This window comes from Dama dama, chromosome 1 (assembly GCF_033118175.1).
Source record: "Dama dama isolate Ldn47 chromosome 1, ASM3311817v1, whole genome shotgun sequence".
Lineage (NCBI taxonomy): Eukaryota > Metazoa > Chordata > Mammalia > Artiodactyla > Cervidae > Dama > Dama dama.
This window is the reverse complement of record NC_083681.1, coordinates 79,662,079-79,783,162: the sequence shown is the minus strand read 5'-3', so window position 1 is coordinate 79,783,162 and position 121,084 is coordinate 79,662,079. Positions and strand designations below refer to the sequence as shown.

General features: G+C 37.9%; 5 protein-coding genes and 5 pseudogenes across 5 annotated transcripts; 2 read left to right on the top strand and 8 right to left on the bottom strand.

The window, feature by feature from the left end:
• Window positions 1-7,654: 7,654 nt before the first annotated feature.
• LOC133056432 (olfactory receptor 4P4-like) lies at window positions 7,655-8,584 on the bottom strand. The gene has a single exon (XM_061141740.1). The coding sequence runs from the start codon at window positions 8,582-8,584 to the stop codon at window positions 7,655-7,657; it is 930 nt and encodes a 309-aa protein (XP_060997723.1).
• Window positions 8,585-28,077: 19,493 nt separating this feature from the next.
• Window positions 28,078-29,028, bottom strand: LOC133056429 (olfactory receptor 4C46-like). The gene has a single exon (XM_061141726.1). The coding sequence runs from the start codon at window positions 29,026-29,028 to the stop codon at window positions 28,078-28,080; it is 951 nt and encodes a 316-aa protein (XP_060997709.1).
• Window positions 29,029-52,577: 23,549 nt separating this feature from the next.
• LOC133070776 (olfactory receptor 4C46-like) lies at window positions 52,578-53,471 on the bottom strand. The gene has a single exon (XM_061163205.1). The coding sequence runs from the start codon at window positions 53,469-53,471 to the stop codon at window positions 52,578-52,580; it is 894 nt and encodes a 297-aa protein (XP_061019188.1).
• Window positions 53,472-60,302: 6,831 nt separating this feature from the next.
• On the bottom strand, window positions 60,303-61,205 carry LOC133056422 (olfactory receptor 4C11-like). Its single transcript, XM_061141715.1, has one exon. It carries the CDS (start codon window positions 61,203-61,205, stop codon window positions 60,303-60,305), a length of 903 nt encoding a protein of 300 aa, XP_060997698.1.
• An 11,678-nt stretch (window positions 61,206-72,883) lies between these two features.
• Window positions 72,884-73,799, top strand: LOC133056415 (olfactory receptor 4C11-like; annotated as a pseudogene).
• Window positions 73,800-79,968: 6,169 nt separating this feature from the next.
• On the top strand, window positions 79,969-80,897 carry LOC133056408 (olfactory receptor 4C46-like; annotated as a pseudogene).
• A 5,590-nt stretch (window positions 80,898-86,487) lies between these two features.
• Window positions 86,488-87,481, bottom strand: LOC133070688 (olfactory receptor 4P4-like; annotated as a pseudogene).
• A 5,276-nt stretch (window positions 87,482-92,757) lies between these two features.
• On the bottom strand, window positions 92,758-93,676 carry LOC133070598 (olfactory receptor 4P4-like; annotated as a pseudogene).
• A 2,960-nt stretch (window positions 93,677-96,636) lies between these two features.
• LOC133056401 (olfactory receptor 4C16-like) lies at window positions 96,637-97,569 on the bottom strand. The gene has a single exon (XM_061141680.1). The coding sequence runs from the start codon at window positions 97,567-97,569 to the stop codon at window positions 96,637-96,639; it is 933 nt and encodes a 310-aa protein (XP_060997663.1).
• Window positions 97,570-102,363: 4,794 nt separating this feature from the next.
• LOC133070523 (TP53-binding protein 1-like) lies at window positions 102,364-105,163 on the bottom strand (annotated as a pseudogene).
• Window positions 105,164-121,084: the final 15,921 nt, after the last annotated feature.

Below are 121,084 nucleotides of genomic sequence, written 5' to 3'. Positions count from 1 at the left end.
TACATTGACATGAATCAGCAATAGATTTACACGTATTCCCCATCCCGATCCCCCCTCCCACCTCCCTCTCCACCCGATTCCTCTGGGTCTTCCCAGTGCACCAGGCCGGAGCACTTGTCTCATGCATCCCACCTGGGCTGGTGACCTGTTTCACCATAGATAATATACATGCTGTTCTTTCACAACATCCCACCCTCACCTTCTCCCACAGAGTTCAAAAGTCTGTTCTGTACTTCTGTGTCTCTTTTTCTGTTTTGCATATAGGGTTGTTGTTACCATCTTTCTAAATTCCATATATATGTGTTAGTATGCTGTAATGTTCTTTATCTTTCTGGCTTACTTCACTCTGTATAATGGGCTCCAGTTTCATCCATCTCATTAGAACTGATTCAAATGAATTCTTTTTAATGGCTGAGTAATATTCCATGGTGTATATGTACCACAGCTTCCTTATCCATTCGTCTGCTGATGGGCATCTAGGTTGCTTCCATGTCCTGGCTATTATAAACAGTGCTGCAATGAACATTGGGGTGCACGTGTCTCTTTCAGATCTGGTTTCCTCAGTGTGTATGTAGGGCTAGTATTCTTACAATATGTACCTGTGTGGATGAAGCACATGGGGTAAGAATCCCAGCAAACTGGACAGATCAGTGTTTAGGAAAGTAAATGTGCCATAAAGCTCCTTTCAATGGGCTGAAAGACTCTCATATGAAACCTCTCAACCACACCTAGAATATTTATCACTTATCAATAATTAAACTAGGAACTTCATATGGCCTATATGCAAAGTTATGTGGGTAAACTATTATTTAATATAACTTGAGTGATGTATTTTAAAATGTATATATATATATATATATATATATATATATATGTGGAAGTGACAGAAGATGAGATGGTTAGATGGCATCACCAACACAATGGGTATGATATTGGGCAAACTCCTGAGACAGCGAAGGACGGGGGCGCCAGGCGGGCTGCAGTGCGTGGAGCTGTAAGTGCATGGAGTGCATGGAGTTGCTAAGAGTTGGGCCTGACTTAGCAACTGAACAAAAGCAATTCGTTTATATGGATTTATATATACCTACTGAAGTAGGAAATGGCAACCCACTCCAGTATTCTTGCCTGGAGAATCCCACAGCCAGAGGAGCCTGGAGGGCTACAGTCCATGCGGTCACAAAGAGGGACATGACTGAAGTGACTTAGCGTGCACGCATATGTATAGAGATAGAGATAGAGATAAATATAGGTATAGCTATATAGATTGTTTTGTTCATTCACTAAGTTGTGCTTGACTCTTTTTGACCTCATGGAGTGTAGTCCACCAGGCTCCTCTGTCCATGAAATTTCCCAAGCAATACTGGAGTGTGTTGCCATTTCATTTTTCAGGGGATCTTCTAGATCCAGGGGTCCAACCTGCGCCTGCTGCTGGGCAGACCAGTTCTTTAACACTGAGCCACCTGGACAGCCCCATGTAAATGGAGGGATTTTCTTAAATTACACATTGACAATAGTGAATATTTCTTAAATCTTCTGTTTTTCACTGACATGCTGAACAAAACATAAATAGCTAATCTTACTTTAATATATTTTGTATGTGGCCTTGTGCAATATCATCAGATTTTTTGCCAATTTGTGAACCTTGAGAAAAGGAAAAAAAAAAAAAACACATGATAATAAAAGTTTATTTATTTGCATAGCATTTTTGTGATGGGATGAGAATTTCCCATCCAACTTCAATACCCTAAAGACCCCCACACCATATATACACAGACACAATCATTACACACACACACAGACACACACAGCATGCATATACATTCTATATATCTATACTTTAAAGAAATCCAAATGCTTTTGAAAAAACATTACATTAAACCAGATCAAATGGTACTATGGATGATTTGTCAAAGCTAATTTACAATGGAATGGACAGAATATTTTCTCTTCATATTCCAATGTATCCAGGAGGAAAAAGAAAGTTATTATCTTCATATGAAATAAAGAAACTGTGAGATACTTATCAAGCAAAGATAAGTTCATTTACTGTCAACAGAGAATTACAATGTGGGGTCTGAAACTCTGGCAAGCAAAATGCATGAGCCTGCATAAGTCCCCGAAAAACGAATGTGAAGGAGAGAATATTTATACAGAGAAAAAGGAAGTTAGGCAGGTTATAGCAAACAACGAGTACATGGCTTTTCATTGGCTGAGTCTCTGTCAGGAAAGGACAATCTTCTCTTTTGCCTTTTGGACTGTGTTGTCACAAGATGTGAAAGCTCCCTGCTACTAATCTACTAATACAATTTAATTGAGGTTTCCCTTTATTAATTTTTTTTACAGTTCTAAGAGCTGAAACATTAAAAGAATGGATCCTGGCATTAAGATAATATTTAACAGAGTCTCTATGTGTCTTTCCTGGGTATTCTCTTCGTTGAGGGGCAGGAGTAACTTGGTCAAGAAAATTGTGTGGAAGATACGTCATCATTTGACTGAGAAAAGAAAAGTGCTTGTGCAGAGTGAAATGTCTAGTCAAGTAGGAACCAAACCTAGAAGCTGAGATTGTGTTATGTCATTCAGTGAATACAGGGTAAAGAACAATTAAAGAGTTGTACCTACTCAATGCATTAAATAAATAAGTAAAAAGACATTATTGGGGGTGGAAAGTCTGCTGGATTTCAATCACTCCATGATTGAAAGATGAGGATATATGTTAAAATTTTAACCTTTCTGATATTATTAATGCATGCTTGTTAATAACATAAATGCAAGTTCTAGATACGTAAGAACAAATGCATAAAGTCACACAAATAGAAAAGATGGAATTTTTGTATTTAATTCAGAAACTGTTTTGCTACATCTTAATTAGTGCTGGAAAAAAGAGAGATAAAAGATAATTAATGTGGCACACAATATTCTGTTTAAGTCATATTAGAAAAACCCAGTTCGTAAGAAGAAACATTAATATAAGAAATAAGGTTACTTGAAATAGAACCAGACATCCTGGAATGTGAAGTCAAGTGGGCCTTAGGAAGCATCACTATGAAAAAGGTTAGTGGAGGGGATGGAGTTCCAGTTGAGCTATTTCAAATCCTGAAAGATGATGCTGTGAAAATGCTGCACTCAATATGTCAGCAAATTTGGAAAACTCAGCAGTGGCCACAGGACCGGAAAAGGTCAGTTTTCATTCCAATCCCAAAGAAAGGCAATGCCAAAGAATACTCAAACTACCACACAATTGCACTCATCTCACACACTAGTAAACTAATGCTCAAAATTCTCCAAGCCAGGCTTCAGCAATACGTGAACCGAGAACTTCAAGATGTTCAAGCTAGTTTTAGAAAAGGCAGAGGAACAAGAGATCAAATTGTCAACATCCGCTGGATCATCGAAAAAGCAAGAGAGTTCCAGAAAAACATCTATTTCTGCTTTATTGACTATGTCAAAGCCTTTGACTGTGTGGATCACAATAAACTGTGGAAAATTCTGAAAGAGATGGGAATACCAGACCACCTGACCTGCCTCTTGAGAAACCTGTATGCAGGTCAGGAAGCAACAGTTAGAACAGGACATGGAAGAAGAGACTGGTTCCAAATAGGAAAAGGAGTATGTCAAGGCTGTATATTGTCACCCTGCTTATTTAACTTATATGCAGAGCACATCATGAGAAATGCTGGGCTAGATGAAGCACAAGCTGGAATCAAGATTGCCAGGGGAAATGTCAATAACCTCAGATATGCAGATGACACCACCCTCATGGCAGAAAATGAAAAAGAACTAAAGAGCCTCTTGATGAAAGTAAAAGAAGAGAGTGAAAATGTTGGCTTAAAATTCAACATTCAGAAAACTAAGATCATGGCATCTGGTCCCATCATTTCATGGGAAATAGATGGGGCAACAGTGGAAACAGTGTCAGACTTTATTTTGGGGGGCTCCAAAATCACTGCAGATGGTGATTGCAGCCATGAAATTAAAAGACACTTAGTCCTTGGAAGGAAAGTCACGACCAACCTAGACGGCATGTTAAAAAGCAGAGTCATTACTTTGTCCACAAAGGTCTGTCTAGTCAAGGTTCTGGTTTTTCCAGTGGCCATGTATGGATGTGATAGTTGGACTATAAAGAAAAATTAATGCTGAAGAATTGATGCTTTTGAACTGTGGTGTTGGAGAAGACTCTTGGGAGTCCCTTGGACTGCAAGGAGATCCAACCAGTCCATCCTAAAGATCAGTCCTGGGTGTTCATTGGAAGGACTGATGCTGAAGCTGAAACTCCAATACTTTGGCCACCTGATGCGAAGAGTTGACTCATTGGAAAAGACCCTGATGCTGGGATGGAATGGGGGCAGGAGGAGAAGAGGACGACAGAGGATGAGATGGCTGAATGGCATCACTGACTCGATGGGCATGGGTTTGGGTGGACTACAGGTGTCGGTGATGGACAGGGAGGCCTGGCATGCTTCAATTCATGGGGTCGCAAAGCATTGGACACGACTGAGCGACCGAACTGTACTGAACTGAAAATCATTGCAGATGGTGATTGCAGCCATGAAATTAAAAGATACTTTCCCCGTGGAAGGAAAATATGACCAACCTAGACAGCATATTAAAAAGCAGAGACATCACTTTTTCAACAAAGGTCCATCTAGTCAAGGCTATGGTTTTTCCAGTGGTCATGTATGGATGTGAGAGTTGGACTATAAAGAAAACTTAGCGCTGAATAATTGATGCTTTTGAACTGTGGTGTTAGAGGAGACTCTTGAGCGTCCCTTGGACTGCAAGGAGATCCAACCAATCCATCCTAAAGGAGATCAGTTCTGGGTGTTCTGGAAGAACTATGTTGAAGCTGAAACTCCAATACTTTGGCCACCTCATGCAGAGAGCTGACTCATTTGAAAAGACCCTCATGCTGGGAAAGATTGAGGGTTGGGGGAGAAAGGGACGACAGAGGATGAGATGGTTGGATGGCATCACCGACTCAATGGACATGGATTTGGGTATACTCCAGGAGTTGGGGATGGACAGGGAGGCCTGACATGCTGCGGTTCATGGGGTCACAAAGAGTTTGACATGACTGAGCGACTGAACTGAACTGAACTGAAACACACAGCTAAATGGCAATAAAATAACACATGGAATCAGATGTATTTTCTACTTTGTTGACAGATGTACAAAATCTTCCTGTACAAGATCATCTCTGAAGTGTGAAATATATTTAAGATGTGGCCCCCTAAAACATGGGAGTAAGGAATCCTAAACAGAGGGAAGAAAAATCTAGTGAGGTGACAGATTTTAGAGTGAATTTAGAGAATGTTAGAGGGATCCAGCTTGCCTGGAAGCATTCAAGCAAATGGAAAAAAGTAGAGAAAGAGAGAGGAAAAGTATCTAACATGAGTTTCTGGTAGCTTTATTCTACATTAAAAAATCTACATGTGTTATTATAGGTAGTATTGTGTCTTTGTAAAATATGATATTACCCTATTTCATAGACGTTTTTGAAGTAGAGATATATATAAATAATTAAAGCAAATTGTCAAGACCTGGAGAGTTAGTATTCACCCAGGTCTAACTCCAAAGCCTATTGTCGTAACACTGTAGTTTTTCCAACATAGTGACTTCTGGCATTACTAAGTTAGACTTGGATCAGAGTTGGGTAGGTAAAATATAAATATCATTGTTGTTCAGTTTTTGAGTCATTTCTGGATTTTTTTGCAACCCGTTGGACTATAGTTCCTCTGTTCATGGGATTTCCCAGGCATGAGTACTGGAGTGGGTTCCCATCATCTTTTCCAGGGTATCTTCCTGACCCAGGGTTCAAACCTGCATCTCCTGCCTAGTAGTCAGTTCTTTACCACTGAGCCACCTGGGAAGCCCAGAATTTAAATATAGCTAAACGCCAAAACAAAGAATACTACAACCATTATGGAGATCTATAGGTTGAGAAAAGTTTGTGTCCACCTGCAGAGAACTACTCTGTGGCTCAGCTGGTAAGAGACCCTGGGCTCAAGTCCTGGGTTGGGAAGATCCCCTGGAGAAGGGAAAAGCTACCCACTCCAGTATTCTGGCCTGGAGAATCCCATGGACTATACAGTCCATGGGGTCACAAATAGTCGGAGACGACTGACCAATTTTCACTTCACTTCACAGACAACTATATTCTAAGGTTATATAAGAAATTTCTAGGACAAGAATCATGACAAGCTTTACTATCTCTAGAACTAGTAATCACTAAGATATTACCAACATAAATAGTGTTTGCATATCAGTTCAAAAAGGCTTCATGTCACATATATAATGAACTATCTAATTAGGAACACAGAATGTGAAAATGAGTACATTTGTTAAGAATAAAGCATTAGATGAAGATTAAAGCTGGAACTCCAAATTTTGTACTCTGAAACACATGGCTCTTTTAAAACATTGATCCCTTTTAACACCAATTGCCCCCATTTTGATTTCTTTACATTGGCTCAAGTCTTGTCTTATTAAAATAACTTTCTTTTTTTTTTTCTCTTAGGAAAGAAATATGAATTGTTCAATTCATGAGCCCATTTAAGTGGGAAGGTTTTATTTTTCTTCTTTAAATGATAAAATACAATTTGGAAATACAATTTGATATTTTGAAAACATTATCATCAGACATTTAGACTTTGACAAATGTCTTCTGATGCATTTTTCAGAAGAGAATTTTTTAGATGCCAATTTTTTTAGAAACTTACCAAAATGGTAATTTTTCCAATTTTCTCTCCTATGAAAATCCTATTTAATTATATGTCCCTCGTGATTTTTTCTTTTTTATTCTTCTGTGCAAATTACATTTATAATGGTTGTTTTATATTTGCATAGTTAAAAGTGTTTATATATTTCAGTTATCCTAGTCATATAATCTTTTTTCTTATATATAATATAATAATATATAATGTATTATATATATTGTATATATAATGTATTATATATTATATATAATGTAATATCTTACATATAATCTTTTCTCTTATAATGTTTGCTATGTTTTCTAAGAGTGTTGTTATGTGGGTTTTTTTGCATCCTACTATGGATGAAACTCAGAGAAGGCAATGGCACCCCACTCCAGTACTCTTGCATGGAAACTCCCATTGATGGAGAAGCCTGGCAGGCTGCAATCCATGGGGTCGCACAGAGTCAAACACTACTGAAGTGACTTAGCAGCAGCGTAGATGAAACTACACACAATTCATCGAAAAATCCTCAGGTTTCTCTATGAAATATTTCCAAGTTTCTCCTCTTCATAGTAGTCACAAAGATAATTTGCAATTGCCATTCTTTTCCAAGATTAGTGTCACAGTGATTTCTTTTTAATTGTGATTTTTTTTTTAATTGAAGGATAATTGCTTTACAATATTGTGTTGGCCACTCATCGACATGAATCAGCCACAGGTATATGCATGTCCCTTTCTTCCTGAAGCCCCCTCCCCTCTCCCATCCATCCCACCCTCTAGATTTTCACAGACCACTGGGTTGAGCTGTCTATGCTGTTCCCACTTGAACTGAACTGAATGCCAGATGACATTTACTTCAATTCCTCAAAGAAAGTGTATATGTTTTCTTCTATTACCTCAAAGGGCACAGGTCCTGGAGATGAGACATGAATTCTAAACCATAGTGAGTATCACCCTATTCACTTCAAATCTGAGTGCGTCACTTTAGACCATACCTTCCTCATGGCGATTTTCATCTCCATGTTCCTCAGGGTGTAGATGAGAGGGTTCAGCACGGGGCCGATCACAGTGTAAAACACCGAGATGTCCTTGTCCTTGTTCTCGCTCTCTGCAGGCAGAACGTAAGTATAGATACAGGGCACGAAGAATAACACTACAACTGTTATGTGAGAACCACAGGTTGAGAGAGCTTTTCTTCGCCCTGCAGAAGAATGTGTTCTAAGGTTATATAGTATGACTATGTAAGAAGCTACTAGAACAAGAAATATGACAAGCACCACCATTCCTGAATTTGCAATCACTAAGATACTCACAACATGAATATCTTTGCACACCAGTTTCAAGAGAGGCTTCACATCACACAGGTAGTGATCTATCTGATTAGGACCGCAGAAAGGTAACCTGAGTACCATGAGAAGTAAAGCAATAGAATGCCAAAAGCCGACGACCCAGGCCAGGACGATCAGCATGTCACACCTCTGTCTGTTCATGATGACCATGTAGTGCAGGGGCTTGACGATGGCGAGGTAGCGGTCAAAAGCCATGGACACCAAGATGAATAGTTCCACACCTGCCAGCAAGTGGGCAGTGAAGAGCTGGGTCATACAGTTGCTATAGGAAATGTTTTTTCTTGCTGCAGCTAAGTCCCTGATTAGCCTGGGGACCACCGTGGAGGTGTAGCTGACATCCATGAGGGAGAGGTGGCAGAGAAAGTAGTACATTGGTTGCTGCTTTAGATGGCTGCAGGTGATGGTGAGTAAGACGATGGCATTCCCCATCAAGACAGCCAGGTAACAGAGCAGGAACAAGGAAAAGAACAGTAGCTCTATTTTCTTATTTCCCCACAACCCTATGAAAACAAATTCTGTGACATTGTTTTGGTTTTCCATGAGGTTGAGTAGAGTTCAGGACACACAGCAGAAACTCAATTTATCTGAAACAATAGAGAGCATAATACATCTTTAATTGCATATTTAAAGTTTTGGATTATTTTCTTGTGCACTGAGCAAAGATGTAGGTCACAGAAAATTTACTATAAGCAATCTATCATTTGATATTAAGAGAAGCACATTTCAAACAATATTTAATAAAATATTAATTATGACTGGAATTGTAACAACCCAACCAAGAGGTGGTATTCTGATACTCATTTTATATTTATAAAATAAAAGCAAGAGGTTTCAGTAATTTGCATCAAACCATTAAGAGATTAAGTTGCAATCAACCTAAGATGAACCTGACTCTGATACCAGAGTTCATGCTCTTGGGAACTATGCAACAACATTCACCAACCACGGAAATTCCAGCTTTTGTCCATCTCTGTAAAAGATATAGTCATTCTCCATCCAAGCCTTTAGCCATCTATGTAATGGCCATTTATATGTTTAAGAAAATCTTTCCACTTCTCCACGTGCATGTATTTCACATACAAAGTCCCAATTTTAGATTAACATTCTATACATTCAATGGAACTAAATATTATTTTTGAAATTTTTGAAAAATGCTTTTAATCATAGCAGAGCATACCTGTATTGGTAGAAAATAGTCTCATTGACTCTCCTTGTAAGCACGTGTGATAAAGATTCAGAACACAGAGAGACTGGAAACAGAGAAGTTAGGCACATTGTGAACCATCTGAATATAGGAAGAATGGGTATCCTTACATAAAAATTCACTTTAACCTTAATTTCAATAAATACATGTTTCAGAGGTTTCTGTTGATACTCCTTAGAGCTAGTAGCTTTTGTTTATATTTTGGGGTTGTTTTTTTCTTTTTTTTTAATTGGGTGAACTCAACACAAAGAATTATTTAGTTAAATACTTTAGAACAGTGCCACCGTTTGGATGTAGTACATCAAGGAGAACAGGGTGAATATGTTGAAGAAAATCACCTTTTACCCAAAACCAAATGTTCTCCACAGTAAAATCATTGTTTGTATCAAATACTGTTAATTGCAGTGAGTTGTTGTTTAATGGCATCATTGAGGAACAATGTGACATGTTAGATAGATCCATCATCTAATGGTACAGGACAAATGTCCTATTTGATTTTTGTTGAGCACTAAACAGTTCATCCTCTCTGAGCCTTCTTCAACTGGTAAGTGAAATGAATACTGCTGGATCTATTTGCCTTACAGCAAGAACAGAATGTGAAATTCATACAAAATATACCCAATATAATGAGCTTGCGATTCTAACTTTTCAACTACAAAGGACAGGACTCCAACAAATATTCACAGGAAAACCAATGGTTCTATAAGAAATTATACACCAACACCTACATCAGTTAATGGCTGTATCTTTAGATTTTATTCTGCCACAGGAGGATTTATTGAAGAACTTTTATTAGATTTACAGGAGTTTAAGGAAGAAACACGGGTGTTGGTTTAAGTTTGCTCTGTGTACAAACGGAGAGCTTAGCAAAGTACTTCTTTGTTTATGAATTGAGAAACCTAGCCCATGTTTATGCGGAAGACTCTGTCACATGATATAAACAAATTTAAAGACACTTTTTAATTAAAATTATAATAGAAATTATAGAAAAACTAGAGAACCAACACTGTAGAAAATGCAGCTCTTGGTTTAGCATCTTTTTTAAACAGCAGTACAAGCCTCAGCAACCCTTAATATTTGAATCAGTGCCGCCCTACTTAATACAGACTCGGAAAAAGATCCTTCAGCGCAGGCCTCATTCTTCTGGTCTTCCTTTAAACCAGGAACGAAAAAGACTGTGTCGCCCCCTTCTTCGCCCTGCCCTGCCCGCGCCCCTTTCTCCCCTGCACCCAGCCCACACACACGCCACCAGCACCCAAATACACGTTAGACGCCAAGGGTTTTGAGAGGGAAGGAAGAATATTGAGTCCAACTTTTCACATACCTTTCGGTTAAGGTGTTTCTTCCAAAAACCCCTCCTTCAGCCTTTAAATTGTTAAAGAAAAAACAACAGTGAGGAATAGTTTGCAAAGATATATCAAGCTACCGTTTGAGAGAGAGAAAAAGCACTTAAATAAGCGTATTAAGAAAAGGGATTTATAATCAAGGTCATGAGAGAACATGGACAGTGTAAAATCCCAAGGGCAGTTTGATAAGATTTTTATCAAGATTGTAAATGCTTGTCATATCAGTAATAAAGTGAAAAACCATGACATTACCATGTGTGGCTTTCATTGTTTTCTGTGTTTAGGGGAAAGCGTTGAGATGAAGAGACAGTTGAAGCGTCGTCTCCTCTCCGCCAGCCCGTGGGCTGCAGCCCTCCAGGCGCTCTCCTGGGGACTCTCCAAGAAGCAATACTGGAGGGGGTGCCATGCCCTTCCCCAGGAGAGCTTTCCAATCCGGGGGTCAAAACCAGCTCTCCTGTATTGCAGGCATCTCCGTTACCATCTGAGCTGCTAGGGAAGCCCAAATATTGGGGCACTATATACTAACTCATTAAATGATCTGGGCACAATACTAAAAAATTTCATTTACTGACCATTTCATCTTTACCGCCACCTAGTAAGGTGTATAAAATTTCAATTACTATGATCAAAAATTATGTAAAATTTTTAATAAATCCCAATTATTCTTATATAAATTTAATGTACATACATGTAACTAATCATAACACTGATTTCTGCAAGATTTTACTTTTATTTGCAATGTCAGATGATCTTTCAGGCTGTTTGTTTTTATTTCTCTGAGACCGTTCTTTGAAACAGCAAATAGATAAAGAATACATCTGACCTTCTCAGGAACTGTCCATCCAAAAGAACATTTTAGGAAAGCATTGCTATATATAATTTGAATTAAAAGCACAGCAAAGGAAAACAGGAAAAAAACAAAAAAGTCCCACAGGCATTTTACAGCAGCCAGTGTGTGTAAGATCATAATTATAAGAACAAAGCTACTAATATTAATGACATCTATATGACAGGTTTGAGATTTCTTTCTTTAATCTCTTGAGGGTTATATAGGAATGATTCAGTAACTTTATAGTGTTATAATACCAATGAAATGTTATGGATATTTTTCTATCTCTCACTTCTAAAATAATTTCCTCAAAAACTGAGTTTGCTGACATTTACCAAGGTATCTATAATACACATTTAATATATTTGAAATCTTTATTACTTAATTGTATAAATATGGTAAGAGATAATCAGGACAGTTATACTTCCCAGATACACTTCACATTATTATCACAATTTGGAAATTATTTCTCAGTGTTTCTTTCCTCCCACTCAAAATTTAGAAGCCATAAACAACAATTTGTGTCAACAGGTATCATGTAGTATTAGCTAACATTAGACAGTTGGGGAGAAAGTCACAATCCATTTTTCTTTCTTTAGTTTTTTGGGTTTTTTTGCTATCCTTTGTCCCTTTCCATCCCATTGGCAAGAGAGAAAGAAGGGTGTCAGTACAAACTAAGGAATCAGCTGGAGTAAATTGTGGTCCTTAGTTCTTATTTCTTATCAAGCAATTTTCATGGGTCATGCAAAATCTTTCTAAAGTTTTCTTTATTTTATAATATATTTTTCCTTTTTAAAATGTTCATTTCCACTCTATGTACTCTCTGTACGCTAATGTATGTAACTCTTACTAGCCGCAGGGCATTTCATATTAGTTGTACTCTCCTCACAGCCATCAACATGTAGAAATAATCTCAGTATAATCACCTTAAATTGTGGCACTTGACTCTGTCTTCTCCTTGCTGCTTGATACTAGGAAGCAATAAAAGTCTTTAAATGTAAATTTGATTAAATAATAAACAGTCTTTCAAAGATCAATAAAACTGATAATATCTCAAAATAAGGAAAAGAGGGAGAGAAGAAAGAAGAGAATGAGAGAAAAATAGAAACAAAATACTTCAACCAAGAATGAAATAATGTACAGCATTGCAGAATCTACATATATTAACAGGGTGGTAGAAAATATTTTTAAAAATATTTTTTAAAAAATCATAGAATCTAACAGAAGATATAGAAGAGCAGAATTGTCCTGTATCAGCTAAAGAAATTAAATTCATGGCTAAACTTCTTGCCAAATATAACTTCCGGCCCAATGAATTTAATAGTAATTTATCATGATCTTGTGGAAATTATCCCAGGAATAAAAGACTCAAAATGCAACAGTGTAATTCACTATATTAGCACAATAAAAAATAATAATCACAAGGTCATTTCAATAAATGCATGAAGTTAATTATAATTTAAAATATTTCAAGAAATAAAACATTTCCATTTATATATATATATATATAATATTTTTAAAACATTTTAGCAAATGAAAGGGAAGTGCTTAATCTAATATAGCAACTGTATAAGACCTATAACTACCATCACTTATATTGGAGAATATTCTGTAAGTTTGGACCAATAAAAGACTGTCGACTCCAATTCCTGGATTAAATCCTAAATTCTATTACACTGCAATAAGGTAAGAAAAAGAAACATAAGACATATAGATTCAAAAGGTAGGAGTAAAATTGTAACAAATCCACATATATGCAGATAGAATGGTTCTATGGTAGAAAATGCTAAGTGTTCTGTAAAGAATCTAAGGTGGCGCTAGTGGTAAAGAACCCACCTGCCAATCCAAGAGACATAAGAGACAAGGGTTTGATCCCTGGGTCGGGAGGATCCTCTAGGGGAAGGCATGGGAACCCACTCCAACATTCTTACCTGGGGAATCCCCATGGACAGAGGAGCCTGGCAGGCTACAGTCCATGGAGTTTCAAAGAGTCAGGCACAACTGAAGTGAGTTAGCGTGCACGCAATCAATTAGTTAGTTTAGCAAGTTCACAAGATATAATTTCAATACAAAAAATTAAATGCATTTCTATAATAGCAACAATTAAAAACTGAAATTAAGATCAACATCTATATAAGGTATTAATTAAAAATATGAAACTTGAGAGATAAACATACAATAATATATACGTGTAGAACACCTAACCTGCATATCAAAACCAGAAAGTATTTCTTAGAAAAATTCAGTACATAAATAAGTGAAGAGATATGCCTTATAGGTGACTTATAAGACTTACTCTATTTTTCCATTTTGCTTTTTTTAATTTCAATGCAGCTTCAATAAAATAAAACAGAATAATCAGAATAAATCAATAGTCCCATTCTGAAGTTTATGTAGAAACTACCATCGCAGCACTGTTTATAATAGCCAGGACATGGAAGCAACCTAGATGCCCATCAGCAGATGAATGGATGAGGAAGCTGTGGTACATATACACCATGGAATATTACTCAGCCATTAAAAAGAATTCATTTGAACCAGTCCTAATGAGATGGATGAAGCTGGAGCCCATTATACAGAGTGAAGTAAGCCAGAAAGATAAAGAACATTACAGCATACTGACACATGTATATGGAATTTAGAAAGGTGATAACGATAACCCTATATGCAGAACAGAAAAAGAGACACAGAAATACAGAACAGACTTTTGAACTTTGTGGGAGAATGTGAGGGTGGGATATTTCAAAAGAACAGCATGTATGCTATCTATGGTGAAACAGATCACCAGCCCAGGTGGGATGCACGAGACAAGTGCTCCGGCCTAAGACCCAGAGGAATCGGGTGGAGAGGGAGGTGGGAGGGGGAATCGGGATTGGGAATACATGTAAATCCATGGCTGATTCATATCAATGTATGACAAAACCCACTGGAAAAAATAAAATAAAATAAAAAAAAAAGAAAGAAACCTAGAATACTTTCAAAAATCTTTTATGACCACAATAAAATCAACCACAGAAACAAGAAGAAACAAATTATGTAGACTAAACAACATGGTACTGAAAAGCCAATGGGCTATTGATGAAATCAAAGAGGAAACTAAAAAATACCTTGAGATAAATGATAATGAAAGCACAACCATACAAAACTTATGACATGCAACAAAAGTGATTCTTAGAGGGAAATTCATAGCAATACAGATCTTCACAAAACAATAAATATCTCAAATAAACAGTCTAATCTACCACTTTAAAGGATTGGAAAAAGAAGAGCAAACAAAACCTAGAGTATGCAGAAGGAAGGAATAAAGGTCACATAGAAATCAACAAAATAGAGATGTAAAATAATAGAACAATAATAAAAACAAGAGCAGGTTTATTGAAAAGATAAACAAAGTAGACAAACCTCCGGCCAAGCTCATGACAAAGAAGACAGAGAGGATCCAAATAAGCAAAATAAGAAATGAGAGATGAGAAATAACAATCAATACCACTGTAATAAGAAAATACATAAGTGAGTACTAATAATAATTATATGCCAACAAATTGGACAAAGTAGAAGAAATGGGCAAATTTCTAGAAACATGTGACACACAAAAAAGAATCAAGGATAAATAGATAAATTGAACAGATGTATCACTAGAAGTGAAATAGAATCTGTGAAAAAAATTTAAAAAAAAAACAACTCCCTAAAAAAAAAAAAAAAGTCCAGAGCCAGATGGTTTCATTGGGGAATTCTACCAGACATAAAAGAACTTACACTAACCGTTCTCAAGCTCTACAAAAAGATTGAAGATGAGGGAACCCACCTAAAAGCATTCTATGAAGCCATCATCCCCCCAAAATCAAAGTCAAAGATAGTACCAAAAAGAAATTATAGTCCAATATCTTTGATGAAGACAGATGCAAAAATCCTCAACAAAATATTAGCAAACCAACTTCAACAGTATGCATAAGGTCATCCACCACAACCAAGTTGGATTCATACAATGGTCACAAGGATGGTTCAACATACATAAATAAATTCATGTGATATACCACATCAAAAAAAGAAAAGACAGAAAACACTCAATTCTTTCAATAGGTGAAAATGTATTTGATAAAATTAAAGATTCAAGCATTATACAAACTCAAATTTGATATATAGAAAACATCTTAGCATAATAAAAGCTATTTATGACATTTCAGTTCAGTTCAGTCATTCAGTCATGTCTGACTCTGCGACTGCATGGACTGCAGCAGGCCAGGACTCCCTGTCCATCACCAACTCCCGGAGTTTACTCAAACTCATGTCCATTGAGTCGGTGATACCATCCGACCATCTCATCCTTTGTCATCCCCCTCTCCTCCTGCCTTCAATCTTTCCCAGGATCAGGGTCTTTTCTAATCAGTCAGTTCTTCGCATCAGGTTGCCAAAGTATTGGAGTGTCAGATTCAACATCATTCTTTCCAATGAATATTCAGGACTTATTTCCTTTAGGATGGACTGGTTGGATCTCCTTGCAGTCCAAGGGACTCTCAAGAGTCTTCTCTAGCCCCACAGATCAAAAGCATCAATTCTTCTGCACTCAGCTTTCTTTATAGTCCAACTCTCACATCCATACATGACCACTGGAAATACCACAGCTTTGACTAGACGGACATTTGTTGGCAAAGTAATGTCTCTGCTTTTTAATAAGCTGACTAGGTTGGTCATAACTTTTCTTCCAAGGAGCAAACATCTTTTACTTTCATGGCTGCAGTCATCACCTACAGTGATTTAGGAGCCCCCCAAAATTAATTCTGTCACTGTTTCTACTGTTTTCCCATCTGTTTGCTGTGATGTCATGGGACCAGATGCCATGATCTTAGTTTTCTAAATGTTGAGATTTATGCCAACTTTTTCACTCTCCTCTTTCACTTTCATCAAGAGGCTCTTTAGTTCTTCTTCACTTTCTGCCATCAAGGTGGTGTCATCTGCATATCTGAGGTTATTGACATTTCTCCTGGCAATCTTGATTCTAGCCTGTGCTTCATCCAGTCCAGTATTTCTCAAGATGTGCTCTACATATAAGTTAAATAAGCAGGGTGACAAGATACAGCCTTGAAGTACTCCTTTAATGATTTGGAACCAGTCTGTTGTTCCATGTCCAGTTCTAACTGTGGCTTCTTGACCTGCATGTATATTTGTCAGGAGGCAGGTCAGGTGGTCTGTTATTCACATCTCTTGGAGAATTTTCCACAGTTTATGGAAAAGATGGGCACAATAAAGGACAGAAATGGTATGGACCTAACAGAAGCAGAGATATTAAGATCAGTTGGCAAGAATTCACAGAAGAACTAGACAAAAAATGATCTTTATTACCCAAATAACCACAATGGTGTGATCACTCACCTAGATACTACATCCTGAAATGTGAAGTCAAGTGGGCCTTAGGAAGCATCACTATGAACAAAGCTAGTGGAAGTGATGGAATTCCAGTTGAGCTATTGCAAATACTAAAAGGTACTGTGAAAGTGCTGCACTCAATATGCCAGCAAATTTGAAAAACTCAGCAGTGGCCACAGGACTAAAAAAGTTCAGTTTTCATTCCAATCCCAAAGAAAGGCAATGCAAAGAATGCTCAAACTACTGCACAATTGCACTCATCTCACACACTAGTAAAGTAATGCTCAAAATTCTCCAAGCCAGGCTTCAACAGTACGTGAATCGTGAACTTCCAAATGTTCAAACTGAATTTAGAAAAGGCAAAGGAACCAGAGATCAAATTGCCAACGTCTTCTGGATCATTAAAAAAGCAAGAGAGTTCCAGAAAAGCATCTATTTCTGCTTAATTGATTAGGCCAAAATTTGACTGTATGAGTCACAACAAACCGTGGAAAATTCTTCAGGAGATTTAACACAGTAGCCCAAAGATATTACACAGTCTGACCTCAGGTGGTGCAGTGGTAAAGAATCTGCCTTCCAATGCCGGAAATGCAAGAGACATGGGTTTGATCCTTGATCTGGGAAGCTACCTTGGAGTAGGAAATGGTAACCGACTCCAGTATTCCTGTTGGGAAAATCCCATGGACAGTGGATTCTGATAGAGTCAGAATCAGTGGATTCTCATGGTGTCACAAAGAATCAGATATGAGTGAGTGACTGAGCACACATTACACATTAGTTGTGGTCCTACAGTTGTTCACTATCCAGAAATAATCTCTTAGTTTAAGGTGAGTACAGCTTAAAGTATGTTTGACTCTGTCTTCTCCTTGCCGCAGGACTGGAAAGCAATAAAAGTATTTAAAAGGAAATTTAGATGCATATAAATATAGTCTACAGAGAAATAATGTCTAAAACCAATTTGCAAAGGTTTTGACCTAGCAAGCTAGAAAAATAATAGGAAAATAAACATCAAATAAGCAAAACACAGGAATTAGGGATAAGAAAAACTCAGCGAAATAAAAATAATTTAAAAATGGAAAAAATAATTAAACAAAAAGCTGTTTCTTTAAAGGATCATTAAACCAGATTGCATCTCAGAACAGTAGGGAGGGGGAGAGGGAAAAGGTAAAGACTAAAAGAACAAGAGAGAAAAATAGAGACAAATTACATAAATAGATAATGAAATAATATGTAGCATTACAGATTCTATAGATATTAATAGGATAGTAGAAAATATTATGATCAGCAAAGTTAAATTTATTGGGCTTATAGTTGAGACAGGAGAGGGAGTTAACTAGGACCAATGGACTGAGAACATGGGGAAGCATCCTTGCAGAAGGGAACACACCTGTGCAGGTTCTGTGGTGGGAAGGAGCGAGGCAGCCAAGTACAGCACGTTGTTTGGCTGTTTCACTGAGAAGTTAGTACTCATGGTTCTCAACTCCATGGCTGTCTCACCCACAGTGTTTTTTCTTTAATCACCTTGAGTATTGTTTTCCTCGTCTATAAACTGGGATAGCGTTACCCACTTTGCAGGGACTTCTGTATGTTTCAGTGACTAACACTCTGTGCTCTCAATGCTAAAGATCTGGGTTCAATCCCTGCTCAGAGAACTAGAGAGAACACACTCTGCAGTTACGAGTTTGCAGGTCACAAACTAAAGACACCACGTGCAGCAGCTGAGACCCAGCACCACCAAATGAATGAACACGTCATGTTAAATAAATAAATAAACCATTGGAAAATGCTACACTGACTAGAAAACTAACAAGTAAAACCTTTCTAAAAAGGAAAAAAGAAATCCACAGAAGGGTTAATTCCATCTGAAAAGAAGGAATCTAGTTAAACATGTCTTATGTTACATGATAAATAACACAAGAAAAAAAAATAAAGATATTTATGTATGTGTTTATATTACATGTATGTGATACACATATGTTGGTACATATTCATGAAATAAAGTGGACACACAATTGCAATTCTCATTTCTGTAACTTGTTACATGGTTGTGACTGGTCATTATGACTAGTTTCTTTTGTGACTCATTTTGCATTCTCTGTACCTTCAGAAAGAAGGGATGCTGGCCATGGATTTTTACCTGGTGGGTAGCACAGGCCTTCAGTGGTAAAAAGTCTGGGTCATTGTTAATTCTGATTGGATGGGGTCGTTGTAGTTTTGTATTGATATTAATTTTCAATAGTGATCATAGTAAGTGGAGATCTGTGGGAGCTATTGTATTTCAAACATATTTTTCTTATCTCCACTGAGGAGTAGCAGTCAATTTCCTCTTAGTAATCAGGATCAATAACCCAGACATCACCCTGACTTACTAATATGCCTGTTGACTCAGAGGCAAGAGCAGCCGAATATGGTCAGACAAAAGTCTTAGCTCTCAGTTCAAAAGAATCTCTTTGTATCTCCTTATAGAAAGATTTCTCTCTATGTAACTGAAGCCTCTAAGCAAACAGAACATAAGTTAATGGGAACAGGAAGCACATATTTTTGTAATAATTTACTAAAGTTAGTAGTGTAGACCATTACTCACATTTTTAAACTTTGTGATGTGGGAAACAAATATTTTCATGTTTTTTGCCCATTCAAACAAGTGATACATATATCTCTTTCTCAAATTTCCTCGTCACCAATCTTCTAACCATATCCCCCTCCCAAGTCCCTGGAGCATCCAGCCAATTCATTGGACAAAACCATGAATTAGTATATATTGTACATTTGGACACTCCTCCCAAGTTAAATTGACCAGGTGCACCCTTTGAAATGTACCCGTTGGGAGGATTTCCTTTTGCTACTACTGTTCAGGTAATTTTCAGGATGAGGTTGCATTTGTTCAGCTTTCAGTTTTGGAGATCATTGCAGAACTATTCCTTTCCAAATCTGAAGTCTTAACTTTCTCTGTTAATTGATCATACTGTATAGGTGCAGGCAGGGAGAAAGAAGGAAAGGTAGTGGGATTGGGGACCATGATCATTTTTGCCACTTCTCCCTGGAAATTTGCCTTCAGGGCCCCCTTGGGCCAGATCATGCCTATATCACTCTATTTTGATGATGGAGTACTTCTGTGCACACCCAGCTTTGTGGCTTAGATGGGTTGGATAATACCAAGTGCGTGAAAGAAATTTTAGTTGCATGGTGACTTGGCGGCCCATGGTGAAGCATTTAGTTTCCATCGAGGTCCAGTGGCAGGCCAAGCACTATTTCATAAAAGGAGAATAGGCATCTTGCAAGGATGGCAAGACTTTTCTCCAAAATCCTACGTGTCTGCAGCGCAATTCACCTATGGAGGCCCGGCAAGGTTTCCAGCATTCTTACCTGTGACTGACACATCAATCACCATAGATCTACTGGATTATTAATATTTGTCCCGAGTCTCAGAGAAGCTTGCATGTCAGGCCAGACCTGTAGCAGAGCCTTTTCTATTTCTGGAACTCACTTAAAACTAGCAGCTTTTTGAATAACTTTGCAATTGAGTCAGAGGAAGACACCCAAATTAATGATACATTGACTCTCAAATCCAATAAGGCCAAGAGGCATTGTGCATTGTCTTTGGTTATAGGAGAGAACAGATGAAACAAGTTATCCTTCATCTTAAGAGGGATGGATAGCATTATATGCCCCATATTGCTGGGTTCCTGGAAATTCCAATGAGTTTGGGTCTCCTAATTTTAGTTGACAAGAAAATGTCTTACCAAAATATCTAAAGTAGTTGCTACTTCTGACACTGTAATAAAAAAGCATACTTCTAGCTAAATACCGGGTACCAGCAGCTCTGACAATTTGCTCTTGTGCTGAAATACACCTGGCATAGAAGCTGGTTAACCACAGATTTATCCACTGTCACTCTCCAAGATCCATGTGTATCCTGCAACAGGTGAAAATAGGAGAGCTGTCCATGTATGTGGTGGTAACTACCCCCCCCCACACACCCACATCTTTCAAGGTTTGGTGGTGGCACTAATCTCTACAATCCCTCCAGGAATATGGTTCCACTGTTAGTTTACTATTATCCTAAGGACAGACAGTAGTAATGCCTTCCCTAGGGCTTTTCTGACATAATACCCCTTATTCCATGGGTCGGTGATCCAATATAGGAATTCTGCCAGTTGCTAAGGATGTCTGTTCCAATTATCCACTCTGGAATTGGAGAAATAGCCACAGCATGGGTTCCATGATCACAGGACCCACTGTAAATAGACCTGAGCTACACTTCCATTGATCACCAGACCTCCATTATTTCTAACTCTGATTGAGGGACTACAGTTTTGTTTTGGATCTCTTGGAATAAGTTTCATGTCAAAGTCAGTGTCCCGAAAGATCTGATTATTTACTTTTCCACAGTGCATAGTTAACCTGATAAAAGGTCAGAGGTCCCTTTGGGAAAACCTGAGGGAAAGATAAATTTTACATTTTTAGCAAGGTACCAAAGTCCTGCTTCAAGGGGACTGGATCTCCCCTTTATTCTTAAGATTCAGAATCTATAACCTGGATCAAGTCTGGGAATTCATTTTGATGACGTGAATTTCGATATTCATGATTTGTGTACAAATATGTTTTTACTTTATTTAAAACTTTTCTTCTGACACAGGTCAACTGAGATTGAGTAAAATCTCTCTATTTTTACCCTAGGAACACCATGATCAGCTAGACAACACTTCCTGTGATGATTATTTAGACTGTCATTTTGACTCTACTATCCATTTTGGAAACTAAGCCCACCTTGCCTTTGGGATAAGTGCCATCACTTGACTACTGGATGCACCCAAGGGTCAAATCACTCTTAACACAGTTGGATTTCACAAACCAGCAGCCACAGTTTTCATTAGAGACCTGGCCTTTAGAAAATAGCCATCTCAGCTTTTCAAGGATGCTGAAGCATCCTTTTCACATTTATTTCTCATGGTTGTGATGAATGGTACATGTTTTGAACCCTCCCAGGGGGACTAAGTAGATTTTTAATAACAAATCCACTCTAACATTTCAATCTCAGTAAAGTTCAGTTCAGTCGCTCAGTCGTGTCTGACTCTTTGTGACCCCATGAACTGCATCACGTCAGGCCTCCCTGTCTATCACCAACTCCCAGAGTCTGCTCAAACCCATGTCCATTGTGTCAGTGATACCATCCAACCATCTCATCCTCTGTCGTCCTCTTCTCCTCCTGCTCTCAATTTTTCCCAGCATCAGGGTCCTTTCCAATGAGTCAGCTCTTCTCATGAGGTGGCCAAAGTATTGGAGTTTCAGCTTCAGCACCAGTCCTTCCAATGAACACCCAGGATTGATCTCCTTTAGGATGGACTGGTTGGATCTCCTTGCAGTCCAAGGGACTCTGAAGAGTCTTCTCCAACACCACAGTTCAAAAGCATCAATTCTCCAGCACTTTCTTTATAGTTCAACTCTCACATCCATACATAACCACTGGAAAAACCATAGCCTTGACTAGACAGACCTTTGTTGGCAAAGTAATGTCTCTGCTTTTTAATATGCTGTCTAGGTTGGTCATAACTTTCCTTCCAAGGAGTAAGCGTCTTTTAATTTCATGGCTGCAGTCACCATCTACAGTAAATTTGGAGCCCAAAAATATAAAGACAGCCACTGTTTCCCCATCTATTTTCCATGAAGTGATGGGACTGGATGCCATAATCTTAGTTTTCTGAATATTGAGCTTTAAGCCAACTTTTTCACTCTCCTCTTTCAATTTCATCAAGAGGCTCTTTAGCTCTTCTTCACTTTCTGCCATAAGGGTGGTGGCTTCTGCATATCTGAGGTTATTGATATTTCTCCTGACAATCTTGATTCCAGCTTGTGTTTATCCAGCCCAGAGTTTCTCATGATGTACTATGCATATAAGTTAAATAAGCAGGGTGACAATATACAGCCTTGACGTACTCCTTTCCCTATTTGGAACCAGTCTATTGTTCCATGTCCAGTTCTAACTGTTGCTTCCTGACCTGCATACAGGTTTCTCAAGAGGCAGGTCAGGTGGTCTGGTATTCCCATCTCTTTCAAAATTTTCCACAGTTTTTTATGCCCACACAGTCAAAGGCTTTGGCATAGTCAATACAGCAGAAATAGATGTTTTTCTGGAACTCTCTTGCTTTTTTGATAATCCAACAGATGTTGGCAATTTGATCTCTGGTTCCTCTGCCTTTTTTAAATCAGCTTGAACTGATTTAAATCTGGACGTTCAAGGTTCAATTGTTGAAGCCTGGCTTGGAGAATTTTGAGCATTAGTTTAGTAGGATGTGAGATGAGTGCAATTGTGCAGTAGTTTGAGTATTCTTTGGCATTGTCTTTCTTTGGGATTGAAATGAAAACTGACCTTTTCCAGTTCAATGGCAGCTGCTGAGTTTTCCAGATTTGCTGTCATATTGAGTGTAGCACTTTCACAGCATCATCTTTTAGGATTTGAAGTAGCTCAACTGGAATTCCATCACCTCCACTAGCTTTGTAGTGATGCTTCCTAAGGCCCACTTGACGTTGCATTCCAGGATGTCTGGCTCAAGGTGACTGATCACACCATCATGATTTTCTGGGTCCTGAAGTTCTTTTTTGTCTACAAACGTTTTAATCACTTCCGCTACATTAAACCAAAGTGGATGGGGCATTTCTATGCAGCTCACAACGGACCACCATTTTGTTCATGTGTTAGTCACCACAAACTATTTGAGACTTTCTTACCTCATCCAGTTGCAGCATTTAATGGAGAATATCTGCTTAATGAGCCCATATCAGTAAATTAGGCCCAATCAAATTTGGTGATTTTTCTACCACTATCCAATTCCATATACATTCCCTGAATTTATAGCACAAAGGTTTAAAGCCTTTCTTTACTTCCCTCCAGCTGCAAATGAAGTGTGAAATCTCCGCTTGGTAAGCACATCTCAATCAGTAATCAGGTCTGATCAAAGTCTTTTGTTTCCCTATAATCTTCCCATACTGGTAATCTCGATTCCCGTATCTATTGCTTGGATTTCTGTCTGTATGAATCAGAAAACTCAGGTAGCTCTTCTGGAGTGTAGCTCAGCTCCTCCAGCGTCCCTGCCTCTACCTTGCTTCCAGGTGCCTCCTGGCGCCTGAGACAAGTTACAGAATCAGAAGCAATGGGGGGAGCTGAGGTGGTCCTCCTGAGAATCATGGTCTTTCATGGCAACTGCTGCAGGGGAGGCTGTTACAGTTTCTTCAGCCAGTGAAGGGTTAATTCTACAGGCAGGACGCATAGCCTTGTCTTCTGGGGTTGGAGAGACCTCTTCACTGGTAAAGAACACTCACCTTAAGTCCTTCTTCTCAATTTCCCCAAACCTCTGGTGATCTAAGCTGGAATCTGGATTTCATTCATGACTCTTTTCATACCTTCATCCTATATTAAGTTCTTTTTTTTTTTTTTTTGCTGTTTATAATTCCTAAATATTGCTTGAGCTCTTCTCTATCTCTTGGTTTTTGTTTGGGCTCCCCATAATGAAGATCCTAAGATGAAAGCAATTTACAAGAGAGAGACTGAACGAGGTGGCCTGTGGTAGGGGTAAACAAAGGATATGCTTTCAGTTAGAGTTTAGCTTTAGCCTAGAGCCATGGAGCCCTGGAATGTATATTGTCCTGCAGTACTGGTTCCACCATCCATCAAGGGGGCCAGCCTTCTCAGTGCTGCTCCAGTCATTCATGATGTACTCCTGGTCCCTTGGATGGTGGGTATAATCTCTAATGAGTCAGTTCCAATTCTCTCTCTTGCAGCTGTCCAGGAAGAATGGGGCTGCGAGCTTTTAGCAGCCCAGGCAAACAGCAGCTGTGTTCCAGGTGCATCTGTGCAGCGAATGAGGTTTGACCAGATGCAGAGGGTCTACAATATTCTTCACCATCACTGGCACCACCAGAAGTCACACCTCCATCATTTCACATCCAAATCATTACAGTAGCCTCCCTACCATTCTGCTACTTGTACCCTTCAATTTACTTTCTCTACTACAACCAAACACTTTCCCTGGTGGCTCAGATGGCAAAGAATCTGTCTGCAATGTAGGAGACCCTGGTTTGATCCGTGGGCTGGGAAGATGCCCTGGAGAAGGGGATGGCTACCCAGTCCAATATTCTTGCCTGGAGAATCTAATGAACAGAAGAGCCTTGTGGGCTACTGTCCATGGGATAGCAAAGAGTCAGACACGACTGAGCAACTAACACTTTTTCACTATAGCCAAAGTTTTTATTCTAAAATTTAAATCTAATTGCATCATGTGCTAACTTAAAATATCTTCCGAAAAGAATGGGAAAAATATTTATATAACTGAAATCACTGCACTGTCCACCTGAAACCCACAATGTCAGAAGTCATCTATACTTCAATATGAAAAAAATGATCTTTTAATATCACGGCAACCCACTCCAGTATTCTTGCCTGGAGAATCCCCATGGACAGAGGAGCCTGGAGGGCTAGAGTCCATGGGGTCGCAGAGAGTCAGACATGACTGAGTGACTCAGCACAGCACACAGTACTGAGTTTTAAGCCTTAGCACGAGGGCGAGGCCCTCCCCAGTCGTTCCTGTTCCTACCACACCAGCTTCGGTTCAGTTCAGTCGCTCAGTCAAGTCCGACTCTTCACAGAGTCAGATACTCCAGCTTCTTATCTTGCTATTCACCCTTTAGAAGTTAAGTGTCTGGCATTCTTCCTGGAATGCGGTGCATATTCAGTAAAGCGTTGTTGAATAAAAAGTTTAGCAACCACAGCTATGTGACATTTATAAGGAGTCTGTGTACACATTTCACCTTCTGGACGTTGTTACATGTTTCCACTCCTAAAACATTCTAGAACCATCTGAGGTCTATTCATGCCATTGACCCTTTGAGCCCCATTTCTGATGTCTTTTCACCTTGGGGTGTTTTCTGAGCCCCCAGGTCTATGTTGTGTCCCTCAAAAGTGCTATCAGAGTAAGCACCCTTGTTTCCTCTCTCTTACTCTTTATAACACTGTGTTGTGATTTTTTCTCTCTTCTAGGAGTCTATGGATCTAAGCTCTGTGAAGACATCATTCAGGTTTTTCTTTATTCACTGCTGAAGCCCCAGCAACTGTCACTATCTGATACATTCCTCCAGCTGAAAAAAAATATTTGTTGTTTAATGAATGTAGGTTGGGTGAAATGAATGGAATGTATTTTTTCTGGGGTTGTATTTTGTGTAAATGGAGCTACAAATTAAATACAAACCAAACAATACAAAAAATACAAAATACAAAAAAAAACACTGTTTTATAATGAAATGTTACCTAAAAGGAAATGCATAGACATTCTTTTTTTTATTTTTAAATCAAAATGTAAAAACCAATCAATATAAAATAATCAATACAAAAATAATAAATATTGAAAAATATTGACAGAGAAATATAGGAAAAAACAGGATGATGATATCATGCTTAGGACTGGGAGACTATCAAGGTAAATTATGTGTTCAAAAGATAACGGGTTTGTTTTCATTTCTTCCTTGTTCCTAGTTTACGCAGGAATAAAACCAAATCTTAGTTTTCAAAAGACATATACCTAGATTACTTCTCTGAATCTGAAACAGATAAAGGTAGAAAAAATTTCCTAGTCTGCAATACTACATTTGCCTGATATTTTATTGAATTTATTCATCTTCCCTTATACTTACATATATTCATCTAGCATTTATCATAAATCAGATATTGGGCCTTGAAGATAATATTATTGGCAAGTAGGTAAATATTTTACAGAGTATGACTTAATTTGTTTAATAATTGAAATTCCTGTCTGATATTAGACTATTCTTTTACTTGGATCTTCACTCTTTTTGATGGGTTATCAGCATAAGATTGTGACATGAGCAATACAAAATGATGCTTAATGCAATAAGAGAATTTGGAATATTGTGCAACATTCCTTAAATTCCCCTTAGAGTTTAAATGTTTCATTGCTTATCATATATTAATGCATATATATGGAATCTAGAGAAGAGGCAAAGATGAACCTATGTGTAAGGTAGGACTAGAGGTGCAGATGTTGAGAACTGATTTGTGGACACAGTGGAGGAAAGAGGGGCTGGGTGAGCTGAGAGAAGAGCCCTGAAAATACCATGTGTCAAACAGAGGGAAGCTGCTGTAAGCACAGGGGGCTCAGCTCGGCGCTCCGTGATGACCTAGAGGGGAGCTACGTACCATGGTGTCACATACCACATGCCATAGATACACGTATGTACATATGTGGGCAGAGGATCCCGGTGGGCTACAGCCCACAGGGTCCCAGTCAGACACGACTAATGTGACTTGGCGCACACCATATATACAATCTCAGCACAGTCCCTATCTCAATAAATGGTAAGTAGTATCACTATGTTTTTCCAGTAGTCATGTGCAGATGTGAGATTTGGACCATAAAGAAGTCTGAACACTGAAGAATTGATGCTTTCAAACTGTGGTGCTGTAGAAGATTCTTGAGAGTCCCTAGGACTGCAAGGAGATCAAACCAGTCTTTCCTCAAGGAAATCAGCCCTGAGTATACATTGGAAGGACTAACGCTAAAGCTGAAGCTTCAATACTTTGGCCACTTGATACAAAGAGCTGACTCATTGGAAAAGATCCTCATGCTGAGAAAGATTGAAGGCAAAAGGAGACGGGGAGGCAGATGAGACTGTGGGATAGCATCACCAAGTCAACAGACATGAGTCTGAGCAAACTCTGAGAGAGAGTGGAGGACAGAAGAGGCTGGGGTGCTGCAGTCCATGGGGTCACAAAGAGTCAGAAATGATTTAGCAACTGAACAACATAATTATGTTACCTTTGTATCATTGTCTGACAGCATATCTCCACAGTTAAGAACATGGTCTGAGACAGCAGCTAAAAATATGGTTCTTCAATATTACTCTTTTGGAACCTTCCCATTCTATTTGCTTAATCGCCTATAAAATGAGGATAATAAGCAATGCCTACTTCTTTGGATAGTTACAGAGATTACTGCTCAATATCACTGTGTTTATTTTTTATTAGAATGAATTTATTAAAGCATATAGATAGATAAAGCTAGAAAAACTAAGCATCTACTTGGTAAAATGCTCCAAACATGAAAAAGTAGTCTCCTGCCAGTTTGTCTCACTTTTCATGCACCATTTCTTCTCCCCATTGCAGAATCTATGATTTATAGTAGCTATTTTTTCCTCCCTTTATCTCAAAGGTCTTCTTTGCTGAAAGCATCAACAATGTCCTTCTGAACTTTGCACCATGAGAATCAATGCTGGTCTCCTCTTATTTATCACCTGAAGTAGCTTGTCTATTACACAAATTCTTAATGGCGTTTTTCATTTGGGCATTTCTCAAAGTATAGATGAAGGGATTTAACATGGGAGTTATCATAGTGTAGAATACAGCCACTGCTTTATCAATTGGTAAAGTAACTGGTGGTCTCAGATATTCAAAAATGCAGGGCACAAGGAGCATGGCGACAACTGTGATGTGGGAGACACACGTGGAGAGGGCCTTGTGCCTCGCCTCCAAACTGTGGTTCCTTAGGGAGCGCAGAATGACCACATAGGAGCCCATCAGGAGGGTGAAGTTTATAAGGCAGATGAAACCACTGTTGGCAGCAACAAATAATCCTAAAGTGTGAGTATCAGTGCAGGCAAGATTTAGCAAAGGGTTCAGATCACACAAAAAGTGATCGATGACATTAGGGCCACAGAAGGGTAATCTGAAGATGAAAAAGATCTGTATGATTCCATGAAGAAAGCCTCCCACCCATGCCACCCCAATTAGCAGCCAACATACCCTCCAATTCATGATGCTTGTATAGTGCAAGGGCTTGCAGATGGCCACATAGCGGTCATAGGCCATCACAGTGAGCAGGATGGCCCCAGCACTTCCCAAGAAATGTTCCCCAAAGATTTGGGTCATGCATCCACTGAACAGGATGGTCTTCCTTTCACGGAGGGAATCGACGATCAGTTTAGGGGTATTCACAGAGGAGTAGCAAGCATCAATAAAGGAGAGATAGGCCAGAAAAAAGTACATGGGAGAACTCTGTAATGGACTGACTATGATGGTGACCATGATGAAGATATTTCCTACCACAGAGATGATGTAGATAACCAAAAACACAACAAATATGACCCTCTGCAACTTTGGATTCTGCGTGAGCCCCAAGAGAACAAACTCTGTCACGTTGTTCCTATTCTCCATGTATTTTGTATTATGGTTCATTATGTTACCTGAAAAAAAAAAAAAAAATAGTTACTTTTCATCACCTCAACCTTGAGTTCACTAAGCCTCTCCATGTAATAAAAAATAAATGCCCAGATTCTATGGAGTTCTGAATTTTTGAATTCTTTTTTGGATATAGGAAAAATGTTTCTGATCTCTTAAAGGCTCACATCCTCCCCTGGAGAGAGATAATGCTTAGAGATTAGAGACATGAGGGGCTCTGTGAACACACATATACTCATTTCTGTGCACATATACTCATGTGAGATGACTCAAGCTTAATATGAAGCAATAGATCTCACATATAGAGGCAGACAAACCTGAGATGAAAGGTAGAAAATGGATGTAAAGGTTATGGATGCAAAACCAAGGGAGTTTCCCTTTATTCTTAGGAAATGAGAAAACATGCAAGTTAAATGAAAATGTGAGAGGAAGGATGAGGAGGGATGTGAGAGAGAGGGTGTGTTGGATTTAATTCCAAAAACAATCTTTTTCTGAATTCTATGGAGTGGGATGAGGTTTAGTAAAGGGATGGAAGACTGAAGAACAGGAGTAGCAGGCTCTTTATAAATAGTTCACATAAGTGTAACAGAGCATTGGAAACGGGAAAGTAATGAAAAGGTAAAGAAGCTACTGTGCCAGAATTCTGGAATGGGTAGCTGCTCCCTCTTCCAGGGGATCTTCCCAACCCAGGGATTGAACCCAGGTCTCCCACAGTGCAGGAAGATTCTTCACTAGCTGAGCCACTGGGCAAGCCCAATAAAATAAACATGCTTCCTAAATCCAGTGACTTTATAATACTTGATAAATTTGCTTTAATGATTGATTGCTATATGCATGGCATGATTGCAATCTATGTATATTTCAATCATATAGCAGATGAGAAAAATAATAGTATATAAGAGTAAAAATATAGTAGTAATATTAGCAATATTAGCTAAAGCTTGCTGAATATTTACTGTGCTCTAAGATACTTCATTATGTAAACTTAATTAAAAACTTGTGTTTACTACTATCATTTTTATACTTATTTTACATATTAGGAAGTAGATGCTTAGAGAAGCTAAGAATTCTACCTAAACTCAGGCAGCTACAAAGAACAGAGGTAAGATTAGTTTAAATTAACCTTATATGCAAAACAGAAAAAGAGACACAGATGTACAGAACAGACTTTTGGACTCTGTGGGAGAAGGTGAGGGTGGGATGTTTCGAGAGAACAGCATCAAAACATATATATTATCTAGGGTGAAACAGATCATCAGCCCAGGTTGGATGCATGAGACAAGTGCTTAGGCCTGGTGCACTGGGAAGACCCAGAGGGATCGGGTAGAGGGGGAGGTGGGAGGGGGGATCGGGATGGGGAATACATGTAAATCCATGGCTGATTCATGTCAATGTATGACAAAAACCATTACAATATTGTAAAGTAACTAGCCTCCAACTAATAAAAATAAATGGGAAAAATAAATAAATAAATTACACTTTTATTTTTGATCCAAATTCTTAAACTATAACCTATAAAATTATTACAATATAATTAGTAAACCTTTAAAAATAGAATCAATATAGTCATATTTATCTTTATCCTATTTCAGAGACAGTATATATATATATATATATATATATATATATATATATATATAGAGAGAGAGAGAGAGAGAGAGAGAGAGAGAGAGAGAAAGAGAATATATATAGAGAGAGCAATTTAATCAAATAATTGAGCTATTTCAAATCCTAAATATGATGCTGTGAAAATGCTGCACTCAATATGCCAGCAAATTTGGAAAACTCAGCAGTGGCCACAGGACTGGAAAAGGTCAGTTTTCATTCCAATCCCAAAGAAAGGCAATGCCAAAGAATGCTCAAACTACTGCACAATTGCACTCATCTCACACACAGGTAAAGTGATGCTCAAAATTCTCCAAGCCAGGCTTCAACAGTATGTGAACTGTGAGCTTCCAGATGTTCAAGCTGGTTTTAAAAAAGGCAGAGGAACCAGAAAACAAATTGCCAACATCCGCTGAGTCATCAAAAAGCAAGAGAGTTCCAGAAAAACATCTATTTCTGCTTTATTGACTAAGCCAAAACCTTTGACTGTGTGGATCACAGTAAACTGTGGAAAATTCTGAAAGAGATAGGAATACCAGACCACCTGATCTGACTCTTGAGAAACCTGTATGCAGGTCGGGAAGCAACAGTTAAAACAGGACATGGAAGAAGAGACTGGTCCCAAAATGGAAAAGGAGTACATCAAGGCTTTATATTGTCACCCTGCTTATTTCACTTATATGCAGAGTACATCATGAGAAACGCTGGGTTGGATGAAGCACAAGCTGGAATCAAGATTGCTGGGAGAAATATCAATGACCTCAGATATGCAGATGACACCACCCTTATGGCAGAAAGTGAAGAAGAACTAAAGAGCCTCTTGATTAAAGTGAAAGAGGAGAGTGAAAAACCTGGCTTAAAGCTCAACATTCAGAAAACTAAGATCATTGCATCCACTCCCATCACCTCACGGCAAATTGATGGGGAAACAATAGAAACAGGGACAGATTTTATTTTGGGGGGCTCCAAAATCACTGCAGATGGTGATTGCAGCCATGACATTAAAAGTCACTTGCTACTTGGAATAAAAGTTATGACCAACCTAGACAGCATATTAAAAAGCAGAGACATTACTTTGCCAACAAAGGTCCGTCTGGTCAAGGCTATTGTTTTTCCAGTGGTCATGTATGGATGTGAGAGCTGGATTATAAAGATGCTGAGGGCTGAAGAATTGATGCTTTTGAAGTGTGGTGTTAGAGAAGATTCTTGAGAGTCCCTTGAACTGCAAGGAGATCCAGCCAGTCCAGTCCATCCTAAAGGAAATCAGTCCTGAATGTTCATTGGGACGACTGATGCTGAAGCTGAAACTCCAATACTTTGGCCACCTGATGCGAAGAACTGGCTCACTGGAAAAGACCCTGAGGCTGGGAAAGACTAAAGGTGGGAGGAGAAGGGGATGACAGAGGATGAGATGGTTGGATGGCATCACCAACTCAATGGACATGAGTTTGTGTAAACTCCAGGAGTTGGTGATGGACAGGGAAGCCTGGCGTGCTGCAGTCCATGTGGTTGCAAAGAGTCTGACAGGACTGAGGGACTTAACTGAACTGAATCAACCTATACACAGGCTTAGAGACATACACCCACATTATAACTTACTGAAATCCCCCAATATTTGTAACTATATGGTACTGCGTTCATTAAAGGTCCATTTTATCTCTTTCTCTTCCCTTCCCATATTTCTTCCATTGAAAATTTCCCTAAGAAGTATGAACCCACTCTCTTCTGCAAAATGTTGCAAATGATGTTGAAAATGGTGATCATTGGGTGAGCATATTGGTTTGGGAATCAGAAGGTCCAGATTAGAATCTTGCCTTTTCTCGCTTGCTACTTGTTGATCTGAGGTGCGTTTCTTGGCATCTTACATTTTTGTTTTTCAATATCAAGTGAGAAGTAAAATCCACCTCACCTCACAGGCTATTACGAGAACTGATTAAAGAAACACTTAAATGCATATACCACACTGTTGGGGACACACAGAAGACCTTCCTTATTTATAGCACTCAAGATTAGGAAGAATTGATATTTTTGGCAATAATGCATATAAACATTTGACCATACAATAGACTGAGGAATAATCATCTCCAGTTTTACTTTTAAAGACATCACAGAGATCCATATTATGTTCAGCATTTGCTCCCAAGAAGTTCTTCATATTCATGTTTGAACTAAACAAGTGATGATTCATATCATCTAATATTCACATTGATATCTTTTTGTGTGTGAAATTCATTTAAGTTTTATTTTCATACTCATGAGTAATCTTAATTATTATAATAATTGTCCAATGACAAAATAAGTATATCTGGTATTAGAGAAAAGGGTCTTAACAAATTTCTTAATCTCAGGCAGACTAGTGTTTTCTTCTGTCAAAGTAGGTTTATGACATTTACCAAATATCTTTTGAAGAAAGGTGGTGAATGTAAAAGGTTTTTACTATTGTATTTTAAAAGTATTAAAATATAACAATTACTATATATGGAAAATAACAACCTAACTAATTTACTAACAGTACTATTGAAAAACTTACCTTCTGGTCTTGGATGATATTAGTGATATTTGAGGGTGTTCAGAACTAATTCTATTTTAAAATTGACCTCCTCTTTGGATAAGAAGCTTTCAATAGGAAATGATGTGACACACTCAGAAAGAGGCTATTCAGATAATTCAATATCAAGTCAATAGAAGATAACTAAGTCTTTGGATAAGTCTAAATCTTTTCTTCTAGCCTAAAGACTAAAAAAGATTTCACAGAAAATCTGGGACTTGAATTTAGAATAAATTCACTTAAAATACCAAGGGAAAAGGATCTTCCATGAATGGTCTAATCCAAAAGCTAGGAGGCAGAATGTGTGGTGGAAACATATTCAAATGGTCCTTCCACTCTTGACAAATCTTTCTCTGGAAAATGTAAACAAGAAAAGATGCTTTCAATTGCTTGTGTAGTTATTTACCAAGTTTGCCATATAGGTTCTAGGACCTGGTCTATAACTGCAATTTTCTCTCCCAGGAACTAATTATCTGCTTTGATTGAAAGACTTTGTCTTAGAAGCAGGTATCCTCTAGAGACATGGTTGGGAAACACTCATTTTTGAGTGGGGAATTGTATTCCCTGCACTTGCAGCCAAAATGTGAGTGTCCTTGCTCTATCTGAACCTGGCTTTCTGAGTAGGCTGACTGTTGTATAAATAACAAGGATGGTGTAATTCCATCACAGTAACATCTGTGATGCAGTTACCCTGTGAGATCATGTCAGAGAGAAAACTTCCGTTATATGTATGTACTATACCTTCCTTATCCATTCATCTACTGATGGACACTTAGTTGCTTCTTTGCATTGACTGTTGTAAGCAGCGCTGCAAGAACACCAGAGTGCATGTGTCCTTATGGACCGTGTTTCTCCAGATATACATCCAGGAGTAGGGCTGCTAGATCACACGGTAGCTTCATTTTTAGTTTTGTTTTTTAAGAAAAATCCATATTGTTCTCCATACTGGTTGTATCAATGTACACTCCCTTCCACGGCGTTGGAGCATTCTTTCTTCTCCACACCCTTTCCAGTATTTACTGGTTGTAGATTTTTTTGATGATGGTCTTTCTGACAGGTGTGAGTAGATGTCTCATTGTAGTTTTATTTGCATTTCTGTAACACTTAGCAATGTGTGCATCTCATCATGTGTCTCCTGGCATCTGTATGTTTACATTGATGAAATGTCTCTTTAGATCTGCTCATTTTTTTGAGTTTTTTTTTTTTAATTGAACTGCATGAGATATTTGCAAATCTAGGGATCTAATCCCTTGTTAGCTGTGTCATTTGCAAATATCTTCTCCCATTCTGTGAGCTTTGTTGTTTTGTTTTGTTTATGGTTTCTTTCACCATGAAAAAGTTTTGAATTTGATTAGGTACTGTTCTTTATTCCTGCTTTTTATTTCCTTTATTCAAGGAGATGGATTGAAAATCATTTTGTTCTAATTTATGTTAGACAGTATTCTGCTGATATTTTCTAAGTTTTATAATATCGTATGTTAGTTTAGGTCTTTAATCCATTTTAGCGTGTGTGTGTGTGATGTTGGACATGTTCTCATTTCATTCTCTTACACAGAGCTGTTCCATTTTCCCAGCATCATTTGTTGAAGAGATTGTCTTATTTCCATTGCCTCCTTTGTTGCAGACTAAGTGACTGTATGTGCGTGAGTGGACTTTGTAGCATGATCTGATCAGCAAGCTTGATTCCTTTCGCTCTATTTCTCTCTCTAAAAATTGCTTTTGGTATTCAGTATCTTTTGTGTTTCCATACAAATTTTAAGATTTTTTTTTTGTTCTAGTTCTGTAAAAAAGTTTTGATTGGGATTGTGTTGAATCTGTAGATTGCCTTATGTAGTATAATCATTTTGATAACATCGGTTCTTCCAAATCAAGAATGTGACATATCTTTCCATCTATGGGTCATCTTCAGTTTCTTTCATCAGTGTCATAGTTTTCAGTGCACAAGTCTTTACCCTCCTTATCAAGAAGAATAAAATACTTGGAAATAAACTTGCCTAAGGAGGCAAAGGAACTGTACATGCAATTTTGTTGATGGGAGCTTAATAGTGGGTCCTGAATTTAGGTAGAACAGGTTCTGCCATAGACATTTTTTTAGAGTGGTTTTCTAGTCTAGGTTCCTTTAAATTTGTATGCTTATGCATAAATTTCAAAATAGCATTTTCAGTTTCTTCAAATAGCCTGTGAGATATTTATTGGAATTGTATTGACGTTATAATAATTGATATGATGAAAACACTGAATCTGTTAGTCATCAAAATGCCATTATCTTTCCCTTTACTGACATATTTGCTTTCTTTCAGTAGTGTCTTCCGGTATATACATAAAACTCTTTAATATATTTTTAAATATGTCCTTCAAATGTCATATTTTAGTAGAATATTAATATAATTTTCTAATTTCTATTGAGCTTTCATAGAAATGCATTTGATATACTGTGTTGACTTTCTAGCCTGTAATCTTATTGAATTAACTGATTAGATCTATTAGATTTTCTGTAGAGGCCTTAGCATTTTCTGAGCTTCCCTGGCGGCTCAGATGGTAAGGAATCTTCCCATAGTGGAGGAGACCCGAGTTCAATTCCTAGGTCGGGAAGATTCCTTGGAGAAGGGAATGGCAATCCACTCCAGTATTCTTGCCTCTGAGAATTCCATGGTCAGAGGAGCCTGGTGGGCTACATTCCATGGGATCACCAAGAGTCAGATATGACTGAGTGACTAAAACTTTCACTTTCACCTTGGCATTTTCTACCTGTATAACTATGTACATTGATGTTTTTATAACATTGCTCCTTCTTTTCTGACCTGTATTCTGTTTTTCTTTTGTTTTAAATTTAATTACTAAAATTTGGGGTACAATGCAGAAGAGAAATTAGGAGAGGACAGACATGACTTCTTTTCAGTCTTAGAAATCAGTTAAGTATGATGATAGATGTAGATATTATTCAGATACTATCTCAGATTGAATCAATTCCTTTCATCCTTCATTTTCTTATATTTATATTCATAAATTTAAATTGAAAGTTTTCAATTTGCATACATCTATCAAACTGGTCATGAAATTCTTCTCCTTTATTCTTTTAATTTAGTGAATATCATTGATTAATTTTTGAAAGTTAAACTGTTTTACTACTGGAATGGATTATACAGTCATGTTGAAAAATTACTTTTTAAAATGACAGAACTCATTCATTGATATGTTGCTCACTATGTTCATAATGCATATATTTTATAATCTTATAATGCAACTTGGCAGGTAGATGATGGTAGTTTCATAAAATGATGTGCTGAGAATTCTCTATTTTCTGAAAGAATTTCTTTAGAATTTGTGTTGCTTATTTTAAAAATATTTTGTGAAATTCAAAACATGAATTTATTTGGCATAGAGTGATTTTTAGACTAATTTTGTGTACACATTTAACACATTTAATGCATTCAATTGTCATAAAATTATTCATCTTTTTAAAATTTTCTATAGTTAGAGTTTGTAATAATTTTATGATAAATTAGATTTTTATTTGCCAAATTATCTGGCTCTTAAATCTCTTCATGGTGTTTCCTACTCTCCTGTTAATTTTTTATTAATTTGAAAAGAAATATACCTAGATTTACCTGTAAAGATTTTACTCCTTTCCAGAAATTTCAATTTGTTATTAACTCAATTTCATTTACTTAAAAATGTGTATTAGTGGTTATTATTGAGGCGAATTTCATTCTTTTAATGATTTAAAAATATATGATTCTTTGACTCTCAATACATCAGCAATGTTGTGCAATGATCACAGCTCTCTAGTTGCAGAACATTTTCATCACCACTTGTCAATTAAGTCAATTACCTTATTACCATTTCTCCCTACCCTAGGGACCTGGAAACCACTAAGAGATTTTTTATTTCTCTGAATTTGCTTATTCTGGGCATTTTATATACATAAAATCAAATAATGTAAGATCTTTTGGTTTATTTGCCCTAACATGTTTCCAAGCTTATTTATATTGTAACATATATTAGTATTTCATTCATGTTTATCACGAATTAATATCCTATTGCATGGATAGACCAAAAGTCTGTTATTCATTCATTGGTTATTAGTAATTTGGGGTGTTTTGGCTATTGCAAATAGTGCTACTGCAAGTGTTTATATGGGCTTCCCTTGTAGCTCAGTTGGTAAAGAATCTGCCTACCATACAGAAGACCTGGGTTCAATTTCTCGGTCGGGAAGATCCCCTGGAGAAGGAAATGGCAACCCACTCCAGTATTCTTGCCTGGAGAATCCCATGGACAGAGGAGCCTGGAGGGCTATAGTCCATGGGGTCGCAAGAGTCGAACATGAATTAGCGACTAAACCACCACCACCAAGCGGTTATACAGATTTGTTTGAATACTTGTTTGCAATTTTTCTGTTTGTTTACCTAGCAGAGGAGTTCCTGAGTCCTGTGACAATTCTACATTTAACTTTATGAGGAATGACTATGTATTTACAACTTGATATCACGTTACATAACCATCAGAAATGTTCTCCAGCTTTCAGTTTCTTTTTTTGTTTGTTTTTTTTTTTGGTTTGTTTGTTTTTTCATTTAATTTTATTAGTTGGAGGCTAATTACTTTACAATATTGAAGTGGGTTTTGTCATACATTGACATGAATCAGCCATGGAGTTACATGTATTCCCCATCACGATCCCCCCTCCCAGCTCCCTCTCCACCTGATTCCTCTGGGTCTTCCCAGTGCACCAGCCCTGAGCACTTGTCTCATGCATCCAACCTGGGCTGGTGATCTGTTTCACTATAGATAATATACATGTTTCGATGCTGTTCTCTTGAAACATCCCATCCTTGCCTTCTCCCACAGAGTCCAAAAGTCTGTTCTGTACATCTGTATCTCTTTTTCTGTTTTGCATATAGGGTTATCCTTACCATCTTTCTAAATTTCATACATATGTGTTAGTATGCTGTAATGTTCTTTATCTTTCTGGCTTACTTCACTCTGTATAATGGGCTCCAGTTTCATCCATCTCATTAGGACTGATTCAAATGAATTCTTTTTAACAGCTGAGTAATATTCCATGGTGTATATGTACCACAGCTTCCTTATCCATTCATCTGCTGATGGGCATCTAGGTTGCTTCCATGTCCTGGCTATTATAAACAGTGCTGCGATGAACATTGGGGTGCATGTGTCTCTTTCAGATCTGGTTTCCTCAGTGTGTATGCCCAGAAGTGGGATTGCTGGGTCATATGGCAGTTCTATTTCCAGTTTTTTAAGAAATCTCCACACTGTTCTCCATAGTGGCTGTACTAGTTTGCATACCCACCAACAGTGTAAGAGGGTTCCCTTTTCTCCACACCCTGTCCAGCATTTATTGCTTGTAGACTTTTGGATAGCAGCCATCCTGACTGGCGTGTAATGGTACCTCATTGTGGTTTTGATTTGCATTTCTCTAATAATGGGTGATGTTGAGCATCTTTTCATGTGTTTGTTAGCCATCTTTATGTCTTCTTTGAAGAAATGTCTGTTTAGTTCTTTGGCCCATTTTTGGATTGGGTCATTTATTTTTCTGGAATTGAGCTTCAGGAGTTGCTTGTATATTTTTGAGATTAATCCTTTGTCTGTTGCTTCCTTTGCTATTATTTTCTCCCAATCTGAGGGCTGTCTTTTCACCTTGCCTATTGTTTCCTTTGTTGTGCAAAAGCTTTTAAGTTTCATTAGGTCCCATTTCTTTATTTTTGCTTTTATTTCCAATATTCTGGGAGGTGGGTCATAGAGGATCCTGCTGTGATTCATGTTGGAGAGTGTTTTGCCTATGTTCTCCTCTAGGAGTTTTATAGTTTCTGGTCTTACATTTAGATCTTTAATCCATTTTGAGTTTATTTTTGTGTATGGTGTTAGAAAGTGTTCTAGTTTCATTCTTTTACAAGTGCTTGACCAGTTTTCCCAGGAGCACTTGTGAAAGAGATTGTCTTTTTTCCATTGTATATCCTTGCCTCCTTTGTCGAAGATAAGGTGTCCATAGGTTCATGGATTTATCTCTGAGCTTTCAATTCTGTTCCATTGATCTATATTTCTGTCTTTGTGCCAGTACCATACTGTCTTGATGACTGTGGCTTTGAAGTAGAGTCTGAATTCAGGCAGGTTGATTCCTCCAGTTCCATCCTTCTTTCTCAAGATTACTTTGGCTATTTGAAGGTTTTTGTATTTCCATACAAATTGTGAAATTATTTGTTCTAGTTCTGTGAAAAATACCATTGGTAGCTTGATAGGGATTGCATTGAATCTATAGATTGCTTTGGGTAGTATAGCCATTTTGACAATATTAATTCTTCCAATCCATGGACACGGTATGTTTCTCCATCTGTTTGTGTCCTCTTTGATTTCTTTCATCAGTGTAGCAAACAGAATCCAACAACATATTAAAAAAAAATCATACACCATGACCAAGTGGGCTTTATCCCAGGAATGCAAGGATTCTTTAATATCCACAACTCAATGTAATACACCACATTAACAAATTGAAAGATAAAAACCATATGATTATCTCAATAGATGCAGAGAAAGCCTTTGACAAAATTTGACACCCATTTATGATTAAAACTCTCCAAAAAGCAGGAATAGAAAGAACATACCTCAACATAATAAAAGCTATATATGACAAACCCACAGCAAGCATCACCCTCAATGGTGAAAAATTGAAAGCATTTCCCCTGAAATCAGGAACAAGACAAGGGTGCCCACTCTCACCACTACTATTCAACATAGTTTTGGAAGTTTTGGCCACAGCAATCAGAGCAGAAAAAGAAGTAAAAGGAATCCAGATAGGAAAAGAAGAAGTGAAAGTCTCACTGTTTGCAGATGACATGATCCTCTACATAGAAAACCCTAAAGACCCTACCAGAAAATTACTAGAGCTAATCAATGAATATAGTAAATTTGCAGGATATAAAATTAACACACAGAAATCCCTTGCATTCCTATACACTAACAATGAGAAAACAGAAAGAGAAATTAAGGAAACAATACCATTCACCATTGCAACAAAAAGAATAAAATACTTAGGAGTATATCTACCTAAAGAAACAAAAGACCTATACATAGAAAGCTTTCAGCTTCTTGATAGTGCCCTCTGATGCACAAGAGTTTTGAGTTTTAGGGAAATCAAACTTATCTTTTTTTCTCTTGTTACCTGTGATTTTATTGCCATATTTAAGAAACTGTTGCTTAATCCAAAGTCTTGAAAATGTTCCCTGTGTTTTCTACTATGAATATCTTAGTTTCAGTTGTACATTTTATTCTTGACCTATTTTGAGTTAACTTTCATAGAAAAAGGAAGCAGGGTTCCAAGCTCATTCTTTTGTTTTTGATACCTGTTTATTGGCATCGTTTGCTGAAGAGACTATTCAATTCTTCAGTTCAGTTCATTTCAGTCACTCATGTCCAACTATTTGTGACCCCATGGACTGCACCATTCCAGGCTTCCCTGTCTATCACCAACTCCCAGAGTTTACTCAAACTCGTGTCCATCCAGTCGGTGATGCCATTCAACCATCTCATACTCTGCTGTCCCCTTCTCCTCCTGCCTGCAATCTTTCCCAGCTTCAGGGTCTCTTCCAATGAGTCAGCTCTTCACATCAGGTGGCCAAAGTATTGGAGTTTCAGCTTCAGCATCAGTCCTTCCAATGAATGTTCAGGATTGATTTCCTTCAGGATTGACTGGTTGGATCTCCTTGCAGTCCAAGGGGCTCTCGAGAGTCTTCTCCAGCACCACAGTTCAAAAACATCAGTTCTTCAGTACTCAGCTCTCTTTATGGTTCAGTTCTCACATCCAATGTGACTACTGGAAAAACCATAGCTTTGACTATATGGACCTTTGTATCAGTAAAGTAATGTCTCTGCTTTTTAATATGCTGTCTAGGTTGGTCATAACTTTTCTTCCAAGGAGCAAGAGTCTTTTAATTTCATGGCTGCAGTCACCATGTGCAGTGATTTTGGAGCCCAAGAAAATAAAGTTTGTCACTGTTTCCATTGTTTCCCCATCTATTTACATGAAGTGATGGGACCGTATGCCATGATCTTTGTTGTTTGACTGTTGAGTTTAAAGCCATCTTTTTCACTCTCCTCTTTCAGTTTCATCAAGAGGCTCTTTAGTTCTTCTTCACTTTCTGCCATAAGCGTGGTGTCACCTGCATATCTGAGGCTATTGCTATTTCTCCTGGCAATCTTGATTCCAGCTTGTGCTTCATCCAGCCGGGCATTTTTCACGATGTACTCTGCATACAAGTTAAATAAGCAAGGTGACAATATAGAGCCTTGAAGTTCCCCTTTCCAAATTTGAAACCAGCCCATTGTTCCATGTCCAGTTCCAACTGTTGCTTCTTGACCTGCATACAGATTTTTCAGGAGACAGAATTTTCCACAGACTGTTATGAGCTACACAGTCTAAGGCTTTAGTGTAGTCAATGAAGCAAAAGTAGATGTTTTTCTGGAATCTCTTGCTCTTTCCATGACCCAACAAAGGTTGGCAATTTGATCTACAGTTCTCCTGCTTTTCTAAATTCAGCTTGAACATCTGGAAGTCCTCGGTTCATGTACTGTTGAAGCCTCACTTGGAGAATTTTGAGCATTACTTTGCTAGAGTGTGAGATGTTATACTCATTAAGTAGTTTATATTTTACATTCTACATATAGATGGTATCATACTGTATCTATCTTTGTCTGTCTGACTCATTTCACTTAGTGTAATACCCTTCAAGTGCATCCATGTTATTGCAAATGACAAGATTTCATTATTTTTTGTGGCAGAATAGCATTCCATTAAATATGTATATCACTTTATCTTCATCTATTTAACTGTTGATGGACACAAACTGATTCCATACATCAGCTATCATAAATAATGCTGCTATGAACATTGGGTGAATGTATCTATTGAATAAGCATTCATTTTTTTTCAGATATATCACTAGGAGTGTAGTTTCTGGGTCATGTGGTAGTTCTAGTTTTAGTTTTTTATGAAACCTCCATGATGTTTTCCATAGTGGTTGTACCAGTTTTCAAGGGTTTGCTTTTCTACACATCCTTGCCAAAATTTGTTATTTGTTTTCCTTTTAATAATAGCCATTTTGGCAAGTTTGAGACAGTATCTCACTGAGGTTTAATTTGCCAAAAAAAAAATTTGAGACAGAGCATAGCTGAATGTATCATTCTCCCAGGATAAAACTACAGTAATCAAAACTGTATATTATGGGCACACAAACAGACTCAGACATGAGTGAAATGAAATAGAGACACCAGATATAAACCCACACACTTATGGTTTGTTAATCTATGACAAAGTTGGTAAAAACATACAAGGTTGAAAAGACAGCCTCTTCAATAACGGTGTTGGGAAAGTTGAACAGCTATATGCAAAAGAGGATGAAATTAAAACATTCTCTAGCATCATATAAAAATGTAAATTTGAAATGGATTAACAATCTAAATGTAAGACTGGAAGCCATAAAACTCCTACAGGAAAGTATTGGCAGAACACTCTATGATAAAAATTGTAGCAATAATTTTGGATTTGTCTCTTAAACCAAAGAAAATAAAATGAGGAAATGGTACCCAGTTAAATTTAAAATGTTTGCACAGCAATGGAAACTATCAACTAAGTGAATAAACAACATGAATGGGGGAAAATATTTGCTAATAACATGACTGATAGGTTAATATCCAGAATATGTAAACAGCTCATACAATTCAATATTAAAAAAATTAAAAATATATTTTTTCATAGAAGAAATACAGTTGGTCAACAGGCACTTGCAAAGTGTTAATTTGCAACATTGTTAATAGTTGGAAATGCAGATTATATCCTCTTTTTAAAAGACACTTTTTTGTGTGTATTGAATTCTTGTTTGGCATTTTTTTTTTTTTTCATTTAAGGCTTTGAGTATATTATATCACATGGTTCTGCTAAGCTTCTAACACCAGAAGAGGTCATTTAAGGCCCTAGATAGTAGCAGAGTTGTTTCTGGGTGACCTACTTCCTTTTAAATAAATAACATTATCTTTATTTTTTTCTGTTTTTTACCTTCTCCCCCACATTTCCCTGGTGATGTTGCTCAGTGTGAAGCACGTAAGAGCTCCAAACCCTTGTTGGTATGTGATGAATGAACATGAGGCAATTAACTTGCTGCCTTTATAAGCTAAATAGACAAATAAGTTGTTTATTACATATGAGGTGCTTATGACTGGCATAGTGGGGAAGATACTTTCTATGATGCCAATAACCTATGTCATTGTTTCTTAAGATACCACCCCCCCTTAAATGCAGACAGGAGCATTTTTTTTTCATTGCCCTGTGAAGGGACTACTATTAAAAATGATGATCCAAATGGACAGTAATTCTGAGTGTTTTCTAATAGGCAAGTGAAAAATAGTTTCCATGTTTTACTCAGAGAGGCATCCTTACAAAATAATCTAGCATAATTTTCTAATATATTTTCCATACTTACTTTGAATGCACTGTTCCTTAGTGGTATAGCCCATAATAAATAAGGACAGAACTGGCTCCTTATCTGGAAACTTGACTTCCTTTTTCCAACTGTTGAACATCTTTAGAGCCCCGTTTACCATCCTGGGCTCCAAAGTTTCAGTCTGGGTCAAAGGTCAAGGCACACCTTGGTCATCCAAAATAGTATATCAAAGAGTTACTGAGTTTCACACAGAAAAGTATGAAGAGGATCAGTGTTAATATCTAATGAGTCTCAGGCACTGTTGAATATAACTAATTGAATGTGATGCTGCTATCCAAATTATAATGAATGTGGGAAAAAATCATCTCATGCAATGATGTTCAGCAAGTCCACAAATAGAATGCAATATACAATTCAAGTAGTAAACAAATGACTAACATGCTGTTGTGCTCTGTAGGAAGAAATGTTATGTGCCTCTTAAAATAATGCTCTATGAAGTTCTGAAATAATTTGTGACAATGAGTATATTAAGATGGAAAAGTAAATAATAAATAAAACTGTAATTTTCATTAAAAATAATATTTAACTCTTTAAGGATGAAAAAGTTACTGAAAGAAAATAATAAAAATCCACTTTTTTTCAGAAAGGAAACAAAACTACCAAAAACTGACTATTACTATTGGATAGCATTTACTTACGACTGATTTACATTGTTATATAGCAAAAATCAACACAATCTTGTAAAGCAATTATCCAATTAAAAATTAAAAAAAAATTCTCCAGCATATTATTGTGCATTTTTCAAACATTTAATATTTAAAAATGATTATACGTGGGTAAACTAGTATTTATCAAATGATTTAACATTTTTTTTTACACCAGAAATTTTCCTCAAGCTGCCTCCTTAACAGTTCTCAGTCCCTTATATTAAATCAATTTTTTGTTTTATTTTTCCAACGTAGATAGTTTTGCCTGTTCTATAGTTGAATACATTTGAAACCATAAGGAAATACTTTTAAGTAAGGTTTCAAATGAACAAAATATTTTTGCAATTAATCAATGATGTGTGTATCAGTAACTCATTGCTTTTTATGGCTGAGAAAGATTTAATTTTATATTTTTATTCCAACTTATCTTTCTCTTTGGGGCTTCCCAGGTGGCTCAGACAGTAAAGCATCTGCCTGCAACGGGGGAGACACAGGTTCGATCTCTGGGTTGGGGTGATTCCCTGGAGAAGGAAATGGCAACCCACTCCAGCACTCTTGCCTGGAAAATTCCATGGAAGAAGAGCCTGGAAGGCTACAGTCCATGGGGTCACAAAAAGTCAGACACGACTGAGCGACTTCACTTTCTTTCTTTCTATCCTTCTCTTTTATTAATATATATTTGGATTATTGCAGTCTCTTGTCTATTATCTACCAAGCAGTTGTGAACATAATAGTACAAAGCTTTGGAAAACATACTATTTCTCCAGGATATTTGGCTAAAAATAAAATTGTTGGAATATATGCTAAGTGTATGTTTACTTTATGCTAACCATCTAGAACATTATCCAAAGTGGATGTGCCATTTTACACTCCCATCAAAAATTAAAACTGAATTCATAGCAGACATTTTCTGACCACACACTGCTACTCACCTGGTTCAAACTATCATAGTCTCTTTTCTAGATTATTGCGGCATCCCCCACAGCATCCCTGTGTCTATTCTCAATGCTCAAAAGGCATTCAGAGTTATCTTGTCAAGTGATGCCATACCATGCCACTAAACAAGAGGCAGTGTGTTCATTAGTGATATCTGTATAGCTTCCTAGGGTAAACCGAAGAGGACTTGTGGGTATTAACATGTAGCTTAATAAAATATGTACATATAGAATAAATTAAATAAAAATGCAAATAAAATATTTTAAATATGGTAAAGAGAAGTTGAGCTTGCTGCTGGCTACTTAGTTACTAAACTGTGCCCGACTCTGTGACCCCCATGGACTGTGGCCCACCAGGCTCCTCTGTCCATGGGATTTCCCAGGTGAGAACACTGGAGCGGGCTGCCTTCTGCAGGGGATCTTCCCCACCAAGGGATTGAACCCGTGTCTCCTGCTTGGCAGATGGATTCTTTACCACTGAACCATGTGGGTAAATAAACTTTTAAACAGGCTACTTTTAGAAAAGCTTTAAGTTCACAGAAAAGTGTGCAATAAATACTGACAGTTCACAAATACCCACTCTGTATCCCTCTCAATTTCCCAGTTTTCTGACATCTTGCATTTGTGTGGTGTATTTGCTAAAACTAATGACCAAAATTGACACATGTTTAATAAAGGACATAATTTTCAATTTTGTTATATAGTTTTATGAGTTTTGACACAGCACATTGTATCATTTATCTGCCATCACAAATTACTAAACATAATTATTTCCCTTCCCTAAAATTGGTCTGGGCTCTACTATTCACGCCATTATTCTCCTTTGGAATTCCTAGAAACCACTATATATTTCTGCTTCCAAAGTGTTTTCCTTTTCAAGAAAGGAAATTCATAATTCATGCATATGGTATAAATACTTCTTTCTCAAGTCTAAATAATTTTTGGTTTCTCCCATGTATTGCTAAAATCTACTAATATTTTGAAATTCACTAATATATGCTTTTGAACTGCAGTGGTGTTGAAGACTCTTGAAAGTCCCTTGGACTGCAAGGAGATCCAACCAGTCCATCCTCAAGTAAATCAGTCCTGAATATTCTTTGGAAGGACTAATGCTGAAGCTGAAACTCCAATACTCTGGCCACCTGATGTAAAGGGCTGACTTATTTGAAAAGACCCTGACGCTGGGATGCGGGGAGCCGGCCTGCTCAAGGCCCAAAAAGGCCCTGGGAAAGCCTTGAAAGAGGCCATTCCCTGTCCCGCCACCCCTTGATTAAGTAGTAAAACATTTGCCGGGTCTCCTTTGTTCTTGCTTGAGAAAAACATAGTAGTGACCTTCACTTAGTAGTTTATCTTGGAATGCCAAAAACAAGATGTAAGCTTCTGCAATCACTTAAAACAAAGAATTGTATTGATGTGACAAACACCAGAGGGCATTTTTATGAACTATGTTTTCTGCTTGTACTAGTATAAAGGTAGCTGCTTTGCTCAATACAATCACTGACTTGCCTCAAGAGCATTTCAGTCCTCTCGACCCCATTCTTTACTATCGGATTTTTTCTCAGGCTTCCGTGCTGTTGCGATTGCGACTTGTTCTCTTTGGCGGCTGGTCCCGGCACTGGGAAAGATTGAGGGCAGGAGGAGAAGGGGACGACAGAGGATGAGATGGTTAGATGGCATCACTGACTCAGTGCTCAGTTCAACAGAATCTTGTGTACCTCTTGGTGGAAGCATTTCTCTCTTTGTAACTAAAGCCTCTAAGCAAACAGAACATAAGTTAATAGGAACAGGAAGCACAAATTTTGCTAATAGTTAACTGCAGTGAGTAGTAGAGATTGTTACTTCCATTTTCAACCTTTGTGATTTCGGAAGCAAGGAGTTTCATGTTTTTTGCCCATTCAAGCAAGTGTGTATATATACCTCTTCCTCAAATTTTCTTGTCACCAGTCTTGCAACTATATCCCTTGCCCCCACAAGCCTCTGACCATTCAGACAAATCTTTGACCAAAACTATGAATGAGTATATGTTGTACATTTGTACATTTCTCCTTCCAAGTAAAGTATTCAACTAGATGCACCCCTTGAAATGCACCCATTGTGACGGTTTCCCTTCACTACTGAGCTTCAGGCATTTTCAGGATGAGGTTGCCTTTCTGCAGCTTCCAATCTTGGAGATCATTCCCTTTAGAAGCCTGAAGTCTTACATTCCTCAGTCAGTTGACCCCATGAATCCATAGGTGCAGGCAGGAGGAGAGAAGGGAATGCAGTGGGAGTGGGGACCATGAGCATTTTTGCCACTTCTCTCTGGAACTTTGCCTTCAGGTCCTACTTGGACCAGATCATGTATGTATCACTTCATGTGATGATGGAGTACTGCTGTGCACACCCCACTTTATGACTTTGATGGGTTAGATAATACCAAGTGCATGACAGAAACTTAGGTTGCATAGTGACTTGGTGGCCCTCGATGAAGCATTCAGTTTCCTTTAAGAACCACTAGCAGGCTACAAGCTTTTTCATAAAAAGGGGAGTGGTTATCTTTCGAGGATGGCAAGACTTTTTTCCCCAAATCCTAAGTGTCTCACTGAAACTCACAAATGGAGGGCAGACATTTCCAACATTCTTATCTGCCACTGACACATCAAGCACCATAGATCTACTGGATCATTTGTCCTAAGTAGAACAGAAGCTTATGCGATGGCCCAAACTTTTGCAGAATCTTTTCTATTTCGGGCACCCACTTCAAGCTATCAGCTTTTTGAATAATTCATAAATCAGCCAGATTAATACTCCAAAATGAAAGATATGTTCACTCCCAAATCCAATGAGGCCCCAGGGACACTATGCATCATCTTTGGTTATAGGAGAAGCCAGATAGAACAAATGATCCTTCAGAATCTTAAAAGGGATAGCTTGATATGCCCTATGCTACTGGGACCCTAGAAATTTCATTGAGTTTGAGTCTCCTAATTTTAGCTGAACTTGTATTGCCCTGTAACACAGGAAATATTTTACCAAACCTCTAAAGCAATTTCTATTGAGTTCTGCCCCAAGGCCACAGGTGCGAGGCCTTGCACCAAGGCCACAGAAGCACAGCCCAGAACTGAGGTCACCTCCGAAGCTGGTTGAGCCCCATTGTAACTGTTGCTGAAAGCCCCCCTGATCAACACCAGCAGGCTTCCTGACCTCAGATTAGGCAAAAATGCCCACCCCAATAGCCACCCTGTAGCACCCAAACCAATCACCTAATGGCAACTTTTCAGCAGGAATTTGCTTTGCCTGGAGGCTGTAAAAACTGGCTACTAACCCATGAAAACTCTCGACTTTCTCTGGTCTGTCAGGAGATTGGCCCACTGCATTTGCAGTGCCTTCCTTATCTCTGCTTCATGCTCTTAATAAACTCACTCCCTTCTGAAATGATCTGTGTCTAGAAATTCTTTTCCAACCTGTCTTCCAATTACCTCAACAGTTACTCCTTCTTGATCAGTAGGTCCAATTAGCATGATGTCATCAGTATAATGAACCAATGTGATATCTTGTAGAATATGACACCCAAGATCCCTATAAACTATATTATAACACAATTCTGGTGAGAACTGATGCATTCCTGATGTAGGACCATGGAGGTTTACTGCTGGCCTTTCAAGCTGAAATCTAAATGCTTCTGGTAGTTCTTATTGACAGAGACATAAAAGCAGAAGTTTAGCTACATACTAGGTACCAGCAGTTCTGATAATTTACTTTTGGGATGAACCTGCATCTGATACAGAAGCTGGCTAACCTTAGAGTTATCCACTCACTCTCCAAGATCCATCTGTCTTCGGCAACAGGCAAAATGAGAGAGTTGAAATTGTATGTTGTGGAAATCACTACCCTGCATCTTCCAAGGTTTGACATTGGCAATAATCTCTACAATCCCTCCAGAGGTGTGATTCAGCTTTGTTTTACTGTTTTCCTGGGTAGGACAGTAGCAGTGTCTTACTCTGGCTTTTCCTGACATAATGTCTCTTACTTCACAGGTCAGCCAAACAATTCTGCCAGTTGCTAAGAATATCTATTCCAATCATGCATTCTGGAGTTGAGGAAATGACCATGGCATGGGTTCCATGATCACTGGGCCCACTGTAAACAGACCTGAGCTAAAATTCCGCTGATCACCAGACCTCCATATACTCTTACTCTGATTGAGGGACTACAGTATTGCTTTGGATCTCTTGGAATAAGTTTCAGGTCAAAGCCAGTGTTCTGAAAGATCTGATTATTTGCTTTTCCACAGTGCATAGTTAACCTGATAAAAGATTGGAGGTCCAAATCTGAGGGAAAGATATGTTATAAAATTTTAGCAAGGTACCAAAGTCCTTCTTCAAGGGTATTGAATCCCCCATTTTGTTCATAGCATTCTGAATCTGCAAACTGGCTCAAGTCAAGTCTGGGAATTGATTTTGATGACATGAATTTCTCTTTTAATGACTTGAGCTAGATATTTGTTTATGTAATATAGAACTTTTCTGCTGACACAGTTCAACTGAGAACTGAGAAAGGGTCCTCTCTATTTCACTCTAGGACCACCATGATCAGCTGGACAACACTATAAGTCCTCTTCTGCTGATTATTCTGATTGTCATTTTGACTCTATCTTTTGCTTTGCTTCAGAGGTTCCTTTAAAGAATTCAAGATGTAGTCCACAGGTTGGTAGCAAACACCAGTTTATCAAGTATTTAAGCTGATACCATTCAAGGATCAAAGTGAAAGGAAAGAAGTGAATTTGAAATAGCACATAGTAAATGAATCTCAACAGTCAGGGGTAAAGCACCTTCATCTGGCTCTTAGCAGCTGTTAAGTCCAGTAATCAGCACGCCTGAGTCCCAGAGAGACCGCCATCCATGCATCCATGCATGGAGGCGACCTCACCATGAGTCTGGGAGCCCACCATTTTATATTTTACAAAGTTCTTTGTTCACAAAGGGATTTGAGGAGTTTGTGCACGAGAGAAGTGGAAAACAACCTGGTCCCCCCCGATTGGCCAGATCAAAGGAGGAAAACAGGGTATTCCCCAAACCCTTACTCTTCCTTATCTTTATCTACTCTTCAAGTTTTCCCCCTTTCTTGGTTAATGTTTTCATGATCCCATTCTTCACTGTGTTTTAAGTACATAAGTTGTTTATATAAAAGTAAAGTTTAAGTACACAAGTTGTCTGGGGACAAGCGATGAACACAGTACATCAGGCCACCATCTGGTGCATGCATCATCAAAACGGCAATCAAATGGGGAGTAATATTGAATTATTAACAATAGCACTACACTCTACTGCCCATTACAGAAACTAAGCCTACCTTGCCATTGGGGTTGAGTGCCACTACTTGGCTCCTGTTCCCCAGGATCAAATCACTTGTAACACATTTGAATTTGCAAACCAGAAACCAGAGGGCTGGCATATAGATAGAGCCATCTCAGAGCTTCTCAAGGATGCCAAACACCCCCCTTCAAATTTACTTTCACAGTTGTGATGAAAGTTTTGTGCTCTGTACCTTTCCAGGGAGGTTGAGTGGATCTTCAATAATGAATTTGCTTATGTTACAGTCTATTTCTGTTGATTAACCAGGAATGAATTAATCCTCTGTATTAAACCAAAGCAGTTGGAGTATTTCTAAGCTGCTCACTGTGGGTTACCATTTGGTTCATATCTTAGACACCAAAAGAAAAACCTGTGAAAGCCTTTCTTACCTCTTCCAGTTGCTACATTAAATGCAGGATCTCTGCTTCGTGGAGGTTTCCCTGGTGGCTAAGTCAGCAAAGAATCTGCCTGCAATTCAAGAGATCGTCTGCAGTGCAGAAGACCTGGGTTCCATCCCTGAGAGGGGAAGGTCCCCTGAAGAAGGAAATGGCAACCCACTCCAGTATTCTTGCCTGGGAAATCCCACTGACAGAGGAGCCTACTGGTCTACAGTTCATGGGGTCGCAAATACTCGGACACAACTTAGCGACTAAACTATCACCACTGCCTGGTGAGTCCATATCAGTAAATCAGGCTTATCAAAGTTAGTGACTTTCTAATTTTATCCATTCCCAAATACATTTCCTGGATTTATAATACAAATTATTAGAGCCTTTCTTACTTGCCCCAGCTGTAATATTGAATATAAATCCTGGTGTGCAATGCTACATGCTGCTTTATATTTTATGTGAGTTTTTCATCTTCTCTTATATTTACAGATTTATTCAGTGTCTGCTGGGAGAGATTGAAGGTGAGAGGAGAAGGGGACGACAGAGGATGAGATGGTTGGATGGCATCACCAACCCAATGGACATGAGTATGAGCAAACTCCAGGAGTTGGTGATGGACAGGGAGGCCTGGCGTGCTGCAGTCCATGGGGTCACAAAGAGTCAGACATGACTGAGAGACTGAACTGAACTGATTCAGTATTTATCATAAACCAGATGTTGTGCTACTTGCAGAAACTATTGTTAGCAAGTAGGTAAGTATTACAGAGAGTATGACATTTAATTTATTTAATAAAGCAAAATTTCTGTCTGACATTAAACTATACTTTTACTTGAATCATCACTCTTTTTGACGGATTATCAGCATAAGATCATGACATAAGCAAAGCAAAATGATTCTGAAAGCAACAAGAAAATTTGGAAATATGGTGTAATATAACTTACGTACCCCTTAGAGGTTAAATGGCCTATTAGTTCGAACCCCTAAACTAGTTATATACCATATATAAAATTATATATGTGTGTGTGTTTCAGCACAGTGCCTGTCTCAAAAATGGAAGCAATAAAATAGTCATGTGTCCTTTCTGTTATCATTGCCTGGCAACACAGCTCAGCAGCTGAGAACATAATCTGAGAAGTCAGCTAAATACAGCTAAATAATCTTCAATATTTCTGTTTGAGAATTTTCCTCTTTTTGTTTGCTTTCCCACCTATAAAATGAGGGTAGTAGCCATGTCAACTTCATTGGATTGTTACAGAGATTACTGATAAATATGAGGGGGTTTTTTTGTTGTTTTTTTACTTTATTTTATTAGAATGAGTTTATTGATCCACATACACTGATGAAACTAGAAAACCTAAGCGCCAACCTGGTAGAATGTCCCAAACATGAAAAAGTAGTCCCCTGCTAAGTTTTTCCTGACTTTTCTTGTACCCATTTCTTCTCCCCACTGCAGGATCTATGATGTATACTGGCTATTTATTTTCCTGTTATCTCACAGGTATTCTCTGCTGGAAGCATCAGCAATGTCCGTTTGGCCTTTGCATTAGTAGAATCAACGCTGGGCTTCCTGTACATTTTATCTATCCATCATCTGAAATCACTTTTCTATTACACAAATTCCTAATGGCATTTTTCATCTGGGCATTTCTTAAGGTATAGATTAAAGGATTTAACATGGGAGTTATCATGGTGTAAAACACAGTAACTGCTTTATCAATCAGAAGAGTAGTTGCTGGTCTCAGGTACACAAAAATGCAGGGCACAAGGAATATGATGACGGCTGTGATGTGGGAGACACAGGTGGAGAGGGCCTTGCGCCTCGCCTCCCAACTGTGTGTCCTTAGGGAGCACGCGATGACCACGTAGGAGCCCAACAAGAGGAGGAAGTTTGACAGACAGAGGAAGCCGCTGTTGGCAGCAACAAAGAGCCCTGGAGTGTGGCTGTCTGCGCAGGCACGGTTCGGCACAGGGGTCAGGTCACACAGAAAGTGGTCTATGACTTCAGGGCCGCAGAAGGGAAACCGGAAGATGAAGAGGATCCGAATGGCGGCATGAAGAACGCTTCCCGCCCACACCACTCCAGTCAGCAGCCAACACACCCGCCCGTTCATCATGGTTGTGTAGTGCAACGGCTTGCAGATGGCCACACAGCGGTCATAGGCCATCACAGTGAGCAGGATGATGTCAGCACCTCCAAACAAATGTTCCCCAAAGATCTGAGTCATGCATTCATTGAAAGGGCTGGTTTTTGTTTCATGGAGGGAATCTACAATCAATTTCGGGTTATTGACAGAGGAGTAACAAGCATCAATAAAAGAGAGATGAGCCAGGAAGAAGTACACTGGGGACCCCGATAATGGGCTGACTGTGATGGTGACCAAGGTGAGCACATTCCCTACCATAGAGACAATGTAGATGACCAGAAACACAGCAAATATGACTTTCTGCATCTTTGGATTCTGTGTGAGTCCCATATTCTCCATGTATATTATATTATGGTTAATTACATAACCTGAAAAAAATACATTGTATTAGCTCAATCTTGAATTTATTATCCTTTCCATGTAATAAATGACAAATTCTATTGAGTTCTGAATTCTGAAGAGTATTTTTTTTTCTTTTGATAAAGGAAGAAAATATTTCTGATCTCTTGAAGTTAACTCAAATCCTCTCCTAGGATGTGTTTATAGTTGGAGACATGAGGAGCCCATGCACACACAGCAGTAGACCATCTGTGCTCATTTGATCATTTGAGTTGACCCAGAGCCTACTGTGAATCATCAGGTCTTACACAAGCAAAGCTTCCCAGGTGGTTCAGTGAGAAAGAATTTGCCAGAGGATGCAAGAAAAACAGGAGAGGCAGCTTCGATCCCTGGGTTAGAAAGATTCCCTGGAAAAGAGAATGACAACACACTCCATTTCTTGCTTGGAAAATCCCATGGACAGAGCAGTCTGATGGTCTACAGTCCATGGGGTCATAAAGAGTTGGACATGACTGAGTAAGCATGTAGTAGTAGCTAAGCCCAAGAGGTTGAAAAGGGATGTAAAAGTTATGAATGACTGATGGATTTTCTCGCTACTCTTCGGAAATGGGAAACCATGTAAGGGAATTAAGAATGTGAGTATAAGGATGAATAGAGATTTGAAAAACAGGGAATGTTGCATAAAATTCCAGTAAAGATATTTGTGTGATATTTATGATAGGAGGATGCAAGACTGAAAGGAATACAAGAATCAGACTATATATGAGTTTACACAAATTGTAGCAGAGCATTGGTATGGGAAAGTAATGAAAAGATACAGGAGTGACAGTAACAAAATTAACATCTGTCTTATAAATTTCCCTAATCCAATCTTTTATAGATATACCTTTAACAATAGATTACTATATTCATGGCATGGTTGAGTGCATGCTAAGTCGCCTCAGTCGTGTCTGACTCTTTGCGACCCATAGACTATAACCCAACAGGCTCCCTTCTTCATGGGACTTTCCAGGCAAGAATACTGAAGTGACTTGCCATTTCCTTCTCCAGGCAATCGCCCTGACCCAGCGATCAAACCCAGGTCTCATGTCTCCTGCTTTGGCATGTGGGTTCTTTGCCACTAGTGCTACTTCATACCGTGCAGTGATAGAAAAAAAGTGGACATGCCAAGTAAACAGAGATCAATGCAAATTTAAGCTTAAAGCCTCAGCCTAAGATGTGTGGCTGTTAATACTGGTGGGCGGGCCCATCTGGGCAGTGACCACTGGGGACGGCTGGGAGGAAATGGATTCTCAACCTTGCCAATGAGATTTTCAGGCTGGCAAAGCTTCCTGGGCCCTCCACGTAATGGCTTACCTTTGCTCTAACAACCCCATTTCTAGGAGTTTATCCTGAGGAAGCAGATAAAGGAACAAACACCTGTGTGCAAAGATGCTGGCTGTAGAGCTATTTACAAGATCAGCAAATGTCCCATCATGAGCACTGGATTAAATGGCTCACAGAATAGGAGGCAGCTATCAAAATGATGAACACAGACAGATAGACCAGACAGACAACAGGAAAAGGATGAGGCAGAAATACACACACACACTGTTCAGTAACACTCAACAAATCAGCTGTACCTTTTGACCCACTGCAGTTTCAAAAAACACATTCATGCATACAAACCATCTAGAAAAATGCACATCCAGTCATTAACTGCAGTTCACTATTTCTGGAGAGAATGATGGGGGAGTTGGGGAGGGGTCAAAAAAAAAAGGACGGTTCCTTTCCAACAAGTACACTTCTGGACTGTTAGTATATGAAGTCGCAAATAATCAGAGGCACACACAAATAATGTGTGATATTAGTAAACTGCTAAGAAAAAGTGTTTGCAAATGGTGCACAAATAAATATGTACATTAGGAATGGACCATTCAGCTTTCAAACACAGAGCTGCCTGTGAGGAGTCATCCATGTAGAGAAGTGATCTGGGATAAATCTATATGAATGGCATCATTCCATTCATATAGCAGAAATAATCATAGCACACAATAGCAATAATTATGTCATTAACTTAATTTGACAGGTGAAAAAATTGAATCTCATCAAGATTAAGAAATTTGTAAGACCCAATTCTCTAACCTACATTTATTTTGCCATCATATATCTTTTTTAATAATTAAGACTAATCATGACATTGGAAACAAAATTTAAATACACCTCACACACAAAAATATATCAACATGATTATTAATTGATACAAACAATGACTTGTTTAGTCCAAACATGGATATGTAGAACTCTTCTTTGGAGGAACTGCTATGCATAATATGGGTCTCTTTGGCTTCTTTAAAATTGGAGATGACTGTTCCTCAGTTTAATGTAGGGTTATTTTTTTTTTCTGTATTATTGCCATAAAAGTCAATTCTTCCTAATCCTCTGTGAGAAATAGTCATAAAAATAGGTAAAGTTCCTCTGTGTGTCTTCAGCAGTGTGCTGGATACGTTTATATTCACATAACAGCCTGTGAGGGGGATTAGTCTTCTCACTGATATTAGAAGAAATGAGAATATAAGGTTGCAAGAAATGCACCCAGATCAAGAAGCTGCAGGTGGGAAAAGGCAAGATTCTAATCTGGGTTTCTAATTCCCAAACTAAGATGCTCAGTCACTGAGATCGTCATTTTCAACATTTTGCAGAAGAATGAGGTGAATTCTTTCTTTTACAATTAAAAATAAATTTTAAAATTTAATTCTTTAAAATTGCTATTGTTTTTGAAAAGTGTTAAAACATAATTACTATATACGTAAACTCATATCAATGGACATGAGTCTGAGCAAGCTCCAGGAGATGGTGAAGGACAGGGAAGCCTGGCATGCTGCAGTCCATGGGGTGGCAAAGAGTCGGACACAAGTGAGAAACTGAACAACAATATGGATAAATAACAATCTTTACTAAGCATCACCACTATTGAAGAACTTACCTTCTGGTCTTAGATGATATTAATGATATTTGAGGGTGTTCAGAATTAATCCCAACTTCAAACTGACCTCCTCTTAGGATAAGGAACTTTCAATAAGAATGATGTGACACATTCAGAAAGAAGCTATTCAGAGAACTCAATATCAAATCAATATGAGATAAATCATTGTATATGTTTACATATTCCTTCTAGCCTAAAGAGTCAATGAAATTTCACAGAAAACCTGGAACTTGAACTTAGAATAAATTGATATAGAAAACCATGGAGAAATGATCATCCATGGATGGTCTACTCCAAAAGTCAGCAGGCAGAAAATGTGGTGGAAACACCTTCAAATGGATCTTTCAACTCTTGATAAGTCTTTCTCTGGAAATGTAAATAACAAGTAAAGTCATTTTCAGTTGCATGTGTGGCTATTTAACAAGGTTCCAACACAGGTTTAAGGACTTTGTCTTATAGCTGCTCTTTTCTCTCCCAGGAACTAATTACCTGCTTTGATGGAAAGGCTTTTTCTTAGAAGCAGGTATTCTGAAGAGACATGCTTGAGAAACACTCATTCTTGAGTGGGGAGTTGTATTCCCTGCACTTGCAGCTAAAATCGGTGAATCCCCTTCATAGGAGTTTGGTTTTCTAAGAAGGACAAATGCCATGTGAATGACAAGGAGAGCAGCATTCCAGCCTTGGGACCTGCGATGTGGTTAATCTGTGCACTCATGTCAGAGAGAGGACTTCTTTCTTATTATCAGTATCAACGTTCCTGGAAACCCAGTACTGATTTCTCGAGAGCTGGAGCGGTGAGGCCATGAAACTAACGGCAGCCACTTAAAAGTATTGGAATACAAACCTTGTTTTTCACAATCGTTAGAAGGCTATGACTATAGAGAGAAACTCTGAGAAGTTTTTCAATAAGTTACATCTGGGACAGTTGTGACAGACATTATGGAATACTAAGTGACATTACACATCTGGATAGATACATAAAACACAGGAAGTTAGTTCTGATTTCAAAGTTAATTATTTGACATCTCTGCCACTTGGTATCATTTTGGCCCTTGTAGGAAGCATGTAGGAAGCATAAACTATTGAGGTATTAGTTTGATTTCTTGATAACTACTGAAGCTGATAATTTTTAATGTTATAGGCAATTTCTATACCTTTTTTTTTTTTTTTTTAAGACCTCTGTGCAATTTAAAATAGGAGTTCTGGGTTTCTCATCACTAAATTGTAGGTGATTTATATATATATATATATATATATTCTAGATATAGTTCTTCTTTCATATATATGCATCATATATAAAATGAATTTACATATACAATTTTACACATAAATTTATATATAATGTAAAATTTTGTACATGTGAATGTAGATACAACTTTTTCCTACTCTGTGAATTGCCTTTTTATTTTTAAAATGTATGATCTCTAGTGATTAGAAGATTTAAAATATTAGCAATGTTCAACTTTTTAGTTTCTTTATAGTTCTTGATTGTAGTTTTTTACAGAATTTTTATAGGTTTAGCTTTGACTTCTTGATCTATGACTCATTTTGAGCTAATTTTCGTCTATAGCATGAGATAGTGGTTGAGGCTCCTTTCTTTCATATAATGATATCCAATTGATGTGGTATAATTTGTTGAAAAATATATTATTTCTGCTTTAATTACTTTGATATCTTTGTAAAACTTTTCCTCTATTTAAGTCTATTTATGGACTTTCTATTATGTTTCAATGATTTTTATGTTTATTCTTATATCAATACTTCACAACCTTGCTTTTGTTCATTTAGTTGTTTTTATATTTTTATTTTATATTAAAATATAATTGATTAGCAATAATGTGTTAATTGCATTAACAGCAGCAAAGTGATTCAGTTATACCCATACAAGCATCCTTTGTTTCTTAAATTATTTTCCCATTTAGATTATTACAGAATATTAACCAGAGACCCCTGTGCTATACAGTAGGTCTTGATTATCTATTTTAAATATAGCAGCATGTACATGTCAATCCCAAACTCACAGTCTATCCCTCCCCTTCCCCCTTTTTCCCTGGGTTATCGTAATCATGTTCTCTAAGTCTCTGAGTGTTCCTGTTTTATAAATAAGTCTATTTGTATCTTTTCAGATTCTGGCATACAAGCCATATCATATGATATTCGTTTTTCTCTGTCTGACTTACTTCACTTAGTATGATAATCTCAGGTCCAGCCTTGTTGCTGTAACTGGCATATTTCATTCTTTTTAATTGCTGGGTAATATCCCACCGTATATATATACTGTGTCCTGTTTCTCCATTCTCTGTTATGACATTCAAGTTACTTCCAAGCCTTGGCTGTTGTAAACAGCAGTGTGATGAACCTCAGGTGGCATGTAACCTTTTGAACCATGGTTTTCTCCTAATGTGTATCCCGGATGCGTATGCTGGGTCACACAGTATTGAGTTTTCTAAGGAACCTCTATGTTGTTCTCCTTAGCTATTGTATCATTTTACATTCACACCAGCAACGTAGAAGAATTCCTATTTCCCCCTACCCTCTCCAGCATTTATCATTTATAGACGTTTTTAATGATGGCCCTTCTGAAAGCTGTGAGGTGATATCTTATTGCAGCTTCAATTTGCATTTCTTTAATACTTAGTAATATTGAGCATGTTTAATATGCCTGTTGTTCATTTGTATGTTGTCTTTGAAGTATCTAAAACAGGATTATTTACCTTCACTAAAATTGGTTTGAGTGCTACCTATTCATCCCATTAATTCTCCTTTGGAATTTCCAGAAACCGCTATACTTTTTCCTGATTCTAGTTTTTCGTTTTCAAGAAAGGAAATTCATAATTCATATATGTATACATAAATAATTCTTCCTCAAGCATAAATAAGTTCTGACTTATCTCATTCAGCATATTCAATATATTAATATTTTGAAATTCACTAACATCAACTGTCTACACTCTATCTCCAATCCCACATAAATCTATTTATTTTATAATATATATGCTATATTTATAATAGTCCACCATTATTTTTTCAATACCATGATTGGTATGATTCAAGAGAAACCTTAATATTGTCCCCAAATTAGAAGAAATCATACTAGGAGCACAATGTGCACGTGAGCTAAGTCACTTCAGTCATGTGAGGAGCACAGTGTAGATTTTATTTAAAATGTTAAACTGAGAAGAAACTTAACAATTAAAGCCTTCTTAAGACTGAAAAAACTGACCTCAGAATGTTAACTTTCCATCTGAGAAGGAACGATCTGGTTAAACATATGGTAAGAATTTGGAGTGAACAATAAATAATTGAAAGAAAAAAAATGCTAGATTATATACTGTCTCTTACTACATGAAGCTACTGCAGTTATTTGAATCTAGTATTAATCAGGGGGAAAAAGGCTAATTGAAGGGCATTGAATAGATATGATGAAAGAGAAGCTTTTAATAAATGTTGAGAAAACAAAAGACATACTAAGTTGTGTATATAAGAATATAAGGCAAGGTTACATAGGAGCAAACAGTAGACAGCAAGGTGAAGAAGGGTGGGGAACACATTAGATGAAAACCACATGGATATTGATCCCAGGCAAGTGAGAGACATAGAGACGCAGCATCTAAGCTACTGGGCTTTAGAGCCTGCTTATACCTACTGTCCTCTCGTCCTCTACGTAAGACTGACTCAACGCTAATGAGTATATGCCTGCACACATGGTTTCAACCTTAAGGGCAGTGGCTGTCACGCGCGAAGATAGAATTACATGACTTCACAACGAGAAGAGAATGGTCTCTATGGACTTTTTCTAGGTCAGTTCAAACACTGAATAAATCTTGAAATTTCTATCCATCTTTTGTCATCTGACATCAACTTCTTATCCTCAGGGCATTTTTCACTTCTGCATTCCTCAGGGTATAAATCAGAGGGTTGATCAAAGGTGTCCCAATTGTATAAAACACAGCTATCGTCTTATCCATGGAGAAGGTGGTTGCAGGGCGAGTATATATAAATATGCAAGGACCAAAGAACAAGATGACCACGATGATGTGGGAGATGCAGGTGGAGAGGGCTTTTTTCCTCCCTTCAGCACTGTGGTTTCTCAGAGAGTGCAAGATGACGACATAGGATAACACCAGCACGAGAAAACTCACTGTACAGATGGCCCCGCTGTTGGACACCAAGAGGAAGTTGGTCACATAGGTGTCTGTACAGGCAAGTTTCAACAAAGGCTGCAAGTCACAGAAGTAGTGATCAATTACATTGGGACCACAGAAAGGCAGACTCAAGGCTAGAAAAATCTGAGCTGATGAATGCACGCAGGACCCCAACCAGGTCAGGGACATTAGCACACCACAGACTCGATGACTTATGATGGTCGTGTAGTGTAGAGGCTTACAGATGGCCACATAGCGGTCAACAGCCATGAGGACAAGGATGAAGATCTCTAGGCAGCCAAAGAAATGGAATGTAAAGACTTGGATCATGCACTCACTGAAAGAGATAGTGGCATTCTTCAAAAGGGCATCAGCAATCATCCTAGGAGCTATGGAAGTAGAGAAGCAGGCATCATATAAGGATAAGTGGAAAAGGAAGAAATACATTGGACTCCCAAGGGCCCTGCTGGTCTTGATGGTAACAATAATCAGCAAGTTACCCAGCAATATCCCCAAGTAGAAAATCAAGAAAATGACAAACACTATTTTCTTCCTAACAGGATCTTGTGTCAACCCAAGCAGAATAAACTCAGTCACATTATTTTTCAGCTGCATGATTTCGTGAAAGAGGAGAAGAGATGAGTGCAAAATGATTAATCTGCAAAAAATAAGGAAATAATTCATAGGATGTTACATGATATTATGAAATATTGCTTTTGGAAGCCATTGTACCTGTGATTTCTTTATGACTCATGTTAACACTTTGTGTGATAATTTTTAATGGTCACTGCAAAGGTTTACTGTGAGTTTCAAATAAGCTTCTGAAAGTAATAATTTCCTGTAAGATTTTCTTTTTAGAAAGCTTGCTAAGTTTGATATCATTATTGACTAAATTTTCCAATTTGTTGAATGTATAATTAAGAGATATATCTTTGTAATTTTTTTCATTTGTCATTTTCAAAAATTTTATGGCACGTGTTTTTCATGGTATATCACTTGGGATTTAGGATATACATGACTGCCTATGGAGGTTCATGATATAAAGTCACACTACACCTTTAACTCTGTTAAAAACATCATACATAAACACTTATGTATCACATAATTGCTATACATAGAAATATACAATCATATATGTGTATACATATATTTAATATGTTCTACCTCTTCCTTGAACTCTTATTCCAATTATTGCAGCTTGAGCAATGGAACAGGAAATATACCCTTTAAATTATCTGCTGTTAACATCTTGAATGTGAAATTTTGTATTAGACAAATACTAACAATCAGAAATAAACATTATTTCATATGCCATTATCTCATATATCCCAGTTTATCTTTTCTTCCAACTTCTAAAAACACTATTTAGAATACTCGGAATTCCTGAAGTTACAATATTAAATGAAGGATGGTGGGTTATTACTCAAAAGTTAGTATTTTTCTCTTAAGTATCTTAAATCTGGAATAATTTTGGGAGACAGCTGTGTGTCATCAGATGGTTGGTATAGGATCCAATCATGGTTATATTCCCAGGAGAGTTTGTATTGTTCAAGTGTCTGAAAATTTGCAAGTCTCAGAAAAAACCAAAGAAGGAGAAACTGGAAGATGTACTTTTGAAAAGAAGCAATGCTGGTTTTCAATAGATATGGTCTTCACTTCTACTCTTCAAATGGATGTTACAAATTTAAAATGACTATATTTGTTAAAAATAAAGAGATAATCTTTTGACATGGGAGCTAGGAGAAAAGAGCTAAAAGAAAAGCAGGCAGGCAAAGCTGAAAAATGGATAAGGGTGAAACATTATCTAGTTAGCATTAGGCAGATTCTTCCATGCTTAAAGAGCTATCTTACGGCAGAGGCCACAGGGAGAAGAATCACTTAATTTAAGGAGACTCTTTGTCCACTTCCCCCTGACTCAGTTTCCCTATGTGTCCATCTTTAGAGGAAATTTTACACTCACTTTATTTCTTTGCAGAACTTGCCATTCTTTGTGAAAAGTTTAACAGATTGTCCGAAGATTATTTATCACTCAATAGTCCAAGTAAAAGAGTATATAATCTACCCTCGTTGAGCTCCTCACTCTGTCCCCACGATTCCTGATTATCTGACCCACAGACACCTTAGAAAACAGCTGGCCTGCGAGTCAAAAAGTGCCCCCAAGGTGCTCATTATTCATGCCATATATATATATATATATTTATTTATTTATAGATATATTGATAAATTAATACTTCTTTTCTTTTCAAATCTTATTAGACATAGAACTGGTGCATGGTGGAGGGGTCAGGGTAAATAAGACCAAATGTGGAAGAATACTGACAGGTACAAGTATTGATGAAAAGGAAATATTTCTACCCAATATTTCTCAGCAGTGCTCATCCCACATAAATGGCACATTACCTTTCACCTTAATTATACTTTTCAGGCTCTTCATGGCCATGTTTCTTCCAAAAGTTTTCTGAGAATTAGGTATTCACCTTTTCAAATTAAACCTTTGAAATGTGGAAAGTGCCAATTAAAAACTTATGATGCTATTTGGGAGAATATAAGGAGTAATGATTCTGTACTGTGATATACAATACTCTGTGCAATGTTGTCACATGGAGATTGAAGAGTTGCTGTTCTCCCAAAGCTATGTGAAGGTCACTGTCTCCATGAACCTTATGCTTATTTCTGGGACTCCTAGCTCCAATGAGGGTTTATCTTGTCACACTACCTACATCCACAGTATGTATGAACTTTCTTACACTCTGCTGTCTCTAGAATTTGTAATGAAAACAATAATGCATGAAATACATTCCTCCATTATTTAATGACAATAATGAGTTTTAACATGTCAAGATTCATTGAGTTCATAAAATCATTTTTCCTTGTTTGTGTTCATTTATTTCTTATATTAACAGTAAATCTTAAAAAAAAAAAGAACTATTTCTTTTGCAGAGTTTTGTGGTTAAAAAGTGCATTCAAAATAGATATGGAAATATATTAGAAAATTGTGATGGCTAATTTTTAATTACACCTCTAGAGTAAAACATGGAAACTGTTTTTCACCTACCTGTTAGAGGACAGTGAGTAAGTGTCGATTCTGACCATCCCTTTTGATAGCAACCTTTTCACAGAGCAGTGAAAAAAATGCTCTTCTCTGAATCCCAGGGGGAATATTTTAAGAAATAATGACATAAGGTTTTGGCTTCATAGTGTTCTCCCTAAAGTTTTCCCCACTATGCTAGTCAGAAACATCTCATATGTAATAAACAGCTTTCATTTGTCTATTTAGCTTATTAGGAAAACAAGTTAATTTTTCTCATGCCCTTTAATCACACATAAATAAGTATTTGGAATTCTTAGCTTCTTCACACTGAACAACCTTACCATGGAAAAAGAGGAATAAAACAAATGAATGATAGAGAGAATAGGTAAAAAAAAAAGAAAGAAAGAATAAAAATAGTCATGTAAATCCATGGCTGATTCATGTCAATGTATGACAAAAACCACTACAATATTGTAAAGTAATTAGCCTCCAACTAATAAAAATAAATGGAAAAAAAAGGAAAAAAAAGAGGATGAGTTAAATAAATTATGGAATGTATTTTAAAAAAGTTATTCATTAAAAAGAAAGTGGGTCATCCAGAAACAACTCTGCTACCTGTTAGTACCTAAATTATCCTTCCTGGTGTTCTAACTTAGCAGATCAGAAAAGTGTGTTATAATATAGTCAATGAAATGAGATATTTAGATAGGATCACGGACTCAATGGACTTGATAATAATGACATAGGGCATGAATTAAGTATTTGAAGTAAAAAAAGCATAATCTAAACTAATCTTAGCTCTGCCCTTTTTAGCTGCCTGATTTGAGGTAGGCACTCTACACTTCTACTTCTTAAAGTGTAAAATAAGTATAAAAATGATAGTAGTAACTACAGAGACAGCCAATCCCTAGGCAGATTGATAAGAAGTCTGGGGTCCCCAAGGAGGAGAAAGGGGTCTGGTGCTCTCAAGGAGAAAAGGACAAATGTTTTTTTTCTATATGTCTTAGTCAATATAACAATGCGTCTTGCTTGTTTCTCCTTAAGAAGAAATTTCTGACAAATCTTGTTATCTTAAAATGTATATTATGGGAGTAAATGTATATTATGGGAGTGGGTCTGGTAATATCTTTCTACTGTTAGTTCTAATCCTGTCATCTTAAAATGTAAATTGTGGGAGTGGGTCTAGTAAGATCTTTACAACCTTGAGACATCATTTTGATTTTTTGTAATAATCAACTGAAAAAGTACCTAACTCCCTTTTCTAAGACTAGCGAAGGGGGCACTCTCCATCCCCCTCCTGAAGTCTATGTCAGAAGCTTTCTCTGTCTCTTTTCCTGCTTTAATAAAACTCTGCTACACGAAAGCTCTTTAGGGATCAAGCCTGGTCCCCGGTCCTGAAGCTCAATCTTCTTCTTCAGAGATCACGAATCCGACACCGTTCACCATAAGCTATCACACCTTATGTGTTTTTAATGAAGCCTAAATGACAAAGTATCTTTCCTTTACAATTAACTTTAGCTAATATTATTATTATATTATTAGTGCTATATAATAAGATTGTTTCTCACCTGTTTTATGCATGAAATAATACCACTTACATAGGTTGCAATCACGCCATGCATACAGCAAGCATTAAGGCGAGGGTGGGATGTTTTGAGAGAACAGCATCAAAACATGTATATTATCTAGGGTGAAACAGATCACCAGCCCAGGTTGGATGCATGAGACAAGTGCTCAGGCCTGGTGCACTGGGAAGACCCAGAGGAATCGGGTGGAGAGGGAGGTGGGAGGGGGGATCGGGATGGGGAATACATGTAACTCCATGGCTGATTCATGTCAATGTATGACAAAACCCACTACAATATTTTAAAGTAATTAGCCTCCAACTAATAAAAATAAATGAAAAGTAAAATAAAATATTAAACAAAGTATATTTATTAGTTATTATAAAGTTATTATATTTAAAATGTATTAATTGTATTACAGTAGCTTCTGTATCTTTTCATTACTTTCCCATTACCGATGCTCTGTTACACATTATGTCAATTATTATAAATAGTCTGATTCCAGTGATTCTTTGTGTTTTCCATCCCCCTACTTAAACTCAGTACACTTCATACAGATCACTCAAAGGTCGTTCCTAGAATAACATCCACATTCACTCTTTCTCAAATCTGTCTTCATCCTTATCCTCTCATATTCTGTTACCTTGCACGGTTCCCAATTTCCTAAGAATAAAGGGGAAATCCCTTGGCTTTACATTCATGGCCTTTATACCCAATTTCTACCTTTCATTTCAGGTTGACTGCAACTATGTGTGAGATCTATTAATTCATATTAGATTCTGAGCATCTCACATGATTAAATGTGCTCAGACAATCTCCTGCCTGTGTGTTCACAGAATTCCTCATGTGTCTAACTCCTGCCCTTGAGATGATTTAAGAGATCAGAAACTTTTCTTCCTATATCAAAAGAAAAACTGAAAAGAATTTGGAACTCAATAGAATCAAGGCATTTATCTTTTTATTACATGTAGAGACTTAGTGAACTCACAGTTGAGCTAATAAAAAAGTAGTTTTTCAGGTAATTTAATTAATCATGATATAAGACACATGGAGAATAGGAACATGACTGAGTTTGTTCTCCTGGAGCCCACACAGAATCCAAAGATGCAGAAAATAAATTGTATTTGTTGTTTTCTGTCATCCAGGAAATGTTGTAGGAAATGTGCTCATCATGGTGACCATCATAGTCAGTCCATTACCAAGTTCTTCCATGTACTTTTTCCTGGCCTATCTCTCTTTTATTGATACTTCCTATTCCTCTGAGAATATTCCTAAATTGATCACAGATTCACTCCGTGAAAAGAAACCTTCCTATTCAATGGATGCCTAATCCAAATCTTTGGGGAACATTTCTTTGGAGGTACTGAAGTCATCCTGCTTATGAGATGGCCTATGATCATGGTGTGGCCATTTGCAAACCCTTGCACTATACAAATGTCATGAACTGGCAGGTGTGTGGGCTGCTAATTGGAGTGACATAAGTCTGAGGTTTTCTTCATGGAATCATACAGATCTTCTTCATCTTCAGATTACCCTTCTGTGGCCTTAATGTCATAGACCACTTTTTGTGTGATCTGACCCCTTTGCTCGACATTGCCTGCACTGATACTCACACTCCAGGATTCTTTGTTGTTGCCAACAGTGGATTCCTCTGTCTGTTAAACTTCCTCCTCTTGATGGGCTCCTATGTGGTCATTCTGCGCTCCCTAAGGAACCACAGTTTGGAGGCAAGGCGCTAGGCCCTCTCCATTTGTGTCTCCCAAATCACAGTTGTTATCATATCCTTTGTGCCCTGCACATTTGTGTACCCGAGACCACCAGTTACTTTACCTATTGATAAAGCAGTTGTTATATTCTGCATTTTAATAACTTCCATGTTAACTCCCTTCATCTATACCTTGAGAAATGCCCATATGAAAAATACCATTAGGGATGTGTAATAGAAAAGTGATAAAAAAAAAAAAAAAGACGCATGGAGCCCACCATGGATTCCACTGATGCAAATGTCAAAAGTGCATTACTGATGTTTCCATCAAAGAATATCTATGAGATAAAAGAAAAATAGATCACCAGTATACTTCATAGATTCTGCAAGGGAAGAAGAAATGGGTGCAAGAAAAGTGAGGAAAATTTGGATATCTCACACTTCCTGATCTTAAAACTTACTGTAAAGCCACAATAATCAAAACAGTGTGGTACTAGCATAAAGACAAACATATAGAGCAGTAGAAAAGGGAGCCAGCAATATACCATCACATGAATGGTTAAATGATTTTTTACAAGTTTGCTAACATCATCCAAAGGCAAAAGAGGTTTTCAACAAATTTTTTTGGCAAAACTAGATGTCTATGTGTAAAAGAATGTAGGTAGATCCTTAGCTTACATCATATCAAAATATACTCAAATGGATCAAAAACCTTAACATAAGAGCCAAAATCTTGAAACATTTAGAAAAAATAGAGAGGAAAAGATTCAGGCCATTAAAGTAGGCAATGATTTTTTTTTTTCAATGACACCAAAAACAAAGGCACAAGAAGAAAAAGTAGGTAAATAGGACTGTATCATAATTTAAAACTTCTATGTATCAAAGGATGCAATCAACAGAGAGAAAAGGCAACCCACAAAATGGAAGGGAACAAAGACATATCTGATAAGGAGTTCATATCCAGAATATATAAGGAATTTCTACAAATCAGTGACTAATAACAACCCAATTAATAAATGGGCAAATAAGTTGAAAGGAACTTTTATTCCAAATGTGTATAACCATGTTCTTTACAGTATTATTCAAAAGAATCAGATGTTTAAGCAACCAAAGTATTCATTTCTTCATGAATAAATAAACAGTATGTGGTATATGGTCAATAGGACATTATTCAACATCTAAAAAGGAGCAAGTGTATGACTCATGGTACAACACAGGTAAATTGTGAGGATTGTTAAATAAGTCAGTCATTTCTCATAAACTTTATCTTCTCTAATAGGTTTATATTTACACGTGAAGTGAAGTGAAAGTCAGTGAGTTGTGTCTGACTCTTTGCGACCCCATGGAATGTATAGTCCATGGAATTTTCCAGGCCAGAATACTGGAGTGGGTAGCCATTCCCTTCTTTAGGGGATCTTCCCAACCCAGGGATCAAACCCAAGCCTCCCACATTGCAGGCAGATCCATTACTGTCTGAGCCACTAGAGGAACTCATATTTATAGGTAGTTTGTAAAAGCATACAGTTTTCATACACCTCACATTCAATTTCCCCTTTATCAGATTATATTATTACAGTACATATGTCACAGCTAATTAATGACCATATCACATATTTTAACTAAAGTCCATACTTTAATTTGACTCCTTTTTTACTAATGCCATTGCTTCTCCTCCAGAATGTGATCCAAGCAACCACATTATATTCACTTTTCGTTTTTTTCAGCTCCTCCAGACAGTGATGATTTCTCTGACTTTTCTTGAATGACCTAGACCTTGATAGCTTTGAAGAGGACTAGTTAGACGCTTTGCCTTAAAACTCTCCCTGGGGGCTTGTCTGATATTTTACTCACAGTTAGACCAAGGTTATAGGTTATTGGAGAACCAACCACAGAGATAAAGTGCTATTTTCATCATATCATATCAGCGGGTAAGTACTCTCAGTGTGATTTATCACTGGGCTCTTAATTCTGACCACCTACCCGAGGTACTGTCTGTCATAATTGCTCCCACCGACCCCTCCCCCCCCATAAATTTACTGTTTTCCCTCATTCCACACTGCGTTCTTTGGAAAGAAGTCACTTAAGTGTGTGCACAGCTCACACTGACGTGGTGGAGAATTTGAGGGCAGAATATCTATATAAATTATTTGGAGTTCTTCTGTCTATTTTCCCCTAATTATTTAGATATTCAATTATTTGCATCATTATGACTCACAGATATTTATCTTGTACTTTCAGGTATATCACAGTTTTATGTTCTTTGTTTTCTTGCTGACCTTTTCCCTAGCACTGGGCATTGGGGGCGTTCTTGTTTGGCCCCTGTGTCCCTTTGAATTATCTTCATCAGTGTGTGTGAAGGGAGGGGACACTTAAGGGAATGGCCTTCTCCAGAATTCTATAATTTGCATCATCCACAGGTAAATACAAAGGCAAAAGAGATACACTTGCACAGTCAAGGATTTCAGAAAGTGTGAGGTGAAGTTGGAATCATATCTGTCTTCTGATATGCAGGTGAGGACATAAGCCTCTTCATGAGATCAAAGAATCCCTGGTTCCAGATAAACAGAATTTTAGGATTACTTGTTTTATTCTCAGCCGAGTAAACAGTGTTCAAATTTTCCTTGGGCTGAAAAGAGGGCAACTGAACATCCTAACCTCTGCATGAACTCTTAAAGAGCTAACATGACTTTTATTGAAGAGTAACAGTTTATATGACACTTGGAGAAAGAGAGTCTGATTAATGACACTGTGAGTGTCTGACACATATCGCCCAGCTATGGAGAAATAGAAAGCTTAGAACATTTTTAGGTGTGTTTGCACTCTAAAGTCAGATGATAGAGATAAACGACTTGCACAGCAGCTTCTGATGAAATGAGCCCTGCTTGGTGGGAGTGCTGGAACTGAGGATGCGGGAGATCAACAGATAGAAATAATATCTTCTTGTGAGTTTCAGGATATATTCCGCAGATATGAGAGTTCGTGGTGGATGTATTAGAATGCAGACTTCCCTTTTCCTCAATGGCATCTGTGCATAGTGAAGTGAGAAACACGCTAAACTGTAAGCATAGAAGGTTTCCTTAAAGCTTCCATCCATTCAACAGACATTGGTCAAAAAAAGCACCTACTATTTTCTAGGGGCTCAAATTCAGTAGTTTATGGGTAAAAACTCTGATCCTTGTTGCTTCCTTCCAACTAGTGTGATTTGTATACATGCAATTTTAATATATGTATATCTATATGTCTACATAGTTATACAGATATAAGTGTGTTATGTGAATGATTCACATGTGGCTATTATTGATGTGTATATATATATATATGTATGTGAACATACATAAATATAGATGAGGTATATTTATATAATATTCTTCATATATATAAACAGCAAACAATTTTTTATTTGATTGTTGAAGTCTAGACAAGAGTATACTTGGAAAACGCATAATTAGACAAGTACACCTTTAGTTAAATGTAGCTGCTGCTGTCCGATGTGATTACAAAGCGTTTGGTTCTATAACTACCTCTGTTCTTGCCTCAGCATCTTACTCATGCTCTCAAGTCTTATATCCTCTCCAAAATATCACTGTCCCTCCTGCCTAAATCAGAAGACAATTGTTATGGCTCAAGGATGTGCAATTGTTAATAATAACCCATCAACTAAGATGAGGTTTCAAACAACACTAATTTTTTTTTAGCAGAATAAGTTTGATTTTTGTGAGAAGATTCAGAGTCTTGGGCATTCAATAGAGATTTATACAATAAATTTTTTCAACATCAGAATAAGAAATGATACCTAACTATGATAATTGAAGTATCATGTTTTCTAGAATAAATCTGGTTAAAAGAAATATTGTTTAGTACAACACATGATAATGATGTATTTCAAATTTACCAAAGAGTACATCTTAAAAATTAGGCATGGCTCATGTAGCTGATGCCAGCAAATGTTTCCTCACACAGAGAATACAAATCTATGCTCTTGTTGACATCCTTCTAAATATACATTGTTAATATATGAGTATATACATGTAATATGTATTATCCTATTTTTAATTGACTTATCATTCTAGCATACAATTCTATGCTCTTACTTTTCACTTTAAAAGACTTTAGATAGCATTGATTATGTATCTGCTTTGGTTTTATGAATGGTTCTGTCAATGGATGGTATTACTGTAAGCATCCTTATTCATTAAACTCCTTTCAGATGTGTTTTAAGTCATTTTTTATCTTTTGCTGCCTTAGAAAGTGTTGCAATGATAGCTATTGTCCTTGTGAGCAAGAGTATCTGTAGGGAATGGAATCACTAGATCCATGTCTCTGTGCAGTTGTAATATTATAGATGGTGAAAATTACCTCTTAGGAGATTGTGCCCAATTACACTCCTACAAAAGTGAGGCTGACTAACACCCACAACTCATCAGTGCTCTATGTCAGCAGACTTGCACCACAAAGGACACTTTATAAAAAAGATAGATGAAAATATCATCTAAATGGACATTAAATTTGAATGTATTAACTAGTGAATACAAATGAGCACATTTTCATGGGGTTAATTATCTGATTGTTGTGACCCCATGGACTGTGGCCCATCAGACTCCTCTGTCCATGGGATTTCCCAGGCAAGAATACTGGAGTTGGGAGCCATTCCCTTCTTCAGAGGATCTTCCCGACCAAGGGATTGAACGCTGGTCTCCTGCATAAAGGCAGGTTCTTTAACATCTGAGCCACCGGGGAAGCCCCTAAATATATTTAATAAGGAGAAAAGAGTCTTTTAACATGGATTATTTTGCCTATTATTTATTTTGCCATATTTTAAGCTTTAAAGTGAAATCCATTTATATTTGAAAATTATGATCTTTCTAGCATATAAGTATAAACATCCTTTTCCAGTTTGACATTTTTAATCTGCTATTACCTTCTATTTGAATAAAATAAAGGTGTGAATGCATGCTCCTTCACTTAGTCGTGTCCTACTCTGTGACCCATGATCTGCAACTCACCAGGCTCTTCTGTCCATGGAATTTTCCAGGTAGGAATACTGGAGTGGGTTGCCATTCCCTTCTCCAGGGGATCTTCCCAACACAGGGATTAAACCCACTTCTCCTGCATCTCCTGAATTGGCAGGCAGATTTTTTTTTACCATTGAGCTACACAGGAAGCCCTAATATAGGGGACATAAACCAATTTGTCTAGTGTTTGGCATTTAGCTAGATACGATAAATAATAATTGCCTTTTAATTTCCATATTTTCTTACTTAAGATGAGAGGACAAGACTTTTAAGACATATATCACAAAAATGTTAATGAAATGTTTCAGGTATGACTTGGAGCTTCTTGGGTTCATTTTATAATTTCCTGATGTTTGATTTTAAACCTGAAAATTGAAACAGTGTTCTGATTTATGGGAAGTGTTCTATTTATATTTTTCCTTCATTTTAGATTCACTGAGACTCTGTGTCTTAAGAAAGCATATTGAAAGAAAAAAAAATAATGAAGTGGACAGCATATTATAGATTAAAGATTTTACATGTTAATAACAGGAGCTGTCTTTAAAACTGTAAACAACTCGAAATGTTTGAGAAGTAGAATAAAAAGTAAACTTTGTCAAAAGCAACCTATTAAAATAAGTGACATGATGACCTGGACCAAATTACTGTGTATTCATTACTAAAATTTTATGTTTATTTTTTCTTTCTCTCTGTCTCACCCTCTAGCCTGTGTGTGTACTTATTATGTCTGAAGAATAATTTATTTTTCATTGTTTTCCCATTTCTTGTATTATTATTTTCATATGCAATCAAGGAAATAAAGTATTATACATTCCTTTTCATTCAGATAAAAGTAATACATAGCAGATAAATGAGTGCCCATTGAATAGTGGCAGTTCCTCACTTATTTGGGCTCTGACCCTTGTAATCATAAATACCTTTCCTGTTCTCCTTTGCAGAATATTTTTCTAACCAGTGTTTTCCTCTCATCAAGTGAAACAATGCTGCAAAATAACAGTGTAACTGAGTTCATACTGTTAGGATGGACAGAGGATCCTGAGACAGAAAATGGTGTTTGCAATCTTCCTCATTTTCTATTTCAGAACCGTGGTGGGGAATTTGCTTATTATCGTGACCATCAAGTCTAGCCGGACACTTGGGAGCCCCATGTACTTCCTATTTTATTTGTCCTTGGTTGATACCTGCTTTTCAACTTCCATGGCTCCCAGATTAATTGTAGATGCTCTGTCTGCAAAGAAAATCATATCATACAATGAGTGCCTGACTCACGTCTTTGCACTGCACTTTTTTGGCTCCATGGAGATCTTTGTCCTGTCCTCACGGCCATTGATTGCTATGCAGCCATTTGCAAGCCTTTGCATTATCCAACCATTATGAGCCGGAAAACCTGCATCATCTTGATTGTTCTTGCATGGATAGTATCTGTTATACATTCTATGGCCCAGATTATCCTGGCCTTGAGATTGCCCTTCTGTGGATCCAATTTGATTGATCACTCTTGCTGTGATATGGAGCCCTTGTTGAAACTTGCCTGCATGGATATTCATGTGATGAACCTACTGGTGGCGTTTAATAGTGGGTTCATTTGCACACGCAGTTCTATAATTCTGATAACCTCATATATTGTTATCCTGCATTCACAGGGCAGAAGGGAAGAAAAAGGCTCTCTCCACTTGCCCTTCCCACGTCATTGTAGTTGTCTTATTTTTCGGGCCATGTATATTTATCTATTCCCATCCCCCGACCACGTTTCCCACGGACAAGATGGTGACGGTATTTTACATGATTGGAATCCCCTTCCTCAATTCGCTCATCTCGACACTGAGGAATGCAGAAGTGAAACATGCCGTGAGAAAGGTATGGCGTGTCAGAATTACTTCAGAAAGCGAGAGATGAACGGAGGGCCTTGCTTGATTACTTATTGAGTCATGGTTTGACTGTCTGTACAGACATATGAGAGTATGTGTTTATTGTGGGAATGATATATTCTCTCATAAAGGGTTATGAGTTGCTCCTTTTTCTAGTTCACAAGTAAGATGAATGCCAAAGTTTCTCATTCTTACATGGACCAAACTGACAAATTCTAACCTTGTTCTCCTGTTTATTTTGAAATAAATTCAGTAAAATAATATGAGTTTTCTTTTTCTCATTTTTTTTTTTAAATTTCCGAGTCAATGCAAAGTTCACTGACTACATGTCATGCATAAGGAGGGCCATATAGTAAAAAAAATATTTTTAAAATATAAAAATTAAATATATATATATATATATATATATATATATATATATAAAACAATAATGGCTCCATCATAAAATCATCTAATTTACTCCTGTATAAAACCAGCACACACATATACATACAGATGCTGTACAGGTTGTCATGGTTATTTGTATTTTAGATGAAAGAGTGATGAAGTTAAAGAGATGAAGAAGAAAATAAAATGAGTTAACATGCAGGTGAAAAATAAAGTTAAGATAATAGAATAAGAAGTTGTACAAGGAAAGAAAATTTAGGATTTTTTATGTGTTTCAAAAGTATTTGTAGTTAAAATTTGGAAATAATGCAATCTTTAAACAATTTTTAGAACATCATATACACACGATGCATAATTTTGAATATTTACCTGCCCTCAAAAGTGATTCAGAGAAAAGAGAAACTATGAACTCTAAGCATACTTTCACTTCTCTCAGGAAGAAGTAGAATTCCCGATATATATCCAGTGCTTTTTTGTTTTCATGCTATGTCTCAAAAAATATTACAAAATTCCATATGTCTATTGAAAATATACAAACAGAAAATCTGAAGTTCAGAGAAGTGAACATACCCTTGAGGTTGTTCTAAGAAGTACCAGAAGCAAGGCTTTAAACCAGATCCATATGTATTCTCTGTAAGAAATAAAGGCCTCTAATCCGCTTTATCCCTTAATTCACACATCTTCAACGTGACCTACAACACAGGAAAAGTCAGGAATTGATGAAGTGGTCATGAACTGTTTTTATTCTAGTTTAGAAATGAATAGTAGAATATTATGATTAAGAGTATATGCTTTGAACTCAGACTTAATCTAAATCCTGTCTCTACCATCTTATGGTCCTTTACTTTCAAGGAAAAGAGATGGAATGCTGGGCCTCATTTTTGTGTGTAGATTGAAAATGAAAATAATTCCTGTATTATAGGCTTGCTGTGAGGATTAAACAAGTAGTATACATAAAGAACTCTGAATAAACATGACAATTTAGTAAGTCTATTTTCATCATAAAGTGGATTTTTTTAAAAAATCTACTAAAATGTATAAATTTTAATAATAGCCATCATATATGTTTACCAATAATAGTTTTATTTCACTCAGTGAAGGCACTTTATAATTACAAATGTTCAGTAATGGAGAAGGCAATGACAACCCACTTCAGTACTCTTGCCTGGAAAATCCCATGGACGGAGTAGCCTGGTAGCCTGCATCATGGGGTAAAAAAAAAAAAGAAAAAATTATTAAAAAAATAAATAGATAAATGTTCAGTAAATATATCAGTCTAGTATTGTTAACACTATTAAATATAAATCTAAGAGAATGTTAAACACATTGCTATTGCTTAAGACATAAAGAAATCTTTAGGGCACAAGCGTCAAGCTTTTTACATTTTGTGTCATCAACTTTAAATAGAGTTAATGTGGAATCTAAATAAAAACCAAAAGAATAACAAATAATAGTCAACTCACAGATGAATGGATTAAGAAGCTGTGGTACATACACGCAACGGAACAATACTCAGTAATAAAAAGGGACGTATCTGAGTCAATTCTAAGGAGGTGGATGAAACTAGAGCCTACACAGAGAGAAGTCAAAAAGAGAAAAACAAACATTGTATATGAACACGTATATACATGGAATCTAGAAAGATGGTACCGATGAACCTATTTGCAGAGCTGCAATGGAGACAGACACGGAGAACAGACTTAGGGAGGAAAGTGGGGATGGGGAGGAGGGAGAGGGTGAGAGGCGTGGAGAGAGCGGCCTGCAGACACAGACGCCACCGCATGTAGCACAGGGTCAGTGGGGTTTGCCTTTGGCTCAGGGGACTCAGACTGGGGCTCCGTAACAACCCAAAGGGCTGGGACAGGGTGAACGTGGGAGGGAGGAATGTATGTACACCTATGGCTGATTCATGTCTCTGTTTGGCGGAAATCAAACCCATATTGTAAAGCAATTATCCTTCAATTCAAAATACATGAATGAAAAATAGTCACCTCATAGAAACAGAAAATAGAAGAGTGTGTGCTAGGGGCTGAGGGCTTGAGGAAATAGAAATAGGCTGATGAAGCTCTACAAACTTTCAGGGACAAGACGAAAAAGTCTTGAAGATATAACGCAGCATAGGATGACGACAGTTGAAAGCATGGTGACTGTATTGCATCACTGAAATGTAAGAGCATAGAACTTAAACACTCTCACCAAGAGAAAGAAAAGAAAGCTGAGGGTATGCATGTGTTACTGAACCAGACGGGAGAAGTCATTTCACAATTTATTGCTGTTGTTGCTAAGGGCTGAACTCCTCTGCTCCGCCGTGGACTGTGTCCGCCAGGCTGCTCTGACCATGAGCTTTCCCAAGCAAGAACCCTGGAGTAGTTGCCATTTTCTCCTCCGGGAGATCTTCCCTGCCCGCCAGGGGTTGAACCTTCATCTCCTGCACTGGCAGCTGCAGTCTGTACCTCGACTCGCCTGGGAAGCCCAGGTTCCTCTGTCCACAGAATTCTCCAGGACAGAATACTGCAGTGGGTAGCCATTCCCTTCTCCACAGGATCTTCCCAACCCAAGAACTGAACCTGGGCCTCCGCATGGCAGGTAGACTCTTTACCGTGTGAGTCACTTCCACAGCCCTCTATGTGTGTGCTCAGTAGCTCAGTCGTGTCTGACTCTTTGCAACTCCATGTACTAATGACCACCAGCCTCCTCCGTCCATGAATTTTTCAGGAATTCTGGAATGGGTTGCCGTTTCCTCTTCCATGGGATCTTCCAACTCAAGAGTCAAACCATGTCTCCTGTGTCTCCTGCATTGGCAGGTGGATTCTTTACCTCTGTGCCCCCATGGGAAGCCCATGGAACCCTCTAATGTATGAAACAGATTTTGAATTCAAGTACTTTGACGTGGCTTCCTTCAATTTTATGCTTGCACTGCAGTCTGTGACTCATGTCTCATGCATTGGCAGCCAGATTTTTTAACACTAGCTCTACCTGGGAAGCCCAGTCAATACTAGGTTTCCAGAAAAGGTTTAATGTTGAAAAGAAGAGAGAAGTTCTCTCTCTGACATAAGTGTACAAATTAACTATATTGCAGATCCCACACTAGAATTATGTCACTGTTGCTATTCACATAGAAACTCAGGTTCCGATAGAGAAAGGGAATTCACATGCTTAGGTTGCATGTGTAGGGGATACAAGTCCCTACTCAAGAATAGGTGTTTTTCAAATATGTCCCTTCAGACAAAGCCTTTCCATCAAAGAAGATAATTAATTCCTTGGAGAGAAAAAGAGTCTATAAGACAAAGTACTTGAATCTTAGTGGAAAACTCTTTAAATATCCATGCATTGCAGGCAAAAATGTCTCCTTAGCTTGTTCACATCTATAGAGCAAGATTCACCAAGGGTGAAATGAATCCTTTGGTGTGTTTCCACCACACATTATTCCTCCTGTCCCTGAGATGAGAGCCATCTATGGAAGAACATTTCTCCATAGTGTTCCAGCTGAATCCATTACGAAGTGAAGTTCCAGGTTTTCTGTGAAAGCTTTTTGATGCTTTAGGCTAGAAGTGAAGATTTAAGCCTTATAAAATGACCTTCTTATCCACTGTGGATGTGGTACTGAATTGTATGAATAGTGTCTTTCTGAGTGTGTCATAGTTTTTGTACTGAAAGCTGTTTATCCCAAGAGGAGGTCTGTTTGCAAATGGGATTAGTTCTGAATACCCCCAAATATCACTAAGATCATAGAAAACCTGAAGGTAAGTTCTTCAATAGTGCTGATTCTTATTAAAGATTGTTAGTTTCCATATATAGTAATGACTATGTTTCATCGCTTTTCAAATAGGGTAATAGAGCATTTAAGCTTCACCCCATTCCTCTAAAGAGGGTTAATGAATATAATTAACCTAATTTAGCAGAAATAATTGAGGCTTATAGAGATTAAGAAATTTGTAAGACTCAATTCTCTAACACTAGATGCTCTTCTTTTGCCAAGAGACATGTCTTTTAATAATTAAGACTAATCATGAGAATGAAAACAAATTTGAAACACACTTCACACTCAAGACTTTTACATTTAGCAATGTAAATACTAAAGGATGTAAAATGTCATCTGTTTAATCCAAACATGAATAGGAAGAACTCTTCCTGTAATCAATCATTATGGATGATGTGAGGTCTCTGTGGTTCTTTTTTTAAATAAAATCCCAGGCAATTATTCCTCAGTTTATTTCATGGTTAAATATTTATTTGTATTATTGATCAAAATACCAATTCTTTCTGTCTCCTAGGTGCATAGACAGTCATAAAAATAAGTGAAGGTCCTCTGTGTGCCCTCTGCTGTGTGGTGGATATATTCATATATGTTTCCTCAATCAATTCTCATAACAGCCTGTGAGGTGGACATCATTGTTCTCATTTGATACGAGAGAGAGAGAGAGAGAAACTAGGATGTAAGTTGCCAAGAAATACACCCCAGAACCAAGCAGCTGCAAGTGGAGAAAGACAAGATCCTTATCTGTTGTGGGTTTGTTTTTTTGTTTTCTTTTTTGATTCTGAAATCAGTATGTTTAACTGCTGGAATCATCATTTCAACATTTTGCAGAAGAGTCTGTGGGTTAATGCTTTGTAGGGAAATTGTGGAGAAAGGAAATAGGGGTGAGGAAGAGACAAAACTAAAATGGACCTTCAGTGAAAGTAGTACCACACGGTTATTCAAATTAAGAATTTCAGTAAGTTTTACTGTGTGTATGTGTCTGAGTCTGTGTATGTATATGTATATTTGTATTTCTTCAGTGACATTGCCTCATAGACACTTGCCTCTGGAGTCACATTAATTATAATTATTGTGATGATATATAAAAGTCTTTATTAGATCAACATGGTTTATTTTAACCTAACAAGATAGAACAGTATTTAAGAATTTGGAGAAAACAAAAAGAAGTAGAATCTGAACTAGTCTTAGATCTGCTATTAGTTGCTTGATTTTTGTCAAGATCCTTGCTTTCTCTAAGATTCTACTCACTAGTGTGAAAAATAAGTATAAAAATGATAGTAGTAATCATTTCAGAGGTCTGCAGTGATAATTAAATAATCAAATGTCTGAAAAAAACATTTAGAGCATAGTAAATGTTCATCATGATTTTAAAACTAGTTTTATTTTTGCTAGTGATTAGATTTTGCTATAATTAGATTTTGTTGTTATCATTATTAGTCTTACTATTAACATTAGTCTCTGATATCCTTTACCTTATGAAAATGGATGAAATAATACCATGTACAGGTTACTACCCTGTCATACACATTGCTATCAATCACTATTAGCTACGGTTAAGTTATTGGATTTAGGCAACATGGTTTTCAGTTCTATTACAGTATCCAGAGTCCCCCATATTCATTCCTTTCCTATTATGGATGCCCCTTAACACTTAATGTGAATGCTTAATGACTCTGTTGTGCATAACACGTTGATCTCCATCTCCTTACTGAACCTCATCCAAGTCCACTTGGTCCAAGTCACAAAAAAACATTTTTATGAGAGTTATATGCAAAATTCACTCTTTCTCAAATTTGCCTTCATACCTACACTCATGTGCTCATATTCTTACACTTATATTCTAATATTTACACTCAAATCCTCATGCACTCATAGTTGAAAAATCTTTAAGATATCAGAATATCTTCCATCTTAAAAAATCTTATTAGAATTTAGATTTCTATAGAATCTAGGCAATTGTTATTTACTAGATGAAAAACAATAAATTCAAGACTCTGTTTAAAAAAAAGTGACTTTTTAAGGTACTGTGATAAACAAGAACACGAAAAACATGGAAAATAGGAACAATGTGACAGAGTTTATTCTACTGGGACTCACACAAAATCCAAAGATGCAGAAAATCATATTTATTGTGTTTTTGGTTGTCTACATCATCTCTATGGCAGGAAATGTATTCACTATGGTCACCATCACTACCAGCTCATTACTGGGGTCCCCAATGTACTTCTTTCTGGCTCATCTCTCTTTTATTGATGCCTGCTATTCCTGTGTTGATACCCCTAAACTGGTCATAGATTCACTCTATGAAAAGAAAGCCAGTACTTTCAAAGGATGCACAAATCAAATCTTTTGGGAACATTTCCTCGCAGGTATTGATATTATCCTGCTCACTGTGATGGCCTATGACCGCTATGTGGCCATCTGCAAGCCCCTGCACTATACAACCATCATGAATCGAAGGTTATGCTGGCTGCTAGTGGGAGTGGCATGGATGGGAGGCTTTCTTCATGGACTCATTAGATCCTCCTCATCTTCAGGTTGCCCTTCTGCGGCCCTAATGTCATAGATCACTTTCTGTGTGACCTGGCCCCTTTGCTCAAACTCGCCTGCACTGACACCCACACTCTAGGGCTCTTTGTCGCTGCCAGCAGCGGTGTTCTCTGTCTGCTAACCTTCCTTCTCTTGGCTGGCTCCTATGTGATCATTCTGCGCTCCCTGGGGACCAAGAGCTTGGAGGCCAGACGCGAAGCCCTCTCCACTTGTATCTCCCACATGACAGCTGTTGCCATATTCTTTGTGCCCTGCATATTTGTATACATGAGACCTGCAGTTATTTTGCCTGTCGATAAATCAGTTGCTGTATTCTACATGATGATAACCCCCATGTTAAACCCTTTAATCTATACCTTGAGGAATGCCCAGCTGAAAACTGCCATTAGAAAATGGTTTAGTAGGAAAGCTATTTCAGGTGAAATATAAATGTGGCCAGAACTCAAAATTGATTGAACAGAGGTAACTGTCAAAAGGACATTGCTGATAATCTCTGCAAAGAATAAAGTGAAATAAAGAACAACAACAACAAAATTACCAAACTTAGATTCTGTAAGAGGGGAGTAGGAATTGGTGCAAGAAAATGGGAAAAGCCAAACCCAGGACCATTCTTTGAATATGTAGAAAATTTTACCAAATTGGGACTTGATATCACTGAATCCATCAGTTTATATGGATTCAAAATGTTTATTCTAGTAAAAACAAAAGCCATAAAGTGTATTCTTTCTTATTAATAATCTCAGTAACAATCCATAGAGATAGGCACTGCTATTTTTCCCATTAACAAGTAAGAGACTAAACAGAAAGAAGTAAATTCCAAAATGAAAATATCAAAGAACAGAATCTAGCTGATCTCTCAAATCATGCTGTAAACTGTCAGAAAACAATGACAGAGGGTAACCTAGTTACCATGCAAAGGGACTGGGACTGTTTCAGACTATATATATGTACACATATATATATACACACACATATATATCTATGTGTGTACTATATTACGTGTCTTATATTATTACATGATAATATTACATATTATTAGCATAGTATATACTATTATTATATAATCAGTTGCATTCCATGTATAGTAATATATATATAGTTACATATACAATTAGTTATGTAACATGTTATCATGTTAGTATGTATGTGTGTGTGTTCCCAGTCATGTACAACCCCATGATCCCACAGACTGCAACCCACTAGGCTCCTCAGTCCACAGAATTTTTCCAGGCAAGAATCCTGGAGTGGGTTACCATTCCCTCCTCAAGGGATCTTCCTGACCCAGGTAACGAAACTGCATTTTTGTGTCTTCTGCATTTGCAGGCAGATTCTTCACCACTAACACCACCTGAGAAGCCCTAGTATGTATACTATTATATAATAGGTGATTACATATAACTAAATACTAATAATTGTATTAATAATTATGCCTATCTATATACATCATAGTAGATTATTAGACATTGACTTATCACTGTGATATGTAATTGCAGTAGCTAGTCTCTTCTCCAGGGTATCTTCCAAACCCAGGAATCACACCCAGGTCTCCCACATTGCAGCGGATTCTTTTTCAGATGAGCCACCAGCAAAGTCCTAGAATACTGGAGTGGATAGACTATTCCTTCTCCATGGATCTTCCCATCCCAGGAATCAAACTGGGGTCTCCTTCATTGCAGGCAAATTCTTTACCAGCTGAGCTACCAGGGAAGCCCTCATAAAAGCAACAGGACATTCAATCTCTAAAGGGCAAGTAATGAATATCACATCATGTGTCCAAATTTCCCTTTAGCATTCAGAATCCTTTTGCACTGCCTATGTGACCTTCTGATGTTTATGATCCATCACAAAGAGTGATGATTCAAATCAAAGAATATTTGAAAGTCAAACAGAAATTTCAATTTATTAAATAAACTGTCATACTCCTTAGAACATTTTGCTTACTTGATAGAAATTGTTTCTACAAGTAACATGATGTATGGTTTATAATAAATATCAAGTGAATAAATATAAGTATTTACAGCAAGCAGAATAACAAGCACCTAGAATGTTGTCTTCCCTGGTTGGGGAAGATCCCCTGGAGAAGGGCATGGCAACTCACTCCAGTATTCTTGCCTGGAGAATCCCATGGAAACGGAAGCCTGGGAGGCTACAGTCCATGGGGTTGCAAAGAGTCAGACATGACTGAGCAATTTAGCATGTGTATGGCACTGTCTAATTGATTATGGAATTTTAGCTCAGGTCGCAGGGACTGAACCCATGTGGTTATTTTCTCAGATCTATAGTTGAAATAGACAAAGAGCAACCAACAGATTCTTATTGTTGTTCATTGTACCATAATCCACTATGTTGATCCATTACATTCATTGATATTATGCTGACTGCATCTTCTGATCAAGAAGCAACAATTGCTTTAGATTTTTTTGTAAGACATTTCTGTGTCAGATGTTAGAATAAATCCAAATAAAATTCAGAGTACCAAACTCAGTGATCATTTATAGGCACAGTGGTATGGGACATATCAAGGTATTCCTTTTAACGTGAAAGTTAATTTGTTCCCTCTGTCCTCTCCCATAAACAAAGAAAATGCACCATGCTCAGTGGACATCAATGTTCTTTGGAGAAAGCACATATTTTGTGTGGGTGTATTTCAATGACCCGTTTATAAAGGAACTCAAAGAGCTGCTGGTCCTGAGTGAGGCCCGGAAAAGAAACAGCTCTCCACAGGTTAGACTGGCATTCAAGCTTCTCAGCCACTAGGGACAAACGATCCAGTAGATCCATGGTCCTTGATGTGTCAGTGGAGATAGGGCTGCGGGAGCCTTTGGCAGGCCTCCACATGTGAGCTGCCATGCAGGCACTTAGGATTGTGGAGCAAAATCTTGTGATCCTTTTCAGATAACTACGCTCATTTTGAGAAATAGCTCTTGGTTGCTTAACAGAGACTGAATACTAAACCATGGGCCACCAAGTTACTAAGCAACCTGGGTTGCTCATCATGAACTTGGTGCTGGACCCATCAAGGACATATTGCTTGGGTATACCCAGTAATAGCTCATTAGTCATTAATTTCATCAAATGGAAGCACAGTATATGTAATCAGGCTGAGTTGATATGTGTGTGTGTGTTCAGTCGGTCAGTCACTGACTTTGGCCCCAAGGACTGTAGCACACTAGGTTCCTCTGTCCATGGAATTTTCAAGAAAACTGGAATGGGTTGCAATTTCCTACTCCAGGAGGTCTTCCTAATCCAGGGATCAAACCGTTGTCTTTTGCATCTCCTACATTGGCAGGTAGATTCTTTATTTTTTTTTTTGTTGTTAATCATATTTTAGTTGATTTATTTTTTAACTGAAGGAAAATTGCTTTATAGAATTTTGCTGTTTTCTGTCAAACATCAACAAGAATCAGCCATAGGTGGACCCATGTACCCCCACTTCCAGAACCTCCCTGCCATCTCCCTCCCCATCCCACCCTTCTAGATTGTCACAGAGCCCTTGTTTGAGTTCCATGAGGCATACAGTAAATTCCCATTCTTTACACTGCTCCATAAACTCAAAAGTGGAAGGTTGCAGTGCTATAGCCCCATTCTGGGAAATCCCTAAAGGTCAGAAGGAAGGTAACTCCTCTCAATCGATAAAACTTCAAGCAGTGTATATGGTTTTTTACTTTGCTTGGAAGGAAAAATATCCACATGTGTACTGTATACTGATTCATGATTTTAATCAATGGTTTGGTCAGATGGTCAAGAGACTTGGAAGGAACATGGTTGGAAGATAAGCAACAAGAAAATTAAAGGAATAGGTATCTTTACGTACTTTTTTAGATATATTAAAAAAAATATGTGTGTGCCACATGCCACAATGTAAAAATTGGAGTGATACCACTCGCTACCACCTTTAGAAATCTATTAGCCAAATCTGTGCTTTCTATTGCCATTAACTTAGGTTTCACCTGCTTAAAGGTCTTATTTCCAAAGGCCGAAATGAGTCACCAGGAGACACAACAATGCTATATTGATCTGAGAGTTAAGACTCCTGCCTGATCACTTTGGGCTCCTCATGCTTCTGAACCAACAAGCAGAAATGTAAGGTAGTGTGATCCTGACTGCTAAGGAGAATTGGACTCCTCTTCCTTAAAGGAAAGAAAAAAAGCATGTCTGGAATAGAGTAGCTCCCAAAGGCCCCTCCTGAGTTACCATATCTGATGATTAAGATCAATAAAAAACTGCAACTACCCAATCCATTTGCAATTACTAATGACCAAGAATTTTCAGCAATGGAGGTCCATGACATCCCACCAGGCAAAGATAATGAAGAAATTAGGTGATTATAGAAGGCACAATCATTCCTCTTTGCTAAAACAGCTCCACTTAATTTTACCTCCCTTTTTACTGTTTTCTGCTCTTTAATGTTTTTTGTACAGTACCTCCTAATGAAAATAACTCTTGCATTTATATATTCTAAAATTCTTCCATTATTTTAACTGCATTTCTTTTCATAAAATCCCATTATCCAGTTCCTTCTCTATTATGATATTTTCAGTGATATTTCAGATCATCTTAAATGATCTTATTTTTAAAAACTAGTAAACTTGCACAAAAGATCTCTTCATGAAAGTGAAAAGTGTGGGGTTTTTTTCCCCTAAATTTACTAGAAAATCTTTCTGAGAGTCTCTTCATTTAGTTATAAGATTTCATTTAAGTATTGTACCACAATATATTTGCTAATCAGTAAAACTTTATTTTAGAGAGGTTTTAGGTTCATGGCTAAACTGAGATTAAAGTACAAAGATCCCATATACCTCCTATCCCCACAATGGGACACTCTCCCCCTCAGAGGGATACACTTGTTAAAATCAAAGGAACCTACAATGATGCATTGTTATCACCCCAAATTTATAGTTTACATTAGGTTTCACTCTAAGTACTGCATATTTTGAGGGTTTTGACTTATATATTGATAAAATTCAAAATTATAGAAACAAGCAGAAGAATTTCACTGCCTTAAATATCCTTGGGGCTCCACCTATTCATCCTTCTCCCTTCCCTAATCCTTTTCATTCATTTATACTCTTTCTGTCTCCATAGTTTTGCCTTTTTCAGAATGTCATATAGTTGAAATTATGTAGCAGGTAGTCCTTTCAGTCTTGTTTCTTTCATTTGGTAATATGCATTCACGTTTCCTGAATGAGTTTGCACAGTTTAATAGCTCATTTATTTTTAACTCTGAATAGTATTCCATTGTTTGGATGTACTACAACTTATTTATCTATTTATGTCTTATTGAGGGACATCTTGGTTGCTTCCAAGACTTGGTAATCACGAGTAAAGCTGCTATAAACATCCATGTGCAGCAAAACTGCTTTCTTCGTGTGTGTGTGTGTGTGTGTGTGTGTGTGTGTGTGTGTGTGTGTGAATCTGTTTATAGGCCACATTTTGTCTTTTTACTAGTTTTTGTTTTGTTTTGTCTTGTTATTTTTTTCCCCCTTTATTTTAACAGCTCAGTTGGTAAAGAATCTGCCTGTAATACAGGAGACCCCGGTTTGATTCCTAGGTTGGGACGATCCCCTGGAGAAGGGATAGATTATGCAATCCAGTATTCTTGGACTTCCCTTGTGGCTCAGCTGGTAAAGAATCCCACCTACAGTGCAGGAGACCTGGGTTCGATCCCTGGGTTGGGAAGATCCCCTGGAGAAGGGAAAGGCTACCCACTCCAGTATTCTGGCCTGGAGAATTCTATGGACTGTATAGTCCATGGGGTTGCAAAGAGTCAGAAACAACTGAGTGACTTGAACTTTTCATTTTTATAGGAGTGGGCTTTGATTCTGGTTACAATGACTAGCCACTTACTTATCAATTTAGGTAAATAATTTTATTATACAACTCTTTAATTAATATTGGAAATGGTTTTAAATTATGTCATTAGGTGAAAAGCAAGTAAATTTGTTTACAGTGATCTGAATTATTGATTCTATCTTTGTATTATTATTATTATTTTCTGTAGGGCACCAAGAGAGTTGACTCACAGGAACCACATTAAAATAGTTGCTACTCTAAATATCTCTCTGCTGCACAAATTGTTCCTTAAAGGTGTGCTTCCTTTGAAAACAAAGCTTGATACTAAATTTTTCAAAGTATTGTTCATCTCTGCATTTCTTAGAGTATAGATTAAGGGATTGAACATGGGGTCAATGATGGTATAAAATAGTGCAAATCCCTTATCCTCAGGGAAAGTAGTGGGAGGTCTAAGATAGATAAAGATAACAGGTACAAAAAATAAGATGACCACAGTGATATGAGACCCACAGGTAGAGAGGGCTTTGTGCCTTCCTTCAGCTGAACGATTTTTTAAAGTGAATAATATAACGCCATAAGAAACAAACAAGACAGCAAATGTAACTAAGGCAACCATTCCTGAAAAGGCAATCACAAGCACACCAGTGATGTAGGTGTCAGTACATGCAATTTTTAGCAATGGAAAAATATCACAGAAATAGTGATCAATTTCATTAGGACCACAGAAAGGCAAGCCGATTGCCATAAAAAATTGAGGCAAGGAATGGACGGCTCCACCAGCCCAGGCAGCTAAGAGGAGAAGATTGCATCTTGTTCTGTTCATGATAATCACATAGTGGAGAGGCTTGCAGATGGCAACATCGTGGTCAAAAGCCATGGCAGTAAGAATAAAGATCTCAGCACCTCCAAAGAAGTGCATGATAAGGACCTGTAGCATGCAGTCGCCGTAGGAAATAGTCTTCTCTCCACTAGCAGATCTCCAATTAATCTGGGTGTCACGCTGGAGGTATAGCAGATGTCTATGAGGGAGAAGTGGCTGAGGAAACAGCACACTGGCCGGTTACAAAGAGGACTGCACTGAATGGAGAAGAGGAGCAGAAGGTTTCCCACCAACAGGACAAGGTAACAGAATAAGAAAAACGCAAAGCATGTATTTGTATGTTCTGGTCACATGCAAGTCCTAGAAGAATGAATTCTGATATGTTTCTCTGGTTTTCCATTTGAGTTTAGTGTAGGTTATACACAAATGACTTATGTTTCTGAAAAAAAGAAAACATATGCTTGGGTGAATATGAGCACAATAATATAAAATTTACCATAAATACATTTACATGAATAAAACTTTGATATTAATTATTGATTTAGTAAATGTTTTTAATCTAACTTACTTTATAAATCTATTGCAAAACAATTTATAATGAAAATGATTATATGATTTACCCAATTACTTGTAAAGATTTTAAATATTTAAACATTATTTTGAAAATAAAAAAGTTAATTGTTGTTAATAAAATATTTTACAAAACAAAGAAGGCTAATTATCCCAAGGCAAGAAAATATTCTTTTGTATATTTTTCAATTCTTGTGGCCATATACATGAAGGCAACTTGCCTTCTTTTAAAATTATCTAACCAAATTCCCTGAATTACCCGGCATGAATCCCAAAGAAACACAAATTTATTTAAAATCCCAACTTGAACTACTGAACATTAACTTAAATAGAGCATCCTAAGGTTTCTGTGATGGCTCAAGTGGTAAAGAATCTGCCTCAAAGCAGGAGACACTGTTTTGATCACTGAGTCAGGAAGATCGCCTAGAAGAGGGAATGGCAGCCACTCCAGTATTCTTGCCTGGAAAATCCCATGGACAGAGGAGCCTGGAAGGCAACAGCCCATAGTGTCTCAAAGAGTTGGACACAAGTCAGCGTGTACACATACTCTGTGATCAAACATAGTTAATGGGTCGTGGTAAATCAATGTGATTGTTGTTACTTCAAAAGGCAAAGAACTCTTGAGAAATATACAATAAGATTTACATTATAATTTATATTTTATTTATACACTATGATTTAAATTGCAAAAAAATCTACAAATTAATTTATTTCTCATATTTACATTTCATGTGTTAAGACAATTAAAAAATACATACTGATATTGAAGTTTGTTTTGGATATTGGTAAAGAAAAATAAATGTTGTGAAGTTGCTCAAGTGTTTGTTGCTGGAAACTTCATGCAAAAAAAAGATGATATAACAACTTTTGGTCCAGTTATCCCTCAGTGGCATGTGTTGCAGTAAAGAATTAATGAAATGTTTATAGATTTTCATCTTTAGTAACTAAGGGAAATCTTTAGACACTATTTAATCAGTGTAAAATAAGTGCAAGATAGAACAAGTTCACTTCTAGACACTATTTTAGCCACCGATGAGGAATTATTTGTCCACAGTGGGTTTGCAAAAGTTAGCACACTTTTAGGGTTAGACAGTCATATCCAGGCCCTCAAATGTCTATTTAAAAGAATAAAAAAACAAACAGAGAATGAATGTTTTTATAGCAAGTGCATGATTTTCATATTTAAAAACCATCAAGTCTAGGGCTTCACAAAATTATTATTAATGTTATTTATAGTCTTGATGATGATTTCAGATGGCAAATAGTTAACAGATAGCATTTTAAATGGCCTGTATGACACCATTTCTATTTTAAACTATTATTCAAAACTGCAATATCACAGAGGTTAAATTTTCTCATTATCCTACTTTGTTTTCACTCTCACTATAGAGCTTCCAACCTGTTTTTCTATAACTACCAGAACAAAGTATCAGTCACACAGTGTTCATCAATTAGCATTAACTCAAAAGTATTTAAAAGGTTTTTTTGGAGGGGTTGCAGTACATTTAAAGGCTTTTTTTTGGGGGGGAGGGGTTGCAGACATTGTAGAATAATGTCTTCTACATAATTGCAATTGATACATAGATTTTTTTGTTTGTGAGGTGGAATAATATTGATATGTCAAATAAAAGCATTTATATAAAATTGATTTAAAGAAATGTGTTATATAAGTAGACAAAAATAAATAAATAAATTAGAGAGAAATAACTTCATTAACCTGAATCTCTGACTTTAGAAGAGCCCTAGATAGAGAGTCAAAATAATTCCTGAGAATTGGAAAGTAATTCAATAAAATGAGAACAGACAAAACCCTGACTCTTTTTTAATCTGAGGTTAAACAGGAGTTGAGGTGAATGGGGAAGAAGGTATCACAAAGGGCAGCAATGAAAATAATGAAATCTCAATTCAGAATCTTTATCTGAGCAGAAAGCAACACGCAAATATCGGGTTAATGAACGTCCAGTGTGTCTTTCTGAGTATTTGAGCTTGTAAAAAATATTATGTATTTAAAAGAAACATATTTAATCAATAATAGATTAAAACAATATCCTATATTCTGAGTTATTATAATGTAGCGAATGGTGCTAACAGAGGTAAAAGGAAATGTGAAAAGTCAGGTGAGGAGAAAACATTGTCATAAAACAACATTTTGAACATGAGATAGTAAGGAAATCTATACAAAATCTGAAGATACAATGGATGAAATAAAGAATACCAGGCAACCGCTAAACAGATGGTTCGGGTGACGACAGCAAAGTTCTGGGAAAGTTGAGGAGTGCTAACCTAACTAATCAGTGTGATTCTCAGGCTAATGGATTAACATGTTTGAAAGTCTCATTGCATTTATCTTAGAATTATGATATTATTACCTAATTCAGAAATTTGATGAAGAATATAAAATACCCAGTGATATATATGGTTCAAAACATACTTCTTTTTAACACTCATTTTTGTTTGAGTAAGTCATTTAGCTGTCAAAGAAACTGTCATGCCTACATAAAAGTTTAACAAAAAGAAAAAATCCCACATAATTTTAACAAGTGCAATCACATAAGCATCAATTTCAACAATATGGTGATGAAAAACTTTCAATTATTTTTGAAATTTTTGTTGGTTATTTTAAGGCAATTTTAACCCATATCAATTGTCTGATTTTCCTTGCATCATGAAAAAAATTCTCCGAAATTATCTTATTTCTTCATTTTGAAAATATCTTTGCTGTTCACTATGCTGTCAGCATAAGAACAGGCCCTCTCATATTTAACTTACATTCTCCAAAATATACTTAAATTTTTTCCTGTTTTATTAAAACATTGCATGTTACAAACTTATTTTTATTGATCTAGATGAAACTAGTCTATGTTAAAATGGCAGATGCTTTAAATGGAGAATTACTCATATTTATGGATATTCAAGCTGAAATTTGGTCTTATCTTAAAAGTAACAAGGGAAAATGCACACAAGTAGGTGATGTGGTGCAATGAAATGGATTGCCAACTCGAGAATGCGTTAATTCCGTTATTAAACAGAATTTTCCTTTTAAATGATACATGATTAAAATTAAACATGCTGTGACGTTAGTATAGTAATTAAATTATCACGTTACAAGAGAAGTAATAGCTTTGAGAAAGAAACTACATCAAACAAACACACAGCACTGACTCAAGCTAGCACACGGCTGGGGGACACGACCCAAACCAGGGCCACAGACCTCAGGGCTGAGGGGCTGTCAGGGGAGTTCTAGGACGCATCTAGAAAACTCCTCCCCCAGATACTTACTCTGTCAATTTGCTCCTTGTATGAAAAATACAGAGAATAAAAACCAGTAAATCAAACATATCTCTCAAATATTTTGTAAAATCAATACATCTTAAATTTTCCACAGGTTTACAAGGGAAGCAGGATTAAAATATTCACTAACATTATCAGTAATGAAAGAAGTGTGTCTTTATCCCTCAGGAAAACATATTTAGGTCCTGGGTATCATCTCTTTTATACCTATGCCTGAAGAAAATTTGGTTGGGAAGGACAGAATATAAACTACAGTAACTAAGCAAAAATGAATGTCTTTGAAAGCTCTAAGTAATTATATTCCCAAAGGTATTTGTAAACATATCCAAAGCAAAGATTGTCAAGCCACTGTCCAGGGTAATGTCCCTGTTCCTCTGGTTGTTTACTTTCCAAATTTATCTTATCTTGCCTCAGATAGTATTCACTTGGGGGCTCACAAAGGCTGTAGACAAGGCATTTCAGAAAACTCTGTCTTCATCCAGTTTTCTAAAGGCTGGGAGGGAAACTAAAGTAGCTTTCAGGAAAACCTGAGATGACATAGGACAAAGAGAACCAGTCATGTGCATTTAAAGAATCAAACACGTGGACAATCAAGGTCCTACTGTGTAGCTGGTGGCTCAAAGTAAAGAATCCACCTGCAATGCGGGAGATCTGAGTTCAGTCCCTGAGTTGGGAAGATCCTCTGGAGGAGGGCATGCAACCCGGGTCACAAAGAGTCGGACAAGACCAAGCGACTTCACTAAGTCACTTAGACATTTAAGAGATGTCTGAGATCAGAATCCTGACCTCAGAATTCTCTTCAAACTTCATGAAGATTGAAGATTCTTGTCTAAATTAAGGAAACACCTGAATGTGCCAAAAAAGATTTTAGGTTAAGCCCTAGTTGTCAGCTGGCTATACCTGTTTCTTAGTCTAATCACCTTTATTTCTCCATAGAATGAAAACCTGTCTGAGGGAAAATGAGACAGATTTACCTAGTTTGACTAATGGAAGACACCATCAAAACACATTATTAGCATAATGAGAGTGAGGATTAACAAAATGCTTCCCAGGAGCATCCATTTCTTCAGCTATATGCCTTCTTAAGCTCATGACATTTCACAGAATGGGAGATATTCCATGTTGCACTTTTACAAAAAACATTAGTTTTATATACTCATGCAGGTTCTTTAAATACAGTGATAAATATGGTCATAGAAATGCATGTATAAAAATGAAAAGAATTGCTCATTTTTCAAGACTTTTAATTACCTGAAATAAGGTACTAAGTTTTACTTACAATTTCTGTAACTGTAGTGTAAGTAGGATAATTATATCCAATACATTGTTTTAGATGCAGGATTTGTTAATGTAAAAAAAAATATACAACACTTGTAAAACCTTTGGCATTGCTTTTTGGAAATTATTGCAGTGGAAACCTCAAAAAAAAAAAAAAAAGGAAGTGTTTTAAGAAAGCTCTATGAGCGATGTCTCACTCAAGATTATCTGTTTCCTGAAAGAGGTCAGAAAAGCCAATCATGCAGTCTTCACAACTTTCCCTGAAAAAAAGTGCTGAAATGCACTCGTCATGTCAGGGAATACAAAGGACAGAATGTTCCCGAATGTCAGAGCTGGAAAGGACCCGAAGGGCATCTGATCCACTCCCCTTGTGGGCAGTCTCAGTCAAGTGACAGGGGAGAGTGGCTGAGGGGGCTTCACTCTTCAGGGTTGCCCCTTTGAATGACAGCACACGCTCCTTCCGTATCTGTTGCACTTGTCAACATTAACGATTGTGTGGATAAAATAGATCCGGCAAAGGGCAGGACAGCCAGATGTTCATTTTTCCGCAGAGTGTTTATCTCGGCCCCACACTTTCCTCATGGCATTCTTCATGTCTGCGTTTCTCAGGGTGGAGATGAAAGGGTTGAACATGGGGGCAATCATGGTGTAAAACAGGGCAAAGACCTTGTCGTTCCTGACAGAATCAGCCGTGGGGACATAGGTAACGATGAGAGACAAGAAGAACTTGAAGACCACAGTGATGTGTGAACCACAGGTGGAGAGGGCTTTGCGGCGGCCCTCCAATGAGCCAGTCCTCAGGGTGGCCAGGATGATGATGTAAGAAATCACCAAGGCAACAAAGGTCAAAATGGACAACACCCCTGTGGTGGTAATGATTGCAATCACCCGCAGTCTAGTGTCCGTGCAGGCCAGCTTCAGCAAAGGGAATGCATCTCAGAAATAGTGGTCTATTTGATTGGGGCCACAGGAAGGAAGTCCAATGATAATACTTGCATGAGAATGGCTAAAGGCTCCCGTAGCAGAAGCCATCATGAGGACAGAGCACACCTGTCGGCTCATGATGACCATGCAGTGAAGAGGTCTGCAGATGGCGGCATAGCGGTCACAGGCCATGGCCCCCAAGATGAAGAGCTCAGTGGCTCCAAAGAAGTGGGCATAAACACCTGGGCCATGCAGCTGCTGTAGGAGATGGCCTTCTGCTGGGCCAGCAAGTCAGTGATCAACTTGGGTGCCACCGTGGAGGTGGAGCAGACCCCCATCAAGTCCAAATAGCTGAGAAAAAATATATGAGCTGTTCACTGAGGCGCCTGCCCCTGATGGTGAGAAGAACGAGCAGATTTCCTGAGAGGATCTCAATACAGCAAAGTAAAAACAGCACAAAGCCAGCGACTTCCTCATTCTCATCAGTAAAGAGCCCCAGGAGGATAAATTCTGTGACATTTTCACGTCCCATTGCTTCTGTGGGTTTGATCGTTTAGAGGGGCAAGTTAGTATACCTGAAACATACAACTTTTTCAAGTTATTTATGTATTTCAAAAGTCATTCATCTAGTCAATAAATGAAACAAACATTATAACTGCTGCTAAGGGTACCACATTATACAAAATACACACATCTCACCCGCACATAAAGTTTATTAGAGAAGACATACAGTGACAATAATAGCAAAAGGTAATCGACTTATTGAGGTGGAGCCAAGGAGAATGTAGAGTCTGCATCTCCCCACTGTAGGGAACCTAGATGACAGTGGTGGGGATGTCAACACCCAAGCAGATGGGAGGAACCTCTGAGTACTGGAGAATATTAACTCGAGTGAGATCTCCTGGAGGTCCACATTTCAACACCAAGACCTGGTTCTACCCAACTCTCTGCAAACCCCAGTGCTGGAAACCTTGGGCCAAATAATCAGTAAGACAGGAACATAGTCCCATTCAAAAGAAGGAAAAAAAAAGAGGCAAGAAAAAATATATATATTACAGACAAAGAAGCAAGGTAAAAACCTACAAAACCAAATATATGAAGAGAAAATATAGTCTTATATTTTTTAAACTACATGAGAAAAGAATTTAGAGTAATGACAGTAAAGATGCTCCAAAATCACAACAAACAGAGAGCAAACAAAGATTGAGAAAATACAAGAAATGTTCAGTAAAAACATAGAAGGACTAAGGAAAACATGTGGAGATGCATGGCACAATAACTGAGATGAAAAGAATCAATAGCACAATAACTGAGGCTTAAAAAAGGAATAATTGAGCTGGAAGATAGAATGGTGGAAATGACTCCTGAGGAGCAGAATAAACACAAAATGAAAAAAAAAATTGAAGACAATCTCAGAGAACTCTGAGACAACAGTAAACACACTAACATTCAAACTTTAGGGGTCTCAGGAAGAAGAAGGAAAAAAGAAAGAGCCTGAGAAGATATTTGAAAAGATGATACTTGAAAACTTCTTTAATGTGGGAAAGGAAATGGCCACTCAAGTCTAGGAAGCTCTGACAGTTCCTCCCATACAGGATAAACTGTAGGAGAAACACACCAAAACAATATTAGTCAAAGTAATAAAAAGCAAATGCAAAGAAAAAATATTAAAACTGAAAGGGAAAAGCAAAAAAACAGTCTACAAGAAACCCCCATAAGGCTATCAGCTGAGTTTTCAGCAGAAACTCTGCAGGCCAGAAGGGAGTGATAGGATCTATTTAAAGTGATGAAAGAGAAAATTCTACAAACAACATTACTTTGCCCAGCAAGGATCTCAGATTTGACAGAGAAATCAAAAGCTTTACTGACAAGCAAAAGCTAAGAGAATTCTGCAACACCAAACTAGCTAGCATCTGTGTCATAGCACAGATGACTTATTTACTGTAGCAGATGTGATTAATAAAAACTGAAGGATTAGCCTTGAAATTCTCACAATCTAAAAAAAAAAAAAAGAAAAAGATATGTATAGAAAGGGTCTAGAGCTCATTGCAGAATTCACAGGTTTCCATTTCCACACTGATCTTTTTCTCAAGATAGAGAAGATGAACTTCTGGGTACAATGAAAGTAAAACAAATTTTGTGTTCATAATAAAATTATTAACTTGTAAATAGAAATAGAAGCTCCAAATAAAAATACTCATACTGAATTTTCTGTATGGATAAAAATGCAAATAAGAAATCAGACAAATCATAAAATTTCTTAATGACTACGTAATTAGAGACTTCAGTGATAATGAATGGTGAAAGATGATATCCATCTCCACTGGATACATTTAATTTTCATCTAAATAGCTTAGTCTTTCTTAAGTTACTCTACTTTCTATATTGTTTTAAAACTCACTAAAACAATTCATATGTGTGGTATAACTATGTTTCAAAGCCTAAATACCCTCCCCTGGATTAGAATGTTCTTTATTCAATTAACTCTTATTTATAAATTCCCTACCATTGACTACATGTACACATTTCTTTTTTTTTTTTTTTTCCCATTTATTTTTATTAGTTGGGGGCTAATTACTTTACAATATCATAGTGGTTTTTGCCGTACATTGACATGAATCAGCCATGGATTTACATGTGTTCCCTATCCTGAACCCCCCCTCCCACCTCCCTCCCCATCCCATCCCTCTGGGTCTTCCCAGTGCACCAGATTTCTTTAAAGCTCCATAAATATATCTTTTTTAATTTGCAGCTTCTATGCTATAATCATAATAAACTAATATTTAAACATATTATTATAATTGGTATGATTCAAGAGAAAACTTAATAGATCCCTCAAAACAGAAGGAATCATTTTAATAGCAAAAAGTTTTTGTTGTTGTTGTTGTTTTTACAGAAAAAATGTTAATATGAGGTAAACCCCAACAGTCAGAACCTCCCTTAGGAAAAATACTACAAAAGGGTGAATTTTCTCATAATGTTCTGTCACTTTTCTAGAACATTTAGGCAAATATACAAAAAAAAAAAAAGATTTTAACTGTAACCCAAGTTAGTAAGAACAACCAAGTTGAAGGTCCATGATCAGACATTTGATCACAGTATCTAAGAAATAAACTCTTTGAGACAAAAATATGTCAGGCTGTAGATAAAAGCATAGAGTGTAATGTTAAACAGAGGAATCCAGAAGTCCACACAAGGGAGGAAAACAGTAGATGAAAACCACAGTGATATTAGACAGACAAGAGAGGCAGAGACAGCAGTGAATAACCAAGACCATGATCTTACATGACTGTGTGTACCTGATGCTGCCGGGTCTACAAATATTTGACTCAGTGCTAACTAGCATGTGTGGTCACATTGCCTATTTTATTAAAGGAAGTAATCTTCATGCTCTGAGTTAGGATTATACTAACTCCACAATAAGAGGATATTATTGTCTATGGGCTTCTTTAAGATCAATCCAAACTCTGAAGAAAACTTTGAAACTTCCATTCATCTTTTGTCATCTGAGACCAACTTCTTGCTCCATAACTTCCACATGGCATTTTTCACTGCTGCATTCCTCAGGGTATAAATCAGAGGGTTGATCAAAGGTGTTGCAAGTGTATAAAACACAGCTATCATCTTATCTATGGAGAAGGTGGTTGCAGGGCGAGTATATATAAATATGCAAGGACCAAAGAACAAGACGACCACGATGATGTGGGAGATGCAGGTGGAGAGGGCTTTTTTCCTCCCTTCAGCACTGTGGTTTCTCAGAGAGTGCAAGATGATAGCATAGGATAACATCAGCATGAGAAAACTCACTGCACAGATGGCCCCGCTGTTGGACACCAAGAGGAAGTTGGTCACATAGGTGTCTGCACAGGCAAGTTTCAACAAAGGCTGCAAGTCACAGAAGTAGTGATCAATTACATTGGGACCACAGAAAGGCAGACTCAAGGCTAGAAAAATCTGAGCTGATGAATGCACGCAGGACCCCAACCAGGCCAGGGACATTAGCACACCACAGACTTGATGACTTATGATGGTCGTGTAGTGTAGAGGCTTACAGATGGCCACATAGCGGTCAACAGCCATGAGGACAAGGATGAAGATCTCTAGGCAGCCAAAGAAATGGGATGTAAAGACTTGGATCATGCACTCACTGAAAGAGATAGTGGCATTCTTCAAAAGGGCATCAGCAATCATCCTAGGGGCTATGCATGTAGAGAAGCAGGTATCAGATAAAGATAAATGGAAAAGGAAAAAATACATTGGACTCCCAAGTGCCCTGCTGGTCTTGATGGTAGTAATAATCAGAAAGTTCCCCAACAAGGTCCCCAAATAGAAAATCAAGAAAGTGGCAAACACTATTTTCTTCCTAACAGGATCTTGTGTCAACCCAAGCAGAATAAACTCAGTCACATTATTATTCAGTTGCATGATTTCATCAGTGAGGGGAAGGTGTGAGTGTTAAATGCTTAATCTGTAAAAAATAGAAAAGAATTAATTTGTGATGTGATGTGTGATTTTTAGGAATATTTTAAGTGAAATACATATTCTTCATCACGGACATTTTAGTTGTGGTTTCTTAACAAGTCACCTCAACACTTAATTTGTAATGACAAATTCATGGGGTCATTATGAGTCCCATATAAGATTGTGAAAAGTAGACTTTTCTGTAGCACTCTTCAAATGCAACTGTTTGTTAATTTTACATGATTCTCATTAATTTTGCTTAATGAATATTAAGTTAAGAAATACAGTTTCCATTTTATTAACTTAATAATTTTCCATGTTCATTTAATCGGGGTGGGGGGAGGAAGCATGTTTGGAGAGTGTATCAGTTGGCATTTTGGATGTATTTTACTGCTTATGGAAGTTCATTATGTAAATGTAAAAATTACAGCCCAGTCCCATCCCCTAAATATGTCTCCATATATCAATGAGATATATATATATATTATGCTTGTTATACTTACTTATAGAAATGTTTATTTTTATTAGTCTATAATATGATCCACTTCACTGTGCATTCCCTTCCATATGTGGCAGCTTGAAAAGAGGAAGATAAAGCACTTATTATCTTTCAATTATAACGTCCTTACTTTGAAACAACTTTATGATACTCAGTACTTGAAATACACTAATGGAGAGAAGTGAATGTTCTTCAATGGTTGATAATATCACAAATATTTCCAATCCCTGTTTTCTTTTTTCTCATTTCTGGAAACACCCTTCAAAACATGCAAAGTTCCAGAATTACTTGTAAATTACAAGGGGTGTTCACTCAATAGTTTATATGTTTAAACTTTAAGTGCTTTGCTTAAGCATTTTAGAACTGAGGTCCTTTGAAGAGATGTCAGCAGGTAGTTCTTTTCAGGTCTAATCATGGTTGTAATCCCGAGTATAATTTGTTTTATCTGGGTACCCAGAATCTCCACATTATTGTAACAGAACAAATATTCAGAAGAGAGAAAGGAACATATAATTTTAGTCAAGAGGAACAGCAGATAGTCAGTAACTGCCTATATTCAAATTGTTTTCTGTCTTTGAAAATCAATGATTATTCAACTTTGAAACGTCATTTCCTTCAATGAAAAGTTAGTATTTTTTCATGTGTGGAAAGTAATATTATCACTGACTTCACTTCATAGATAGAACAAAATCTTTCCTCCAGGTTTTTATTGTTAATGTGATGCTGAAAAGAACACCATTTGCAAGTAAAAATATAAACTGAGTGTGACAGATTTAAATATAATTTGGAAAACGTACCCCACTGTATCCATCCTCAGTCCCACCCGCATCTTCAGTGCATCATCTTGAAAGCTGTGAGCCACCAAAACACAAACTGATAAACCAAGTAGACAATGATCCTTACTTATTGCTTTTCTCCCCCTCAATAAATTTTCTTCTCCTCAAAGTAGTTGAATCACATATTATCTTCCTGCAAATTAAAAACCCCTGCTGTGAAAGTGTCGAAGTTATTTAATATTTCTGATATTTTAGAAAATAATCTCTTTAGACCGTGCAATCTTTGGCAAAGATCTTAAATGGTCAAGGAACTGTGTCTTGGTACTTCAGTCAGTGCAATAAACTCATCCTTTCCATATGCATCTGGATGAGTGATCCATCATGAAGTATTTGTACTTGAAAATATGGCCTGTGATTGTGGCCACTCTTTTGAGTATATGGCTTTTGTTTTGTATGTTATCAATCTCTTTAAATTGTCTATTTCTAGAACAATTTTATTTATACATTAGGACATACACTTGTAAGATTAATTAAGAATCATAAATACACATGCTTTTTAACATTATAGTATATATTATATGTGTGTGTGTGTGTGTTAGTCACTCAGTCATGTCTGACTCTTTGCAAGTCCATGGACTGGCGCCTCTGTCCATGGAATTTTCCAGTCAAGAATACTGCAGTGGGTTGTCATACCCTTCTCTGGAGGACCTTCCCAACCTAATGATCAAACACGGGTCTCCTGCCTTGCAGGCAGATTCTTTACCATCTGAGCCACCAGGGAAGCCCATAAATACACATGATTAATCATTAACTTGCAAATAATTGTGAGTTTTTATCAAATATTCACTCAATAGTGTATTCAGTAGTCTCCTTCCTTCCTTAATTGTAATTTTATTTCTAGTTACGCTGTCTCAAAACTCAGGACCCAACTGCTAAGAGCACCTATGGCTGATTCATGTTGAGGTTTGACAGAAGACAACACAATTTTGTAAAGCAATTATCCTTCAATTAAAAAAGATAAACTAATTAAAAAAAGAAAAATAATCTCTTCTGAAAGCCATCAGCAATCACTTTGAGATGAAGGAAATTCTCCAGTTCTCTAAGAGTTTCTTTTATAGCTTATCTTATACTATCACATATTATACTTAAAATCAAAACTGTGTGAACTTCCTTTAGCTTCTTTCATAGAAGTAGAATTTTTGAAGTTTTCAGGATTTTGCTTTCCCCAGATCCAAACCTGATGCCTTGCACAATGTACATGCTTAATAAGTATTTTTAAGCTGAACCTTCTTAGTTACTTCTTGTAATAAACATCTGATTGTTTTAGTACTATTCTGATTAAAAACACATTCACATTATTAATTTACTGTGGCCATCTGTATAGTATGTATGGTACAGTAAACAGATAAATGTGCTCCCAACTTATATATTTGAAAAAACAAATTGGCATAAATTTTAAATAATTTAATCAGCTCCACAACCCGGAGTAAAACATGTTGTACTCAGAACACCACCACTTGGCCATGTAAGATTTTAGGACTTTGGCATGCCTAAGATGATCATGAGTTTTCTACACTTTTTACATGAATCCTTGGCCCTTCAAGAATGCAAGGACAGCCTTGATATTTTTCCTATCCTTCTAGCATCAATGGGTATTTTTCTATATGTTTCTCCGTATGACCATATGTCGACTTTTCCCAGAAGTGTTGACATCTTAAATCAGATCCTCAAAGGTATCTGACACAAAAATGGGTTGTAATAATCTAGAGACAAAACTGCACTGATAAAACAGCATTACTTTCTACTAACTACTGTACTTTAACTCTTCAAACAAGTTTGGCCAGTTTTAGAACAGCTAAATTTCTCAAAACAGTAATAAAGAGATAGTATGTTGAGCTGGGAGCTAAAAGAGATGAGCTGAGAGAAAATCACACAGAAAAGGTGATGAACAAAAGAGAGTGAAGCACGAGGTGTCATGTTGATCCTTCTACCTGACAGGGTTGTGTGTGCTTAATTGTTCAGTCATGTCCAAGTCTTTGCGACCCCGTGGACTGCAGCCCGCCAGCCTCCTCTGTCCACGGGATTCTCCAGACAGGAAATTGGAGTAAGTTGCCATGCCCTCCTCCGAGGGATCTTCCCAAACCAGGAATCGAACCTCGGTCTCCCACATTGCAGGCAGATTCTTTACCGTCTGAGCCCCCAGAGAAGCCCTTCTACCTGACAAATCTGTTTTATTGCAGAAGCCACAGTGAAAACTTTGGTTTCCTTAGGACTCTCTTAAACTATACTGCCCTCTCTGATTTGTTTACCTTTCACCTCTATCTTTAGGAAAATCTCTATATTCATTTAATTTCTATGAAAAATGTACCTTTCCCTGTGGGAAGGAGAACAGATCTGCCCAAGGTTCTTTATCCCTCAAAAGCCTAAATTAGAGAAAGATGGAAATTTCCCCCCAACATATATGGCACATTACCCTTCACCTTCATTATGCAATTATTACCTTTCACTTTATGTTTCCTCTGAATCTTCCATCAGGTGTAGTTATTTGCTGTTTCAAAACAAATCCAGATGCATATCAACTACAAGTTATATTCTTAAAATATCATTTTAGAAACATGCAAAGAGTAATACTTTTAATCTGTGATATACAGCATTCTATTTAAAGCTATCTCTTGGATGTGGAGAGGCTGGCATTCTCCAAGAAGCTTATGTCACAGTCATCATCTGTATTAGTTTCTATTTCCTACTTCAAGGGAAAAAGCCATATGGAAATATATTTTTAAAATTTGTTAAATTATTCTGCATGATGCCTTTCTCAGTACAATCATGTAAGTAATCTCTCACTTACCTGTTAGAACCCCCTAAATTAGTCGTCTTTCCATCCTTTTTTCAAAACAGCCTTCTCATGGAATGCTGAGAAAAAAACTTTCTGTATGCTAAAGGGAATATTTTAAGACATAATGATGTTAGGTATTAGCATCACAGAGAGTAGTATTCCCTAAAGTTTCCCTTCCTTTGTTCATGACAAACATCCCCAATGTTGTAATAGGTTTAACTTTTGGTTTGTCCACTTAGCCAATAGAAAAATGAATTACCCTTCCTTATACTCAGGAACCAAGTATGTAAAAGGATTTGAAGGCATTAGGTGCCTTGGGCTGACCAAAGTTACCAGGGAAAAAGAGGAAAATTCAAATGGATGGCAGGGAGAGTGACAGAGGAGAGGAAGAAAACAACATTGACTTTAGTTAAAACAAACAAACAAACAAACAAACCAGTGGATCACAAAAAAGCTACTCTGCTCCACCCAGTGCTCTAGGGTGCCCCTTTGTTCTTTTTTTTTACTACAACCAAAGAGATTCAACATTTATTTTATCATAAAAGTCCAGCAAATAAAACTATATACAAAATCCATGCAAGGAATCCAGTTACACACAAGACACGTTTAAAACCTGGTTAAAATACAATCACCACAACAGCAGGGAATAAAACCGGTGAGACCAAGTATCCTTAGTGAGAAACATAATCGTGTTTATATTTTGGATGCTGCTTGAATCCAATTCTCTCCCCAACAATGAGGCACTGGATCACCCACTCTTGTGACACCACAGGCAGCTGCAATGCTTCAGCACACTTCAGCACCGAGGCTGGGCATGAGGGGTCCGTCACCACCACGTCAAACACCCCTAAAGCAATGCCTTTGTTATGGGCACTTGAATGGTGCTGCTTCACAGAGGCTGCCCTCCCCACCCCCCCCCCCCCCCCACACACACACACACAGTCATGAGAATCTCGGACCAGAGCTCCAGGAAATTCTGCTGTTGGTCTGATACCAAGAGTACCTTCAGATTCTGGAAAGGGTTTTCACGGGGTTGCCAATCCAGAATCCTTTGCTCCTCAAGGCTGTACCCAGCTGGCAGCAGGTAACTGCGGTAATTCTGGAGCTGGGTGGCATGGCAGCTGGCATGGACCCAGACCTGAGGCACAGAAGGAATCCCACTGGCACAGGAAGTACTTCCGGGTCCGACAGCGCGGATCCGCAGTTAGGAGACACTGGTAGCCTGTGTTACACTGGGCTTCACCGACGTCTTCCAGAATGTAGCCGGCTCCTGCTCGAAGCTGGCATTCTGTGTACTGCTTGTTGAAAGGAGGAACTTCTACAAATTCCTCCTCTTCCTCGCTGCTTCCTGTAGGACCATCTGGCGATTTGGAGCGGCTAGCCAACTTGTCGCTTGCTGTGGCCATGGTGAGGAGAAAGGCATAGCCAGAAACAAGGTCTTGTTGAGGGGCAGAGGCCCTCTCTGCTCTTCCAGGGCAGAGGTCACCCGGGTTGTCGCCACTCTCACAGGGGCTCACCAACTCTCCTGCCCCCACCGCACCAGGCTTCACAGTGGCAGTTTCCGGCCTCGCTTGGCAGGGGACCGCTCCTCTTCAGGAGTGACGAGCTTCCTTTGGCCCGAGGGGCCCCCCGCGGTGGCACGAGGACTCTCTGGGACCTTTCGGGTAGGGGTGGTACTGCTGCTGCTGGAAGTGGTGGCGTGGCTGGGGAGTTGACATTACTTCGCCGTCTCCGTTTCCCGTCCACCACATTGTCCAAGCTGCTATCTGCTGCCTTGGTGAGGGGCGTTACCGCCTCCTATGGGCCCAGGCCATACCGCTCTCGCAGTCTGTTTCCTTGCTCCAAGGACAGGATGACAGCCATCCGCGTGTACCGCTTCCTTTGGCCTTCTTTCCCAAGGCTGTAGCACCGCTCTCCAGACTCCTCCTGTGCCCTCTTACCACTCCTGCACTGAGATACCCGTCCTCGAGAGGCGGTCACGTCCGTGTCCAGGGGGATGGGGCCACACAGCAGGGTGTCTCTGCCCAACACGTCTCACTCGTGCCCGTCATCAGAGAGCAACTTATACTTCCCGGCTCCGACATCTTGTGTGATTTTTCCAGAGTAAAAATAGCCATTGGATGACCACTTGGCTACAACACGGAGCACGACAAAGCTGTTCCCTGGAGGGGACGCATCTAAGCCATCTGAAGGGCCAGCAGCAGTCTGGAATGGAATCTCGGGAGAGTCGCGTCGACGCAAAGCACCAGCACCCGTGGCTGCCCGTCTGCTGGAGCCTGGCGCTCGAGGCCTGACACGGGTGAAGGATTTATCGTCCGGCGACATGCTAGGTGAAATGCCCTCTATGCCCAAGGGGCCAGGCACAGCTGTCTCCCTGGTTGCAGTGGTCCGAGAGGGCGGGCGGCCCCTTGGCCCACGCCCACGAGGCGTGACTGGAGCCTTGCCTGCCTGTCTGCTGCCAAGGCCCGCATCACCATCCCCCTCACACACTGGCGTCCCTGTCTGACTGACCCCTTTTCTAGGACTCAGCTTTCCTGGGCCTCCTCGGGAGCTGGGCAAGGCAAACTCGGCAGGTTCTGTCCCGCTGGTTTTCCCTCTGGGTTGTGCGGCTCCTCTCCCGGAGCTGCCGCTGCTGTGCGTGGCGGACAGGCTCGGCCCGCTTGACGTGCGTGTGAGCTGGAGGCCTTGGAGGAGAAGGAGCTGGTGTCCCCCAGGTCACCTCAGGAGCCGCCAGTCTGTGAAGGGGAGACTTCCGGTTCGCACTCCTGACTCTCTACGATCCGGAGGGTGCCCCTTTGTTCTTACTCGCTATCTCTTGTAATCTGTAATTACAGTCTAGGGAAGGCACCAGGGTGCTTCAAACAAGATTTTGTTTTGTGTGCTAGAGCTTTCCTTCACCAAGAAACCACAGATTTGCAACAAGTAGTCTGAGGATTAAAATGTATACGAACAATGAGTAGAAATCTCATCTTTTTCTAATTCATTTCCATTTGTTTTGATAACTAATAAAGAGACACTTATTAAGGAAAACATCTTATTAAAATAATTTTTCTTCACTATTGAGAAAAGTCACTATCTTTTTTTTTTTTTTTTTCCTAATAGAATTACCAAAAATGGAGACTGGGAACTCCTGCCTAATTTTACCATAATGGAGACAGCCTGATTAAAAATGAAGTCAACAAAAAAGGAAGCAGATCCAACCAATAGAAGAGACCCATTTTTATAATAAATTTTCAACAGTAGAATTCATCCATTTCCAAAAAATTTGACCATCTTTCATTTGTTCATTTTATATTATTGCCTTTTTGTGCATGCACAGTTGCTCAGGTGTGTCTACTCAGACATGTCTGATTCTTTGCAACCCCCGTGGACTGTAGCCTGCCACTCTTCTGTCCATAGAATTTTCCAAGCAAGAATACTGGAGTGGGTTGCCATTTCCTACTCCATACTGCTTTTTGGCATTCATGTAAATAATAAAATAAATTCTAGTAAACTTACTACCATCTCAAGAACTAAAGTATTACCCATAATTAAACATTTTAAACACTTTCCTATCTGTTGTCCACCTCTTCTTAAAAGTAACAAATATTTTAATTTTGTCCTAAAAATAAAACATTTTTATCTACATATATTTTCCCTGGCTTTGAATTTTACAGAACTTATCATTCTATATGCAGACTTCTTGGAATTGCTTTCATTTTTTTCATCCAACCTTACTGTATTTCATTTTGGTTGTTGAATTTACTTGTAAATTCATTTCCATGGCTATATCACACTCCATTATGGGATTATTTCAAAATGTGTTTATTCAATATCCAGTCAATAGATATTTGACTACTATGAACAGCAATTATGAACATAAAAATATGTTTCCTAAGAGTGTAATTGATAGGTTTCAGGATGTGCCGGTATTCAGATTTACAAAATAATATCATAAATTTCAATAAGGAGTAAGGAGATGCAATCTAGTTATGTGCCAAAAAAGAAGACAAATAGTGTATTTGTGACCAGAGCTGAAAACTTTCACAAGATTAGCAAAGAATTAAAGAAAAGTATGTTCTCTTTTGTTGTTGCTTCAGTTAAGAACATGGATAAAATTATAATCCTCAAAAAAACCTGAGTTCATAGCTTTCAATGTCAGTTTACAAATGTCAATTCTTAACCTCTTTTTCCTTGTCATTTGTAAGACAATTTTTTCAACACTAATGTGGACCAGAGTCCCGTGAAGGAAAGAAAATTTCTTTGAGGTAGAAAGACTTATTCTTATTTATTAAATATCATTAAAATATGTGATCTATACAATTAGATTAGAGGTTTATGATGTTTCTATCAATATGGAAAATACTTATAAAAGTATTTCCATATTCCTGCGTGCATACCTCAGTTAAAGACCACTTTTAGAATTCAGGAGAAGAGGCATTATAATGAAGGATCTTTATTAGAGTATTGCATGATATCATAGTTCTTTGTTCAACTGAATATGGCCTGGATTCAAAACCCTAACCAAGTAGAATAATATATTCTGTTGTTTAAATGATGAGATGTATCATATTTACTTTCCCATTGATTTGTTAAAGAGCTCTATAATAGATTAACTTCCAGGACCTTGAGTCCTAAGTAAACCCAGTACCTGGTACCATATAATGGCGAGCACTGTCTGCAAGTACTTTAACCTATGACAGATTCCTTACAATGAGTGAAGGACTCAGAAAGATAGATTACCTTTATTCTGTTACATAAATCAGAAATTCAACATGAATCAGTGGGAGGGAGATGAATAGGTGAAGTGTAGAGGCTCTTTAGGGCAGTGAAAACACTCTTTATGACACTATTGATATAATGATGGATGTATATCAAAAGTATATCATTATACTTTTCTCCAAATTCATGAAATGTACAACAACAGGAGAGAACCCTAAGATAAACTATAGATTTTGGGTTATTATGTGTCAGTGTAAGTTCATCATTTGTAATAAATTTGGAACAATCAACTCTAGGAGAAGTTGATAATGGGAGATACTATATATGAGTAAGGGTAGGGGTATATGAGAAACCTGTGCATTCCTTCCAACTAAACTGTGAACCTAAAACTGCTTTAAAAAAAAGTGTTTATTAAATTTAATCCAATGTATTTACTCTCTGATGTAGAGACTTCTACATGAAAATACCAAGTGTTTCTCTAGAGTGTAATTTCTTGAAGTCATGAGCTACATTGAGGCAAGGACTATGACATATTCTTTAGATCTGCCTTACTTAGAGATGCCTTGGGGCTCCAGTTCCTGCCTTTGGCTCATGAAGCAGGTCAGGAAATAGTGCATTCTCTGAGGTATATGGCAAACTGTGGTCACTGCCCCCTTCCAATGCAATCTCTCAGTGTCCATGGATGATGCAGTGCTTTAATTATTCAGAACACTTGGTGCCAAAACTTTAACCACACTAATAGACACTTTGGTTTATCAACTCCCCAATGACAACTTCTTTTAGCAACAGTGGTTTCTTGGAAAAAAGCTTTAGAGCTGAATCCTACTATCAAGCTACTGAAAATGGCTCCCGTTAGCAGGCTGCAATTCCCCCAACATGATAAAAGGTTCTCTGAAGACATTACATCAGCCACCTTGAATGGTGCCTCTGTCTCTAATGCCCTGCGCAGTCAGGGATGGAGCCCAAGCCCCCTTTCCTTTCTCCCCATCTATAAGTTCATGCCAACTCTCTGCTTTCACGCAGCGCATCTTCCTAAGATCACTCTTCTCCCACTTCCTGTCCCTCAGGGCATGGGCACAGAGCCATCTTCACCTTCAAGACATGGTGTCCCTTTGTGAAGTGTTCTCTGTCTACATACATGGCACCTAAAGGTACCTTTTCAATGTGTAGTCAATTATTTCTCATATTTGAGTATCTTTCAAAAGATTGTTAAATAGGGACTTTATGAACTTCAGTTTCATGCTTGGTTTTCAGCCAAAACTATTTATCACCTTAGAATTCAGCATTTGAAAGGTAGAAGAGCTAAATGCCTACATTAGTGTCATTTGTGACCTCTCTGCCCCTCTGGAACATGACAGCATAATTTACTGCCACGTACAATCTCCATAATGATGCGTTCACAACCCCGTCACAGGATTCAGATCTATTGTTATACACACGTATGGGTGCTCAGTCTGTCAGGCATGTCCGACTCTTTGCCCCCATGGACTCCAGTCCACCAGACTCCTCTGTCCGTGGAATTCTTCGGGCAAAAATACTAGAGTGAGCTGCCATGTCCTACCTCAGGGGTTCTCCTGACCCAGGGATCAGAACCGTGTCTCTTGTCTCCTTCATAAGCAGGCAGATTCTTTATCACTGTGCTCCCAGGAAGCCCTAAGAGAACATTTACTCTCAAATATTGGTGAATATTTTAGGTATGACTCGGAGACAATATCTCCTTATTCATTTCATTTTTTTTCACTTCAGTTTCTTGCTGCAAATTAATCAACAAAATTACTCAATACGACTTTCACAGTTCTGTGATACTTAATTGGGTGTGTGTGCATACACACACACACACACACACACAGAAAATCCTCTAAAATATATGACATTTATCTCTAAAAATTTACTTTTTGTTTGGTTTGGAGATTTTTATATAATGATGATCATTGGAAGGGGTGTCTGTGAATTCTTCTATTGAGATATTGGAAAATAGCTACCAGAATTGGGCAGGAAGAGGAGAAAGAAAACCTAGGATATAGGATTGATCAGGTTAAAAATGCATGGCCTTTAACAGGGAAGGAAAATAAGTTCTTCTTGGAACTAACTGAGGATGGCAGATGCTCTAGGTACAACATCTGGTACCTACAAATATTTTGAGAATGTTCTTTCTGCACTGTTTCTCACCAGGGCATTCTGTAACAGAAATTGGCCTGGTGTTCCCAGCTACTGAAATGTGACTGAAGAACTGACAGCTGCCAAGATTTCCATTCTTGCTGTGGGGTGTTGGAGAGGGATGCTGGCCCATCTGAGTATGCAGGGAGACCACTGTAATATCAGTGGTGTGCGGTAAAGCTAACTCATCACGTGTGATCATCTGAACCAGAACTGAGGAACATTTGGTGGTGACCCAGCCTTCTGGGAACATGTGATGAGAGCTCCTTCCCCCAACTGGGTCATAAAAATCCAGTAAAGTGTGCCCTCAGATTATAGTGGCTTTTGATTAGATTTGAAGTCTTCCGGAGTTGACTTTTGGTCATTTCGATGTTATCCCCGACAAACTCTAACCTCAGGGTCTGCAAGTTCAACATATTTTGGCATTTCTGTTCCCATATCAGTTGTCAAAGGCTGGCTGGACGTAAATCTGATCGATGACCTTAGCTACCTTATTTTCTTTAACATCTTTTTCTTATACTCTTTGTATTATTTACTGTGTCTTCATTTTTAAAACTATGGTTTACCATGTATGCTATTGTACATTTTGGGAAATTTCCTCCTCCTGATATTTGAGCTGGCCCAGAAGACATTTCTTTTTGTTGCTGTTTAATTTGCTGCTATCCAAGTGAAGAATTTCCAGAGTGCTTTTTCTGTTTGTTTGTTTTTTCTTGAAGGATCCCTGATTTAAACGAGTTAATGTTCTTAAAACTTACTTGTGTCGCTGTTGTAAATGCTAGAAATCAAACTCTCATATGACTAGAATTCTGACATACTCTAACCATTAATATTCTTCCTGATTTTAAAATGATTTAAATTTTTGAGAACATTGCTTACCTCAAAAAAGCAATAACAACAAACTCTCTAAATATTCATATGAATGATCAGTCTATTTTCCAATTTATTTAATTATTTGGAAGATCATAATTTTCTTTGAGCTATTTAATTCTCACTGTTTTCATGACTGCCACTCATCTTGGAGAATTTTGCTCTTGCAAAGATAAATACACACATCTACCCCAAAGTGAAAGTGTCAGTCGCTCAGTCCCGGCTGACTTTTTACCATGCACTGTAGCCTGTCAAGCTACTCTGTCTGTGGAGGAACCTGGGGGACCCCAGCTCGATCCCTGTGTCAGGAAGATCCCCTGGAGAAGGAAACGGCTATTCACTCCAATATTCATGCCTGGAGAATTCCATGGACAGAGGAGCCTGGTGGGCTACAGTCCCTGGGGTAGCAAAGAGTCGGACACAACTGAGTGACTAGCATTTTCATGATGGATACTGCAAATAAAACAACCACACAGAAGATGCACGAAAGCTCATTTTCCCAAAACTTTCCCAATTGCTGTCTTTCTCTACTTGCTGAATGTAACAAACCTAATGGGAAATCAGAGCAGCAATTGCCACAAATGTCCCCATCTCCATCCACCACCCTACCCCGCTTTGAATAAGCTAAGACAAGAAGAGCTTCTGTGCTCCGTGAAATCCTCATAACATTGGACCATAGGGAGCTGAGCACTCCTGCGAGCATGAGGCTAGGATCCTTGATCATCCACACCTTTCCCTGAATACTCACACAGCTAGGAGTTCCCTAAATATAAGGCACAGGTCCTTCTTCTCACTGTAGGTTTAAGAAAATGACTACATTTACCATTCTTCTTTCCTTCTCACTTGTTCTCATTGCTTAAACTTTTCCATTTTCTGTATCTCCAGATTTCGAAACAACTTAAATATGGCAGAATTTCTCCCCTAAAAGCAGTCCCAAGAACACTATTTATTCCTGATTTTATCCCAAATATTTGTTGCTAACTATTCTTATAATGAGGGATTTCTTGGTAGACCAGATGGTAAAGAATCTGCCTGCAATGCAAGATACCAGGGTTTGATCCTTGGGTTGGGAAGATGCCCTGGAGAGGAGAATGGCAACTCAATCCAGTATTCTTGCCTGGAAAATTCCATAGACAGAGGAGCCTGGCGGGCTACAATCTGTGAGGTTGCAAGGAGTCGGACAAAAATGAGCAACTAGCACTTTCACTTTCATTCCTACAATAGCCAGATTCTACTGAATAGCTAGATTCAGGACTTATAATTGAAAATGTGGTTCAAGTCAGTATTCATAGGATAAGTTGTTAAAATTACTGTTCTTGATAGGTTCAGTTCAGTCACTCAGTTGAGTCTGACTCATTGTGACCCCATGAGCTGCAGCTTTCCAGGCTTACCTGTCCATCACCAACTCCTGGAGCTTGGTCAAACTCACGTCCACCAAGTCAGTGATACCATACAACCATCTCATCCCCTGTCGTCCCCTTCTCCTCCCACCTTCAATCTTTCCCAGCATCAGGGTCTTTTCCAATGAGTCAGTTCTTCTCATCAGGTGGCCAAAGTATTGGAGTTTCAGCTTGAGCATCAGTCCTTCAAATGAATATTCAGCACTAATTTCCTTGAGGATTGATTGGTTTGATCTCCTTGCAGTCCAAGGGACTTTCAAGACTCCTCTCCAACACCACAGTTCAAAAGCATCAATTCTTCTGCACTCAGCTTTCTTTATAGTCCAACGCTCACATCCATACATGACTACTGGAAAAACCATGGCCTTGACTAGATGGACATTTGTGGACAAAGTAATGTCTCTGCTTTATAATCTGCCGTCTAGGTTGGTCATAACTTTCCTTCCAAGAAGTAACTGTCTTTTAATTTCATAGCTGCAATCACCATCTGCAGTGATTTTGGAGCCCCAAAAAATGAAGTCTGACACTGTTTCCCCATCTATTTGCCATGAAGTGATGGGACCAGATACCATGATCTTAGTTTTCTGAATGTTGAGCTTTAAGCCAACTTTTTCACTCTCCTCTTTCACTTTCATCAAGAGGCTCTTTAGTTCTTCTTCACTTTCTGCCATAAGGGTGGTGTCATCTGTATATCTGAGGTTATTGATATTTCTCCCGGCAATCTTGATTCCAGTTTGTGCTTCCTCCAGCCCAGCATTTCTCATGATGTACTCTGCATATAAGTTAAATAAGCAGGGTGACAATATACAGCCTGACATACTCCTTTTCCTATCTGGAACCAGTCTGTTGTTTCATGTCCAGTTCTAACCGTTGCTTCCTGACCTGCATACAGATTTCTCAAGAGGCAGGTCAGGTGGTCCAGTATTCCCATCTCCTTCAGAATTTTCCAGAGTTTATTGTGATCCACACAGGCAAAGGCTTTGGCATAGTCAATAGAGCAGAAACAGATGTTTTTCTGAAACTCTCTTGCTGTTTTGATGATCCAGCAGATGTTGTCAATTTGATCTCTGGTTCCTCTGCCTTTTCTAAAACCAGCTTGAACATGTGGAAGTTCACGGTTCACATACTGCTGAAGCCTGACTTGGAGAATTTTGAGCATTACTTTACTAGCGTGTGAGATGAGTGCAATTGTGTGGTAGTTTGAGCATTCTTTGGCATTGCTTTTCTTTGGGTTGGAATGAAAACTGATAAGTAACCCTTACAATACCACCTTCCTTTTCATCATTATTAGGAAAACTTTCTAGACTGCACAGTCATAAAATAATTTTGCCATAGTTTTCTCTGCTACTTTTCCAGATACCTTTCATTTAAAGTTTTATCTATTTTCAAATAAATAAATAAATAAAGTTTTATCTATTTTCATTTACCATGGTAAAAAAAGAATGTGTTTCAGATAGCTACACACTGTCCTGGCAATTTTTTTGAATAGTTTATATTTTTCCAGTAATTTTAGATACCACTTTAACCTTATTCCAAAATCTCTTATCCACTGTGTTCCTTTTATTTTTTAAGGTTTTTTTTTTTTTTTTTTTTTTTTGATGCAGACCATTTTCTAAAGTCTTTATTGAACCTTGTTCCAGTATTTCTTCTGTTTTATGTTTGGTTTTTTTGTTTGTTCGTTTGTTTTGGCTGTAAGGTATATGGGATCTCAGCTCTCCAACCAGGGATTAAACTCACACCCCCTGCATGGGAAAGTGAAGTCTTAACCTCAGAGTCATCAGGTAAGTCCTTTATCCATGATGTTCAATTTCAGGGGTTTGTTTTCAGTTTAAATGATATGCCTATTCTATTGTTAATACCACATTTTTATAGTCGTTGTAGCTGTCTGCTATATTTTTGATATCTGGTAGGTTTTCCCCTCATTTTTTGTCCAAAGTTACCAGCCTATATTTTGGATATTTATTTTTCAACATGAATAAACTTGTTTGACTAAAAAATATATTATTAATTATTTTACTGGAGAACGACTCTTTAATGTGTGAGTAACACTGTGGAGAGCTAAGATCCTAAGGATGTTGAGTATCTTTAGGATATCAGGCAAGCTTAGTTCCCAGAGGAAGTAATCCTCGGAACTCACACAGGACCTGTAATAGTTCTGGGTTCCCCATCAGAATAGAAAGCTGCCTGTCACTGGGCACCAGGTACAGTGTCCAGAAATGTGTTGTTTCTGTAGTGAGGAAAAGTTCACCATAATCTAACCATAAATTCTGGATGATCTGTCCATTGATGCAAGTGGGGTCCTAAAGTGAAGTGAAAGCGAAAGTTGCTCAGTCGTGTCTGATGCTTTGCGACCCCTGGACTACACAGTCCATGGAATTCTCCAGGCCAGAATACTGGAGTGGGTAGCCTTTCCCTTCTCCTAGGGGATCTTCCCGACCCAGGGATAGAATCCTGGTTTCCTGCATTGCAGGCAGATTCTCTACCATCTGATCCACCAAGGAAGCTCCCCCACCCCGCCATTATAAGAATAGTTAGCAACACATATGTGGGATAAAATCAGGAATACATAGTGTTTATTTATTATTTATTATCAGGGGAGTAATAATAGCTTTCTGCCAAATGTAAGTTGTTTTGAAATCTGGAGAATTTGCCAGATACAGTATTCACAGAATTGTTAACTGAAGCACAACATTTCTGTTCAGACTCTTTAGGGAAAAAAAATAGAGACAAAGACTTTTAACCTGGAGGGAAAAGGAAAGGCTTATTACTACAGAGTTCTCTACACAATTTTTTAAGTGGAGAACTTGTCACACCTGAGGACAAATAAGCTAAGACAATACTATGCTAAATGCTCAGATAAAGATCAGTTCCCAGCATTATTTCCTAAACAGACAGGGGGACAAATCACACAATCCGAGCTCTGCACAGACTAGGGTAACCTGTTCACTGATGTTTCTGCAGCTTCTACAGCCCTTCGGTTAATCTGACACCTACGCTATCTGCCCACAGGGTGGTGCTCAACTCAAATAGTGAGCTAAATCCAACTGCAGACTTCACCTAGAAATTTTGTAGATTTGCCTGTCTTCAGATAAATGCTAGCAGACTGCATGGATTTTTCACTGAACTGTGGTTCATCCTGTGAGTAGTATTTCAGACCACACTGACCAATCTCTCTTTAAATTCTTGACCTGGATGTCAAGTGAGTCGAAGCTGCTAAACCATCACACGGCAGTTTCACTACCCATCTCTTCTCTCACTGTTCTAAAGTGCTTACAGGACTATTAGGACTGTCGTGATAAAGGGCTATATGTGCTAGAGCAATATTCCCACCTTTTCCTCTGTCTTTAAAACCCCAAAACCTTCTTCCCTTTCTTGAGTCCCAATCAGTGGCTTTACCTTTTAGTTCAGGGAAAACTTGACACAATTAGAAATAAGTTTTGCAGATTTACGTCACTCTGTCTGCTCGCCTCCTGTGTCTGCACCCACATAGTCAGCCTCCCTGCCTGTTACAGAATTCAGCTCCCTGTGAACTCCCAGCTCTACTCTCTCAAGCCAATACCCCCATTTGTGTACCAGACCTCATTTCCTCCTGCCATGTAAGAGCAATGGTCTGATATTTCTCCTCTTGCAACCAATCCAGTATTCTTGCCTGGAGAATTCAATGGAGGGAGGTGTCCGTCAGGTTACAGTCCATGGGGTTGCAAAGAGTCGGACATGACTGAATGACTAACATTCCCCCTTAGCAACATTTGCTCTTTGCAGGATCATTTCCGTAGGCATGAAACATCTTGTTTTGTTTTGTTTTTTTCATTGCAAAATATCACATTTTAAAACTCTGCTCTCTTTCCAAATACTTTTTCCATCCATTTCTTTCCCTTCCTAGTGAAATGTATCAGGACAGTTTTTATACTTCCTCTATATTATTCATTTTCTCTCACTCCATCTCAAACCAAACCTAAGCAGGTTTTCCCAACACTCCACCTTAACAAACTTTCTTTGGTAATATTGCAAATGACCTTTACCTTGCTAAATCCATTGCTAAGTTAATTGCTGTTTTCTTGATACAGTTATTTCATTGGTTTTCAATTGACTTGCCTTTCTTGATGTTCCTCCTACTTAACAGGTCACTCTTCATTCTCCTTTATTGATTCTGTCTTTCTTCTCTACATAAGTTCTCAGTTACCTAGGGCTTAGTCCAAGTCCTCCTTTCCCCTCTGTCAATGTATACTACCTCAATAAATACATCCAGCCCTATAGCTTTAAATGTCATCTAACTGCTAATTGTTCACATATATATATCAGCATCCCAGACCATGGTCCCTAATTTGAGTCTCATATATGTACCTGTCTGTCCGAATCTCCACTTTGCTGTTTAATAATCATCTCAAATTTTAAATGTAAGAAATGAAGTCCTGTTTCCACTTCCACTCACCATCACCCCATCCTCACCACCATGCTATACTCTTAGAGAAGGACTCCTCTTCTCAACTGATGGTGACTCCATCCTATCCATGTGAAAAGTCAAAGTGTTAGTCTCTCAGTCATGTCCGACTCTCTGTGACCCCATGGACCGTAGCCCCAGGGCTCCTCTGTCCATGGAATTCTCCAGGCAAGAATACAGGATAGGTAGCCATTCCCTTCTCCAGGGTATCTTCCAGACCCAAGAATCAAACCTGGGTCTCTCACATTGCAGGAAGATCCTTTATTGTCTGAGACACCAGGGAAGTCCTGTCTTACGAATTTGATATCTCAGGCCAAAAACTTTAAGTAACTCTGCAATTTTCTCTTCATACCCGCATCCAGTTTAACACAAAATTATGTTGGTTCTACTTTCACAATATATCCAGAGCTCAACATCTCATGCTCTTTATCAACACTAATTCGAGTAAGTCACATTTAGTTCTCACCTAGATCACTGAAATTCACTCCCTGACCCGTCTCCCTAATTCTGTAATTTCTGCCCCTACTTCACCCCAGTCACGCCCTTTGGAGCAGTCAGAGTGATCCCGTCACAGATAAGTCAAGGCTTGCTCTTCTCTATGACCAGAGCGCTCTAATGGTTCTCAGTTTCACTCTCATCAACAACGAGTCACAATGCAGCCTGTCGGGCAGCATGTGAAGGGACTGCATCTCTTGCTACTTCCTGAGTTCCCCCTCACTGGCCAGCTTACTGTCTCCTGAACCCACCGGACACATGACTGCATGTGGTTGTCCTCATGGCTGACTCTCTTATCCTCTTGCAATATTTATTCAATTAAGATGCCCCTCATGGAGACTATCTTGATCATGCATTTAAAATTGCTGACTGTTCCCTAGCACTAATGATTTTCCTTACAATATTCTGCTTTTTGTTTTTCTATAATACATATAAATGGAATGAAACATGATATCCACTTGTTTGTGTGTGTGTTTAGTCACTCAGTCGTGCCTGACTCTTGGCGACCCTATGGACTGTCCATGGGATTTTTCAGGCAAGAATATGGGAGTGGGTTGCCACTTTCTCCTACAGGGGATTTGCCAATATCCACTTACATGTTTGTAATTGTAATTAACAATTTCTCTCTCCTTTTCTAGAATCTAAATTCACAAAGGTGAAGGAATCTTCCCTGTTCTGTTCACTGTTTTAGCTCAAACGCCTAAAATATGTCTGGCACACAGTAGTTAATAAATAAATATTTGTGGGAAGATTTTGATTTTTTTTCTAAAATGTATAGAACCAAAACATTTAAAAATTCGGTAGGCTCAGATCTTTAGTCAAACACAGTGAAAATAAACGGAAACAAATCTACTAGACTTCAAAGAGTCACCAAAACATTTGCAAAACTTTTCAAAATATTTTCAAAACAGCCCATTGTATATAAATAGTTGTAAACCATATGCATTTTTAAAATACTGGTTATTTAATAAATTTGAAAAATTGACAGTTAGAGAAAATGATCAGTTTGTTACTGTATGTTTAGCCAAATGTCTCAGAATTCAATGCTAGACACTAAGGATGCAAACAATTCTGGTTATCAAGGACTTCTTATTCTGCCTTCTTTTTTTCCCTTTAATACTTTTAAAAAAATTAAATAACTCCTTTATGAAAAACTTATTCTTGTGAATAATTCTAGTCTATTTTTTAAACTTGTACTTAACACTTTGCATTGGCTCTCTAGACCTCTATTCCACCTACCTTCACTTTGGGAGTCTTTGGAATGCTAAAAGCCCTGTTCCTTTCACTCCCTAGATCTTGATATCTGTAAATAATATCCTTCCCTTTACATGCACTGTTGAGGAATTTGGATGGTGATACTGCAGTGTCCATCTGCATTCAACTCTTGGCAGTATATGCACAAAAAATACTAACAAGAAATAAGTAATTTGCTTTATGCCCAAAGTTCCACAGCTGGTAAGGAGCAGCATTAAAGTATTTCAATTCATATCTTTAAACTTCAACTCAATGCTCTGGGTGCTAAAATTTAGCTTTCTTAGTGTATAAGTTTCTGTAGATAATATTTGATTATCAGACTTCAATTACACCTTCAGCTATTAAAATTAATTTGACTAACTAGTTAGAAAATCATCACAAAGTTACCAAAGTACTTAATCATTTGTCTATTTTGGCAATCATGTTCTTCTGTGAAAATGTAAAATTTCTGGCAAATCATCTGATAGTCATTTTCTACCTGGGAGGCTAGAATATAACCATGGACAAGTCAGGGTCAGCACTGGAGAAGCATTGAAGTAATATCATTTACACCAGGACATAAAGCAGATTATGTCTCATAATAGCAAACATAAAAGCAAATCATGTCTCAGTCAGTAAAGAATCCGCCTGCAATGCGGGAGATCTGGGTTTGAGCACTGGGTTGGGAAGATCCTCTGGAGAAGGGAACGGCTACTCACTCCAGTATTATGGCCTAGAGAATTCCATAAACAGAGGAGTCTGGTAGGCTACAGTCTATGGTTCCTTGGCCTTAGGGGCTTCCCTTGTGGCTCAGATAGTAAAGAATCTGCCTGCCAATGCAGGAGACCAGGGTTCAATCCCTGGGTCAGGAAGATTCCCTTGAGAAGGAAATGGCTACCCACTCCAAGTATTCTTGCCTGGAGAATTCCATAAACAGAGGAACCTGGCAGGCTACAGTCCTTGGGTCTCAAAGAGTCAGACACGACCCTGAAACTAACACACACAGCAGGGCATAAGAAAATATTTAAATGGTATTGTTAGGTAGTTAGAATAGGAAAAAGGAGTCTAAAATAGCAGTGGCTAAAAGACAAAGAAAGGAAAAAGCCTGTGAAAATAGAACAAAGGAAGGTGTGAGGACCAGAGTGAGAACCTCAGGTGAAGCAAACAGCCCTCCTGGCTAGCCCAATTTATATAGGGCAGGCTCAGGGGCAAGAGCAAAAACATAAAAAGAGGAGCCAAAATTGAGCCTCTGGCTTCTTGTCTCTTCTCTTCACTTCTTTTGAGTTGGCCCGCCCTCACTCCTCAAGGATGTATTTTCCTTTGCTTGCCAAATAAACTGAGCTGTAACACTGGTCCATCCGTTGCTTCAAGTTTTTGCCGTGGCAGGACAGAACCGAGGAAATTACATGCTCCCCTTATAGTATCAAACTAATGAATGGGAGCCTACAAGAAATCTGGAGCTCAGTGGGGGAGTTGCTAAAATAATTATGATTGAGAGATAAAAGGGAAAAAATGGTAATTGCAAATTAAGAAGTATCTATTGGAAATCTCGGAGGTAATGTAAGTCAGTTTGAATATCTCAGAATAGAGAATCTTGATACTTAGGAATTATTTGAAAGATCCATGTTTTGCTTTCCAGTTTTGTTGAGAAACTGCTCAAGGATATCAATTTAATACCACCAAATAAAAGATTAAGCGGGTTCTGAAAGGAGGGGAAAAATGCATGCTAAGAAGCATATGACTCTGTTAGATGATATCACGCGTGGCCACTCTGTAATTGAGATGACAGTGCAGGAACAGATGATTGAACATTTAATGCTGTGATCTATATTTCTGCTTGCACAGCTGCTTGCTGATCAGGCCCCAGTGATGTCCTTGCCCCAGGGAACACCTGTTATTAAGGTAGGTGGGTGGAAATTCACTGGGTTAGGGATTAGCATCACCATCAGAGGAGAATCAGCCTCAAGGGGTCAACTAGAATGAAGTTAGTCTGTTTCACGTCACAGCTGCTCAAACAGGCACTGAACTCTTGTAGTCCAGGTTCATCTCCCCAAGGAGAACAGTACATTCATAATATAATTTCTAAGAAGCTGAAAGAGAAATATTTCTACTTTGACCTCAGACTATACTCAACTAGGATGCAAACAAGGATCTAAATGATTTTGTAAGCACTGTACCTAGGTGACTTTTAGCAGTCATCCCTAATTAGAGAGAATGTAAATCCTTTTGTAAACCAGAAGTGGAGAAGGAAATAGCAACCCACTGTAGTATTCTAGCCTGGTAAATCCAAAAAGTTTATTTCTTCATTAAGACCATAAATATTTAAGACTTCTCTTTTAAATCTCTCTTTGAAAGAAATAAAAAGTATAATTGTGCAAATTTGACAAAGAAGTAATAAATGGATGATATTTACTTCACCTATATCCCAGACAGCTTGTCTTCACTGTGAAAAAAAAAAAAAAATCAAGTTGGAATAATTTCTCTTGGTTCTTGGACTCCCTAAAGTTACCTTTTGTGAATGGACCTTGAGTTGGTAAGATCTTAGGTTAGATCTCAGATGACCTTATAACTTTTATTTACAGAATTTTCCTTTTTTGACCAACTGTTGTAACTAAGCCCTAAGAATCATCTTTATTTATTAAGTATTTCATATGTAGAGTTTTAGTTATTTCATAGAATTATAGCATAGAAATTACTTTCAACATATGGCAATCATTAATTAAATGAATTGCAGTGAAAAAGTAGATAGATATCTATCACTCTTAAAGTACATAAATAATTCACATTCAATATCTCTTTTCTTTATCTATAAGCAATATTTATTCTCTGGTTTAGGGACTTCAGTTTTCACTTGAGTTAGAATAAGTTATTTTGCTTGATCTGCTTTTGTATCCTTTAGAGCAAGCTTGAAAATTAAATGAGTGTCTCTCTTAGAAATGAAACTTGCTAAACAAACTAAAATGCGTTTCAAAAAACAGCAGTTGTAGGTAACAAGAAAGGAGTGGGTAATGTACTAAAAATAGTTACGAGGAGTTTCTTTGATGATGGACCCAACAGAAGCAGAAGATATTAAGAAGAGGTAGCAAGAATACACAGAGGAACTGTACAAAAAAGATCTTCATGAGCCAGATAATCACAATGGTGTGATCACTCACCTAGAGCCAGACCACCTGGAAAGTGAAGTCAAGTGGGCCTTAGAAAGCATTACAACAAACAAAGCTAGTGAAGGTGATGGAATTCCAGTTGAGCTATTTCAAATCCTGAAAGATGATGCTGTGAAACTGCTGCACTCAATATGCCAGCAAATTTGGAAAACTCAGCAGTGGCCACAGGACTGGAAAAGGTCAGTTTTCATTCCAATCCCTAAGAAAGGCAATCCCAAAGAATGCTCAAACTACCACACAATTGCACTCATCTCACACACTAGTAAAGTAATGCTCAAAATACTCCAAGCCAGGCTTCAGCAATACATGAACCGAGAACTTCCAGATGTTCAAGCTGGTTTTAGAAAAGGCAGAGGAACCAGAGATCAAATTGTCAACATCGGCTCGATCATCGAAAAAGCAAGAAAAAACATGTTTCAGAAAAAAGATGTTCCAGAAAAACATCTATTTCTGCTTAATTAACTATGTGAAAGCCTTTGACTGCGTGAATCACAATAAACTGTGGAAAATTCTGAAAGAAATGGAAATACCAGACCACCTGACCTGCCTCTTGAGAAACCTGGATGCAGGTCAGGAAGCAATAGTTAGAACTGGACACGGAACAACAGACTGGTTCCAAATAGCAAAAGGCGTACATCAAGGCTATATATTCTCACCCTGCTTATTTAACTTCTATGCAGAGTACATCATGAGAAACGCTGGGCTGGAAGAAGCACAAGCTGGGATCAAGATTGCTGGGAGATATATCAATAACCTCAGATATGCAGATGACACCACCCTTATGGCAGAGAGTGAAGAGGAACTAAAAAGCCTCTTGATGAAAGTGAAAGAGGAGAGTGAAAAAGTTGGCTTAAAGCTCAACATTCAGAAAACTAAGATCATGGCATCTGGTCCCATCACCTCATGGGAA

What these genes read in the sequence shown, in the direction of transcription:
- LOC133056432 (XM_061141740.1), bottom strand. Translation starts at nt 8,584, where the DNA reads ATGGAAAACCAAAACAATGTCACAGAATTTGTTTTCATAGGGTTGTGG.
- LOC133056429 (XM_061141726.1), bottom strand. Translation starts at nt 29,028, where the DNA reads ATGAACCATAATACAAAATACATGGAGAATAGGAACAACGTGACAGAG.
- LOC133070776 (XM_061163205.1), bottom strand. Translation starts at nt 53,471, where the DNA reads ATGGGACTCACACAGAATCCAAAGATGCAGAAAGTCATATTTGCTGTG.
- LOC133056422 (XM_061141715.1), bottom strand. Translation starts at nt 61,205, where the DNA reads ATGCAGCTGAAAAATAATGTGACTGAGTTTATTCTGCTTGGGTTGACA.
- LOC133056401 (XM_061141680.1), bottom strand. Translation starts at nt 97,569, where the DNA reads ATGCAACTGAATAATAATGTGACTGAGTTTATTCTGCTTGGGTTGACA.